Source organism: Malania oleifera, chromosome 2 (genome assembly GCF_029873635.1).
Source record: "Malania oleifera isolate guangnan ecotype guangnan chromosome 2, ASM2987363v1, whole genome shotgun sequence".
In the NCBI taxonomy this organism is placed as follows: domain Eukaryota; kingdom Viridiplantae; phylum Streptophyta; class Magnoliopsida; order Santalales; family Ximeniaceae; genus Malania; species Malania oleifera.
The window spans coordinates 136879996-137024174 of record NC_080418.1 but is presented as its reverse complement, the minus strand read 5'-3'; the positions used below and the strand labels follow the sequence as shown (position 1 = coordinate 137024174).

The window sequence follows — 144179 nt, the reverse complement described above, 5'->3', positions numbered from 1 at the left end:
CCTCCATCCTTCCTATCAAACATTGTGTAAATGTTGAAAGAACGGTCATTTGGTGGCCAAACATATATGACTCAACATTAACCAAGTCATTAGAATTTATAATATTGGATTATTCAATAACAAATATTCTAAAGGAATTATATTTTGGGTACTCATTTTTTTAAATTGTGACTTATAGTTAGAGGTTGGTTCATGTGAGACCTACAAATAAGTAGAGTATTTCACATGTAAGCTATAATGATATTTTTCAAAGCATTATAGTAGGTTAGATATGTTCTAGAGTTGTACATGAATATGCTTTGTCTTGGTTACTTCGTAAATACTCTCCAAGGACTTTTAGCAGCTCTAGCTAATGGGGTTGTAAAGGTTCAAAAGATGTTCTAGTTGTCATGAAGGGTACATAAATGGCTTAATAACTAGCCATATCAATTACTTTTGTGATATGTGGCTCATATACTAAGTGAAATGCATGTACAAGGGAGAAAACATGGTAGAAAATCAAGATGCTGGGGAGCAGTAGGGAAACCATTGACAGTTTGACAGTAACCGTCGATGGTTTGGCTCGGGAACCTAGCGCATATTTTTGAATTTTTAATGGGGTGCTTTAATATGGTTGGGGTTTGGAGGGAAAGCCTTCGGGAACTCTATTTATATGTCATTTGTGATGTATTTAGAGTAAGATGATTGTAAATTAAAGAAAGAGTGTTGTACATTGTTCATGTCCTTTGGACAAGAAGATAGTGAATTTTGTCGTTTGCTCCCATGAATGTAGGCATTGCCAAACCACGTAATTCCTTGTGTTATTGTTATTGCTTTCATGTACTTGTTGTGGTTGTGTATTGTTCTGTATATTCATCATTTACTGCATTGTGTGTTTGATCATACACAAATATATTATGTTATACAATTCGTTTTTCATAACAAATTGGTATGAGAGCATTGTTATAATGGCCTTTGGATTCATCTGTGAAATTTGACGTTGTCAAATTTAATGGAACTAGAAACTTCAGTTCTTGGCAGAGAAGGGTAAAGGATCTGTTAGTACAGTAAGGTATCGTGAAGGCTTTATACGGAATTCAACTAGAAAGCATGGATGAAGCAAGTTGGAATGAATTGGAGGCAAAGACAGTATCAACCATTCAATTTTGTTTGGCTAATGACGTGTTGTATTATGTCATGGATTAGGATTTTTCGGCAGCAGTTTGGAGGAAACTAGAAAGCCGGTATATGTCTAAGTCTTTGTCGAACAAACTATTTCTTAAGCAAAGACTGTATTGGCTTAAGATGGTTGAGGGTTCGGGTTTAAATCAACATATCAATGCATTAAATGAGATTATGAGTGATTTGATGTGCGTTGATATAAATTTCAAGGAAGAAGACAAGGCGTTGATGCTATTATATTTCCTACCTACGTTTCACACGTATGAAAATATGGTTACGACTCTTACATGGGGCAAGGAAAGTCTGAATTTGGCAGAGGTGACAAGCACATTACTCAGTTTTCATCAAAGAAAAATGGCCAGCGATGAAATTTCACATGGTGAAGGGCTTGTGGTGAAGAGTAACTAGGAACGTGGGAGACGTAAGTCCTGGAACGAATCTCAGCTGTAGTCCGGGAAGAGTAAGGATATAAAGTGTAATAACTTCAAAAATGGTTATAAGAGACTAGTGGGGTGATTTAAAAAGAAAAATAAAAAAAATAATTAAATTAAAATTATAAAAAATAATTAAATTTTAATTTTAATTTTATTAATTTAAATAAATTATTATTATTATTATTAATTAAATATATTATTATTATTATTATTATTATATATAAAAGTTAAGCTTCTTGAAGCAAAGCTTCAAGAAGCATCTAAATGTCAAATTACAGAGAGCAAAGGCAGCACCCCCCTGCATGTTCCTCCATTTCTCTCTCCCACTCTCCTTAATTTCTCGACTGATTTTTGCCCGATTGAAAATCAGAAAATACTACTGAACTCCATTCTCCGCCATCAACATTTCTACCAAAGCAGATTTGTCGTAAGAGTAATGTAGGCATATTCCCAAGGGTAAGTCAAATTCTCACTTTTGATTCAATTTTTTGTAAATCTTAAGACTAATTGGTGATTGGACACCACCATGAGAATCTAGAGATGATTCTCTACAAGTCTAGTGGAGCGAATTTCTCGTGAGATCGTCGTAGGTATAAGCCCAAAATTAGGATAAGGGAATTATTAAGGGGCTAATTATTATTTAATTAATGTATATTTAGAAATGTTAGAATATTGGGCATTTTGAAGTTGAACTAGGGTTATTGAATTCAGGGTTCGGGTAAGCGCTGCGAGTGTAATTTCGGGACCCTGCAAGCATAATTCAAGAAATCAGGTAAGGGTGTTAAACATTAGTTTAGATGTTAATTTGGAGTGTATGGAGCCGAGGGAAGGTTATATGGGTATTATTTTGGGAAAAGAGTTAATTAATTTAGGGAAAACATGAATTGCAGGATTTGAGTTTCGGGTGCCGGGGGCGTACGATCTGGGTTTGAACGAGACTTTTAGTAAGTCAGGTAAGGGGAATAAATTATAGCAGTATTTTTTATATTATTGATTGAATGAATATGTGAAAAATGAAGTTATGATATTTTTTCCCTATGAAGTTAGTATATTATAAATATTAGATGAAAATTGTGTGGCTTATGATGTATATTGGTAAATGTGAAATTTGATGGTGAGTATTTTTTGAGAAAATGATGAAATGAGAACTATCGATATGTTTGCTTGAAATGATGAAAATGATATATAAATACGTGTATAAAAATGATTTTTATGAAAATGGGAAAGTATAAATACTGATTTGAGTATGTTGAGAAGTATTGAAAAAAGTGAAATGAGTTATATGCTAACATGAAAATGAAATGAATGTGGAAAGAGATATATATGTATTACTATGAAATATATTTTGAAATGTGGGAATATTGTAATGTAAATTCTATAATATGAACATTGAAATGTGGGAGTTGAAATATGAATATTGAAATGTAAATATTGAAATGAGTATAGTGGGAAATGTGAACATTGCAAAGTATGAAAGCTGCAATGGGATCATTGGAAACATGATTAATGAAATGCCAATACCGCATAATGATTGCTGGTATGTGGTAATGATAACCCTAATGGATGGATATGAAAATCCTAATGATGGGTTGTGATATTGAGCACGGTACTGTTGCTAGTGGTGTTAGTGCAACCACACGGACTCGTGAAGCATGTGGCATGATAGTCGATTAAGCTGTATAGAAGAGTTGTTGTACCCCCTGAGTTCGAATTAGGGCTATAGGCTAGCTAGTCGTACTATAGATATGGGATATATGATATGATATTTTGATCTAACTGAGTTGGTTAACTGTAGTTAAATCCAGCCTTCGGACCGCATAACCTTGACCATAGGGGGAAGCATGGCATAGTGAATATCCTCAGGGCAGCCATGAGTTACAGACACGAGTATATTGGTTGTTAGCTTTGGTGTATACCTAAGAGGGGGGTGAATTGGGTATTTAAAATTTTGTCCTAGGTTTAACTAATCTAGCAACAATATTACTCAACCTAGGGTCTGTCTATGTAAACCTAAATGCGCAGATAAGTATAATATGTTGAAATTTAAATCATGCGAATCATTCATATAATAAAATACACGTGCAGGAATACAAATTGCGAAAATATAAACAGACACATGATATGTTATTGGGGTTTGACCAACTGTGTCACAACCCGCTCATTGTCCACATATATATATTTATTTATTTTTATTTATAAAAAAATCAACAACACACATCTCACATTCCAGCTCAGCAGGTCATCATCCACCTGGATCCGTGGGTACTAGGGATATAACAGAACATACAGCAGAAGCCTACGCAGCAGAAAGTATAAAATCATATACATCTCATCATAATGTGCAATACAACATATACCAGAGTACTACAAACACTATCTCTCAGTATATACATCCCAAAAATAAATCAAGGGACAATTCCCACCAAAAATCTAACTATCCCAACCAAGACTTACCCTTCCAACAAGGGCAGATAACTGCTCTATATCAGCGGGGCTTTTCCCGCTTTCCTATCTGGGGCTCTTGAAAAGTTAATGAAATTTAGGGGTGAGACACCTCTCAGTAAGGGAAATAAACTAATACTAGTGTGTGACAACATGAGTAATCCGTGTTCTATATATATAACATTCATAACATAATCAATACTGTTTATCAAATCTGGGAAAACATACGTATATCAAAACATGGCAGAACATACTGCATTTTCATCACATAATATCTCATCTCATATCATAATAATAACATAAAACATCCCTGGTAGGTTAGCTGGCTGTTGTCATGTATTACGCCCACATGACTGGATTGTGTGGCCCGAAGGCGGGACCTAACAATGGTTGGCCGACCACTGCCAAGTCAATAGTCTAGTCTGTAGGTCTGATGGGTCTACTCGGACTAGTCCGTACTCTAGGGGTGATAACAGCACACTTCTTGAACATAACCACATCGACCATCCAATCTCACACCATTCCGTACAGCGGCGTTAACACAGATATCATGATCATGAGGACCATGGACACATAGCAACGGTACCGTGCAAGTGCTAGCCTAAACCAAGCCAACCAGGTTCTGATATCATATACATATACTAAAACCGTGATACATAAATATCTCATATCATTTATTTTCACATCAATCATATCATTTCACATATATATATGTGTATCATGAAAATCATCGGCCCATACGCCGGTATTACACATTTTATTATAGCTCGGCCCATACGCCAGCTACACATAGCACAGCCCGTACGCTGGCAAACCATATAGCACGGCCCGTACGCCGGTAAATCACATAGCACAACCTGTACGCTGGCAAATCGCATAGCACGGCCCGTACGCTGGCAAATCACATAGCACGGCCCGTACGCTGGAAAACATATCCACATATATGTATATAAAAACATCTCGGCCTCGTACGCCGGTTTTCCATCATAAAAATCCATATCATCCACATTCTCAGAAAACAGCATTTCATAACATTTTTACTCATGCCACACAGTAGATTTTCCACATATTCAACATACGATCATTTTCACAGTATTTTTGTGAATATAAAACATATATATAAACATATACATTTTCCATAAATCAAATGATAACTATATGTATATAAGCATTTTCCAAAACAGTACTAGCTAAAACATATATATAAACATATACATTTTCCATAAATCAAATGATAACTATATGTATATAAGCATTTTCCAAAACAGTACTAGCTTAATTTATCCCCTTACCTGACTCCTGCAAAGCCCCTAAGAAAATTTTCCCCGTACCCGCAGGGTTCCTAACTCAACACCCTGAAAATGAAAAATCCCAGAATTAAAGTTCAGTATTTCTAAGCATACAATACTTTCCTCAACTGTCAAAAACCCAAATATTGAGTAGAAAGTTTTTACCCAAAAGCATTCAAGTTTAACACCTGAGGGGTTCCCTGACCAATACCCTGAAACTGGAAACCCCCAGTATTAAATTTCAGTATTTTCATGCGCACAACATTTCTTATAACTAGCGCAAGACCAAATATGGCTTAAAAAGCCTTACCTCAACTCTAGGATGATTTCTAACTAACTTTCTCCTATGATTCGCCCCAGCAGATTTGGAGAGAACTTCGCCAGGAGCGTCGTGGTGACTTCGGATTGTCGATCCGACGTATATCTGGCCCAAAATAGACAAAAGAAAGGGAGAGGACCGAAGGGGAGAGAGAGAGTGTGTGAGTTAGCTTCTTAATGAAGCTTTAAAATTCGGATTTCATATATATAAAACAGGGGATTTCGTCGACGAGCTCGTTCTTCGTCGACGAGTCCTTCACAAATTTCGTCGACGAGGCCCTGTATTCGTCGACGAAATTCAGGTTGCCTCAGAATCCCTCTCGGTATTTTCTCGTCGACGAAGCCTTGTGTTCGTCGATAGATTCTCTTAAGCCTTCGTCGACGAAACCCTATGTTCGTCGACGAAGCTTGGCAACTTCCTTTCTTTCCCAACTTCCATTTCCATTTCCCTTTTCTTTAGTTGTTTAAAAACCATTTTTATTCGGGTCGTTACAAACTGTGCCTACATCCCTGCCTCGAACTTGCAAGTCCGAGGATTCCACTAATGCTCACTTAAGGGGTGGAGCGGCACCGGTTACAACTAGGTCAATTAGCGGGGCTAACCTCAACCTACACCTTACCAGGATGGTGCACCTAACTTTCCTAACCTGGTCTAAGTTAATCTGGGACTTTTTAACAGGGCTAGTCTCCCTCTTTAGGCCCATGCCTGGAATACAAAAAATTTAACCAATAATTTGCGTACACGTAAAATGCTTCTTACACTAAGCAAATTTGTACCAATATGCTCAACCAAATAATGCACTCACATATGATAGAATATTAAGTTCAAGTAAGATTTTGTTAACCAAGTGCTAACTCACAGCAGGATGTATATCAATGTGCGTATGTGAGAGTGAGACTTTTGATATCAAACTAATATGCTTCTTGTGTGCACAATCAAATAGTCTCTATAACCCTAAACAAATATCACATAATATTTCTCAAATATGAAGCGTAGTAGATAATAGGGTTTTTAAGCTTGATAAAGATGTTGTCTTCAAAGCACAAATCAAGCTTATGATACTTGCAATGAGGATAAAAGATCTTAAGCCACATAAGGGTTTTTCCCAATCAAATATTTATGAAAGAAATATTATGGGAAAAACCTTAGTTAGCTCTCCAAAAATCAACACGTAATCAAATAAAAACTAGGGAGAGTTTAGCCTATATAAAGAGTATAAATAATACTACCTTCTTTCAAGATAAATAACTAGACGAGTATAGGAGGTAGATTTTTGCAATAGGGTTGAAGAGATATGAAAATATAGAGATCTTGGACAAAAATATTTTGAGAGAATTTTTCCTAATCTCAAATCCTAATCCATGCTTAATTTTTACAAATGAAGGGCTATATATAGATTTTGGAAAAATTATAGCTATGTGGGATACGAGGGGTATTTTTGAAAAAGCTTAATCATGTTTAATAAAAAATAAACTAGTTTAACTACGAAAAAAAATTTGCCAACTCGAGATGTTCGGTTGACTGAGTGTCCTAGTTCGGTTGACCGTGGAAAAATTGAACTGTAAGTATGGTCGACATCTTGAGGGTTTCAAAGGCGATTTTCCAAATCCACGCGGTTTGGTCGACCATATCACTTTGAACTAGGAGGTTCAGTCGACCGAGCGGTTGGGGCTTCTCCTGAGGATGTTTGGTCAACCAGAGCGTTGGAGTTCATTTTCTAATCGGTTGACCGAAGAATCAATTGTTGACCCTGGATAGGTTCGATCGACCAAAGTGACTTAGTATATTATGGTTTGGTCGACCAAATGGTCAACAGTCAACCCTTGGGGTTTCGGTCGACCGAAGTGCCCTGTGTATTTTGGTTCGGTCAATTGAATAGTCAACCTATTGACCTCCGTATTGTTCGGTTGATCGAGTGATTTACACTGTGAAAGTTCGGTCAACCAAAGCACTGTTCAATGCACAGTTTTGGTCCTATTCTTTTCCAAAGTCACCCCTGTTCATATAGGTTTACGTTTTAAGTTATGGGGGACTTTACATGTGATTATTAGGGACCTAGGGTCAATCTAAGGTCAATGGCCAAGACTTTTCAACTATGCCTAAAAAATCTGATGTGGAGCGGATAATTTGTGTCTTACCCAAATTATTTAAAATTTTCAGCGAACAGAGACAGACCAGGTGATAAGGCTCCGAGATAGTGTGGAGCGAATACCCTGATATACAAGGTGAGTGTTGGACTGGGGAGGTGTAATTCCCCTAGGGTTGTGTTGTTTTAGGTATGACAGAAATGTATATGTTTATGTATAATGATACTCTGGGTATTGTATTTTGGATAGTTTGTATTTTATGACTTCCGTTGTTAGGTTAATATAAATGAAATACATGTTTACCCGGTGTCCAATGCGGGTCGGGTCATATGAGTGGAATCAGAGGTGTTGACGTGGCCGATATATGATTCTTTAATATTGTTTATATAAAAAAATAGTATGAAAATCGAGGCATCACATAAAGTGTTTTAGGTGCAGTAAAATTGGGCACATAATACCTGAATGCTCAGAGTGGAAGAAAGGGAACACTAAAAATTAGTAGGGTTTGTCAAAATTTGCAAATGTAGTGAAAGGAGACTTAGAGAGCAGTGATGGTGATATGCTATATGTTTCATCGAGTTCATAGTGCCTCACGGATTCTTGGATACTAGATTCTGGATGCTTTTATCACATGACAACAAATAGAAAATGATTCAACACCTATAGGTCAGTTAATACTGGTTTAGTTTTGATGGAAAATGATATTTCTTGCAAAATAATTGGTATTGGAAATGTCAAAATCAAAATGTATGATAGTGTTCTAAGAATCTTGTGTCATGTAAGGCATGTACCAGATCTAAGGAAGGATGTAATTTCATTAGGCACTTTAGATTGTAACAGATATAGTTACAAGTCTGAAGGTGACTTGATGGTGATGAAATGACAAAAGGTAGCGGGAAATATCTACGCACTACAGGGTATCATAGTTGTAGGTGGAGCTCCAGCTATAGCATTTGAGTCAGACATTTTGTGGCATATCGGATTAAGGCATATGGGTGACTACATGTATTCAGATGTTTAGGGATTGGTGAGGATAGCATCACAGGATAGAGATATGTATTTCGTGGGTTTATCATGAAAGGTCTTGGTGTATCTCATTTGGCACAATTTTGAGGTGTTTACCATGTTTAACTTGTGGTTGAGGTGGAGAGCCAGATCGGGAGAGAGATCCTTAGGTCAGACATTGGGACTGAGTACGCTAGTTTTGTTCAAGGAGTTTTGTAAGTAGGGCAGGTTATATGTAGGGTTTGCAGGGAACATCTTGGGGAAGTTAGTGAGTATGACGTGTTTCTCGTTTAACCGATCATCAAAGGTATCGCTAGATGGGAGAGTTGGAAGAGAATTGTGGGCAGGTTTTGCGGTAGACTACTCAAGTTTGAGTGGATGTCCATTAGTGCACGTTTCTAGTGAGGTAGGATCTGGGCTTGATATTATGTCCGGACATTACATCTTTTTGGGGTATAAGAAAGGTGGGTTCAAGCTGGGTGATCTTGTGGCAAATAAGGTGGTGATCAATGGAGACATAACTTTTGGTGACAAAGCTATGAGGCAACATACTTTGGTAAAGGAAGAGAAACAAATGCCAGAAAACTGAAGCAGCAAACATGTAATTTAGGTGGAGTCAGATACTTAGGGTATAAATAAAAGGAGTTCTATCTTAGGTCAATAGTATCACAATTTAAATGGGCATGTGATACAGGTGGAGCTACAAATTCAGGGTAGAGATGACATTGTTTATATTGCAAGGAGTTTCAGCTCGGGAGACTAGCAGGATCACGGTGGGCCCAGGTACATTATCAGACCATCACTCAGGTATAAATTTGGTATTCAAGTGTTTTATGCATTCATTACTACCAATAGTAAGGTTCCTACTATTTTTCAAGTTGCAGTGCACATCAAAGAGAAAAATAGATAGAGGAGTGCTACGATGAAGGAGATGAAGTTACTGCATAAGAACTATATGTGGGAGTTGGTGAGGCTTCTTATGGGGAAGAGAGTAATAGGATGCAAGCGAGTGATGTATCTATTGTATGTGAATGACATGTTATTGGCTGGGAAGGCTTTGAATGAGGCTAATTAGTTGGGAATTCTGTTGAAAGGTTTTGACATGAATGTTTTGGGTATAACCAAGAAGGGTCTTGGTTTGAAGATTTGCATGGATAGAGCTGCAAGGAGATTGGTGTTATCTTAAGGTGGATTTGTGGACAGAACTGCACGAAGACTTTGTTTGCCATCTTAGGGGGGGGGGGTTCTCTGGAGAATCCAAGTAAAATGTCTATCGCTCGATACCCAAGGACAGATGGTGATATTCAGGATATGTCAAAGGTCCCTCATGCTGGTGCAATGGAGTGTTTCGGTAGGCAATAGAGTGGTCCGTCAGTTGTGAGATTTGATAAAGACTATGTAAGGGGCTTTGGTGATAGAAGGCTTACAGTAGGTTTTGTGTTTACTGTTGTGGGAAGGCCTTGTTGAAAGCCCATGGTGAAGTCTCATGTTATTACATCTACAACTGAATTGAGGTTTATGGCAAAAGCCGAAGTTGCCATGGGCAAGTTCAAGCCATGTTTGGATTTGGTGTTTGTCTCCAGTTGCTAGATAGGAGGCATACCCAAACTAATATCCCAAGGTCAAGGTAGAGCAGCAGGCTATGTTTTCGAGTTTCTCCTAAGGAGTGTATATTCACCTAGGTGGTGATTGTTATGATATGTGGCTCTTATATTGAGTGGAATGCATGTACAAGGAAGAAAACATGGTAGAAAATCAAGACGTTGGGGAGCAGCAGGGAAACCATCGATAGTTTGGCAGTAATCGTCGATAGTTTGGCTAGCCATTCGACGGAAACTGCAACAGTTTGGCCTAGAATTTCAGAGTTTTGCTCTTTGTTTGAAACTGTCGATGGTTTGGCGCGGGAACCCTACGCAGTTTTTTGAATTTTGAATGGGGGACGTTAATATGGTTGGGGTTTGGAGGGAAAACCTCTATGAAATCTATTTATATGTCATTTGTGAGTATTTAGAGTAAGATGGTTGTAATAGAAAGAGTGTTGTACATTGTTCATGTTACGACCTGAAAAATTATAACAATTAAATAATTAGGAAAATGATAAATGGAATAGATAAATGAGGAATAAAGGGGAAAATGGAAAATTTTGAAAGAAAGGAACAACATACCTCGTCGATGAGTTTCATGTCCTCGTTGACAAGTGTTCTCTAAAGATCGTCGATGAAGTTTAGTTCCTCATCGATGAGAAGATCCTAAATGACAAAATTTCAGATTTTAAGACTTGTCAATGAATGAATTTTCTCATCGACGAAATTCCTTCTGTGACTCGTCGACGAACCCTGTCTACTGGTTGACGAGGCCACGTGGCAGCAGCAAGTATAAAAGGGTTTGGGGAAGCTTCGTGGTGAAGACAAAATTTTCTTCCTATGAAATTCTCTCTCTAAAATTCCTCTCTACCTTCTCTCTAACTTTTCAGCTAGGATTCAGTCTGAATTGACGATCGGAGATCGCTACGGTGTTCTAGGGAAGATTCTTTACACATCTAGTGGATCAGTTTTCTAAACTAGGGTTTTCGAAACACTCGTAAGTTGAGGTAAGGGTTAAGATTCTTAGTTTTAAGTTTTTTAAAGGTTTATTTAAGGTTTATAAGTTGAGAAAATGTAAAAATAGTAGTTTATTCAGGGTTTATTTAGTTAATTTAGAGTTTTTGAACCAGGGTCCGAGTGAGCATCACAGGCATCTTTTGGGGATTCTTGTTGGCGTAGTTCAAGAAAGCAGGTAAGGGGGAAATATATTAAACCAATAGTTTATGAATTAAATTGATAAAAATGGATAATTTATGTATATGTATATGTTTTTGTATGAGTTTAAAATGCCAACCGTTTAAATTATGTTTTCTGAGCCTAGGACTGTTTTATTAGATATGTATGTGTGAAAATGGACTAATGAAAGTGAAAGATGTTTTCAGGATAATTATGGAAGAAATGAAAGGTATGTTTTCAAAATATGAATGTTGAATGTAGGTTGACATATTTTATAGGAAATATATATATATATATATATATATATGAATTTTACTACTAAATAGTGTGGCATGAGTAAAATAGAAATCTGTGTGGAATTATGCTATATGTATAAGATGTAGGCTATATGGGAAATGAAATGTAAAGAAAATGTTATTTGAAATATGCTGCATATGAGTGTTAATGCAACCATGGAACCAAAAACAACTGAAAGATGCTGGGACTAACTCAAAAATAGCTGAAAGATACTAGGACTAACACAAAAACAGTTGAAAGATGTTGGGTAGTATACTAGCGCATTTCTATATGGGCTAACACAAAAATAGCTAAAAGATTCTGGGATTAATACAAAAATAGCTGAAAGATGCCGGGAATAACACAAGAATAATTGAAAGATGTGGGGTATATTATGAAATGAAAATGAGAATGAAATGGAAATGAAATGTGAAATGGGAAAACCCACGTAAAGTGAAATGAAATGAAATGTAAAAGATGAAAATGTGAACAATTAAGAAATGCAGAATAAATGACAGACGGAATAATGTATTATAGTAGTATCATCATTTATGCTTGTAGAACATGTTACATTTGGGTGGGGCAAACTCTTCGCCCAAGAGCTTGTTGAGAAAGGCAAGTGCCCTGGTTAGTATTAGGTGTAGCAGTAGGGTACATAACATACTAGGGCAGAGAGAAACTACTTGTATGGGTGGGTAGATTTCCCTATTTTTAGGAGCCTTTGCTGGTAAACTTTTGTATGAACTATGTGAGTACAAGATTACTTCTTCACCTGAGGGCTTACTGAGTAAGGTGAGTGCCTTGGTATGCTTCAGTTGTGACCTTTGGGTTGCCTAAAGTATCAAAACAAAGGGGTGCTACTTGTATGGGCGGGTAATTACCCCTATCCTTAGGTTTTTCTCATGGGTATAATATCTTACATATGATTGATTAGGTTCAAAAAATGATTTCAGAAATTATGTTAAAGATCTACAAATGCTGAATATTATGTTGATTATAATCTCATATTGGCCACACGCTGATTTAATATATTGTTTCTTCCCTTACTGAGATGTGTCTCACCTGAATACAAATTATTCTTTTTCAGAACCTCCATGGGATCGAGCTTAGAGAGCTCGAGGTTATTATAACATTTTTGAGTTAGAGAAAGGAAGGAAAATGCTATAAACTTGATGATATTTTGGGTGGCATGAATTTATATTTAATGTTTTAAGTTATCTGAGAAATGGATGAATGTGAATATTGGAAGTTGTGATTTATTATTTTGGAGTTATGTATATATGTGGATATAGGTGGATGTATGATTTATTGTGGAATGTAGATAGATGTAGAAAACTCTGGTATTATACTGATTGAAGACTGTAGTTATGTTTTCCGCCGTGTAATTATAAATGGAATAGTACGTACAGGAAAATGAATGACGTGACACCCGAGTCCCACAAGGCGGGTTCGGGGCGGCACAAAGCACGGTTAATCAGGTTTAATGCACCGGACCCGGTTTACAGGTTCGGAGCGTTACAGTTCATGTCCTTTGGACAAGAAGATAGTAAATTTTTTCATTTGCTCCCGTAGATGTAGGCATTGCCGAGCCACATAATTCCTTATATTATTATTATTGCTTTCATATACTTGCTATGGTTGTGAATTGTTCTGTATATTCATCATTTACCACATTTTGTGTTTGATCCTACACAAATATATTCCATTGTGCTATTCGTTTTTCACAACAATTACTATGTAGATGGAGTTTGGTATGCAGATCACATGACTAGCAACCAATAGTTTTCTCAGCTGAATAACAATAATTCAATGAGCATAGTTTAATTATTAGTTAGCCTAATCATATCACCTAAGCATTGCAACAATATGGTTCTGAGAATACAATCTCCTTTGCCTTAGTTACTAGTAGTGGAGATTCATAGTCCTTTTATGATGCAATTCATATCCAAAGAAAAAAAAAGGATGGATGAAGGCTATCTTTGTAGAGGTGGAGTCTTTAAATAATAATAGAACTTAAGTGTTGGTAAAAATTGTTAAGGGAAGGAAAGCAGTGGCGTGCAAATGGGCGTTTAGGAGAAAATGTGATGGGGATCAGTAGCCCTTACCCTTGTCCTTCGTTGACATGGTGACGCGTGGACAGCCACCCGATGTCCACATTGGTTTATAACTCTTGCAGGTATACATAGAGTATCTTGAAGATTTTCAACATGAGAAGACCCAAGTTGACATACTATTGCAAGTTCGAGTTCGAGACCCATGAGAGCCCCACATAGCCCAATGGATCCCACACGGCTCTGATGGGCCCCACACGATTTTGGCCTTCCTTTTGGAATATGTTTAAATTTCAAATTTGAATTGTAATAATGTAAGACAACTAAACTTGACTTGTGTGCTTATGAGTTGGAGTTCCCTATTTTTTTGTAAGTATTAATTATGTTAGGTTAATAATTGTTGAAAGTTGTTGAGAGTTGTTGAGTGTTTAATGCTTTGTCTCTCAGACTATGTGTAAAGCCCTGCTAAATTTGTTTTTCTTTTTTTACTAATATATACTATGAAATTTCACTGCTTCGTTATTTTCTAGTTAGTATAAAACCATCAACCTAAGCAGTGAGAAGTTAAATCCATACAACTGAAACCATATATAAACAATACAATACCAGAGAGCTAACATACTCCCACAGTATAAATACACAGCTATATCTCTAGAAATATACTTCATTTGAGACAAGAACTATACAAGGAAAACCTCCCTAAAGTACTCACTCTAACAACATGCAGCACTGAAACCCCTTTATCTGCGAGCCTGATCTGCTCGCCTCGCTGGATCAACTGAAAAATATAAGTTAAATAGGATGAGACGACACTCAATAAGAAGAAACATGCTATTACTAGGGTGTAGCAAGTGAGTCATATACTTAGAAAATCTGATCTAAAATAATATACCATATATAACAAACTGAGAAAACCTGTATACCTATTATCATATAAAACATACTTCTGTAGCTTAACATAAACTAATTATGCAGTATGTTCAATTCATGATGCTGATAATACTTGTAACTATAACTGTCATCTATAAATCTGATCATAATATGTATAAATAATAACTGTGAAAATTCCCAAGATGGATAAATGAAGTCATGAATTAACCCCTCATGATAGGGTTGTGCGGCCCGAAGGCGGGACCTAACTTGGCTGGCCAACCAGGATAAGTCAACTGAACTCCAATAGTCAGATCAGCCTCCTCAACCCATATCTGATGAGGAGCCTATCCACAACATAGGCACGATCGACTTCTGAATACCACCTATCATCTGAATAGGGGTTGCACTCTGAACTGAATATAGTTACGGTACCGTGCTTTGCTGCTGAATATGGTCCATCAGCGTCTGATACTATATATGTAATTGAAATTTCTAAAATATTGTTTTTACCATGATTTTGTAACAGCTGAAATAACCATAGCATTACATATTCTGAGCTGAATAAACTGTAATAATTGGATATCTGAAATGTTTGCATGACTGGATAACTGAATTTCCTGATTAACTGTATAAACTGAACTTTATGGTTTTGAAATAGGTACATCATCATATTCTGAAAAATATTGTAAATTTTATATTTCTGTACGTATACTGAAATCGTCTTATTTTGAAAATTATGGAAACCGTGTACTGGGAATAATAAACTCATGCCACACAATTAAACATTAATATTGTCAGTCTATAAAACTGCAAAAATAATCTAAATAATAATATGCTGAAAAACATATAATTTATACTGAATCAAAGCAGGTTTGCCTAGCATAGCATATTTCCCTTACCTGATTCTGGCTAAAACCCCCCTACTGTATCGGGTCTTACACCCGCAGGGTTTCCCACTCAACACCCTGAAAACCATATATCCCAAAACAAAATATTACTATTTCTACGTCTACTGCATTTCCTACAACTGCTGAAAAGCCAAATTTCAACAAAAAAGACCTTACCCTGAATCTGGGATGAAATCCAACTTCGTCCCACTGATGATCCGCTCCAGCAAAAATGGAGAGAACTTCCCCAGGAGCGTTGTGGTGGCCTCAGATCGTCAATTCGGTGACTAATGGGGCCAAAATCGAGGAAAGAGGGAGGTGGAGTCGTAAAGGATAGAGAGAGAGAGAGAGAGAGAGAGAGAGAGAGAGAGAGAGAGAGAGAGAGAGAGAATTTATGCCATTTCTGCATAAAAAACTGAGCTTCACACTATTTATACTGTGGCCTTCGTCGATGAGCCACGTCATCTCGTTGACGAGGTCACGAAGAAGGTTTGTTGATGAACACTATCTCCTCGTTGACGAATTTTAGAATTTAGAAAACAACCTCTCGGTATCTTCTTGTCGACGAAACATACCCTCGTCGATGAGACCCTATTTTATCCTTGTCAACGAGTCCTTGATTAAATTCCTAAGTTATTACACCCAAAGTGCAACGTCATCAACAAACGCGAAGCGTTCATCGACGAAGTCGGCTGTCTCCTTCTGTTACTGTTACTGTTTCCATTTCCCTCCCTCTTTATGATTTGAATATCATTATTCTTCGGGTCATTACACTATGCTTATAAATAGACTTCTTATTGTAAGAACAAGATATGAAGTTGAAGTTGAATATAGAAGAAACATTTTTTTGCTTGAGCTTGTAAAGTTTGTCCCTCTCATTGTGAGTGAGTAGTGTGCGTCAACGACGTTCTCTACGAAGATCAAGTGGTGAGAGACCACTAATGTAATGACCCGAAGAATAATGGTATTTAAATAATAGAGAAAGGGGTGAACAAGAATATAAAAAGGAAGTAGTAGAGACGTGGTGTTTTAGGCTCGTTGACGAGGGTACGCTTCGTCGACGAGAAAATACCGAGAGGATTTTTTTGGCAAATCTGAATTTCGTTGATGAGGGGGAGAGTTCATCGACGAGAAGCCTTCTTGACCTCGTTGACGAGGTGACGTGGCTCGTAGACGAAGCCCATAATATAAATAGCCTAAAACCCAAATTTTTACGCAGAAAATTCAACAAAAGTTCTCTCTCTCTCTCTCTCTCTCTCTCTCTCTTTCCTTTATGGTTCCTCCCTTCTCTCTCTTTGATTTTAACCCCATTAGTCTCCGGATCGACGATCTGAGGCCACCACGATGCTTCTGGGGAAGTTCTAAACAAGTCTGTCAGAGCAGATCGTTGATGGGGCAGAGTTGGAAATCATCCCTCGGTTAAGGTAAGACTTTTTATGCAAAATTTGGTCTTCCCATAGTTATAGGAAATGTTACTCACGGAAAAATACTGAAGTTTAGTTCTGAGAGTTGTCATTTTCAGGGTGTTGAATGGGGAACCCTGCGAGTGCAGGACGAGTGTATTTTAGGGGGTTTCTTTTTAGGAATCAGGTCAGGGAATAAACTAAAACAGTTATTTTCTATGCAAATTATTAGTATTTATTAGCAAATTAATTTTCAGGAAAACATGTTTTATATTTGTATATTATTGAGAAAGTGCATATTTGGGAAAATACTACTATTATATTGAAATATATATATATATATATATATATATATATATATATATATAAGTATGAAATGCCATAAATTATGATTTTAGAATAGAATGTGTGGTTTTATACAGCAATGTGTGGCATGAATATTATTTTACGTGGAAAGTATTATGTTATGGCAAATTTTATGAATGAAGTATGTTTTAAAAAATTATGCAATAATGCAGTACATTATGGTTTCTAAATATATGATAAATGAATTATTTATTTAAAATGATATGTTAGAAATATTTGGCGCAAGGCCGTGATTGATAGCTGGCGCACAACCATGTTTTACGTATGATTTCGGTGTAATGTTGTATTTATGAATGTTCGGCGCAAGGTCGCAGATATGAAAGAAACTAACGCAAGATCATATGTATGTATGTTATTTCAGAAAATGCTATCAGTTTATTTATGTTAGACAAGTATATTATCATGTATTATATGTTATCAGAGCCCGGATGTTAATTTTGTTCAGTTACAAGAGCACGGTACCGTAGCTAAACAAATCAGATTACTATGTTCAGACTTATACTAACCGCCCCACAAGGGGGTGAGAGATGGATAGTCGATGTGGCTTTCAGTGTAGGGTTGTAGACGTCCACCTGGCAGTCCAAACCAGGGTGTGGTGGACCCATCGTACTTATAGACATTTTTGACTCGACAGTGGTCAGCCAGCCATTGTCGGGTCTCGCCTTCAGGCTGCACAACCCATCATGGGAGGTAATACATGACATCAACTAGCCATACATCCTGGGTAAACTTCAGTATTAACAGTTATATAAGACATTTCATGATTAGTTTGGCTTAATAGAAATTATGAAAGTATATGATTATTCACTTATGTTATGATGAATATTTTCTAGTATATGAAATGTACTGTATATGTCTTATAACACTAAATATTCATGCTGTGACACAGCTGTATTAAGTTTATTTTCCCTTACTGAGAAGTATCTTACCCCTCAAACTTAAATAATTTTTAGGAAACCTAGACATACCGGCGGATCGAGGCCGCCGTTGAAATAGATTGTTACTATCCCACTAGGAGGGTAAGTTTTGATCTAGGGGCAGGAAACTTATGTAATGGGTTCCTAGATATGTATATATATTTTTGTGTTATGGATATTGTATATAAAATCAGTGTTTTGGGGATGTAGTTGATTCTAGTATTGTGTATTTTATGGTTTGGAGAATGTGATTTATATTTACTACTGCTTAGGTTTCCGTTGTGAATGTCAAATGTGTCCTCGTTACCCATGGGTTCAAGTTGACTTTATTATTAATTATGTTTAATATATGATAAGATAAGCAGGTCATTACAACTAAACTATCTAATGACTCTATCAACCCCTCCTCCATCTAATACTCTCACAACCCCCATTAACACCACACAATTAGCACCTTCATACACCCACACGACGATCATAATCTACACTTCATTTCTACTTTCATCTTATGATTCAAAGCTTGTACGAAGGACCTACGGTGTGACCTAACTACTTGTGGAACAACATCAAGTAATCCAAACCAATCCTTCGCTCACTTCAGTACTTGTGTTTGAATCCTTTGCTATATCTTGTGAACCCTTGCTAGTAGATTAAAATCACATCTTTGAATAACTCATTTGATCCATAGATTGCAATATTGGTACTTGCTAGTTAAAATCAATTGCATGAATATTAGTTTGCTAACATAAAACTTTTATTCTTGAATCTTTGAAATAACAAATTTTTAGCATATAACTTGATTCCTTTGTGAAAGAACCAATTGGGACTTAATTGCTGGACAAGTCATACACCTTTTCAAAATCCTTGAACATGTGAAATAAAGCATGATTTATTGTGTTTATGTTCGAATAATTAAATTCTTAAGTTAAAGTGTTTAAGTGTATGTGCTTGTGTGAGGGTTGAATTGTAGGACTTTGGTCAACCATTCCCGTCCTACATCATCTTGGTATTAGAGCTTAGGTTGAATTAGGTGAACCTTTTAAGTCCCAACACCTTTATTTTCTGTCTGCAGAATTTATATGCAACTTTTGCTATCAAAACCTTCTAATCTTCAAAAAATTTAAACACAAAAGTTGTGGAAAATTTTCTTAGCTTTCTTTTGACACCAATATCTTCTTATTTGGAGTTATGTAGCAAAATTTATGCCCCAAATATCGAAAGGTGTTCGCGGCTAAAAATCCTTTAGTAGCTCTCGGGTTTCCAGAAAAACGAGTGACGGTTTTGCCCAAAACAGCCCACCTATACTCTGAATTTTTTATATTTGGAGCTATAGTTTGGTTAGATTTAGGGAGAAAACCTCCAAGGAGGAGGATTGTGTTTTCTAGATGGCAACTAGAGCCGGGAATCGTTATCATGGTCATAGGAATGACATGGACCGTGATGAACTCCTAGATGACTTATAAGACCAAATCCATGTCTTAACCCAAGACTTGACCAATGCACTTGCAAGGATTGAGAGGCTAGAAGCTAGTTTAGCTACTAACCCACCTCCAAAAAATTCAGGACAAACCCTTGAGGTTGACAATGAGCTTGCTTCCCATCATTATAAGGAGCGAAACCACCCTCCAAGAGAGAGGACACCACCTCAAGAACAACCTCCCATTCCTCCCTTGCAAAGACCAAATGCTCTTAGAAGGTTCCATGACCCTTATGTTCTGCATTGGAATAACGAGGATTATGATGAAGAAGAATTCCAACCAAGGAGACCATATCATAGGGAAAATCATGATCTAGATATGGATGTGATGAAAAGAGTAAAAATTGAAGCCCCTATATATGATGGTAAAATGGATCCAAAACGTTTTTAGGATTGATTAGCTGAAATGGATTCATACTTTGACTAGTATAAGATGAATGACCCATATCGGGTGAGATTTGCAAAGATGAGATTAACCGGGCAAGTAAAGCTTCATTAGGTGAATGTTGAAAGACAAGAAGCTCGCCTTGGCCATAGACCTATAAAACATTAGGATTTGATGAAAGAAAGATTGAAAGAAAAGTATGTCCCAATTTCTTATAGGGAACGTCTCATGGATGAGCTCTATAGCCTTAGGCAAGGTAGTATGAGTGTGACTGAATACATGAGCAAGTTTGATGAACTTTCCATTAGGTGTGGTGTGGAAGAAAGCATTAGCCAACAAATTTCTCGTTTTAGGATTGGCTTGAAACCTGAGTTGAGGAAGGAGTTTTTTTCACATCATATTGATTCCCTTGAACATGCTTTTAATTTAGCACATGACTATGAGAAAATGAGTAAAGTTCAAATGGGAAGAAAATTTGGAAACACCTCCAATGACTCTTACCCAAGAAAGGCCACATCATATGAGAAGAAAAGACCCACCAACACGGGTCAAGTAACTTCTAGAGGTAGCAATCCCACCATCCAACAGCCATTGGATAAAGGAAAGGCACCCATAAATGGGTCCTCAAAGAAAAATTCTAGGAATGATGTGTGCTACAAGTGTCACAAGAAAGGTCACTTTGCTAAGCAATGCCCAACTAGAAATTTGGCAATTGAAAGAATGGATAAAGAGGAAGATTCAGGAGAAGAACAACCCTATATCCTTGATGAAGTAGCAAGTGAGGATAAGTTGTTCAATGAGGAAGATGAAAATTCTAATTTGAATGTTATGAGATGCATCATGGTGACTCCTCGAGAACAAAAAGATTGGCGTCGCACTTCTATTTTCCATACTTACATCAAGTGTGGGAATAAGAGCTGCAAGATGATCATCGATGGTGGAAGTTGCATGAATGTAATTTCAAAATCAACTTCAGAAAAATTGAATCTGAAAGTTGAACCTCATCCCCAACCCTACAAAGTTGCTTGGATAAATGCTGCAACCATGCTCGTTAGCCATAGGTGCCTAGTCCCTATTAAGATTGCAGATTATGAGGATGAAATCTGGTGTGACATCCTTCCCATGGATGTTGCTCACATTCTTTTAGGTAGACCTTGGCTATATGATCTTGATGTTGCACATAATGGCAAATCCAATACCTATACTTTTAGATGTAATGACAAGAAAATTGTCTTGAGTCCTTTAGAGCCCAAGAAGGACAAACAAGACAAGGAGAAGAAATGTTCAAAAAGAAAAGAGAGATTTGGAAATTCCATGCATATCCTAAGAAAGAAGCAATTCAAACAAGAGAGTTAGGAGACTCAAGTTGTTTACATCGTAGTGACCAAAGAAAATGAATCCTCTACTCTAGGACCTGAGACACCACCTGAAGTGTCACTTATACTTGCTGAATTTAGTGTTGTTATCTCTGAGCCTCCAAATGAATTACCACCAATAAGAGATATTCAGCATGCTATAGATTTAGTTCCAGGTTCCTCTTTGCCTAACTTGCCTCACTGTAGGATGAACCCTAAAGAACATGAGGAACTAAAAAGGCAAGCAGACGAGTTGAGAAGTAAAAGATTTATTCAGGAGAGTATGAGCCCCTGTGCATGTCCCACCCTTCTCACTCCAAAGAAAATAGCATGTGGAGAATGTGCATTGATTGTAGAGACCTGGTGAATTATATTAATTAAATAATGGGAGGAGAGGAAAAGGAAATTATAAATTGGATTTCAACAAGGCCCCCTCGACGAACGCAGCACGTTCGTTAATGAACACGCTTGATGAGATCGTCGACGAGTAGTTACCCAGGGGCTATTTTCAGTTCTGAATTTCATCGACGAAGAATAAGTGTTCATCGACGAACTTCCTTCGTGGCCTTGTCGACGAGCGCAGGTGTATAAATAGCCTAAACTCGGTTTTTACAACAGAAATCATGTGAACAACTTCTCTTTCTCTCTCTCTCTCTCTCTCTCTTCTTCGGTTTCCCTTCCTTTTCTCTAAGATTTTGGGTCTGTTCTTCGTCGAATCGATGATCCGAAGCCGTCACGCTACTCGTGGGGAAGTTCTCTTCAAGTTTGCTGGAGTAGATCGTTGGTGGGGCTAACTTAGACTCCATCCCAAGTTTAAGGTAAGACTTTATGTTGATTATTTGGCTTTTCTACAGTTGTAGAATAGGTAGTACTCGAAGAAATACTGAAATTTTGTTTGGGGCAATGTTGTTTTCAGGGTGTTGAACGGGGAACCCTGTGGGTGCAGGACTAGTCATTTTATGGGCTTTCCAGTAGTCATGTAAGGGAGTAAACTAAAACAGTAATTTTCCATCAAAATTATTATTATTTAATAGCAGATTAATTTTCGGAAGGCATGTATTATGTATGAGTATATTATGGAAAATGTACATTTGGAAAAATATTGTTATTTCACAGGAATATATAGATTTTTAGTATAAAATGTCAAGAAATGTGATTTCAGAATAGAATTCTTGATTTTATCCAGTTTGTGTGGCATGGATATTATTTCACATATATTGTATATGTTAAGTCAAATTTACAGAAAAAACATGTTTACAGTTATTTTCAAGAATATCATGATAAAATAGGAAATTATGGTTTCAAAATATATGATAAATAAACATATGCTTAATTCAGTATTTATGATATGTTCGGTGCAAGGCCGTGATTGATAGCCGGCGCAAGGCCGCAATTATGTATGTTATTCGGCGCAAGGCCGCAGTTATGTTTGTATCCGGCACAAGGCCATGATTATTTATGTTATGATAGAATTTAGAAAATGCTAGTAGTCTATTTATGTTAAAATAGTATATTATCATGCACTATATGTTATCAGAATCCAGATGATAGTTCAGATCGGTTATCAAGAGCACGGTATCGTAGCTATATAGTTTAGTTCAGTTCAGTTTAGACTTGTGCTAACTGCCCCTGCCAGAAGAGGGGGTGGGAGATAGATAGTCGATGTGGTTTTTAGTGTAGAGTTGTTGAGTCCACTTGGTAGTCTGGACCAAGGTGTAGCAGGCCCATCATACTTACAGACATTTTTGAATCAGCAATGGTCGGCCGACCATTGTCGAGTCTCGCCTTCGCGCTGCACAACCCGTCATGGGGGGTAATACATGACATCAACTAGCTATTGATCCTGGATAAATTTCAGAACTACTATTTATATCAGACAATTTTATGAACATTGAGATACAATATGATTCAGTATAACTATGAAATGTATGATTATTCAGTTATGATATTATTAGTGTTTTCAAGCATGTATTATGTACTATATATTTATTATAGCATGCAAATATTCATGTTGCCACACAACTGTATTTAGTTTATTTCCCTTATTGAGAGGTGTCTCACCCCAGCTTAAACCATTTTAGAGAACCTAGAAAGATAGGTGGACTGAGCTCTGTGCTATTAGAGGCAGATTATACTACCCCGCTAGGAGGGTGAGTTTTTGAACTAGGGTCAGTAGGTTTTTGATGTACGATCCTATTTTTATCTTTTTATGTTTGAGGATTATATATATATACACAGTAATATAGTTGAATGCAAGTAACTTTGGTATTGTATTTTATAGTTGGATGAATGAAATTATGTTTATTGCTGCTTAGGTGTCCGCTGTGTATGACAAGTGTGTCTCTGTTACTCACGGATTCGGGTTGACTTTGCTATATTATTAGTTATTGGTATCAGGGCATTTAATGTGGTTGATTATGTAGTAAATTAAGCAAGTCGTTACAATTTGGTATCAGAACTTAGGATGCTAGGTTTTGTAGACTCTAAAATGCAGCGGTAACAATACTAGAGTATAGGATAATGGAATTTGAGGTTTGGTTTGTAGTCTAGATGCAGGACTTCCGTGATGGTTTGTGTGTCTTTCCTGGGGTGACAATTTTAGGAAATCCATGGTAAACTATTGACAGGTTGGGTATCTAGGTTGTAGGATTGAACCTTGAATTAAAATTAGGGATGAAGAATCAGTTAAGGATATAATATACTAGTTAGATGATATGTTATGGTAATAGGGTCCTAAGCTAAGTTTATTGTCTTTTCAAGATGGACCCTGGACATAGTAGCGCTCATGCTAGTGGTAATGAGGGTGCTGGGCCCTCGAGCGTTGTGGGTGGCGATTCAGACATAGTACTGCGCAACGTGGCTCAGCAAGTTATGACTGAAATTGCTAGGAACTGCAGAAATTAAGGTAGTCCATTTGCAGGCCACAGTAGTTAGATTGAGAAGTTTATTAAGATGAATCCTTCAGCTTTCTCAGGAGGAACTGATCCTATAGTCGCTGAAAATTGGATATAAGAGATTGAAAAAGTGTTTGCAGTGTTATAGTGTATTGAGGAGCAGAGGGTGCTGTTTGCTACATATAAACTGTCTGGAGAGGCCAAAAGATGGTGGACGAGAGTGAAACTTCTAGAGCACCAGAGGACAATGCCTATAGAGATGACATGAGATCGGTTTAAGGAGATATTTTTCAATAAATACATCCCAGCCTCATCCAGGGAAGCCAAGATAGAGGAGTTCCTGAACCTGAAGCAGGGACAGCGGACAGTACAACAGTACGTGGAAAAATTCATTGAGTTATCTCGATTTGCCTTGTACATTATTCTAGACGAGATGAAAAAGGGAAGACGGCTTGAGATGGGTCTAAGGAGAGAATTATATAAGCAAGTGTCGATACTTAAATTGCAAGATTTTACCGAGTTGGTAGACAGGGCAACTATGGCAAAAGCCGGAGAGCAGTTAGAGGCTGAGGAGCAGAGATAGAGGAAGAGATCCATGCCTTCTGGTTCCCAGCAGGGGTCCAGTTGAGGTTTGTGGAAGAGAGGTTTCAACTACAGGGATCGGAGGTAGGAGTCAGGGAGTCGTGGGTTTTAGGGTATGTAGTCTTTTCCAACTTGCCCAACTTGTGTGAAGAGACACCCGGATGAGTGTCGTGTCGGGCGAGCTATCTGTTACTGATGTGGGGATCCAGGACATATGACGAGAAATTATCAAGATTAGATTGGAGCTGCTCCCACTCCTAAACTTGCTCGGGGAGGCTATAAAGCGCCTCGTGGAGGTCAGCAAAGGAATACGACTCCAACCTAAGTTTTTTCTTTGACGCCGGGTAATGTTGAGACAGTCGGCAACGTGGTGACAGGTATGGTTAGCCATGGTTTCATTTAAAGTTATTGTATTATTTGATTCAGGAGCCACGTAATCATTCGTGTCTATGGGGTGTATTAAATTATGTGGGACAGAAACACAGTTATTAGACATCGAACTGTTTGTAACTACACCGACCAGGTCAGTAGTGAGGTGTAATAGGGTGCTCCGGGGTTGTCCAGTGGATATCTAGGGGAAAGTTTTGTCTGCTGATTTGATAAAGTTGGACATGCACAAGTTTGTTGTAATATTCGGCATGGATTGGCTAGCAGCTAACTTTGCCAGTATAGATTGTCGTTCAAGGGAAGTAATATTCAGACCTCCGGGAAGACTAGAATTCAGGTTTATAGAGTCGCGAGTGCAATCTCCGCCTCAGTTAGTTTCAGCTATTGAGGCAAGGAGACTGCTCCTGAGTGGCTATCAGGAATTCGTGGTCTTTGTAAAGGAAATGTTAGGGAATGAATTGAAGCTTATTAGTACGTTGGTGATAAAAAAGTTTACAGATGTTTTTCTAGATGAGCTAACAAGCTTGCCACCTAATCGTGAGGTAGATTTTCCTATTGATCTACTTCCAGGTACAATGCTAATCTCTAAAGCACCTTATCAAATGGTGCCAGCAGAGTTGGTAGAATTAAATAATTAGTTGCAAGATTTACTTGATAAGGGTAGTGTATCTCCGTGGGGAGCTCCAATTCTATTTGTGAAGAAGAAAGACGGGTCCATGAGGATGTGTATAGATTATAGGAAAATTAATAAGGTGACAATAAAGAACAAGTATTCTCTACCCCGTATAGATGATTTATTTGACCAGCTCCAGGGTACACAGGTGTATTCTAAGATTGATTTCAGATCAGGTTATCATCAAGTAAAGGTAAAGGTAGAAGATGTATTGAAGACAACCTTTCAGACTAGGTATGGGCATTATGAGTTTCTTGTTATGCCTTTTGGTTTGACGAATGCTACTACAATATTCATGGATTTTATGAATAGAATCTTCCACTAATATTTAAACCAGTTTGTTGTTGTTTTTATTGATGATGTACTGACCTATTCGAGGAGTTATGAGGAGCATGAGACGCATTTGAGGCAAGTCTTACAGACACTCAAAGAAAAGAAGTTATATGTCAAGTTCAAAAAATATGAATTTTGGCTTAAGAAGGTTGTGTTTTTGGGGCATTTCATCTCATGGGACGAAATTTCTGTGGATCCTAGTAAAATTGATGCGGTAGTGAATTGGGCTAGATCGAGCAACGTCCAGGAGATCCGGAGTTTCTTGGGACTGGCTAGTTATTACCATCATTTTGTTGAGCGATTCTCAGCATTATCAGGGCCTCTAACGCGACTGACTAGGAAGAACGTCATATTTGAATGGGACAACAGCTGTGAGCAGAGCTTCTAGGACATGAAGCCAAGGCTTGTCACTGCGCCAGTGTTGATCATCCTGTTAGGGGGTAAGGGTTATGTTATCTACAGTGATGCATCCTTGAAGGGACTTGGCTCTGTATTGATGCAGCATGGTAGGGTGGTAGCATATGCTTCTAGGTAGTTGAAAGAGTATGAAAAGAACTACCCTACCCACGATCTTGAATTGGCTGCAGTAGTGCATGCATTGAAGATTTGGAAGCATTAACTGTATGGCAAGCAATGCGAAATCTTCTCTAACCATAAGAGTTTAAAATAATTTTTCACTCATAAGGAAATAAACATGAGGCAAAGAAGGTAGTTGGAGCTTATTAAAGATTTTGATTGTACCATCAGTTACCACTTAGGAAAAACAAACGTGGTAGCTGATGCACTGAGCAGGAAGTCTGTAGGACCAGCGCTGGCAGCTATGGAGATCTAGTATTCGATCCTGATGGATCTAGAGAGATTCGGCATAGAGTTGGTCAAGAGTGATCCTTAGGCATGGATCACCAGTTTAGTGGCGCAACCTACTCTGCAGGAAAGGATTAAAGTTGCCTAGAAAGAGGATCCAGAATTAGTAGAGGAAATGGTCAGAGTATAGGGTGGTTAAGGAGAGGAGTTTTGTATTACAAATGACGGAGCTTTGCAGTTCCGTTCTAGATTATGTGTTGCTGCTGATGCTAATTTCAGAAAGACCATCCTAGAAGAGGCTCACAGGTCTCTATACACAGTTCATCTCGGCAGCACGAAAATGTATAAGGATCTGTGAGAGTCTTATTGGTGGAGTGGCATGAAGAAGGAGATTGCTGAGTATGTAGCATAGTATTTGGCGTGCCAACAAGTAAAAGTTGAGCACTAGAGGTCGACAAGTCAGTTACAGCCACTTTTGTATCCCAGAGTGGAAATGGGATCACATATCTATGGATTTTGTTTCAGGGTTGCCATCGGCATTGCATGGCCAGAATATAATCTAGGTGATTGTAGATTATTTGAACAAGACCGCCCATTTCCTTCCCATCAAGATCATCTACTCCATTAATAGACTGGTAGAGATTTATATTCAGGAGACAGTCCGTTCCCACGATGTGCCAGTGTTTATTGTTTCAAATCGAGATCTGCGTTTCACGTCACAATTTTGGAGGAGCTTGCAAGAAGCTCCAAGGTCTCAGTTATCTTTTAGCACAACATTCCATCCTTAGTCAGACGGGCAGACTGAGAGAACGATTCAGATATTAGAAGATATGCTTCGAGCATGTGGGCTAGATTTTGGGGGTAGTTGGACTCAGTTTATGCCACTAATGGAATTTGTGTACAATAACAGTTATCAGGTCAGTATTAACATGACACCGTTTAAGGCACTCTACAGTAGAAAATGTTGTTCTCCTTTATATTGGAATGAAATGGGTGAACGACGAGTTGTGGGACCAGAGTTAGTTCAACAAGTGTATGATAAGGTTCGGCTCATCAGAGATATAATCAGTGCAGCTTAGAGTTGACAAAAGAGTTACGACAATACCCGATGCAGGAAATTGTAGTTTGATATAAGTGATCATGTCTTTTTGAAAATAGCTTCGTTAAAAGGGGTTATGAGATTTGGAAGGAAAGGTAAACTTAGCCCTAGGTTCATTGGCCCATTCGAGATTCTAGAGAAAGTGGGGCTGGTTGCCTACAGGCTAGCTTTACCACCTGTGTTGTCCAAGATACACGACGTATTTCATGTTTCCATGTTGAGGAAATACGTCCCAGACCCTTCTCACGTAATCAGTTATGGTGAATTAGAACTCAGTGATTCATTAGTTTATGAGGAGGTACCAGTACAAATTTCTGGACAGGAAAGAGCATGAATTACATAGTAAGAAGATTCCTCTAGTAAAAGTCCTGTGGAGAAATCACGCAATAGAAGAAGCTTCTTGGGAGATCGAGGAATAGATAAGGCAAAAATATCCACATTTATTCAGTCGAGTTTAGTTATAATCAGAAAAGGGTAAATGGTTATGAAATGTTTCTTTTACGAGTTAGTCAGTATATGTAATAGTTTAGTTAGTAAATAGCATTTTAGTTTTGGAAGAATTTTATTTTATATATGTAATCTTCTAGAACTCTGAATGTAACCACAATATGCTTCGCCACAAGTGAGGGTAAGTAAAAAAATAAGTAGACTTTTTGTTTTTAAGGGATGGTGAATCATATGGATAGTAAATTTTGAGGACAAAATTTTTATAAGGAGGAGAGAATGTAGAGATTCGATGAATTATATTAATTAAATAATGGGAGGAGGAGAGGAAAAGGAAATTATAAAATTGGAATTCAATAGGGTCTCGCCGACGAACGTGATCATCGACGAACGCATCACGTTCGTCGACGAACACGCTTGATGAGATTGTCGATGGGGACACGCGTCTCGTCAACTAGTAGTTACCGAGGGGCTATTTTTAGTTCTGAATTTCATCGACAAGGAATAAGCGTTCATCGACGAACTTCATTCGTGGCCTCGTCGACAAGGTGACGTGTCTCATCGACGAGCGTAGGTGTATAAATAGCCTAAACTCGATTTTTACTGCAGAAATCACATGAACAACTTCTCTCTCTCTCTCTCCTCTTTGGTTTCCCTTCCTTCTCTCTAATATTTTGGGTCCATTCTTCACCGGATCAACGATTCGAAACCGCCACACTACTCTTAGGGAAGTTCTCTTCAAGTCAACTAGAGTAGATCGTTGGTGGGGCTAACTTGGTCTCCATCAAAAGTTTAGGATAAAACTTTATGTTGAGTATTTGGCTTTCCTACAGTTGTAGAATAGGTAATACTCAAATAAATATTGAAGTTTTGTTCGGGACAATGTTGTTTGCAGGGTGTTGAACGGGGAACCCTGCGGGTGTAGGACTAGTCATTTTAGGGGCTTTCCAATAGTCAAGTAAGGGAGTAAACTAAAGCAGTAATTTTCCATGAAAATTATTATTATTTAATAGCAGATTAATTTTCAGAAGGCATGTATTATGTATGAGTATATTATTTAAAATATATATTTGGGAAAATACTACTATTTCACAAGAATATATATTTTTAGTACAAAATGTTAGGAAATATGATTTCGGAACAGAATTGATGATTTTATCCAGTTTGTGTGGCATGAATATTATTTCACGTATATTGTATTATGTTAAGTCAAATTTACAAAAAAAAACATGTTTATAGTTATTTTCAGGAATAACATGATAAAACAAGAAATTATGGTTTCAGAATATATGATAAGCAGAACATATGCTTAATTCAGTATTTATGATATGTTCAGCGCAAGGCCGTGATTGATAGCCGGCGCAAGGCTGCAGTTATGTTTGTTATTCGGCGCAAGGCCACAGTTATGTATGTATCCGGCGCAAGGCCGTGATTATTTATGTTATGACAAAATTTAGAAAATGCTATCAGTCTATTTATGTTAAAATAGTTTACTATCATGTACTATATGTTATCAAAACTCGGATGATAGTTCAGATCGGTTATCAGGAGCACGTTATCGTAGCTGTACAGTTCAGTTCAGTTCAATTCAATTCAGACTTGTGCTAACTGCCCTTACCAGTAGAGGGGGTGGGAGATGGATAGTCGATGTGGTTTTAATGTAGAGCTGTAGATGTCTACCTAGCAGTCCAGACCAAGCTGTGGCGGGCCCACCATACTTACAAACATTTTTTACTTGGCAGTGGTTGGCCAGCCATTGACGGGTCTCGCCTTCATGTTGCACAACCCATTATAGGGGGTAATACATGACATCGACTAGCTATTCATCCTGAGTAAATTTCAGAACTACTATTTATAGCAGACGATTTTATGAACATTGAGATACAATAAGATTCAGTATAACTATGAAATGTATGATTATTCAGTTATGATATTATCAGTGTTTTCAGGCATGTAATATATACTATATATTTATTATAGCACGCAAATATTCATGTTGTCACACAACTGTATTTAGTTTATTTTCCTTAGTGAGAGGTGTCTCACCCCAGCTTAAACCATTGCAGGGAACCTAGAAAGACAGGCGGACCGAACTCTGCGCTACTAGAGGCAGATTATACTACCTCGCTAGGAGGGTGAGTTTTTGAACTAGGGTTAGTATGCTTTTGATGTAAGATCCTAGTTTTATGTTTTGATGTTTGAGTATTGTATATATATATATATACGGTAATATAGTGGAATGGAAGTAACTTTGGTATTGTATTTTATGGTTGGGTGAATGAAATTATGTTTATTGCTGCTTAGGTGTCTGCTGTGTATGAAAGATGTGTCCCCGTTACCCATGGGTTTGGGTCAACTTTGCTATATTCTTAGTTATTGGTATGAGGGCATTTAATGTGGTTGATTATGTAGTAAATTAAGTAGGTAGTCACATCACAGTAGAGCCATTAACAAGATAACTGTCAAATATAGGTTTCTTATACCCAGGTTAGACGATATGTTGGATCAAATGGTTGGTTCCAAAATCTTTTCCAAAATTGATCTTTAATATGGATACTACCAAATTAGGATTAGACCTGGAGATGAATGCAAAACATCCTTCAAGACTAAGGACGGCTTGTATGAGTGGCTAGTGATGCCTTTTGGTCTCACCAATGCACCAAGCACTTTCATGAGGGTGATGACTCATATTTTGAGACCCTTTATGGGACATTTCCTTTTTGTCTACTTTGATGACATTTTGATTTATAGTCAAACAAGGAAAGAACACTTAGATCACCTAAGGAAAGTGTTTGAAGTCCTAAGAGAGAAAAAGATGTATGCAAATCTGAAGAAGTGCACCTTCATAAATCCTTAGGAAATTTTCTTAGGATATGTAGTATTTGAGAGCGGAGTTGCTGTTAACCCCAAGAAGGTCAAGGCCATCCAAGATTGGCCTACTCCTAGAAACATTCATGAGGCTCGAAGCTTCCATGGGTTAGCCACATTCTATAGGAGATTCATTAGGAATTTCAGCACCATCATGGCACCCATAACCAATTGTCTAAAGAAAGGAAAATTTGTGTGGCCTAAGGCTGCAACCAAAGCTTTCTTAGACATAAAAGACCAAATGACCAAAGCCCTTATGCTACACCTCCCAGATTTTTAGAAAGTGTTTGAAGTGGCTTGTGATGCCTCTGGTGTTGGCATAGGAGGGGTGTTGAGTCAAGAGGTCCACCCTATAGCCTTCTTTAGTGAAAAGCTAAATGATGCTAAGCAACATTACTCAACCTATGATAAGGAACTTTATGTTGTGGTACAATCCTTAAGGCACTAGAGACACTATTTACTCCCTCAGGAGTTTGTCCTCTTTTCAGATCACCAAGCCCTTAGCACACAAAATAAGCTCAACCATAGACATGTAAAGTGGATTGAATAAATCCAGCAGTATACCTTTGTGCTTAAACACCGCGCCGGTGTTGAAATAAAGCTGCTGATGCTTTGAGCCGAGTAGTGGCCACTTTACAAACATTGGAAGTGAAAGTCATAGGTTTTGAGAGCATAAAAAAGGAGTACTCCCAATGTCCATACTTCTGCGACATTTTCCTTGATTTGTTACAAGGACTACCTGGATCCCATCCAGACTATGTGATCCATGGAGGATTCCTATTCAGAGGAACTAGATTGTGTATCCCCTCTACGTCCCTTCGTGACCAATTGATATGGGAGTTGCACACAAGCGGTGCTGCAGGTCACTTTGGTAGGGACAAGACCATCGCTATGGTAGAGGATATGTAATAACCTGAATTTTTTTTAAAAAATAAATAATTAAAATTATTAATTAATTAATTGGTTAAACACTATTAAATTAATGTATTTAATAAACAAATAAAAAGAAATAGTATGAAAAAAACTTAAGAGTAATTATTAATTAATTTATTTATTAATTAAATATTATTAAATTAGTTAAATAAAAAAATAATAGAAAATTTAAAGATAAATTATTGTGAATTAATTAATTAATTAAGTATTATTAATTCTGACGTATTAAATAAATAATATGATATACATATATATATATATATATATATATATATATATATAATGGTTAAAGTATATATGTGTCTATATATATATATATAATATTATGTTATATGTAAAGTAAGTAAAAAAAAAAAAAAAAAAAAGTTAAGAAAGTTGAAGCTTTCTTCCAGAGGTTTCTCCTGCGCCCCAATCTCCCTCTCTATAATTCTCTTAGTCTATCCTGCCTCTCAGTCTCCACCTCTCTCTCTTCCCTCATTTCTCGATGGATATTCGACCGATTGGGAAACAGAAGGTGCCATTGGATTCCTAACTCAGTCACCGACATTTCTACTGGAGCGGATTTGTCGTGAGAGTGGTGTAGACACCATTCCTGGGGTAAGGTAGTTTTCCCCTAATTTCTCAATTTCTCATTAAATCTTCAGTCAAATCGACGATAAGACACCACCATGGGGTCCTAGTCGTGATTGTCATCATTTTGACTAGAGTCCTACTCCAAAGTGAGAGTGAGATTTGGGAAATTTGGTAATTTGGCTATATTTAAGGGTATAATTATTTATTTGGTATTTAAGGGTCTAGGAAGTATTAAAATAATATTTTATTTAGGGTTAATTTAATGGAATTAAGATATTTGATTCAGGGTCCGGGTGAGCACCGCATGTATTTTTTGGAGTCTCTGTTGGCGTAGTTCAAGAAACCAGGTAAGGGGAAAAATATATATTAAATTAGAATTTTTATGAATTTAATAGAAAATAAATTGTGTTATATATACGTGTATATGTTTCGGTATGGGTTTAAAATGCCAACCATTAAAATTATATTTTTTCGAGTTTAGGGCTGTTTATTAGATATGTATATGCGAAAATGAACTAATGAAAGTGGAAAAATATTTTCAGGTTAATTATGTAAGGAATGAAAGGTATTTTCGGTATATAAATGTTAAATGTTGGTTGACTTATTTTACAGGCAATGTATGAATTTTATTACTAAACTGTGTGGCATGAGATTCAGTGCAAATATATGTTAAATGTATGAGATGCAAGTTAAGTAAGTAATGCATTGTGAATAAAACATGATATGGACTTTGTTGCTTGTGTGTGTTGATGCAACCATGTAAACAGCTGAAAAATGTTGGGTAAATAGTTGAAAGATGTTGGGTAAAAAAGTTGAAAGATGCTGGGTAAAACAGCTGAAAGATGCTGGGTAAATGTGTAACAGCTGAAAAATGTTGGGTAAAACAGTTGAAAGATGTTGGGTAAATGTATGACAGCTGAAAAACGCTGGGTAAAATAGCTGAAAGATGCTGGGTATGAAATGAAATGAGATGAAAAGGGAAATGAATGAAATGGAAATGAAATGTGAAATGTGAAATGTGAATAATGTAAAATGGGAAAGAGTCACTTAAAGTGAAATGAAATGAAATGTTAAAGTTATGAACATGAATATAGGTGAATGGTTGAACAATGACAGAAAGAATAATGTATTATGGAATTAGCAGTATTTATGCTAGTAGAACATGTTACGTTTGGGTGAGGCAAACACTTCGCCCAAGGGCTTATTGAGAAAGGCGAGTGCCCTGGTGGTATCAGGTGTAGCAGTAGGCTGCATAACGTGCTAGGGTAAAGGGAAACTACTTGTATGGGCGGGTAGATTTTCCTATTCTTGGGAGCCTTCGCCGATAAACTTTTGTATGAACTGTGTGAGTACGAGATTAATTTATCACTTGAGGGCTTACTGAGTAAGGTGAGTGCCCTGGTATGCTTTAGCTGTGACCTGTGGGTTGCCTAATGTATCAGAGCAGAGGGGTGCTACTTGTATGGGTGGGTAATCACCCCTATTCTTGGGTAATCTCGTGGGTTAAATATCTTGCATGTGTTTGAATAGGATCAGAAAAATGGTTTCAGAAATTATGTTAACGATTTTCAAATGTTAAATTTTATGTTTTTATATAAACTCATGTTAGCCACATACTGTTTTAATATATTGTTTCTTCCCTTACTGAGATGTGTCTCACCCGAATATAAATGTATTTTCTTTTCAGGACCTCCTTGAGATCGAGCTTAAAGAGCTCGAGATTTTATAACATTTTTGGGAGATATAAGAAAAAGGGTATAAACATTTTAATGATGTTTTTTGGGAATGTAGATATTTTATGTTCTACGTTTTAAGTCTTCTAGATATTATGAATGGTTGTGAAACAAATTGGTATTGTGAATACTGAACGTTTTGAGAGTTATGTAGATTTATGGAAATGCAGGTGATGGATGAGTTATTATGGATTATAGTTAGAATTAGTGAACTCTGGTATTATGTTATGCGGAGATTATATTATGTTTTCCGGTGCGTATATGTTGATTATGGATTATTAGGGATTTTATCAGGTATAATGCGTTAGACCCAGGTTTAAGGGTTCAGGACGTTACATGATAGGTTCTTTTGGCCTAGTCTCAAGAGGGACGTAGCAATAGTTGTTTCACATTGTGGAAGTTGCCAATCTGCAAAGGGAAGAAAGCAGAATACTGGTCTTTACACTCCTTTACCCGTACCACACACCCGTTGGCAAGACATTAGTATGGATTTTGTGTTAGGACTCCGTAGGACTGCTAGAGAGAATGATTCCGTGTTTGTTGTTGTGGATAGGTTCTCCAAAATTTCTCATTTCATTCCATGCAACAAAACACATGATGCTTCAAAGGTTGCCTCCATCTTTTTCAGGGAAGTGGTGAGATTGCATGGTCTTCCCAAGACCATTATTTCAGGTAGGGATGTGAAATTTGCTAGATATTTTTGGAAAACTCTATGGGCAATACTAGGTACTAAGCTTCAGTTCTCGAGTGCTTACCATCCCCAAATTGATGGCCAAATTGAGGTAGTTAATAGGAGTTTAGAAGACCTATTTTTGACCTTATGGGTCATGCTCGGTTTTGATTATGAGAAATACTCATAATATCTAATGGGTATTTGAGGTTTTGTGCAAGAACTAATATTGTCAAGATCAAGATGTACACAAAGCAAATAAAGATTGAAGACCATTGTGTTGTAATATATATAGTTCATTCATGTAAATGGTCTGTAATAGTAAATAGGTCTTTGGTTTGTAATAAGCTCACACACATCACATGTATGATAATACGTAAGCTTAAACAAACTGTGAATGAGAAAAGACCTTAGAAAGACCTTAGGGTTTAGCTTCGGTCGACCAACACCGGACTTTTTCGGTGTCTTGATCTTGGACATAAATGACCCTAGGACACTCACATTTGCACATATGTGTGTTAGGCACTTGAATAGGGTTCATATGTTTTGAAATGGGACCGAAATGCACACTTGGTGCACTTTCGGACGACCAAACCAGGCCTGGGTCAACAGTTGACCAAGGCCCTAGTCGACCTAACCAGGTAGTTCAAAAAGCCCTGGTCGATCGAAACCTCCCTGGGTCAAATATTTGACCATCTGGTCGACTGAGAAACTTTTGTACACCAACTACCTGGTCGACCGAGGGCCATCGGGAGAAATCCCAGCGGTCTGGTCGACTGAACCAGCCAGTTCAAAATGGTCTGGTCGACCGAACCTCGAAAAATTGAGAAATCGCCCTCTCCTGGTCGACCGAGCCCTTTAATTCAAAAACCCCCTAGTCAACCGAAACATTTCTAGTCGACTGGACCTCTTAGGTTGCCCTAATTTTTATCGTAGTTAAATATTTTTTAAATAGGGTTAAAATGCTAAAAACATCATTAAACTTTCTTAATAATACCCAATAGGTCCCCAACGGTCATATTTTCTCCCATGCCTATATATATGAGATCATTTGTGAAAATGAAGCAGGATTAGCCACTTTGATTAGGGGAGAATTCTCTGAAAATCCAAAAGCCTATACTACTCATTTTTGAGCCTCATTCATTCATGCTTACCTTCTATTTGTGTATACATCATTAGTAAGTGGATTGAGTGTTTGTTTGGAAAGGTTTGCTCTCCATTGTTCTATTTGATTGACACGATTTTATTTGAGAGTAAAACCTAAAGATTCTTAAAGGACTTTGGTTGATAAGTCTATCCTAAGAAGACTTTGATAGATCTTCTAAGCTTGCACCTTCATTGCAAGATCTTGAGAAGATTGTATTTGTTTTGGGTGCAAAATATTTTCAAAATACCTTTAAATATCTAGTGTCCTTTATCTTGATAAACATTTTAAAGAGATATTGGTTTGAGTGAGAAAAATCTTTGTTGCAATATTCATTGATTCATATCTCTAGTTGAATATAAAGATTACACATCTTTTGCAAACCAAGCATATACTTCATTTGATACTTGCGTGCTTGAAACATCCTGCTGATTGAAATACTTGAGACTTGACATCTTTGTGTGAACTTACTGGCTGAACATCTTGTGATACAAAGATTGCTTGTTTGACACTCTCACATATGCATTACACTGATAGAAAACACTTTTAAGAGTTGAACCATCTAGACCACACTGAGCTTACATATTGAATCATACTGTGGTATATGTTATTGCCCACATTTGGGTACATATCTGCTTTACACGAAAGCACAATCACTGTACTATCTGATTATATACACATTTGTTGTATATCTAGGCACGGGCCTGAAGAGGGAGACTAGCCCTGGAATAGTCTCGGATTGGCTTAGACCCGGTTAGGAAAGTTAGGTGCGTTGTCCTGTTAAAGAGCGTAGGTTGAGGTTAGCCCCGCCAATTGACCTGGTTAAGGTTGAGGTCAGCCCTGTGTTAATTTGACCTGGTTGTAATCGGTGTTGCTCCACCCTTAAGTGAGCTATTAGTGGAATCCTCTGACTTGCGAGTTAGAGGCAGGGACGTAGGCACAGTTGGCCGAACCCTGATAACATATCGTGTGTCTATTTACATTTCAGCACTTTATATTTACCGCACGTATATGTAATAGTATGAATGATGTGCTTGATTTAAATTTCACGTATCTTATTTATCAACACAGTTGGAATTGTGTAAAAAGACCCTAGGTTACCAAATCATATTGACTTCTAACTTAACCTAGGAGAAAAGTTTAAATTTTCCAATTCACCCCCCTCTTGGGAATACACCTTTTCTAACACCTATTAAGATCCCTTGTAGGAGACAACATAAGCTCATGGGATTTGTGTCTTCTGATGGCAGAATTTGCGTTCAATAGCTCAGTGAATAGAACCACAGGATTGAGCCTTTTTCAAGTTGTCATGGGATATCAACCTAGGATGTAGACACCTGAAAAATATCATAATAAAAGAAATGGGGAAAATTGGGTTTTTGGTTGAGGGACGAAAAAACCGGCGACGGTTTTCTGAGAAGTATAAAAAATCGGCGATGGTTTTGGTAAATTACTGCGGGTCAGTAACAGGTAAAACGATAAAATCTAGTCGGTTAAAAAGAAAACCGACAATGATTTTCTGGGAGTCCGAGAAAATCGGTGATGGTTTTCTCAACAGTGCCGAAATATAAGAAATCCCGCGAGCCTTCAGCTGAAATTAAAACTAAAATTTTCTCTCTCTCTCTCTCTCTCTCTCTCTCTCTCTCTCTCTCTCTCTCTCTCTCTCTCTCTCTCTCTCTCTCAAACCCTACGGTCCCCCACCCTTCCCACCTTTGATTTCGGCCCTGTTAAGCTCTATTTTGACAATCAGGAACTACCACAAGGTTCTTGGGAAGATTCTCTACAACTTTGGTAGAGCGAAATTTCAGTTTGGGGTTCCGGGGCACCATCCCAAAACTAAGGTCAGGGTGTTAAATATTATATTTTAATGGTTAAATTGGAATATTTGGGGCCTAGGGAATATTAATTGATAATATTTTGGTGATTGATTAGGGAAAATATGACAATTATTTTAGGGATTCAGTTGATTGACTGGGGAAATATATGTGTATAATTTCAAAGTTTGAAATCATGAATGCCATAGAGGCATGAGTTAGAAATCAGTAAACGAGTTCAGTTAGTTAGGTAAGGGAAATATGCTATGCCAGTTAAATCATAATTTCTTACCAGTACAGTGTAGTATATGTTTATGGGTTTTCAGAGATAGAAATTATACAATTTTACATATTATAGTTAATGAATTTTATTTAGTGGTGTGACATAAGAAATATTAGTATAGTACAAAATTCTATTCAGCTTTTACAAAAATATGATTATATAGTTTTATAGAATTATGAAACACAGATTATATAGTTTTATTTACAGAGTTATGGCTATTCAATGTTTTACAAAACTATGATTTATTATAGTTTATTCAAACATTATAGTTTATCAGATATACAGTTTTCATATTACCATAATATACAGATTACAGTACCATGATATACAAATATTACAAAACCATAACATACAATTATTACAGTTTATACATATCAGTTTATTACAACGTTATTGTTAATATAGTTTTACAGAATCATGGTTATTACAGTTGTACAGAATCATGGTAAATTAGTAAGATATATAACAGTATTATATAGTATCAAACCCTGATGGACCAAATCAAATTACAGAATATGGTACCGTAGCTATTACATTATAGAGTGCAACCACATATCTAAGATAGTGTGTGGATTTTATGAGTAGTCAATCATGCCTTAGGAGAGCTTGTAAACTCCCTGGTAGTTCGGGTTGAGGCGGCCAATCTGACGATAGAGGTTTCAGTTAACTTATCTTGGTAGGCCAATTGGTGTTAAGTCTCGCCTATGGGTTGCACAACCTTGTCATGAGGGGTCAAATCATGACATACAGTTATCCATCCAAGGAAGTTTTCACAGTTATATATATTTATATAGATTTACAGAAGACAGTAGATATACCTATAGATACTAAAAGTATGATTAAATAAAAAGTTCAGAAATAGTTGTATTTAAGCCACATAGGTGTGAGTTATATTGTATATTATTTTACATGTTATCTCAGTTTCAGTTGATTAAAAGTATATTGTTCATGTAAATTCAGTAGCCACACACTAGTAATAACGTATTTCGTCTTACTGAGAGTTGTCTCATCCCAATAATTTAATATATTTCAAGTGATCCAGTTAGACAAGCAGATCAGACTCGGAGATAGAGGGGTCATTTATACTGCCCTGTCAGAAGGGTAAGTGTATGTTGGGAGATGTATTTTTATGTAGATACTAGATGATCTAGTAGTGAATACTAGAGTGATGTATATATATATATATGTTTTGGGAAGATACTGAATTTTGGTATTGTAATTATGGTTATATGATTTTATGTTCTTTGCTACATAGGTGTAATATCTTATAATCAGGGATTCCTCGGTGCCCACTTTGGGACCTAGAGGCTATAATAGGTATTACAGGGGTATCAGAGTAATATAGTTACAGGTGTAAAAAGAAAATGGTATGAATTTTTGGGTTGTTACATAGGAAGCCTATAGATCTTGTCCCATTACCTCCACAGGTTTGAGTGAGTGAACAAGTTGATGCTTTTTATAAGCACATACATGCCCTACACTTTGAAATAAGAATGAAAATTAACCTGAATAATGAACATTATAAATCTAGTGCTGACATATATCGCAAGTTACAAGAATTTTCTGAGGGTGGTATGGTTATGGTCTATATTCATCCTGAATGGATTCCTGTAGGAAAGGTAAGAAAGTTGCATGCTAAAAAGATGGGTCCCTTCAAAATTTTAAAGAAAATTAGTTCTAATCCTTACATACTTGATATTCCTGTTGATTTTGGTATTAGCAACGTTTTTAATGTTGAGGATCTAACCCCATTTCTGGAAGCATCATCTTTTGTTGAACCTTCAAATACTAACCTTGCAGGTGATCCCACTCCTTTCCCCACTCATAATGAACCTGAAAACCCAAAATTGCCTTTACCTCCACCTTTACCCATACCCAAGAACTGTGTTGAAATTTAAGAGATCTTGGATGACAAGACAATGTTCACACGAGCGGGATCATACTAGAAGTTCTTGGTCAAGTGGAGAGGTAAACCACTTTCTGAGCGAAGCTAGATTTTGAAAGAAGACCTCCTTTGTCTTAACCCAGAAATATACTCCTAGTACTTCACATATCATTCTTTGAAGAAGAATTCTCTTAGGCCCAGGAGAGATGATGGGGATCAGCAGCCCTTACCTTTGTCCTTCGCCGACATGGTGACACGTGGATGGCCACCCGATGTCCACATTGGTTTATAACCCTTGCAGGTATACATGGAGCATCTTGAAGATTTTCAACATGAGAAGACTTGAGTTGACATACTATTGCAAATTTGAGTTTGAGATCCATGAGGGCCCCACACGGTTTTGGCCTTCCTTTTGGAATATGTTTAAATTTTAAATTTGAATTGTAATAATGTAAGACAACTAACCTTGACTTGTGTGCTTGTGAGTTGGAGTTCCCTATTCTTTTGTAAGTATTAATTGTGTTAGGTTAATAGTTGTTGAAAGTTGTTGAGAGTTATTAAATGTTTAATGCTTTGTCTCCCAAGCTATGCCTATAAATAGCTTTCTTATTGTAAGAACAAGATATGAAGTTGAAGTTGAATATAGAAGAAACTTTTTTTTGCTTGAGCTTGTAAAGCTTGTCACTCTCCTTGTGAGTGAGTAGTGTGAGGCCACGGCATTCTCTTCGAAGATCAAGTGGTGAGACACCACTAAACTATCCAACGACACCATCAACCCCTCCTCCATCTAATACTCTCACGGCTCCCATCAACACCACACGGCTAGCACCTTCATACACCCACAAGTTGATCATCATCTACACTTCATTGATGCGTTCATCTTGTGATTCAAAGCTTGTACGAAGGACCTACGGTGTGACCTAACTATGTGTGGACAACGTCAAGTCATCCAAATCAATCCCTTGGTAACTTCAGTACTTGTGTTTTAATCCTTTGCTATATCTTGTGAACCATTGCTAGTAGATTAAAATCACATCTTTGAATAACCCATTTGATCCATAGATTGTAATATTGGTACATGCTAGTTAAAATCAATTGTATGAATATTAGTTTGCTAACATAGAACTTTTATTCTTAAATCTTTGAAATAACAACTTTTCAGCATATAACTTGATTCCTTTGTGAAAGAACCAACTAGGACTTAATTGCTAGACAAGTCATACACCTTTTCAAAATCCTCAAACATGTGAGATAAAGCATGATTTATTGTGTTTATGTTCAAATAATTAAATTCTTAAGTTAAAGTGTTTAAGAGTATATGCTTGTGTGAGAGTTGAATTGTAGGACATAGGTCAACCATTCTCATCCTACATCAAAATGTTGCTTCAAAAAGAGAAGGTAAAGGATTCAAGGTCAGACTTGTGGCAAAAGGATACACTTTGGGGGTAAAGGATATTCTATTACTAGGTGTTCTCTCCAATTGTGAGGCACACCTTCATTTGGGTGCTATATGCCGTGGTAGCTTTGATTGACTAAGAGTTATAATATTTGAATGTAAAACACAAAACTCCTTTATCATGAACTAGAGGAGTAGATATATATGGAGATACTAAAATTTTTTAAAGAACCTAAGAAGAAGACATGTTTGCAAGTTGAGAAAACCATTGCGTGACTTGAAGTAGTCACCAAGGTAAGTAGTTTAACTTATACATGATGAACATTGAGTGTGTTTTCTATAACTTATGTTTACTTTAGAGTTTTATATAGTGATTCATTTATTTTAATGCCATTATATGTGGATGAAAAACTTATTGTTCTAAAGCATATGAGTGATGTTAATTACTTTTAACTTTCTATCACGAATAAGGAATTTGAAATAAAGAATCATGTTATGTAAGGAAAAAAATCCTTTAATTTTGATGGAAACTCATAGGGGTATGAAAGAAAGAAAAAGAAAGAAAGATTTAGGTCACTTAAAATACCTAGATAAAAAAAACAGTTTACAAAAATTTGATATAAGTAATGCTAAGCCAGTTTCTACTTTATTGATTAATGATTTTATATTAACTTCAACACATGTCCACAATTAAAGGAGGATGTGGATGAGATGTTCGTGGTATTATGCATCAATGTTGTAAAATGCTTGATGTATAGCAAGGCCTGCACATGTTTAGATCTTACACATACACGTACGTAGTATGATTAGCAAGTTTATAACAAATATAAAACAAAGACACTGGTGGACTTTGAAGTGGATTTTCAAGTTCTTTGAGGGTAGAATAGAGTTTAGCATTGAGTTTGATATATGGTAAAGTTTAGCTTTAGTTAAGGGTATATTAACACAAACTATGTAGGAGACATGGATGATAAGAGGTTTATTGTAGTTTTATATTATGGTGGATGAACCTATTTGTTGAAAGTTTAAGCTATAGTCAATTATTCTAGTATCTACGTCGAGGTAGAATATACGATAGTGGTAAAAACTATTAAGAAGACTACGTGACTAAAGGGGTTAGTAATTGAATTTGGCATCATGCAACAAACTATTCATCTGCATTGTGCTAGTCAAAGAATCATCCACTCGTGAATGAATTAAGTCTATCATACAAAGACAAATTGATCGCATAAATTGGCGGAAAAGGATTCATGTAACCGACCCCACTTAGACTAAGGCTTGATTTTATTGTTGTATACAAGGGCAAAACACATTACAGTTAAGTAACAAAAAATATATGAATTGATTGCAACTGATAAAATTTAGCTTGTTAAGGCAGGTAAATAATGGAGAAAACATGACAAAACATTCTGAAAGGAAATTTTCTCCAAGCCTAATGAGAAACTTTAATAATTTTTTCTTCACACTCTTCTCATTGCTCCCTTGAGTACTTCATACGATCTATGGAAGGATCCTACTTTAAATTAGTCACACTTTTTAGTAATTCATGTATTGGTGTTGCTTTCTAAATTAATTTTTTTTCATTTTCTTTATGAAATAAAAAGCTTTCCTTGGAAAAAAAAAAAATTAGGTAGCCAACCACACGTGGAAATGACTAATGAATGAATGAGCCAAAAGAAAAGAAAAGAGAAGAAGAAAAACTAAAGGCTTTGTTAGGCACTCACATTTGGACAAAAGGTCTAAACCCAAAAGGTTGTTCATTTTGTGGAAACAGTTGTCAAGGGGAAAAACACAAGAAGCACGCGGAATGGGCAATGCTTTATTGAGAGAGTGAGGAGCTTAGCAAGAAACAGCCTGTATGCATTCTCTGTTTGGACCCCAAAAGCATCCATGCATTGCACCAAAATGTGAACAAAAAGTCAAAATGAATTTATTACTTTGGCCACATGGTGGGTCTTCTTTAATTATCTTTGCTTAGTGAATCAACTTAAGGAAAAACTAGGGATGTGTCTTCTTTGTTTCATCTTTTTTACTTTTGTTTGGAAAAACAGGTTGTGACTCTACATTTATTTGCATTTCAATTTTTGTTTCTGTTATTAATTTTCATATGTTTTCGAAAAACTGAAATCACAACTTATGATTTTAAGTTGTTTTGATAACTCTTGTCAGAATACTTTAATATCTAAATTAACTTTTACGGATCATTTTATTTATTATATGTATAATTTTTTTAATTAAAACGAGTTGAGATCATAGAGGTAATTACAAAAGAACGAGGCATAATTAATGATTAGGGAAGAATCATTTGATATCATGGATGTTGGCTTTTTGAATCTAATCCCTGGTTTTGATAATAACAAACCGCAAGTTACTTATGTGTGTATTTAGTGATTGAACATGTTATAATTCAACACACACATAAAGAAACTGAGAATGGAAGCCAGAGACGCATAAAGCTCATATGATCAGGGGTTTTCCATGAAGATTAAAGAGTAAAGAAGATCAAGAAGAAGACATTTTGATTTTATTTGTATAATGCATTTAAGTTTTTATATGTTCACCTGTAATAATTGCATATATCCAGCATGATATGTCTTAATGCTCAGACAGAACCGTAAACAAACCTTAGGGTTGACTTCGGTAGACCAATGCCAGGTTTTTAGGTTAAATTAAATAGTCGTGGCCTTAGATAGACTCTAGGTCCCTGAACATAACTTTTTACTAAAAAAATAGGACTTAGGCTTAACTTTGAAAGGGTTTCAGGTGACCAAACCTTGGCGTTGAAAATGCCTCGGTCGACTGAATGGTTGAAAAGTCAGAAAGGTTGACTTGGGTTGGGTGACCGAACCAAAATAAACTAAGTGTCCTCGATCGACCGAACGTATAGTACTAACTTTTTCACCTTCTCCAAGCACCCGAACTTTACATTCAAAACTACCTCGGGCGACCGAACTTAGAACCGAGCGACAGAACCTCAAGTGTTTGGAAAATTGCCTTGGATCAGCCACCCTACCATAATCTCGGGCACCCGAACTTGAAAAGCACATTTTTCATCTGTGAAAACCATCTTTACACTTTCCAATTCTCTTCATTATTCTTTGAAAACCATCTTTACAAGAGAGTATATTTCCATTTGGGCATTCATTTTGATTTGCACATATAGTTTTAAATGCTTGTATTTTGTTTTGTGTGTGCAAAGCTTTTGAAAGTAAAACCCTAGATTCTCTTATTTCTTATTGCAAATATTTTCAGAGAAACATTTGATTTAAGGTCTAAATCTTTGAGGTCCTCATTATACATATCATATTCAAAGATTACAAAAATTATTTTGAAAACACTTTTACTTCCTGAGCATTATTTCATATCTTTAGAAATTGCATATTTTATGAGCTTTATTGTGTATATCTCTGCTTGTTTTAAGAAGCATGTTTATATGTACAAAAATATTTTTTATTGTATCGATTGGGTTTAACCCAAAATTGAATTGGGGAGTCTTAGTCCCGTAGGTGAGACCGGTTCGGTTCAACCCAAAAATTGAACTAGGGTTTTTCCTCGCCCCGTAAGGAGACGATGTAAACAGCTTTTGCTCCGCTCGTTTAAGTGAGCAGATTTAGTGGAATCCTTAGGGATATACTCAAGGTAGGGACATAGGTTGGTTTGGCCGAACCTCAATAACAAATCTGTGTTTCACTCTCTCTCTATCTTATTTAAATTCTTATACTTTAATTTCAGCATGTGTATGAATGTTCATTTGATGTCATAATTATTTGTATAAACACATTTGATTTAAATAAGATATACTGCACATGTATATGTCTTCATTTATCGTTTTATTATTTTACATATACACGTGTATATTAGATGAGATATAATTTGTGGTGAATTGACGAAATGCTTAATTTAGCCAAAATGTTTTAAAACTCAATTCACCCCCCTTTTGGGATCACACCAATTCCAACAATGGAACCTAGTGAGATCACTCTTGCAAGACTTTTTTCTTCCATTTCTCTTCCTCCATCTGTTAAGAAGTCATTATCTTCAAAAATCACTAACCTTGTAAAATATTCCTATATCCCTGATACAACACAAATTCAAGGACCTTTCTTCCTCTTATAAGTCCATATAATATTTTCAGAAGAAAAAAATATAATTAAAATAAAAGTATTCATAAAATTTGTACATATTTGAAAAAAAATAAGTCATTTAAATTTTTTATTTTTTATTTTTCAAGATCACATACAATGAGATTGTTCTTACAATGCTAAAAAGTGAGTTTTGAAATACAATAATTAAGTAAAACAACTATGATAATTTTTTTTTTATTAAAATATTTTTAATTTATATTTTATTATTTTAGTATTAAATCTTACTTTTTAAATTTTATTTTATTTAAGGAAAAAATGAACATATGTTTATTAGAATTTTAATTTGTTTTAGTTCTAAAAATATTAACCCATATTGCTTGTTTTCGTGTGAATTGACGAAAAAAAATTCATACAGCCAACCCCACTTTGTATTATCTTTGTTTGTCGTTTGTTTTTTGTTTTTAGTTTGTATTTCTTATACTTCATTATTTGTGGAATTCCCAAGCCTAGCAAGCCTGTTGATTAACTCCATATATCTGTTTAGTGGTTGAATATTAAGGCCTGTTTGGATGAAGGATTTTGTTTGAGGAAAGCAAAGGAAAAGAAAATGAGAAGAAAAAGAAATTTTCATTGTATTTTCTCTCAACATCAACTATTATTAAGAATGAAAAATTGTTCTAATATGATAAAAAATTAAGAAAAAATAATATTAATTATGTGTAAAATCAAAATTCTCTTTATTGATTTGCTACATAATATATTTTATTTCTTATTCTCCTCGATAATCAAACAAAAAGTAAATTCTTTTACATTTTTTTTTCCTTTTTTTATAATTTTCAAGTTCCAAATAGAGTCTTGAAGGAAAGATGACTATAAATTCCAGACAAGTCTTTTACAATTCGCAAACAATATCGATCATAGACTTTCTTGCACGCTGGTGGCTTCTCGATTGTGGTTAATCTATCTCTGATTGCTTCTGTATATTATGTACAAAGATTATGCTATCTATTCTAATATAATTAAAAATGTCTAAAAAATAAAATTCACTGATTTGCAAAATAAAAAATTTATTTACGCATTTTTTATTTTTATTTTCTGTCTTAGTTTTTCTTCATAATCATCTAAAAAACAAAGGAAAATTTTTCTTCCACATTTTTTTTCCTTTCCTTTGTTGCAAATGGATTTCGACAATTTCTTTCAACCCCTAGAGTAATTGATTAATTTTTTTTCCCCACTCTCTAATTTTCTTATCTCTTAAGAAACATTTTACCATGAACTTAAAGTGAATACCTAATTTAAAACGTGTTAGTTCTTTTAATGCCTTTATAATAATAAATATTACTAAAATTCCATAGTTGCATAAAAGATCATGTACATTGGCCTATAGTTTGCTAGGTTTTGGTGATTGTCAATATCTAAACTCATTCTCATTAAAAAATAAAAAAGCAAACCTCTAGTTCGTAATATTTTATGAATACGATAGTTCTTGACTTTTGATTATCTTTGAAGCGAATCATCGTTTTCATATGGATGCATTATTCCCTTAAAATATATGAGAGTGAGTTTGACTCCTTTTTTAGATGAATTTTCCTTTTCAATTTTTTTAAAAAGATAGAGGTCAGTACAAATTATTTTATTTCATAGTTTTTACCCAAAATAAAATAAAATAAAATAATCCATATATTATTTACGTATCCTAAAATGATATATCTATTTTGATCATTATAAATATTTCGATAACCTGATCAAAATTTTCTCTAGTAGCTCATCTTTCACTAATCTTTCACTAAAGAGACCAATTTTTACTTCACCAAACTCATTTTTATTACTTCCCTTTTTAAAAGTTTATTTTGTTATTCACACGAGTTAAATTAAGTGTTAATAGTGCTACATGCTTCGGAGTTTTTTAAATTGTTATTGAGCATTTAGGATTAAAAAAATTAAAAAAGAATAGCCCCTAACTATGAATGTGGTCTTTTGTCATCCTTGTTATCTTTTGACATGTCTCTTATTGCATTGCAAAGCTACTTTAGTAGAAAAGGATGTGATTATAAATTTTGAAATGATGAAAAATAAGGAACAAAAAAATATATATCTTAGCTACTATGAAGGGTCCACGTTTTCCATTAGAGCCCTAGTATTTTTCTTTGGCAATGAACCACATCTTTTGTTTACAAGGAAGGGATATTTAATTTTTAAAATCATGAGAAATGAAGAAAAAAAAAATTCACCTATTGCCAAGGGTCGTCATTAGTGGCGAACTAGCCCGTGACCCACATTTTTTACCGAGCAACATTAATTATTTATAAATCTCAACAAGAATAATTTTAGGGTCCTAGTTAGATCAAGAATTCCGTTTGAAGAAAAAAAAGAAAAAAATATTTTTTATTATATTTTTTCTCTATGTTAAATCCTACTTTAAATTAAACTTGTTCTACTATGGTTAAAAATTAAATAAAATCAAAAAATTATTTCTTATTTAACTATATATTTAATTTTTTCTCATTTTTCTTTGCAACCGAACATAAATATTAAATTCCTTTATATTTGTTTCTTTTCTTAATATTTTAAAATTTCAAGTAAGATTAAAAAATATTTAAATTAACTTGAGAATGAGCTTTTTGTTTGATAATCTAGTAGTGAATTTGAAAAAAATACAAAAATTATTGTGATGCATAACTAGGTTAAAGTTAATACCGAAACTTTTGGTATCATCAAATTAATATATTTAAATCGGGCTTCGAGCTCAGTGGTTTATTTCCTTAGTTTCTAATTGCGGGATCAAAGATTTGAGTCTCACTAGCATCCTGTAGGAGTTAAAGAGGAGGAAGGGTAGGGGAGAGGGGCATGAGGAGTAGGGGTTAAATTATATTGTATATTGAAGTGAGTTTGTCCCTTTGAGAGCATTGTATAGTGGGTTAAGCGACTGAGGAGATGAGTGGTAAGAAGAAAAAAATAAAAAAGAAGAAGAAGAAGTTGAAGAAAGAAAGAAGAGTCCAAAATTTCTTGACATTGAAATGAATGCACAAATTGTTAAGGGAAGCTAATTTTGGGACAAACCATTCACAAAGAAAAGTTGTCCCATATAGACAGAAGGGAAAAAGCATGCGACGTTTTCTTCCAATGAACATTCAGAGAGAGAGAGAGAGAGAGAGAGAGGTTGGAGCTTCGGAGAGCATCTTGGAGTAGAAAGAGAGGGGGTAGGGGGTGTGATAATGAAGATGGGGCCAAGTGGGTCCACCAATGACCTCAGTGGAGCTGAGGCCTTCACTGGAAGTAGTGGAAGCTGCAATGGCAAGCAAAGCAAAACCCTCCAAAAATCTCTATCCCCCACCCACCCACCCACCCCTAAAAGCAGAGGAACAAGAAAAATAAAAATAAAAACAGAGAGAAAACAACCCCAAGTTAACATCATCAGCATCATCGTCCCCCTTCGATTTTTCTTCATTCTCCCTTTCATTCTCACCTACTACCATACCCACCTCTTCAACTTGCAGAAAAAGGATCTTCCATTCTACAGTAAGTCTCCCCTTCTTTCTCTGCGATTTTGTTTTCTTCCCATAATTTCCATGCTCTTACTTGAGTTCATATATTGTTTATATTGTTCCGCTAAGCAAAAGTTTGGTACATGTAGATGCGAGGGCTTTCGAATGTGCTGTTATTGATCAATCTCCACACTGTAATCATCTCTGTTTTCGCTCTCTTCTCTCGTATCCTGTAGGAGTTTTTCTGGCAATCTTGTTTTAAGAAGAGGAAAATTTGGAAACACCCGCAAGTCATTGTTGCCGGAATTTGATTTCCCTGGAATGGATTCCTTCAATGGAACAACTGGGTTTCGCTATAACCCGAATTCGAACGCCATGGGGGACGCGGACGGGGAGACTGAGTTCTCGGGTATTCTTGAAATCTATGTTCATCATGCGAGGAACATTCACAACATATGTATTTATGACAATCAAGATGTGTATGCCAAGTTCTCCCTTACCTATAACCCCGACGAAACCATTTCCACCAGAATTATCAATGGCGGAGGAAAGAACCCGGAATTCAATGAAAACTTAGTAATGGAAGTTACCCAACTCGACGCTGTTCTCAAATGTGAGATTTGGATGCTAAGCAGGGCTAGAAATCTAATGGAAGATCAGCTCTTGGGGTTCACACTTGTCCCAATTTCTTTGGTTGCTGGTAAAGGAAAGGTCACGCAAGATTTTAGTCTTTCTTCCACTGATCTATTCCATTCCCCAGCCGGAACTGTGAAATTGTCTCTTTCTGTGAATGTATCCCTGCCCCTGAACTCCTCTGCCAAGTCCTTCTCTGAATCGGCTGCCAGTTCGTCCATTACTTCGGAGGTTGTACTGCTCGATCGAAAGATATCAGAGGTTATGTTGGACCCGGTTGAGTATTCAAGGGTTGAATTCCCTGACATTGGAGTAGCTAGAGAGAACCAGCAGATGGTCTCTGAGTATTTTGACCTGGCCAGGCATGGTTCTGGTCCAAGGCCCGGTTTGGTTGGGCCTGCATCATTTCTTCATCTTGGTGCTCCTCAGCCCGCTGATGACTATGAAATGACTGTGAACTCATCCGAGGAGAATCGGGGTGGTTCCCTTTCGCCCAATGGGAGTATTCAGAATTCTGGGTTTTTGAGTTCTACAACAACTAGCTTAAGTGATGATAGGAATTCAGTTGATTCTGTTGACAAAAAGAGTCGGTTGACTGGTGAATCATTGTACTCTCTTAATGCGTCGATTACTACTGAAGGTAATCACAGCTCCGGTGTTTGTCCAGATACCCCAACCTCAAAAAAGGGGAATGAAGTCAGGGATGAAAAAGAGCAGAATTTCTCAAGCAAGGAAGAGGAGAGCATCAAAGAAGGGAATATGAATACGGGTTCTGCTAAATTTGGTCAAGTGTTTTCAGCTCCACTTGGAAACATCAGTCTAGATGCTGAGCAGTCTGCAATGCAGCAGCAGATAGTTGACATGTATATGAGAAGCATGCAACAGTTTACGGAGTCTTTGGCAAAGATGAAGCTCCCAATGGATCTCAATAAATCGAAAGCTGAAGACAATGGAGATGTAATTCAAAATCACAATAGCAAATTAGAAGTTGAGAAGAAGAAAAAGGATGGGTCAAGGGTTTTCTATGGTAGCCGGGCCTTCTTCTGACTGATGGCTGGCTGCGTTTCATTGGAGAGTTCTTTTAGCTGCACTCTGGAGTTTAGTAGATCAGAATTTGGCTGTTTCTCTGGAATTTATGACATAGATTTAATTCCTTTAGCTTTGTTTAACCTCCTTTTTCTTGTTGATGAGCATAGCCCCTTGGATTCATCCTTGTCTGTTTTATTAGCTTCCATAACTTTAGTCCTATATTACAGTGTTCTGGCTATGTGATTGTGGTTATGCTCTATTTTAAATTTATTTGGGTGGTTAATTATTCATGTTTTATAAGCATTCGGAGATCATGATTTTGATGATAGAAATAGCACTTTTGTGAAGCAGATGTGCATGAAAACTCTGAATGCCACTCAGGGAAGTGAACCCTTTACATGTAGCTGGAAATCCGCCATTTGCTTTCCAATTGCAGGGCATGAATACCATGACTACTCTAGAAAGTTCATGCTTCTCTACAATGATGGAAAATGTCTCTTTTTTAACAACGAACACCCTAGAAAATCACTCATTGGTACGAATGGTACATTTTCATTCCAGAGAACTAAATCTAACAGTCCAAATTTTAATTCAATATTTTTCACATAACATGACCTTTTATTAGTTCGAAGTGGGAAATCATCGCATTCTATTTTATTTTTGTCATTATTAATCGATTTCACGACAGAAGATGCCATCTAGATTTAGAAACATCTCAACATTCTCTCTAAAATACACAAGTGTCAACACTTCTTTCACTAACATATCTATTTAAACATACCCCTAACGTTCCACATTTTTTAGCATGAGCCGTACCAAGATTCCGTTCCTGTTCCACAAACCAGAACGTTCCATGCTCTAGGTAAAATTGATCTCGATGTTACTTCTGATGAAAAAAGCTGGTTACACTAGCCTTATCGGTTTCGTGTTATTTAGATTGTTCGGTATTATAACTTTTGAGTGAAACAGTCATAGTATCTGCAGCCTCTTCCAACAGCACAGATGCATTTCTTTTCCTGATCATGTATTGTGCAAAACAGACCTAGCGGTAAATAATTTGTAATTTCATTGCAATTTTGATTTTGCATTCAAGATTTCTTTTTTAAGAAATCTATTTTGTTTCGCTATGTACCCATGTGTGTACTGTATCAATTTGATGCATTCCGTATCTGAGGGGCCTCTTCCAACAGCATAAATGCATTTCTTTTCCTGAAAATATATTCTAGCCAAACAGTCCTAGCAGGACATAATTTCCAATTTGTTTCATTTAGATTTTGCATTTAAAATTTCTTTTTTGAGAAGTCTATTCTGTATCACGCCATGCGTGTCTTACTGTATCAGTCTATACATTCAGTATCACAGTCAATTTTGAAACTAGTCTGTTCAGCTTTTAATTCTATCTTACACTCCCTCCAAAGTGAGAAGAGAAAAACTCAGATGCTCTCTCACAGACATGCGAAAGCTGTGCCAAAATTATTGGCAGCTTGGGATGTTTTGTGGAGTTGAAATCACTCTACTCTTGTGACCTAACAGTTGAAATGTGCGTGTGTGTGTGTGTGTGTGTGTGTTGTCAGTGTGCAGAATATCTATTTTCCTCGCGCAAATTAGGGATTATCCTGATACTCTAAGATGTTTTTTCAATGATCTGCAATAATTTGTCATCCAGGACTTGGAAGGCAAAAAGAGTTCTTTCATTTTCAGAGAGTCAAAAGGCACATTTAGTAGGCATTGGGAAAAATATAGATGCAAAAGAAAGAATGAAAGCTGGCCTGCATCCGCTAAAGAATACAGTGCTGCCATATACTGGCTGCAAATTTTACTCTTTCAAAACAAGGAACCCTAATCCCAAAAATGTTGTCGTTATGAAAGGCACAAACATGGTTTTTTTTTTTTTTTCAATGAATAATCCTGTTCTTGCTGTGTATCATCTATCAATTGCTCAATCATGTGCCAAACTTTGAAGATATGGGTCATCGACCGCACAAGACCCAAATGGGTCATGAGAATTTCCAGATAAATTTATTCTTTACGAAAAATGCATTTAAAAATTATTTTACCTCAGAAGTTTTCTTCTTTTTGTTGCATAACAAGCATATCCTTCTTCTTCTATTGTCTATAATGCCACAACGCTTTGTTATCCAATTTTTTTCATTAGCATGTTATGAAAAACATTCGAGTCTGAACTAGAAAAGTGGCATATGAAGCTGACTATAGTTTTAGAGCAACTTGGTCATGAGATTCATCTGTGCAATTAAAACATTTGGATATTTTTTAAGGCATGGGTGATGCCTTGTGCAGCAGCAATGGAAGCCTCTCATTATCAGAGGTTGAAAACAACAGCTATAACGAGACTCTTGTGAATTGTGATCATGGCAAGCGGTGGGGCAAACTTGAAAAGACATTTTTTTTTTTTTTTTTTTCAAACACAATGGCCTGACATTATAGTCTTGCTAAGATATAAAATTGCATTTGAAAAGGAACCAGCAACTGTATATAAAGGTGGGTATCCAAGGATGTCCTTGTGTGAGTATATAAATATACAAACCCAAATTTATTTTGGTTTCTTGTCTGCTAATGTGTTATTTATTTTTATTTTTTATTTTTTAATAAGTACAAAAAAATAATAAGGGTGAAACATAAAAGGATGTATTGTTGACATTGGAATGGTAAGACTCGAGAAAATATATGCTAACTAGAAACCAAATGACCAAAAGGATCATTGTGGGTAGGTGCTACACAATTTACCTAATGAAAGTGAGATTTTTATTTTTCCTACATTAACTGGCATATGAAAAAATGATAACTCAATACATTCGAGATGGAGTAGTTCCTCAATAATCAAATGGTCTTGTTTAGGAATAATCTCACTTTTTATTAGAGGTGGAGTTAGAAATGTTGCTGTATTTGATCATACCCCGATCTTAATTGACGACCTTACGACCTTCATTTCCCCTCGAAGAGATGAAGCACCTTGTCATGTTCAATGAAAGAGGGGAATACACCTTAAGTGAAAATATAGAGTTTTTAACTTTCTCATTATTAGGCAAGGACTAGTTTAATTGCATGTGCACCATCCTAATTATAGCAAATGAATAAATGAATAAATAAATAAATAAGCATGTAAAAAAAATTTTTATTTGCAAAATCGCAATTATACATAATGTTATTTAAATAGATATTATTCTAGTTCTGTTGATGATAATGATAATTTAAACATTCCAGATAGTGTTACAAAATTTGATGCTCCTCACAAATTTCAGCAGTTCAACCTTTGAATTACACAAACAAAAATATGCTACCGAATGAAGCCAGATGTTTAAAAGGAACTTCGCTTTAAAAAATTGGCCACTAAGCTGCTCAAAAACAAGGAGTAACAATTAATCTTTGATTACATGCAATAGTAAATGAGAATTAAAAATATTGAACAGATACCTTCACAAAATTGGCAGTAGCAGCAACAGGGTCTTGCTCAAAGGCATACACTATCCTTCTTCCTGCAATTACTCTGGGATAAGTAGGATCCTCTCAAAATTGATGTAAAGAATAATTCAATTATACCATGGAACCCAAGAAAACTATCAAAGCAAGAATTATAAATTTAAATTTTACCTTCTAGCTCGCAGCAATGAGGTCAAGAAAAATTAAACTTTAATTTAAGCATAGGCATGCATACCTTGTACTATAATTTTAGTCTTAACCTATTAAACTAAAAGAATGGGGATGAAGAGGTTTAAACCCTAGGTCTTTTAAGTTAAAAAAGGCTCCAACAGTATGTCAAAGAGCTGATTCACCTAAAAGCTTAAGCTTATTAGTTGAACTACCACGTTTAACATCTATATACTATTTGTGTTTATGCAAGCAGCTAGTCAGAAATCATCATTTGCCCTCTATCACACAAAATTCTAAAAATTGCTGCCAATATTGCATTATGTTTTAACTGTAATACCAGTGCCAGAATCTTCAGTATTTGCCATGAATCCAATTTGATGCAGTCCCAAAATGAGATGAAAAGCATTGTCAAGGTGACCAAACACTCCAAGCAGAATGAACTCTTTGTTTGGCCTTGGGATGGGATTTTTGCTAATATAATAAGCAAGCCAAGGCATTTCAGTGAAAGTGAATGTGAAATGTTGGCTAAGAAAGCTCTCTGAATATAAGGCTTATAAATGTGCATTTTTTTTTATGGCATGAAAATGATTTTAGAGGATATGATATATTTGATTTTAACGAAGATTGGATTGAATTCAATAATGTCATGGAACTAGAAATATATTTTTAAGTTTCTCTTCATGGTATGAAGAACTGGAATGCATAGGTAAGGCATCATGGTTTGAAGATTTATGGATGGTGTGCAAGAGAAGGCGATTATAATTCAGAAGCGCCAAGAGAGGGTTATCTCCATGAGAAAGCAGAATTAAAAATGATTTTGTATTTCATGCAAGAAGCAACAAAGAAATACAATGCTGTGAATCTCTGGACGAAACGCAATACAAGTACAGCGAAAGAGTATGTCTGAGTAAGATGATTCAGGATAACGAAAAACTTCACCAGGTTTAAAATGAAGCTATGAGACTTTCTGATGGTCATTATGATGTCAATTTTATTTATTAATTTTAATTTAGTATTGGCAATAACTATATTGCAAATGCTTTTGCAGATTGTCATACATAAAATTCAGCAATCAGGTTTTAAGGTAAAAGCAAAGAACCATGAAAAAGCAACAACAATATATATAGCAATATAGCAAAAAAAGCAAGCAAAAAGAAGCAAAAGAAAACAGCAAAAAACCAGAACTCAGGCTTGAAACAAAAAAAAAAAAAAAATGCAGAAAAATGTAAACAAAAAACAGCAAAGAAAATGACCAGCATTCAAGCTTTGAATTGGAGGTGAAGGTGTGGAGGAAGAAACAAAAACAAAAACAGCAATCAAAAGAGCAAAACACACCAATAAATCAAATGAGCAAGCAAAATACAGCAAAAAGTTAACAAAAACAGCAAAGACGAAGACCAGAATTCAGGCTTTAATTGAAAAAAAAAAAAATTAGCAGTTAAAAAAAACAGACAGCAAAATAAGTAGACAAAAACAGCAAGATGTAAACGAAAAACAGCAAAGAAAGCAAGCAGAGATTAGGCTTTAATTAAGGGAAAGAAAAAAAAACAACAGTCAAAAGAACAGAACACAGCAACTGAAATCATTTTTTATGATTTTGTTCTTTTGATGAAATTCAAAATGATTGGCTATGGAAGGGCTGTTTTTGTTCATAAAGTTTCTTCCGAATTTTGCCTACCCTTCAACCAAGCACATAGCACAACAAAAGGCTAGATGACCTACCCCTTAGCTCACCTGCATGTCAGACACACCTAGCTCTCCTAAAGCATGATTTTGCCTAACCTTCAACCAAGCACATAAAACTACTAAAAGCCAGATGTTCTACCCCTCCACAGCTTCCATCTAACTTGCCCCTTCCAGATTTTACAGATCATGAGGGGCAAAAAAAGCATTTTATTACATAACCAAACACAACCAAATCTGCACTCCAAAAATCCATCTTGAGGCCACACAGATCTCAACAATGCTTTATAACATTATATCTAAAGACAGAATCATGCACATCCATGTTTTATTGCACAAATTTAACAAACAACTGAAACCATGGACAAAGCTCATCATATTTAATCCTAACAGCATCAATCTGCTAAACCCCCTCTCACGAACAATCTAACAGAATAAAAATTATCACTCTTGTGCATCTTAGGGCCATCAAATATCATTTCTTTGTTTTGCTTTCAGCCGAGGTTGAAATACATTCCCCAATCTCAATATTCTACCTCATTCACAAGGTTTAAAATCTAAGGTTTACAATGTAATAATCTACACAGAATACGTTTCTGCCACCCATATTTTTTTTTCTAATAGAACCAAAATTTTATGAGCATATGTTTCTAATAATAAATTAAAAAAAAATGAATTAAAAGGAATACAATGTGCTAAAGAAACCGGTGAGTGCAAGTCCAGCAATTAAGGCCCTTTTGACACGACATATTTAATGAAGCATTTCTATCTTTTCTACACTGAAATAACTTAAAGACTAAAAGCCAAGTTTAACTCCACAATGAATAAGAAGTCTGTTTCAGAATCATTTTGCATGTTTTATAAAAATTAGCATATAATGATGGAGCTTCAGTCAAATATATGAAATTTCTAAACTGTTATGAGAAATTTTAAACAACTAACTAGATATTTTATTGTTTGTGAAACACATAAATAATCCAAGTTTCTTTCTAACTTCATATGCAATGCACCAGCAAAGTCAACTAAGAAGTGTTGTGAGACAAATATGCAAGTTCAAGGACATCAAAACACAATTTCCATTGACAACATATTTCTTGGCTAATAGGAACATTCAGCTGACAGGCAAGCAAACGGATATTTCAACTAACTATATATAACTTGGCTAAACTTTCAAAGATTTGACAGATGCATTTTATTAAGGAACTTCCAAACTGATAATTGGAAAGAGTTCTAGACAGAATTATCTTCTCTAGGAGGCTAATATGTGCAAAGCCAGACTCTGGCTTCATTATGGTACATTTCTCCGTAAATACTCTTCTTTCTTAATAAGTGCTTCATGTCAAAGGAACAGCAAACAGCAAAGCAAAAGATTTCTTTCCTTACTTAAGCCCACATTTATTTCCTTATATTTCAATTCATTATTTTGTACAGTTAGCATATATTTAGTTTACATGTATAGGGCTTGACAGATTATAGTTTACTTGTATAGGGCTAGAATCACGCTAGACCTTATTTACTTTCCATGTATAGCATTCTTGTAAAGTCTATATATAATATACAGAACTCAAGGCCAATTCATTCAGCCATTCACAAAATATTTGACATGGTGTATCAGAACCAGCCGACTGCTAGCTTTTTTTTTCCCTTCTATTTTTTTTTTGTCTTCTCGGTTTCGTGGCTGTTTTGGTTTTGTTTTCTCTTCTGGAATTTTTTCTCTGTTCTTTCGGTACTTCTGTGGCTGCGTGGCTGTCGGCACAGCAGGTTTCTGGGTTGCCATTTATTCCTCCAGTTTATGTCCTTGTGATTCTTGGCAAGCAGGCAACAGTTTTCTGTTGCTGTTTGTGACTTTCGGCAAGCAGGCACAGCAGGTTTCTAGTTTGCCACTTATCTCTAGTTTTTGTTGCTGTTTGTGACTCTCGACAAGCAGGCACAGCAAGTTTCTGGTTTGCCACTTATTTCTCTAGTTTCTGTTGCTGTTTGTGACCTTCGGCAAGCAGGCAACAGCTTTCTGTTGCCGTTTCTGGAACTTATCTTCTCGGCACAGCAGGTTTTTGGCTCAAGATTTAATTTTTAGTGCAGTTTTTTGGTTCAAGATTTAATTTTTTAGTGCAGGGAGGTTGTTCTTGGTTTTTCTTTGCACCTGCGTTGTTTAATTTGGGCTTCTAGATTTTCTGGTGGTCTGTTTCTTTCGGCACAGTCTGCTTTTTTTGGCCTTCTCGATTTTCTCCATTATTTAGCATAGACTCCGCACTTGTGTGTGCCAAGTTTACAAGCAACAATTATTCAACGTGGGCTTTCCAATTTGAACTTTTTCTGAAGGGAAAAGATTTTTGGGGTCATATTGATGGCATGGATTGTGGACCCAATCCTGAAAAATCCAAGGAGTCCGCAGCTTGTCCTTCATGGGCGGTGCTTGATGCTTGGATTATGTCTTGGCTTCTTGGCTCGGTTGAGCCACATATTGTCCCCAACTTGCGACCTTATCGCACCGCTCAATCCATGTGGACTTATTTAAAAACAGCATATCATCAAGATAACAGTGCCCGTCGTTTTCAGTTAGAGCATGTGATTGCCATGTTTCAACATGACAATCATTCCATCCAAGACTATTATTCAGGGTTTTTGACTCTTTGGAATGAATCTTCTGATCTAGTTACTGCGGATGTTCCTGTGGCTTCTCTTCCCATTATTCAACGTCTTCATGAAACTAGTCGTCATGATCAATTTCTTATGAAACTCCACCCCGAGTATGAATCAGTTTGCTCGTCTCTGCTAAATCGCTCTCCTGTTCCATCTCTGGATGTTTATTTTGGTGAATTACTTCGTGAAAAACAACGGCTTAGTACTCCAGTTACTCTAGCACAATCTCATGGTAGTTTCGGGTCTGTCCCTGTGGCTTATGCTGCTCAACGACGAGGACTACCTACACATTCTAGCACTTTGCAGTGTTTTTGCTGCAAAAAATTTGGACATATCGCTACTAATTGTTCCAAGAAATTCTGCTCTTATTGCAAGAAGGGTCACATTATCAAATAATGTCGTATTTGCCCGTAGAATCGTCAGGCCTAGGCATTCCACACTTCTATTAGTGTACCCCCCAAAGTGACTTTTGCGACCACTGACTCTTCTTCGGGTGACTTTTCTATTCCTGCACCTCCTTAAGCGAATTACTGCACACCTGAAATGGTGCAATAGATGCTAATTTTGGCATTATCAGCAATAGGGCTCCAAGGTAACAATTCTACTAATCTCTGGTATGTCGACTCGGGTGCCTCTAATCACATGACAAATAATCCCACTACCTTGCGTCATGTTCGGCCCTACGCTGGTCAATATGTTATTCAAACTGCCAATGGCAGTTCTTTGCCAATAGCTACTGTCGGAGATGCCTCTTCTAAGTTCACTAATGTGTTTCTTGCTCCTCAACTTTCCACAAATCTTATTTCTGTTGGTCAATTAGTTGATAACAATTGTGTTGTTAATTTTTCTGGTAATGGCAGGACCAAGTAACGGGGGAGCCGATCGCAAAGAGACCTAAAGTGGGGCACTTGTTTCCACTACTTTTTCTTGTTCCAACGCGTTCTCCAATTTCTTCTATTAAGTTTTTTGCTTGTAATAATGTTTCAGATCTTAGTATGGCGTGGCATCGTCATTTGGGTCATCCCAATACCCAGATCTCATCTTACGTATTGAACTCTGGTTTACTTGGTAATAAAGAACGTTTTTCTTTATCTCTTGAGTGTACCTCTTGGAAACTTGGTAAAAACAAAACTCTTCTCTTCCCTTTGCATGCTAGTAATGCTTCTCAGTGTTTTGAGCTTATCCATAGTGATGTTTGGGGACCTTCCCCTGTTAGTTCACATGAAAAATTTAAATACTATGTGACTTTCATTGATGATCATAGCAGATTTACTTGGGTCTACTTTCTTCACTCTAAATATGAGGTTTTTCGTACTTTCACTGAGTTTTTAGCATATGTTGACAATCAATTTTCTGCTTTTATTAGGACATTATGCACAGATTCTGGAAGTGAATGTGTGTCTACTGAGTTTCAAGCATTTTTGGCTTCTAAAGGCATTATTCATCAACGCTCATGTCCTGCTACTCCCCAACAGAATGGAGTAGCTGAATGGAATAATCGTCATCTCCTTGATGTGGTTCGTACTCTCTTGTTGGAATCCTCTACTCCATCCTTGTTTTGGGTTGAGGCTCTAAAAACTGCTACTTGATTAATCATTTACCTTCTCAAGTCCTACTCGTGGAGTCTCCTTATTTCCGTTTATTTGATAAGCAACCTAGTTACGATAACCTCTGTACCTTTGGTTGCGTATGTTTTGTTCATTTACCCCCTTATGAGCGTCATAAATTATTTGCTCAATTTGTTCGATGTGCGTTCTTGGGATACAATGTGTGTCAAAAGGGATTTGTTTGCTATGATCCTAAATTACATCGTACACGCATTTCTAGGAATGTTATTTTCTTTGGAAATCAACATTTCTTTCATGTGTCCTCTGTACCCTCCTCTCCTATTGTGATTCTCTCCTCCTTTGAGGAGCAATTCTTAGATCCTCATCCAGTCAGTTCTCGTTTTAAACCAGGTATTGTGTATACGCAGCACCCCCACCCACAGTCTCTTCCAGTAGCTCATCCAATATCTGATCCTACCACGCTCTAGATTCAGTCAATTGCAGCACCTCTAGAGCCTTTGGTACGTCACTCTTCTCGAGTGTCTGTACCCCTAGACAGGGATGGGTTTCCATCTTCAAGTTTTGGTAACTCTGTTTCAGCTTTTACTGCTGCATTGTCCAATTTAGATATTCCCACTTCCTACTCATACGCTGCCAAGCATGATTGTTGGCAACAAGCTACGCAGGAAGAAATTGCCGCTCTAAAGGCCAATCACACCTGGGAGATTGAGCCTTTAAGCTGATAAAACTTCTAATTTTATCACGGCAATCCAAATAAAAAAGATAGAAAAAAATGGAAGTAAGAAATAAGTGCCAATTACAACTACAACATCACCTAAAGCTTAAAACATAATTTTTTTATTTAGGTTGCTGCATTTCTCAGTTGGACTATTTATGCGTGTGCATGACCTTTGAAAGGGGGCTAAAGTTGCCAACTGAAATACCAAAAAGGAAAATTATTTAATACTACTTGAAACTCTTAATTTTCAATGGTATTTAACAAGGAGGCCCAAAATAACTTAAACTAGTAAAAAATGCTGCTAAGCCCATGCTTTGTGGGTGGGATAATACAATAAAAAAGAAAGGTCGAATACATATGAGGCAAGTTAAAGAAGAAAGATTAGAAGCTTGAATTATATGTAAATGATATTGGAATGATTAAGTCTATCTTCATCAAAATAAAAATTGCCCAAGAATAACAAATGACTTTGAGTTTTGAATTATGATGATGGACACCGACTATGAGAGAATCCAAATATTAAGATCATTCCTAACAATATAAAATTGCAACGATGTATTATTTTAGCATGAACCTTGAATGTAAAACCTTATTATTAGTAAAGGTGCACAAAAAAAGCATATTTGGAATATATTATTTCATTAAACATTACCTTTAAAACACATAATACAAACAATATTTAGGTATAACTTTTTTGTGTTTTTAGTGATTTTAATTGTCATATATATGTTGATCCAAGGCTTGCCCTATTAATTATCACATATAAGTATTTCGATAATTAGTGTTAAGAATAATACCATAATTTAACACATTATTTTATATTATTTGTTCAACATAATTGACAAATATTGACAAATTCATATGAATAATATAGCATTTATAAAAATTGCATGCAGTACATAAAATTTTAAAAATATTATGGAAATGTATATATGATATAAATTTATTTGTAGTTGATCAATTTAAATGTAAAATTAATTGAGAAAAATAATACAGATATAAACCATAATAGTATTGAATGAGGATTTAAAATGTAAAATTTGAGTAAAATTTAAATATTTTCTTTTATAATATATGGTGAACACTTATTAAATTACATGCGTTTATGTATTTATATATAATTGTAATGTTTTGATATTAGAACTTTTTGGTGGAAGGAAAGTGAGAAAACAATCACTTATTCTAATTTTAATGTATATAATATATGTAAACAAAAAAGTAAGTATGTAATACGGTATATATATATATATATATATATATATATATAATTTGAATAATATTAATTAAAATTAATTCTATAATTTTAGTGGAGAAAAATTGTCTTGTTTTATATTGAATATTTTAAAAATATTTCCAATCATTTATGCTACTTTTAATGTGTATAATGTATGCAAACATAAATTTAACATGGTATATATATTTATATATTTATTGGAGAAAAATTTTGTTGTACTGTATATATTATATTGAATATTTTAAAAACGTTTCCAATCATTTATGCTAATTTTAATGTGTTTATATATAAATAAAAATGTAAGACGGTATATATATTATATATTTTCGAACAATATAAATTAAAATTAATTCTATACTTTTAGTAGATGTAAATATAAACAAATGATAAAGAAAGTATGAACTAATAATTTGAATTAATTTACAAATGTATTGAGAAAGAAAGTGATGGAAAGTTGAGTTGGGATCATTTTTCAAAAAATTATTTAGTGGAATTCACTCATGTTAGAATTTTTAAATTTCGTCTACTAAAAAAAGAAAATATTTTTAAAAATAATTTTTAAAAAAATTAAGAGAGAGGAATTTAGTAGGGCCTGCATGTAACCAAAGAGAAAGGGAGGAGTTCAAAAAATAAATTAAAATGATTCAAAAAATCAGTGGGCCCGCATGGGGCACCTCTACCTTCGCTGAGAGAGAGGAGGGCAGGGGTAAAAATCAGAATGTCAAAAAAAATTTGTGGGGCCCACCCATCTGCTAGAGAGAGTTCAGTTTTTAAAAACAGTGGGGCCTGCATGGGCCCCCTCTGCTGATAAAAGACAGAAGCCCAAAAAAAAAAAAACCAGCGCCGTGTGCCAGCGCTGGGTTGAGTCGTGAGGCTCAGAAGTCATATATATATATAGATATAGGTTAAACTTGTAAAAAGATGTTTAAAGGCAAATCATTTAGTTGATTAAATGGCTGTTCATTCTGAAACAAAAAGGAGCAGGAAGCTTGAAAAAAAAAAATACCAAAATTCAATGATTGTCTCTCATAGAATAGCTATTAGCTAGTAATCATTGGATTATATAAGCCCTGATTGCTGCAAATTTGTGCGGTTTTGTATTTTTCTAATACCAACTCCATGTAACTAATTATGAGGAAACGGAGACTTTGTTGACTGAGTTTAGTTAAATAGAATGCCTACATTCTGTTGGTTTACCAGACTAATTATTTTGGACCAACCCAAACAGCCATTTGTTGGCCATGAAAGAAGGGATCACACTATATCAACAATCTTTATAATCCTAACAATCTTTCTTTATGTAAGAATTTAGACATCTTTTTTATCTTCAATCTTAGATACATAAAAAATATGAAATAAATAAATAAAAATAAGTTCACAAAGATGGTTTGTAAGTCTCATAAATATAATATCTCTCACTTAAATTTATAATCGTTGGGAGCAAATGTTATGAAAAAAACAGAGTCCAGCCTTTCATTAAAGATGGAGATTTCCTAATAACATGGAATTGTTTTTTTCAATCGAATAAGAACAAGAAACCATAAGCATTAGATTTACCTTAATGATAGGGATAAGATCTTCATAGGCTATATCACAACAGCTCAATAAGATCTTCATAGGCTATATCACAGCAGTTCTCTGCCGAACTTTAGCTTTCTCCACATCAATATTGGATTCCACTAGCTTAACTGCACTCTCAAGCTTCCCTTTTGCATTTACAACCTCATAATTAAATTGCTTAAGATGCTTCATCTCCTCGTGAGCTGTCTTCACCCTCAAAAGAAGAGTGTCACTTGTCTCCATCTTCCGATCGATTAGCCGATCCACAAGCTCTGCTTCATTCTCAGCGACAATGAAAATGAAAACTGCAGAATTCCCAAATATGGATTTTAGTTTTGCTGCCCCTTGTATGTCAACCCTTAGAACTATATCATACCCCTTTGACATATACTCACTGATATGTGGCTTTGGGACCCTCTTATAATCTCCATAGACAAGGGCAGACTCCAAAAGCTCATCCCTATCAACCATTGAAAGAAACTCCTCTTTTGAAACAAAGAAGTAATCTTTCCCATCAACCTCACCGAGCCTCTTTGCCCTGCTCATAGCCGTGACAACAAAATGAATGCCCTCTTGAACTTCCCTCAATCTTTTGATGACAGAGTCTTTGCCCACCCCACTAGGCCCCCTTATGACTATGATTAAAGGGTTTGGCGGTGGTGTCAATTCCTTTGAACTGAAGGATTTTCCCAGTGAAGCTTCAAGAGCCCTAAACACTTCGGCCTTTCCAGCAATCAAAACAGGTGGTATGGGAACAGCAGGAGGCCTTCTAGCATCACCCATTTGGCAATTTCTTGAGATAAATAGATGGGACTTGGGGTTGGGTTGGCTCTTTGAAATCTAGATTGGAACCAACTTGGGCTAATGGAGCTGGTTTCTAAATAAGGGATGAGAAAAGGGTTTTGATGATTTTCTATGAGGAAGAGGTGGATGGAGGTTTGAGTAAGTGAAAGAGGTGTAAAGTCTTCGAGTGAGCATCGACCATGATTGAAAATATGTATGCTTTAAGTTTAAAACAATCCCTTCCATCGCTCAAATGTCATTAAAGCTTTAAATCTGTCCTCTCTTCTGCAAGTTCAGGAATGCTTTTACAAATCAACAATTGCAAAGTAGACATCTAGACAAGAAATATAGAGAATCAAATCTATTTAATGACATATAAATGAAATTTAAAAATAAAAATTGAAACTTAGTCTTTTCGAGAAATGTTTAACCTTACAAAAAAAAAAACCTAGTGACAAGAAACGTAAATTCTAACTAAAATTAGCAGCAGAACCATGATTTCATTGCAGAAGCAGAGTTAGATCAACTAACAATTGCAAAGAAACCCAAAGAAATTGGTCTGTTAAGAGATTGATTGTAATAGATTACACACACAATCCAAACATATTCGGGTTGCTGACAATTTGCTATGTTTCCTTGGTGTCTCTTGGGTTGCAATTAGGGTTTATTGGTTGCTGCTTTCCACTATTCAGCGAATTATATATTTAAATCTTAGCTCAATTTAATTTAATTCAATTAGCGAGTAAATAATCCCACTAAGAATTAATAGTAAATGTCAATATCCAGTATTAAGAATTTGGAGAAGCGGTTGCAAAAAATGTGTAAATTGGGTACAAAACAAATTATAAATGGTAAGACTTAAATGTGCTAAAATTTGGATTGACTAGTTTATAAATAGATGAGTGAGGCATAAATTAAATTTATGTGATTAATTTACAGATCATTGACAAGTAACCAATTGTAAACATATAATAATTTTTTAAAATATTTCAATAAATATGTGTTAATTATTTTTTTTAAAAACACACACACACGCATTTATTTGTTATTTTTTTCTTTAATATTTCAAGAAATATGAGTTAAATTCTTAAAAAAAAAAAACAAAAAACTCATGCGAGATATAATTTAAAAATAACACGTATTTATATTTTTCTTTGAATACTTGAAAGAATGTGAGTTAAATTTTTTTTCTTAAAAAAAAAAAATCAACTCAATTTTTCAAGAACTTTTGCTGGCACAAATTAAAAATAATGTCACAATAACACAAAAATACACCACAAATAAAAAAAAAAATTTGAGAAGATTAAAAAAAAAATGAAGAAAAAAAAAAAGCCTCCATAAAAATTGGGTTTTTTTAAAAAAAATAATAATAAAAGAAGAAATAAATGGAATAAGAATTTACATCTAGGGGAATAAGATATCTCCTTAACTCCTTAACAAAGTCTTGAAAATCTAGAAGAAACATAAAGGAACAACCTACAGACTAAATAACAAAAGAGAAAAAACCATCATGAACTAGCACTCCAACACATAACGCCAATCGCGCTGAATATAAAAAAAGGACACCCTTTAAAAATTCCTTGTCCCACACTCCAAAGAGAAGCCAAATAATGTATCTTTTCCCAAGACCACTTATCCTCCTCTAAAGAAAAACAACAATTATTCAACAAGATTAGATAAAAGGACAACTCTCTCATATCCCTATCATTTAATGATCCGTGAGTAGAAATCCTAAGAAGGCAAAGGACCACCTGAATCAACAACAAAAGAAGAAATGGACTCATCCTGCCCTCAGCTAGGCGAAAAGGCATGAAAAAGAGGTGGATAAAACTACATTCCCCAACCAAGGATCTTTCTATAACAGGATATTACCACTGTTACCCACCAGGAATTTAATATGGGAATGAATAAGGAATAACTCAGATAGATAGCTTTCCACAGGCTCTTTGAAGAACATCTAAATCTCAAAGAATCAACCACTAAATCAAAGAAAAACTAGGAAAGAGGGTCTCCTTGCCTAATCCCACTAGTAGCCTTAAACCAAGATTTAGACTCACCAATTATTAATATACCATGTAGCTCATATTAAGCAAACAGCCACTAATCCAATGCCACCATGTCTCTCCAAACCCCTTCCTCACAAAGATCTTATCCAAGAACTCCCAATTCACTCTGTCATAAGCTTTCTCAAAATCCAGTTTAAAGATGATACCCTTCTTCCTTCTCCAAATATCCTCCATGACCGCATTAGCAGCCAAAATGACATCCACAATTTGCCTGAGCCTTAAAATAGTCCTCTGAAGCACCTTACTCAGCCTATTAGCTAGCATTTTAGTGATGATTTTATAAACACTGGAAACTAAGCTAATAGGTCTATTGTCAAAAATCTTAATAGATTTATTCTTCTTCGGTACAAGTGTTATGAAAGTGGAATTGATACTCTTGCTTAAAATCCCATTCCCGTAAAATTCATTCAAGACCTTAAGCAAATCCTCCTTAACCACCTTCCAACAATCTTGAAAGAAAGTCATATTGAAATCGTCCAGTCCTGGAGCTTTATCCCTCTCCATCCCAAAAACCATGGCTCTCACTTCCTCTTCCTCAGAAACTGTTTATGAATGACCTTCATAGAATCTTGCCCTATATTTTTTAGCATATATATGATACTTAAAATTGTGTTGCTAACTTTAGATCTACTTTTCAAAATTTTTTTGAACCAATCTTTGGATTTAAACACATCTCTCTTGTATACCCAAGTATTGTCTTGCTTTAGTCGAAACCTAATATTCTTGGTCGACTCAAGTTTCTCAAGCTCCCAATGTAATTTTTATTACATACAAATAAGCCATGCAGTACCATAACACTAGAAATCACCCTTTTTCATTTCATTATTATTACTATTTTTTTTTTTTTTTAAAAAAACCCATTAATTGCAATCTTCTCCATTCTAATGTGTCAACTTCTAGCTTTGACCTAACTCTCTACGATAGAATTGTACCCAAAAACCACGGGAATGTCTAATGCTGCTTTGTTGGGACACCATATAATTGATAAAATTTTGGTGCCTTTCGAACTACTTAAACCCTTAAGAACAAGCAAAAAAGTATGTTACCCTAAAGTTAGATATGAGTAGAGCTTATGGTAAGATGAAAATATGAAATGGTCTTTTTTGGTGCATGTAACAAGTTGCTCTAAATCGGCTCTTTGTGCCAATCGGATAGATGGGTTAGTGTCTTATTGATGCCCCATTGGAACAGATGGGTATAGGACTGTTTTTATGGCCATTTAATTTAATTGTGATATAGTAAGCTCTACCCTTTGATTCTATCCATTTTAGACTTAATGCTTTTGGATAGGACACTGTTTTTTACGGCTATTTAATTTAATTTGTGATATAGTAAGCTCTAAGCTTTGATTTTATCTTTTTAGACTTAATGATTTATAAAGAGAGTTAGGAATTAAAAAAGCTGGGCTACTAAGAAACAACATATCCAAAAAGTGGGCTCTCTCTCTTTCTGCACATCATTCAGTGAGAATCATACACGGAATTGCAAAGGGCTCACTGAGATTAGTATATGAGGTGTCCTAGAGGTTCGTCGAAACGACAGCAAGTCGGCAACAAAATTGTTGTCTTCAAACCCTATACATCGTATGTAAGGACACGAACCCGAGTGGGTTCCTACATAAAACTTTTTCAACAGATGCAAATATATCTAAATTATTTTTATTACTAGAACACTAATTAGCTTTATTACAAATATATGTTTCAATTATTAAAATACAAAATTCTAAAATTTTAAAATACACAAATATATTCTAAATTGTATTATACTAAATTTTTATTCTACTCTACTACTTCTACTCCCGCCCATGCATTTGCTACTCTAGATTTCTGGTACGCTCCTCAAAATGATCTGAAATGTAAAATAATGATTGGAGTGAGACGACGCTCAGTAAGTAAATAAGATTATTATTAGTGTGTGGCCAAAATGAGTTTTCAAAATATTTTAATTTCGTAAAATAATATTTAATACTATAACTTTAACAATGCTTTTAAAATAAATATAAATTTAAAAATTTCTACATAAAAACTTTTGTCATCAACTACAACAGTAAAATTTTATAATCATATACTATAACTGTTAAATTAAACTTTTGACTTTATAAACTGTAATTATAATTTTTAATTATATACATATACATACTTTTCCTTATACGTTTCCTTTAAATCATCATTTAGGCACAATAATGGCCATGTTCATATAAACTTATACTTTACCTTCAAATCATCAATAACTTTGTACTCGTAATTAAATATGTATATACATATGCTGTAAAAAAAATCACCCTTAGGCCTGTTAATCGTAAGTCATGTTTACCCCCATGACTAGGTTGTGCAGTCCGAAAACTGGACTTAGCTGACTGGCCGGTCAAACTAAATCAACGTACATCATCATTAAGTGAGATTTTCCCTATTAAATCCTGGTCCGACCCAAGTGTGCACTCAGGAGAAATCTACTACCATATAAAACCAGTCTGTAAACAGTGTGGGTGCACTCTAATTCATTTAAACTTTAAGCTGCGGTACCGAACATCTGTAACTTTGAACTTTCTTTGCCATAAGGGGTTTTAAAAATATTTTTATTATATAATTTGTACAATTAAAATAATATCATGAAAATCTCATTTTTACTCATATTTTCTTGAAATACGCAACGTAAAAAAAAAAAAAATCAACTCATGTAATCTTTACTCATATTTTTGTGAAATATGCAACGTATAAATAAACTCATACCACACAATTTTCGTGTTAAAAATATTTTCTTAAATAGAAATTAATGATGTAAAATACCCGAGGGGTTTAGAACATTTCTTAACTCAAAAATAAATGCAAGTACATTAAAAATAAAACTAGTATAATTAAATATGCGTAAAAATAAACTCAAGAGAATTTTATGAAACTAACTAACATAATCGAAATTTACTTACAAGTATGACTTTTAAATAAAAATCTAACATAATCAAATTTACTTACCTCTTCTTTTACTTGTGCTACGAACACAATGAATATCTCTTAAAAATAAGATCGGAAAGAGTGGTGAGTAAGAATTTTAATTATAGCAAAAATTCTTCCTCCACCACTAATTCTTTCACTCACTAATCCTTCTTTTCCTTTAAAAATTTTTTGTGAAAAATGAAAGTTGAGAGCTTCCCATTTATAGGAAAATTTTGGAGAGGAAAAATGAATTTGTAAAAGTATAAGGAGAGGGGTGAAATTATAATTTTTTTTCTAAATTAAGAATGGGCATGGGATGGGCTAGGTATGGAATGTCACGAGCTAAGCTTGTTCAGGGCATTATGCTTGCCTGTGACAGCTTGCCTCGTGTGTTTGGGATGAGTTTCCATGTAAATACTAGTGTAGGGTTATTTTCCAACATTTATTTCATTGTAAGCCAAATAAGGCAGTATAACTCCTTAGTCACTTTGATGTTTCCTAGTGCCAAAGTGAGAATAGCCCAAAAAGCTCTTTAGGGGAGGGTGAGTGTTCATCAATCATTGTAAAACTCACTAGCAATCGTCAACGTGCTTAGCCTACTTGCCTCCCTCGCTAAGTACAACATGTCAACGGAGGATTTGTTAATGAATTACGTTTGCTACAATATTTACTGCTTGCTTGCCACGACTTTCATGAATTGATTACTATTTCCGCTGCTATCTGAATGAATGTTAATGAAAGTGCTTTGTGGATGAATGTTGGTAAACGATAGGCTGACTAGTTAAGCAAGAGTGCTTTAGCTAGCGCCGCACGGCCCCATCACAACGGTGTGAAAATGGTCGGACCGCGACATATGGTATCAGAGCCAAGTCGGTGACATTTGGTGAGAGCCCAAGGTTGAGGTGCTACGTGAATTCGATTGCCTTCGTTGTTGGATTTGGGAAGCTTTGGTAAGTGACCATGGCACCAAATACTGCCGAAAGACTTAGTGTACTAGAAGCACAGGTTGAAGAGACAACCAACAATATAGCCAACGAGATGGCCCAACTAAGGGGACTTGTTGATGAAGTGATGGGATCACAGCAGCATCAAGCAAGTTTGACAAGTGAAATGTCAGAGGACTTTCACCACACTGTGGAAACTTTGCAGGCCCGGATGGCTGATCTGGATACAAAGGTGAATCTGATGGTTCTTACTATGGGGAACTCCAACATTCCAGGAGTTAGTAAGACCAAGGTACCTGAACCCAGGACGTATGGGGGTGCCCGTGATGCTAAGGAGTTAGAGAACTTCTTGTTTGATATGGAACAGTATTTTCGCGCTGTGAGGATGGCCTCAGAACAGGTGAAAGTGAATACTGAAACCATGTACTTGGTGGGTGACGCCAAACTGTGGCGGCATGCTAAGTACAATGACATTGAAAATGGAAACTGTGTAATTGATAATTGGGCAGACTTGAAGAGAGAGCTCAAGGCCCAATTCTTTCCTGAAAATGTTGAGTACAATGCAAGGAAAAAGCTGAGAGACCTCAAGCATACTGGGTCGATCAGGGAATATGTGAAACAATTTTCTACTTTCATGTTGGATATCCGGGATATGTTAGAGAAGGACAAGTTATCCTATTTTCTAGAGGGGATGAAACTGTGGGCAAGGACTGAACTTCATAGACAAAGAGTTCAAGACTTGTCTACCGCACAAGCTGCTGCAGAACGCTTGACTGACTACGCTGGGGAGAATACCACTTCGTCCAAAGGATTTGGCGGAGAAGGAAACAATGGAAAATCTTTCAAGAAAGGCAAACCCAAGAGTGGGGGAGCCGACTATAAAGAATCAACCTCAAAGGAAGCTTCATCGTCTCGAGGGTTCAACACACCCAAGGAAAAGGGTAAATTGAGTGTTTCTTGTGTCGAGGTCCTCATAGAGTTTTTGAGTGCCCTCACAAAGCATCACTTAATGCTTTACAGGCTTCCATTGCTGAACAGGCACTGGAAGACGATGGGGAAGAAGATGAGACCCCGAGGATAGGTGCAATGCAGCAGGTGAGTGCATTGGAAAAGCAGGAGAAAGCCCCAAATGTTACACGAGCCAGAGGGCTAATGTTTGTGGAATTGAGAATCAATGGGAAGAGCACCCGCGCTATGGTGGATACCGGGGCTACCCATAACTTTGTTTCGCAACCAGAAGCTTGGAGACTCAATTTATCTTTAGAGAAGGATACAGGATGCATGAAAGCAGTTAATTTTGTAACCCAACCTACTCTAGGAGTAGCCAAGCAAGTTACTGTGAAGCTTGGGCAGTGGGAAGGTCATGTAAATTTCACAGCAATTCCATTGGATGACTTTCCAGTCATTTTGGGAATGGAGTTTCTAAAGGGAACGAAGGCAATGCTGATGCCTTCAGCTGGTTCCCTATGTCTGATGGGAGATCACCCGTGCATGGTAGCTGTTGCAACGAAAGGAGACGATGGGAAGTTCCTTTCAGCCATGCAACTCAAGAAAGGTTTGAGGAAGGGAGAGCAGACATATCTAGCCACGGTGGTGGTAGATAAAGAAGTAGGCAAAGAGTTGGTGCCTACAACCATCCAAGCGGTGTTGGATGAGTACAAGGAGGTGATGCCGGATAAGTTGCCTCACGAATTACCTCCACTACGGGGTGTGGAACATGAGATCGAGTTGTTTCCAGGAGTGAAACCACCTGCAAAAGGGCCACATCGGATGGCGCCTCCAAAGTTAGCAGAATTGAGGAAGCAACTTGATAAATTATTGGAAGCGAGATATGTTCGCCCTTCCAAAGCACCATTTGGAGCACCGGTGCTGTTTCAAAAGAAATATGATGGGAGCCTGCGGATGCGTGTAGACTACCGCACGCTCAACAAGGTGACAGTGCGCAACAAGTATCTTATTCCGTTGATTGCTGATTTATTTGATCAATTGAGTCTCGCCAAGTACTTCACTAAACTTGACTTGAGATCAGGCTACTATCAGGTGAGAATTGCTGATGGGGATGAGCCAAAGACTACTTGTGTGACACAGTATGGGGCATATGAATTCTTGGTGATGCCATTCGGGTTGACGAATGTGCCTGCAACATTCTGTACCTTGATGAACCAGGTTTTCCGTGAGTACCTTGACAAGTTTGTCGTGGTGTACCTGGATGATATTGTTGTCTACAGTTCCACTCTGGAGGAACATAAAGAGCATCTGTGAAAGGCGTTCGATAGGCTGAAAGGGAACAGTCTATATGTGAAGAAAGAGAAGTGTTCTTTCACTCAGCAGAGCATCAAATTCCTTGGTTATGTGATTGAACAAGGTCATATCAGAATGGATATGGAGAAGGTAAAGGCAATTCAAGAATGGAAGATCCAAACGACAGTGAAAGAGTTGCGTTCCTTTCTTGGCCTTGTCAACTACTATAGGAAGTTCGTAGAGGGGTATTCACGGAGAACGGCCCCTATGACAGAACTACTAAAGAAGGGTCATGGGTGGAACTGGACAGAGGAGTGCCAGTGAGCCTTTGATGACTTGAAGGATGCCATGATGAGAGATCCGGTACTGGCTCTTCCGGATGTTATGAAACCCTTCGAGGTACAGACAGATGCATCAGACTTCGCCCTTGGAGGAGTCTTGGTACAGGAGGGGCACCCTGTTGCGTACGAAAGCCGTAAGCTTAGTGAAGCAGAGCGGAAGTACACAGCTCAAGAGAAGGAGATGCTAGCGGTGATACATTGTCTCTGTGTGTGGAGGCATTACTTACTTAGGTCAAGGTTTGTGGTGAAAACAGATAACTCAGGTGTTAGCCATTTCTTCACACAGCCAAAGCTGACACCGAAGCAGGGCCGATGGCAAGAATTCTTGGCAGAATTTGATTTTTCATTTGAGCACAAGGCGGGGCGATTGAACCAAGTCGCGGATGCACTGAGTAGAAAGGCCGAACTGGCGGCCTTACAAATGGTAACACATCTGACTTTAAGTACTATTACCACAACGATGGGGGAGCGCATCAAGGAGAACTTAGCCAAAGATCCAGTTGCGCAGAACTTAATGAAACTTACCGAAGAAGGGAAGGCACGACAGTTCTGGATGGAAGATAGATTACTGATGACCCATGGTAATCGGCTCTTTGTGCCACGAGCAGGTGATCTGAGGAAGACATTGCTGAAGGAATGTCATGATACCATGTGGGCCGAACATCTAGGATGGCAGCGCACTTTGGCCTTACTGAAGCATGGGTACTATTGACCGCACATGCATGATGATGTGGTTGATTATACCCGAACTTGTCTCACTTGGAACTTGTCTCACTTGCCAACAAGACAAGGTGGAGCGGAGGAAAATTGCTGGGCTGTTGGAGCCCCTACCAGTACCGTCCAAACCGTGGGAAAGTGTCTCATTGGACTTCATCACCAACCTGCCCAGAGTGGGAGACGCAGGGTCTATACTTGTTATTATAGACAGGTTTTCGAAGTATGGTACATTCATAACCGCACCGAAGTACTGTTCGGCAGAGGAGACAGCACAGTTGTTTTTTAAGAACATTGTGAAATATTGGGGTGCTTCCCACGACATTGTTAGTGACCGAGACTCAAGATTCACTGGCAACTTCTGGACAGAACTTTTCAGAATTCTCGGTTCACAACTAGAAATCTCTTCGAGTTATCACCCACAGACAGATGGACAGACGGAGAGATTCAATGGGCTACTTGAAGAGTACTTGCGCCACTTTGTCAATGCCAACCAGAAGAATTGGGTGCAACTACTTGATGTGGCTCAATTCTGTTTCAATGCCCAAAAGTGCTCCACAACCAACAAGAGTCCTTTTGAGCTTGTTACAGGCCAGCAGCTGCTGTTACCTCACACAGTGGATGAGTCGTACAGAGGAAAGAGTCTCAGGGCGTACATCTTTAACAAATAATGGAGACAGAATGCTGAGATTGCCCGAGCCTACCTAGAGAAAGCTACTAAGCGGATGAAGAAGTGGGCAAATCAAGGGAGAATACCGCAGCACTTCAACGTAGGTGACTTGGTGCTTGTTAAGCTCAATCCTGAACAGGTCAGGTCACTACAAGGACGGGATAGGAGACTACTTCGCAAATATGAAGAACCAGTCCCCATCTTGGCCAAAGTCGGGAAGGTCTCCTACAAAATCGACCCTCCGACTTGGATGAAAGCGCATCCTGTGTTTTACGTCAGCTGCCTCAAGCCGTGCAACGCCGACACCGACGATCTAAGCAGAAATCAGTCAACCAGAGCAGAAGTGAGTACAGTTCAACCTGACAGACGTGAAGTTGAAGATATCCTTACAGATAGAGAGTTCACATCCTTAAGGAAAAAGCGGCAGGAATTCTTAGTGAAGTGGAAAGGCCTTGGTGACGAAGAAACTAGCTGGGTTTCTACGAAAGATATGCAACCGTTCGTAGACAAAGTCGAAACGTACCTAGTGTCAAAGTCTACGAGGACGTCGACCGCATAAGTGGGGGAGAATGTCACGAGGCAAGCTTGTTCAGGGCATTATGCTTGCATGTGACCGCTTGCCTCGTGTGTTTGGGATGGGTTTCCATCATGTAAATACTAGTGTAGGGTTATTTTTCAATATTTATTTCATTGTAAGCCAAATAAGGCAGTATGACTCCTCGGTCACTTTGATGTTTCCTAGTGCCAGAGTGAGAATAGCCCAGAAAGCTCTTTAGGGGAGGGTGACTATTCATCAGTCATTGTAAAACTCACTAGCAATTGTCAACGTGCTTAGCCTACTTGCCTCCCTCTCTAAGTACAACATGTCAATGGAGGATTTGTTAATGAATTACGTTTGCTACAATGTTTACTGCTTGCTTGACATAGCTTTCATGAATTGATTACTATTTCTGCTGCTATCTGAATGAATGTTAATGAAAGTGCTTCATGGATGAATGTTGGTAAACGATAGGCTGGCTAGTTAAGCAAGAGTGCTTTAGCTAGCGCCGCACGGCCCCTTCACAACGGTGTGAAAATAGTCGGACCATGACAGTTGAGTATAGGATAGGGATGAAGGCCATGTGGGAGTGCTTGCCACCACTCCCATTTAATTAATCCTTAATTAATTAATTAATTAATTATTTATTTTATTATTTTATTATTTAATTAATTTAATTTTTTTAAATCATTACTATTATTATTATTATTATCATTATCATTATTATTATTTTTAAGCCATGTTTTAGCTTTTTTTTTTAAAAACATAATTAAATTCGAATTTTGAAAACTCATGTGGGCCCCACATGGTCTTGTGGGTCCCACACAACTTCGAGACCCAAGTGGGTCCTACGTAACTTCAATAGTCCTCACACGGTTTTATGAGCCGTACATAGTTTCAGGACTCCTGTAGACCCCACGTGATTTCGGAACTCATGTGGGCCCCACATAACTTCGAGACGCAAGTGGGTCTTACGTAATTCCAATAGTCCTCGTACGATTTTATGAGTCCTACACAGCTTTGGGACTCATGTGGACCCCACACAGTCTTGTGGGCCGATCATAGGATACCTATATTATTATTAGTATTTTATCATATATTTCTACAAATTATGTCTATCAAAACATTATTTTATGTATATGTACTTACTTACGTGTACAAACAGTGTTTATCCTATGAAATCTCATTTTGACCAGGCTGACCTCTAGGGAGCGACTAAACCGCAATGGTCTCTGAGCACTCGCTAAGATAAGGTCTTTCTTAAGCATCAAACATGAAATCAAGGATCCTACAAAAAAACACTTCTGTATTGATATTAACTTAATGACTATTATTTTATTTTTATTATTATGCTTTAATCGTATATATATTTTTGGGTCATCACATTGTAGGACTTTCAACCTTCGAGCCCTAGCCACTGCCGGATAGTGCAGCAATGCAGCCTTCATCACTAGATGTCGCCATGGTCTTAAATTTCCATGAAATTGTCAAAAGTTCCTTCGAAATTTCAAGTTTCCATTACCCTCGAAATCGAAATGGTAGTTGATTTCTATCTTACATAATTTTCATTGAAATTTCAACAAATCATCCAAAATCTATCAAAATCTCAAAATTTTAGTGAAACTTATCGAAATTTTAACTATAAAACAAAATTTCCTCGGAATTAAAATAAGAGATTAGGAGTGAAGTGAAATTTCTCTCTTAATTTAGCGCCTATTTGGTATCGTTGTTGTTTTCTATTTTCTGTTTTTATTTTTCTGTAGTGAAGAATTAGATTATAAAAACGCGTTTGTTTGTGTTGTCAATTTTTTGTTTCCATTGCCAATTTTCAGTTGTTTGTCAAAAAACAGAAAACCATATTTTATTATTTTCAGTTGTTTTAACAACCTATTGCTAGAAATTTTAATATCCAAAAATAGTTTTTTTGGATTAAATTATTTATTTTATACACTTTTAAATTAAAATCAAAATCAAATGATCATATGAATTTAAATATAATTAAAATAAAAATACACATAAATTTTAAAAAATAATAATAAAACCAATTACAAAATATTTTCACAATTTTATAATTGTCATGACCAATAAATTTTTTATTGTAAAGTAAAATTTGAAAGTAGAACAATTAAGTAAAATAATTATAATAATTTTTTTTTATTATATTAAAATTTTAATTGTATTATTTTTAATTTTATTATTTTAATCACATTTTATTATATTATTTGATTTAGATGAAAATGAGCATTTTTTAAATTAAGTTTTAAATTTGTATCAATTTTATAAATGTTAACCAAACAAGTTACTGGTTTCTAAATTGTAATTTCTATTTCTGATTTTTGGTTTTCATTTCTCTAATTTTTAACAGTGATACCAAATGACTCCTTAATTTTTTATTTTTTTTATTTTTTATCAAAACAAAAGATTATTACTATAGTTTTCGGAATTATATGAAAAATAAATTCACAACAACATTTTATTTAACCATGTATGTCCAAATTATCATTAGATGTATAATAAAAAATTTAAATGATTTAAGAATTTTATTTTTATTAACTGAATATGTTTAATGCACATTATCTTACAAATATGTTTAATGCACATATTATATTACATCTTTTCCACCTCATACACAAACATAAATGTATTTAACTTGTAATATATTAGTCCTAAAACTTACATTATGATATATTAACCATTTCTAAAGTTTCATGAAAGAATTCCATGCTTTACGATTTTTATTATTTTTTCAAATCAAAATCAAAATTGACATCAAAATTGAAATTTCCGTTGAAATTTCTGCTTTTGGAGCTTCACAATTTGAGTCAAATCAAAATTTAAGTCCTTGGACATCGCTTCGTGGAAGTCTTTAATCCTATTTAAGCCTTTGAGGTATGGGTCTCTTTTTCTCTTGCGTAACAATTTTTCTCTCGTCCTCATGTGAATAGGAACATAGCTGTGTTAGCAGGAGGTGATGTTAAAGCATTTGATGTGGATGGAAGGTGAATCCTTCAATTTGAGATTGGAAAAGGAGGGGGGCACCCCATTCATTGTGTGCACTCAAGAATAATGATTTTCGAAATAGGTGGGTCAAATTCACGAAGGAGGCAATTGCTTGGCTTACCAATGGTCTATATACTTTCATTTAGTTGGAAAAGGGTTCTCGAAGCATTCACAAGAGAAACTTCCATTGCTGGATGGCAATTAGGTGGACAAGGGTGGGGAAATTTTTGGAATTAGGGATGAGGGAGGAGGTAAGAATTTTTCAGTGTTCATCCTTGGAGGGGTAAAAGGAATCGGATGGTGAAGTTTTGCGAATGAGTTCTGCACATTTGCAAATTTGAAATTCATCACAATTTTGAAGGATCAGGCATTGCAAGCTCTTCAATACCTAGGTCGTGGAGTAAAGGTGGTGATGGAAGGAAAGATAGGCGAAGGCTGCTCAAGTACTCCACAATCAGAAAAACTGTGTCTTAGTTGCGGGGCTGATCTGCGATTGAAGGAATCAGGAGTGCCATTGCCAGATTACAATGCCACTCAATCAGAGGTGAATGTCCATAAAGTGCAGGGAACTAAGGTTCTGGTGGTTGCTGCTAATCTTGCAGAAGTGGCTAGGGCCATGATGGGGAACGATGAGAGTACGAAGTCTGGGCCTGGTCGTCTGGTACTCATACTAGATTTGGACCCAAGTTTGTGAGAAAGATGTGGTTTCTTTCTTAACAAAGTTGAGCATTTAATATAACAGACCCAGTGTTTGACAAGAATGCTTTGGGCCTTTCTCTGGATTCAAAAGAAGTCTCTTAAGTTGGGGTTTTCACAGATAGGCCTCATTTCTAAAAAGCCAAAGATTATAAGTAGAGATTCTAAAGGAGAGTTGAGCATTGTGGAAGGTACACTTGCTAAGATGAAGGATATAGCAAGTGATGGATTAAGCAAAGGAAAGGAGGCCAAGAAATCAGGAGATTTTTCAGATAACGGTAGTGATGACATCAGCGAGTTTGACTGTGGTGGTGGTTTGCTGCTGGATGAGATTCAGCAACAATAAGAACATGTTTCTGATTCCTGTGAAGTCCTGGGGAATCTATTATATGTATACCCTACCCCGATGGAAGGATTGGAGGGGGTTTCTATTTTTGAGTACGATGGGTTGGATAATAAACTGCAGTGCAATGATGGAATTTTACCTACACCAGTGGAGGTGATTTCTAGGAAAGACTTAGAAGCCCAAGATATAATGGATAAATTGGATTTAAAAATGTGTGATGCTGATGGAATTGAAGTGCGCTTTGATGGGGGAAAGTACAAAGAGAAGAATGGTCAGAGGGTGCTTGCAAATTTAAGGTGCTCAGTGAATTATGACGGAAAGGGATTGAAAAGTGGTTTTCTTGGTAAGAAGTACTTTCTGGTTTTTTTTTTTTTTCATTTTGAATTTTTTTTTTTTCAAAGTCAACTTTCCTTTTTTTTGTTTTTTTTTCTGTTTTTATTTTTTCAGGTAGACCTCTTGTCCCCTTAGGTTGTAACTTCTCTTTCTCAATCTAACATACCTTCTTTTATTATCAATATATATATATATATATAAAAATTAAAAAAGTTACATATTTTTATGTATACTTCTTTTTTCTTATCGATTTTTTTATTTGTGGTATATTTTTGAGCTATTTTTAGAAATTATTTTTAATTTGTGACAGCATTTTGTCCTTGAAAGTTGAAATATTGAGGTGCTGTGGTTTTTTTTTTTTTTTTTAAAAAAATTCACATTCTTTCAAATATTCAACAGAAAAATACATTCGTATTATTTTTAAATTTTATCTCACATAAAGTTTTTATTTTCAAAAAAATTTAACTCAAAATTCTTTGAAATATTATAGAGAAAAAGTAACAAATAAGTGTGTTTTTTTAATAAAAAATAATTAACTCATATTTATTGAAATATTAAAAAATAAAAAAATCTTAAATGTTTACAATTAGTTACGGGTTAATGATCCATTAATTAATCGCACAGATTTAATTTATGTCTCACTCACCTATTTATAAACAAATCAATCCAAACTTCAACACATTTAAGTCTTACCGTTTATAATACATTCTTGTTTTATTTGGTCATTTAGCATTATTAGTATGTGTTTACGTTAGTAAGTGTGAGTTAGTTGGTCACTGGTATTGTACTTGACATATATTATAAATAGAGGGAGAGACCTATCATTGATAATAGGTCTTCCATTTTACCCAATTATTCAACATGGCACCAGAGCACAATCCAACCTAAACCCTACCACCAAACCAAACTCAGTTGTTGCCAGAAAAAACCCTACTGTTGCTGCCCTTCTCAGAACCACTATAACCCTTCAATATTTCACAAAACCAACCACATAGCCAAAGATAGAACCGTCTGAACTATAACCCCCTGCAAAATCCCATTGTCGGAAACCTCCCCACATGGCCCAAAGCGCCAGCCATCTGCAGGCAGTCCCGACCCCACGCGCTGGTGCTTGAGAGTTTACAACCACCATTTTCTGTTCTTTTCCACCAGAATTTTCTGGCTCCTTCCCTAGACCATAATATCAAGTTATTGGGCATGCTTTTTGTTAAAAAATCCAACCTTTTTTGACCATACAGTCATGGCAATCCAGTGTTGCTGTTCAGTGTCAGTAAAGTTCATTGGTGAGTCTCTTGGAGCAGTGGCAGCATTTATACATTGATTTTGTAGGGCTGTGGCAGTGCTACGTCCAGTTGTTGGCGACACATTCAAAGTTGAATCAGTGGTCGATTTGTTTGTGTTTGTTTCAGGGGGTCCGGAAGTTCACTTGTGGTTGTTTCGGTTGGTCCAGAAGTTCACTATTGGAATCCGAAGAGCATTTTGTTCTCCGTGTATTTCTGATTCGCTGTTGTTTTGAGGTTGTGTGCGTGTTGGGATGGAGCCCTCAAATCCCAAAAGTGTGTTTCCCTCATTAGGCACTTGTTTAGGTGAACAACATACTATAACTATCTCGGAGGAAGAATATTCAAGGTTCCTACAGTATCAAGCATCCCAACAAGTGTCTCATTTTTTTTTTTCTTTTGATAAAAAAAGAAGACATCATTAATAGAAAGAGAATTTACATGGGGGAGAATGAGAAATCTCCCAAGACAAAATGAGAAACTCCAAGACTAAAAAAAAAAAAAAACATAAAAATGCCCAAGAAAAAAAACTTTGTCAACATGTTCCTCCAATCTCTTTGAAACTCCTGAAAGCTTACCTCTTTAAAAAATCCATACCCGACACACCACAAAGAGGCCAAATGCTATATTTTTTCCCAAACCAGCATTTGGTTTATTTTTTACCAAAAAATATCCAAGAATTACATTCCATCCATAAACCCCATAATACTAAGAAAAAACCACACTTCCATAAAGTTGCCCTGTCCTTTCTTACAGGGCCTGCGAAGGATATTTCTAAAAAGTCTTCCACTAAGGGAGGACAAACCCAACTTTCTCCCATGACGCCAAAAAGCATATTCCAAATACTCCAAGCAAATTCTCATTGCAAAAGAAGGTGATAAGTTGTCTCAAGAGTTCTTGTAGCAGAACACACATGCATCAATAGAAAGCCTTAATAGGTCTCCTAATTTGCAACAAGTTATCAGTATTTATCTTATTAAGCATAACAAACCAAGTAAAGCATTTATTTTAGGGGGAACCTTAGCCTTCCAAATATAGCAAGAAAGAAGAGTTGGGACGAATCAAAAATTCAAAAAAAAGAAAAAGATTTGCAAGAAAACACATCTAATTGGTCCAAAGACCAAGAATGGAATGTCCCTCACCGAAGAAAGGTTACTCCCACTAAATAATGATAACAATGACGACAATTCCCCCATCTCCCTATCGTTCAAAGGCCTCCTAAAATGAAGATTCTAGGAAACCAAAGGATTGCTCAATTAACCAACAAAAAAAGGAAATGGTTTTATTTTGTAAAAAACTTAGGCGAAAAGAGACACAGGAAATGAGTAAAAATGGTGCATTTCCCAACCAAGGATCTTTCCAAAAATGAATATGAGAACCCCTCTTGACCTCAAGTTTAGTGTGAGCGATGAAAGAAGGATAGATTTGAGAAACGGATCTCCACAGACTCCCCAAAGAGCATCTTAAATTAGCATTGGGAAGTGTCCCAAACATCCTCATCCATCCCAAACTTACTTCTTATTACTTTATGCCAAAAGGATGATTCTTCTAGAGGGAAGCACCATAACCATTTAGCTAGAAGAGTGGTGTTTTTAGACACCAACTTGCCAATATTTTTTTTTAAATCTACAAACCTCATTCCAACTCATCACACTGCATCTTTTGCTCAGATAGGTAATCCTACAGTTTGTATGTCATTTGGTATCTCTCCCACTTGTCCTTGGATTGTTGACTCTCCTACTACTGACCATTTGACAAGTGTAACCAACTTCTTTTCTGCCCTCTAGTATCCTAAAAATCTACCTCAAGTTACCCTTTTTGATGGATCCACAACTATGGTTAAGGGAATAAGAATAGTAAACCCTACTTCCTCCATCTCTCTTTCATCTGTCTTGAACATTCCTAAGTCCCCTTTCAAGCTCATGTCAATTAGTAAGCTTGCAAAGGCACTAAATTGTTCCGTAACCTTCCATTCTGATTCTGTGGTTATTCAGAATTTGAAGACGAGGGAGACAATTGGCACAAGATGTGAGGCTCGTGAACTATACTACTTTGAGTCACTCTCTTCTCCCATTGCCTATGCAGCCACAGCTACACCACTGCAAATCCATTGTTGCCTTGGTCATCCGTCTTTGGACAAATTGAAACAACTAGTTCCTACCTTAAGTTATGTGTCTAGTCATGAGTGTGAGTCTCGTTAGTTGGGAAAACATCATCGTATTCCCTTTACTTCCCGAGTTAACAAACAAGCAAATAGTCCTTTTATGCTCGTCCATTCTAATGTTTGGGGTCCTAGTTGTGTCACGTCGAAATTGGGTTTCGATACTTCACATTTGTCAAAGACTATTCCAGGATGACTAGGTTGTATTTAATAAAAAAACATTCTTAACTGTTTAATATCTTTTTTGCCTTCTATTCTCAAATAAAGACTCAATTTCATATGCTAGTCAAGATACTCAATGGTGATAATGCCAAGGAGTACTTTAGTACCCATATGAATAATTCTCGTATCATCCATCAATCATCTTGTGCCCACACTCCTAACAAAATGGAGTTGTAGAATGGAAAAACACACATATCTTGAAGTCTCTCATACCCTATTGTATCAAATGAATGTCCACACAATTTTTTGGAGTGATGTCATGCTCACTGCTTGCTCTTTCATTAATAAAAGTCCCTTCCTACATTGCCTTCCAGATCCTAACCTAACATTTGTGCTCAATCCTCTTACATCTTCATCTAGTTTGAGTCCTTCTCGTCACTTGGATCATCCCAATTTGCAGGAAGACACCTCGCTACTCAAGGGAGGAGAGCCTCCTTCAGCTTCTACTTCTGCACCTCTAGTTCCCACATTAGACAATCTTATTTCCCATGATGTTGATCCTCCTATAGTTGTTCAAAAAGGTAGATGCATTTGTACCCAACATATAATATTTATTTTTGTTTGTTATGATTTCTCGTCACCCTCATATTATTGTTTTGTTAGTACTCTATCTTCTGTAGCTTTTCCAAAATCTATTTTTGAAGCCCTATCCCATTCTAGGTGGAGGACTGCAATGGTTGAAGAGATGCTTGCACTATGGGATAATGATACTTGGGATTTGGTACCTCTTCCTCCTGCTAAGGGATATACTCATATGTATTGTTTAATTTATTCAAACACATTCTCTTTGATCCTAAACTTGCCTCAGTAAGTTTGTTCATCTCCTTAGCCACTACTTGTCATTGACCTCTGCATCAATTAGATGTAAAGAATGCTTTTCTACGTGGTGATCTTCAAGACTATATGGAGCAACCACTTGGGTTTGTTGCTCAAGGGGAGTTAGGCTCAGTGTGTCGGCTGAAGAAATCATTATATGGATTAAAACAATCTTCAAGAGCATGGTTTGGTCAATTTACTGCTGTAGTAGTTGAGTTTGGGCTCTGACGGTATACACTAGATCACTCTATATTTTATCATCATACTCCATCCAAGAAGATTTTGTTCCATCAAGGCATCTAAGACCTAAAGCTTTTCCTATAGATTAAGTTTCAAACCAAGGACTTTGGACCATTAAAGTACTTCCTGAGCATAGAAGTATTGAGATCTCATATGGGAACCATCTTGTCAAGAGAAACTATGTTCTTGATCTTTTAGATGTTGGGTTGTTGGGATCCAAACCTGTTATTAGAACCCTTGATCCCAAAAGTAAGTTAGTGTCAAACAATGTTTTAAAAGGCTCAATTGAGGCTCGCCTTAAGGCTCACCTCAAGGCACAACATGCCTAAAACGCCTTAAGGCTCACTCTAAAATACCAAATTCCAAAAAGGCTAACGCATTATATGCTGAGGCTAATGCATTTTTGCAAAAGACGTGCCTTTTGCGCCTTTTTAGTTGAGGCTTGCACATTTTGGGTGTGTGATTCTCAAGTACAAATTGGTTAAAAAATTTTAACTACATGTTTGTATAAAAGGAATCTCATATGTGAGTTGATTTCTAGAACTCTTGAACCTCAATCTTTCCAAAATAATAGAGAGTTGTATCTTAGATCATGAAAATAGTTTGAACTTTGTAATAGTATAGCTATCTCTTGTCATGTATTCAAGTTAACAATTTTTGGATGGCTGACAAGTAGTTTGCAAAGCATATATATTTTTTCTTTTTTACATTATATTTGCGTTTTTTAAAATTTTTCTTTATTTTTAAAATATATAAATTTTATTTATATTTTTTTAATCTTAAAAATAAATTCTTAAAAGACTTACGCCCCAATGCCTTAAGGCTTATGCCTCGCCTTTTGAAACATTGGTGTCAAATATGGGTGATTTGTTGCATAATCTAGGACAATACTAGAGACTTGTTGGAAAGATGAATTATCTCACAATCACCAGTCCTAATTATATCTTTTATACCAAGTGTTGTGCGTTAATTTCTTGATTCTTCGAGAACAGGTCATGGGGATGTAGTAATTGGCATTTTTAGATAACTTAAAGGTGTACAAGGAGAGGTCTCTTATATCAAGGATCAGGGTCACACTCATATTCAAGGATATACAAATGAAAATTGGGCTAAGTTGCCTTCCAACCGAAGATCCACCACCGGGCACTGCATCTTTGTTGGTGATAATTTGGTTTCTTGGAAGAGTAAGAAATAAAGTGGTCAGGTCAAGTGCTGAGTTAGAGTATAGGGCTACGACTCACGCTAAATGTGAACTTGTTTGATTGAAGAACATATTGGAAGAACTTGGTTTTTCCACGTTCTCAACCTATGGTGTTGATGTGTGATAATCGAGCTGCTACTTATATTGCCTCCAACCTGATCTTCCATGATTAGACAAAGCAAATTGAAGTTGATTGCCATTTGATTGGGAGAAACTTGTATAGAAGCTCATTACAACCACAACCATTCATGTGAAGTCTGATGTTCAGCTTGCTACTTTGTTCACTAAAGCCTTGGGAGATGGTTGTGAGAAATTCATTTGTAACAAACCACAAACATATGATATGCATGCTCTAGCTTAAAGGGGAGTGTTAATGGTTATTTGGTCATTTGGCATTATTGGTATGTGTTAGAGTTATGTTAATAAGCATTAGTAAGGGTATCATGGTCATTGGTATTGTACTTGACATATATTATAAATAGAAGGAGAGACCTATCTTTGATATTGGGTCTTCCATTTTACCCAACTATTCAACAATTTCAAACCCAATTAACAACAACCCAAAAATGTTTGGATTGCGTGCGTAATCTATTGCAGTCAATCCCCTAACAAACTAATTTCCTAGGGTTTTCCTTGCAATCACTTGTCAGTTGTCTCGACTCTACTTCTACAATTAAATCATGGTTCTAGTGCTACTTTTAGTTAGAATTTGAGCTTCTTGTTGCAAGGATTTTCTTTTTTAAGGTTAAACATTTCTTGAATCGAAAAAGTTTCAATTTTTTATTTTTAAATTTGATTGATTTGTTATTAAAGAGATTTGATTCTCTATATTTCCCATCTAGATGTTTGCTTTGTATTTGTTGACTTGTAAAAGTATTCCTGAACTTGCAAAAGTGAGGACGAATTTAAAGCTTTAATGGCATATTAGAAGTGGTTGTTGTAAACTTAACGCATTCATATTTTCAATCATCATCGATGCTCACTTGAAGACTTTACACCTCCCTCACTTACTCAAACCTCTATCCCCACCTCTTCCTAGAAGAAAATCATCGAACCCTTTCCTCATCCCTTATCGGGAATCTAGTTCCATTAGCCCAAATTAGTTCCAATCAAAACTTCAAAGAGCCAACCCCATGATCCATTTGTTAATCACAAGAAATTGCCAAATAGGAAATGCCAAAATCCCTCTTTCTATTCCCATGCCACTTGTTTTGATTGATGGAAAGGTTGAAGTGTTAGGGCTCTTGAAGCTACACTAGGAAAATCCTTCAGTTCAGAAGGATTGACACCGCCGCCAAACCCTATAATCATAGTGACATAGTCATAAGTGGGCCTAGTGGGTGGGCAAAGACTATCATCAAAGATCAAGGGAAAGAGGGCATTTATTTTGTTGTCACAACTACAAGCAGGGCAAAGAGGCCGGGTGAGGTTGATAGGAAAAACTAATTCAAATAGGAGTTTCTTTCAATGGTTGACAGGGATGAGCTTTTGGAGTATGCTCTCATCTATGGAGATTACAAGGGGGTTCCAATGCCACGAATTCACAAGCATGTGTCAAAGGGGTATGATATAGTTATGAGGGTTGACCTACAAAAGGCAGCAAAACTAAAATCCCTTTTTGGGAATTCTACAACTTTCATTTTCCTTGTTGCTGAGAGTGAAGCAAAGCTCATGGATAGGCTGATTGATCAGAAGACGGAGACCACTAGCACACTTCTTGCAAGGGTGAAGACAGCTCGCGAGGAGATGAAGCATCTTAAGCAATTTGATTATGTGGTTGTAAATGCAAAGGGGAAGATTGAGAGTGTTGTTAAGCTAGTGGAATCCATTATTGATGTAGGGAAAGCTAAACTTCGGTAGAGAACTGCTATGATATAGCCTGTGACGATCTTATCCCTCTCACTAAGGTAAATCTAATGCTTATAGTTTCTTGTTCTTATTCTATTGAAAAAACAATTTCATTTTATTAAGGAATCTCCATCTCTAATGAAGGGATTGACTCCGTTCTTTTCATAACAAATGCTCCCAATGATTAGAACATTAAATGAGAGATATTATATTTATGAGACTTACGATCCATCTTTGTGTAGTTATTTATTTAATTTTGTCATATTTTTTCATGTATCTAATATCAAAGATAAAATAGATGTCTGAATTCTTACATAAATAAAGATTCTTAGGATAATAAAGATTGTTGATATAGTGTGACCCCTTCTTTCATAGCCAACAAGTCGTTGTTTGGATTGGTCCAAAATTATTAGTCTCATAAACCCACAAAGCCTCCATCTCCTTATAGGTAGTTAGATGGAGTTGGTATTTGTTTTTTATTTCCCTTTGATATTCTCTAGGATTGGACAAAATGCCTTAGAATAATACTGGCATTGGTGGTGGTGGTGGTGTTAGAAAAATACAAAACTACACAAATTTGCAATCAAGACTCGTATAATCCAATGATTATTACCTAATAGCTATTCTATGACAGAAAATCAAGCATTGGATTTTGGTATTTTGTTTTTTCAAGCTTCCTACTCCTTTTTTTGTTTAGGAATGAACAGCCATTTATTCAGCTATATGATTTTCCTTTAAACATCTTTTTAAAGGAAAAGGGTTGTGTTAGGTAGCTGACAGCCAGCGTAAAATTTGTCAGATCACTATGATATGAATCCTTACCAAATATTTGTTGGGGCGTCCCTTGTGAGCGACGCGTTGCACTTGTACCACCCGGGTCTGGCGAAAAGTGGGCGAGAGTGGGCTAGGTCGTCGCCCCGAAGCGACGCACAGTGTCGGCGCCAGGGTACAGTATCAAATATGCAAAGGTTCCTGCATCATTCTAGACATGGTCAGGTAAAGACACTAGTTCAGGAAACTAGGATTAGATTAGCAACTTGGAATATAGGGACACTTACGGATAAAAGCATAGAAATTGTGGACAAAATGATCAGAAGAAGAATTAATATAATTTGCCTTCAAGAAACTAAGTGGGTGGGGAAGAAAGCTAGAAAAATTGATAAATCAGGATTTAAAGTATGGTACATTGGAAGAGAAAAACATAAGAATGAAGTAGGAATTATTATAGACAAAAACTTAAAAGATAGCATTGTTGATGTAAATAGAGTAGGGGATAGAATTATAAAAATCAAGATGGTATTAGGGCAAAAGATAATAAATATCATTAGTGCTTATACTCCTCAAGTCGGCTTAGCAGAAAAATTTAAGAGGCAATTTTGGAAAGATATGGATAGTATCATACAAGGCATACCAAGGACTCAGAAAATATTTATAGCAGGTGATCTGAATGGACACGTTAGAAGGGATAATAAAAATTAGGAGAGGATACATAGAGGATATGGATATGGATATGGATATGGAGAGAAAAATGAGCCCTAGGGAGATGATCTTAGACTTCGCCATGTTATATGATTTTAGTATAATGAATACTTACTTTAAAAAGAGAGAAGAACACTTAATAACTTTTAAAAGTAGACAAAATAGAAGCCAAATAGATTTTTTTTTTTAACTAGGAGGGTAAATCGTTTATCATGCAAGGACTATAAAGTTATTCCAAATGAAAGCCTAACCACACAACATATAGTCTTAGTGTTAGATACAAGTATTAAAAAATGGAAGAAAAATGATAAAATAAACTAGTGTAAGAGAACTAGGTGGTGGAACCTAAAAGAAGAAAATATAATAAAATTTAAAGATAAAATGATCAAAGATGGGGATTGGACTATAAAGGATGGGATAGATACAAATACTCTTTGGAGTAGATTAGCTAGCTCTATTAAAAAGATCGCAAAAGAGATTTTAGGTGAATCAAGGGGAAGATTCTCGAATAGCAAAGAAAGTTGGTGGTGGGATAAAGATGTACAAAAAGCCGTAAAGACAAAGAATTTGGTATAAAACATAGCAAAAATGTAGAAACAGTGATAACTTTGAAAAATATAAGGAGGCGAGAAAAGATGCAAAAAAGACCGTTAGTGAAGTTAAATACAAATCATTTAATAATTTTTATGATAGATTAGATACAAAAGAAGGGGAAAGAGATATATTTAAACTTGCTAAAGCTAAAAAAGGAAGAGTAAGGACTTAGGAAATGTAAAATGTATAAAAAGTGAGGATGATATTGTCATGGTTAAGGACGAAGACATTAAAGAAAGATGGCGAAATTACTTTAGTAAGTTGTTTAATGAAAATCAAATAGAAGACTTAAACTTAGAATTGTCAAATCAGGAAATGACTAAAAATATGAGATTTATTCGCAAAATTAGAGCTAACGAAGTTAAGTTTGCACTAAAAAAGATGAAAAATGGGAAAACTATAGGACTAGATAACATCCCAATTGAAGCTTGGAAATGCCTAGGTGATAATGGAATTATATGGTTAACTAAATTATTTAATACAATTATAAAAACTAAGAAAATGTCACATGAATGGAGGAAAAACATTTTAATACCTCTATACAAAAATAAAGGAGACATTCAAAATTGTAATAACTATCGTGAAATTAAACTTATGAGTCATAAAATGAAACTATGGGAAAGGGTAGTTGAACAAAATTAAGGTTAGAAACGGAGGTCTCAAAAAATCAATTTGGTTTTATGCCTGGGAGATCTACCACAAAAGCTATATATCTTTTAAGAAGGTTAATGGAAAGTTTAGGGGAAAGAAGAGGGACTTGCATATGATATTTACTGACCTTAAAAAAGCATATAATAGGATACCTAGGGAAGTTTTATGGTGAGTTTTAGTAAAAAATGGTGTATGTAGTAGGTATACTAATGTCATTAAGGATATGTACAATGGAGTCATGACTATTGTAAGGACTATAGATCGAGAAACTAGAAAATTTCCAATCACCATAGGTGTACATCAAAGATCTGCTTTGAGTCCTTATCTTTTTGTTTTAGTGATGGACCAATTGACTAAGAGTATTCAAAAGAATGTTCCATGGTGTATGTTGTTTGCAGATGATATTGTATTAATTGATGAAACTAGGGACGGAGTAGAGGCTGAGCTAGAATTATGGAGAGAAACTTTGGAATCTAAAGGCTTTAGGATAAGTAGAAATAAGACAGAATATATGAAATGTAATTTTAGTAATGATAGGATGAATATTGGAGACAAAGTTAAACTTGATGGTGAAGAAATAAATAGCACTTGTAGATTTCGACACCTTGGATCTATCATGCAAGTCAAAGGAGAAATTGACGATGATATAATGCATAGAGTTAAAGCAGGTTGGGTAAAATAGAGAAGTACTTCAAGTGTACTCTGTGATCGTAGAATATCCTTAAAATATAAAGGCAAGTTTTATAGGACAGCTATAAGACCAACTATGCTATACGGATCAGAATGTTGAGCGACGAACAAACAGAATATCCAAAAAGTAAAAGTTGGCAAGATGAGAATGTTTAGATGGATGAGTGGTATAACATTGAAAGATAAACTAAGGAATGAAAATATATGCAGTAAGTTAGGTGTAACTCTTATAGAAGATAAGATAAGGGAAGGATGACTTTAGATGGTATGGACACTTGCAACGTAGGCTACATAGTGCGCCAATGAGGAAGAGTGAATTAGTTACTGTCAGGGGTAGTAGAAGGGGTAGGATTAGACCTAAAATAACTTAAGAGGAGATAGTGAGTAAGGATTTAATAGCCCTGAATCTGTCAAAACAAATGATCCATGATTGCATAGATTGGCGGAAAAGAATTCACGTACCCGACCCCACCTAGTGGGACTTAAGGCTTAGTTTTGTTGTTGTAGTCTTGACAATAAAAATTGTACCAGCAGTATTTCATTGCAGTGCAATAACACTATGACCAGCAGTATTATAGTGCAGCTGTGCAGAAATAGATTTGTAGCTTTTCTAAGTTACATTTTTGGACGCGATTCTAATGCAGTTGGTTAAAGTATCAGATGTCCTAGGTGTTCAAACTACAGAAACATTCAGTATTTCATGAAAAATACCAAACAAATGCCCTCAAGGGTATACGCAATTCGCCCCTAATATCTCACTTTGATCAACAGAAATTTTCATTCAGTCTCCAAAAGAAAGAACAGAAGGTAATCGGAACAACATAAACCCTAATACTGACTTGACAAATTGAAACAAGAAAACCCCTAAAGGCTCAGCGGATGAGTTACCTGGTGCTGATATGAATCGGCTTTTGCTGATTGTGTCTGAAATCAGGCGAGCTCGATTGTGGTGCTCACTGCTCACTGTCACTCGACGTACGGCACCGAGCTGCTTGGACCGTGAAGCTTTATCAATCCAGCTTTGACCCAATAATTATTTATTTTTTACTTTTTAATTATATATTTCAGTGTAAAGCCGTCCATCCAAATTTATTTCTTCGTCATATTATTATTTTAATATTATTTTATAATAAAATATTAAACAATACTTCGCTTGCTCCAACGAGATTTAAACAAATATTGCAAGATCAAGCTATGAGATTTGCAGGGAAAATGAACTGTGAGCTGACGCACGGCAAGATAGGAAGCAAATTTCGTAGGATCAAGTTGCGAGATTTGCAGGGGAAATAAATCATCTATTGAAGCGTGGCAAATCTCATAGTTTGGTCCTATAAGAATTGTTTCGGCCCTTGAAATGTCATTCTCTTTCAATTTTTTGCGCGAACAAGGAACAAAAAGAGCAGAGAGACCAAAGAGGAGGAGACTGTTGCAGAGCAGAACGCAAAGGGCACAAGTCGGACGATTGGCAGGTGACCGTTGCTCGCCAAACATTGCTCGTGAACGTTGAGGAGGAAAATATAAAAAGGGCAGATGGGTGAGCTTATTTGTTTTTGAATCCCTAAGCTTATTTGTTTTTTAATTCAAATATATATTTTTGATTGAAAAGTTTGTTAGATTGATTAATAAAATCATTAGTGTGGCTTATAAATTAGTACGTAGCACCTTCAATTTACTGATTGAAGGCATCGTTTGGAAACGCCCAAATTTGAGGTTAGGATTTTTTTATTAGTATTTTACTTCCTTTCATTTGTTATATGTATTATGTGTAATTTAATTGACAAGTATGCTATAATCTAGTGTTTTAAATTTGGTATTAGAAAAAAATGACTTATTGATTGGATTTTAATTTAAAATGAATTATTGTTTGAATTGACATTCTCAGTTTAGAGTTTGTATTTAATTTATCTGTATATATTATTGTTGTCCATTTTTTCAAATTTTGCATTCCATCTTCATGCTTTTAATTTACATTCTAAGTATAAAATGTCTAATTATTATTCAGCTTGTCAAAATTTTAGCTTGTTGTTTGGGCATGTTAATGTGTAGCTTAGATTTTTTTTTTTTTCCGCTATATATATGTTGAAATTCTTTGACAATACTACCATTTAATCATTTTGGGATTTAATATAAATAATAGTACCAATATTAACACAACTTTAAAACATATGGATCATAATATATTATTTTTAATTAAAAAATAACAATATGAATTATATTAACTATAAAAATAATAATTAAAACTAACTGAAATATTATTAAAAAAATTCACAATCATATGTTAATTTACTATATGATATGCATTGTTGCTAATTAGAAAGTAATAATGTGAATTATATTAAGTAGAAAATAATAATTAAAACAACTAATTTAAATAAAAACATCATTAACAAAAAATAATAACTAATATACAGTTAATGAGAAAATATCAACCAACACTTGATGAGAATTTCTTCAAGCAATATATCCATTTCATAGAACTTTCTAAGTGCTATACTCAATGGAAGCATGGATAAAAACTGAATATTATTAAAAGCATATTTGCATATACTCAAAAACATTTTTTAGGGATTCGAAGTGTGGAAAGGGGATGTTTGGTGACTTGCTTATATAATGATTCAACTGATTTTTAAACTAAATTTGTTTTACGTTACAATAATTTTTTCAAAACAAATATGTTAATTCCCTAAGTAGTTACACAATTTATTTATTGATAGCATGTTCATGTACATAGTAGTTTGACTTATTAATTGTTATTGAATATGCTATTTTTGCATGATTAATCTGGAACGTCAATTGCATGACTGATGCAGCATTGTGAAATGCACGTTGGTAGTTGATTAGGAGTGCATACCGATTGAACTGAATGCCACCTGCATGCCTAATGCAACCTACATAGCTGATGCAATGATTTGTGAATTGCATGCTCCAGAAACTCGTAGCATATCTAGTGCATGATTTGTGATATATGACTCACTGTAAAAATGAGCAGCTCGGAAGCTATCCCAAGAATAGGAGTTCAGTCGTGTAATAATTAGCCCAATGGTCAAATCGTCTCCTCAGGGAATGAGTTTAATCCCAAATTTCATACAAATCCAAAAGAAATTAAGAAAAGAAAATTTTACTAAACACAGTTCAGATTCGGGTTCCTAGGATTTTTGAGATTTTGCAATGAAATTTAAACCCTAACTAAAAATTAAATATGCATGGAATAACTAAATAAAAGTCAGACGCAATACTAGAATAATGAGGTGGTTAAACATTGCAATCATCCAAAATAAAAACAAACTAAACTCATTAATAATTAAAGGTCACCCAAATAAAAGTACCAAATTTAATAACAAACCCAACTAGATTAAACAAAATTAAAAAAAAAAAAAAAACTAACTTTGAAAATAAGAATGGTCAAAGAGATTATTTAAATCCCTACAAAGACTTGTAAATAAGAAAACAACAAACTAAATTGAATAACCCAACACCATTGTAAGTTCAACAATTAATTTTAAAGTGAGAAAGAAAACTACTTGAAATTAATAATATTCTCAACATAAAAATAAAGTTTAACAGAGTATATAAAAAAAACAATGAGAGAGAGAGGAGGGAAGAGATGCAGGTCGTAAGAGAGTTGGAGGAGAAGCTGCTGCTCGGGTTGCTCTTTCCATGCAGCAGGCACGACACAGCACAACAGCAAGGCTGTGAGAAAGAAGAGAAAAAGAGAGAGAGAAGAGAGACAAGAGAAGAGATGCGAAAAAGAGAAGAGAAAGGACAAAAAAGAAAATATCAAGGAGAGGCTCGAGTTCCCCCCAGCAGCAAAGTTGCTGCTACCGCTTCTGCCTCCCGCCAAGCCTGCATGCTAACCTCTTCTCAAAAGCAAACTCCCCAAAACCCTAAAAGCCCCGAGCTGCCTTTACTCTTTTTCCATGGTCAGGTCACATCAAGACTCAGCCTCCCCCCCCCCCTCCTTTTTTTTTTCTTTTCCAATTTGGCTTTAGCACCTATACACGGCCAACCCACTTCTCTTTCTTCCCCCTTCTTTTTGTTTTGCTTTCAATTCGTTCTAGCACACACCAAGGCCCTCGCATCAAGCCCAGCCCACTCATGCAATTAAAGCCCAGCTAATCCACGACGCAGCCCATTTGCTTTCTATTGTATGTAGACCAGCACTGTAACAGCCATCAGAGTCCCGGTGCTAATAAAGAAGAAGAACATGTTGAAGAAGTGTGCCATTTGGGTTTTCTCTCTTTCATCTTTCTCATCAAATTGATTAGTCCCGAACCCTGAGACACTTGATTTTAGGCCACCAGTGCTTTTGTCACATAGAGGTGGGTGTAGCCATGGCAGTTTCATCGATATTGCTAACATGCAAGTTCCTAGTGTTTGTATCATGGCAAAGATTGCAATTGTTTTGAATCTGCCTAGGAAACACTCTGCCAGGATTCCTCCAATCCCGGTTCCTTCACACACGCACACGGCTCACGTACACGATCTATCTGTGTGCACATAGCTCGATTTTAATTTTCAAAAATTATCTTGCAATAATGAAATACGAATATCCGTAAATTTACGGTAAAAATAGGATAATTATCTCAAATGAGCTCAATGTTGAAATACCAAACATAACTAGGCATTTAATTAAAATTATAATCCTTAATGTATGATTTTGAATGCCTAATTAAGCAACTTTGACGCGTAATCACACCCCTCAACTAACGTTTTATTAGTCTCTAGCAAATAACGTGAATGCATTCAAACTAGGGGAATAGCAACTAAAATTCCAATACTTATGAAAATTACATACCTTGAAATATGCTTAATGAGTTTAGGAACACAGGACACAGATTAACCCAAGTTGCGTCTCAATTAAAAGATTTATACACCATTTAGTAAAACAATCAAGATAATGGAGTGTAACAAAGCTCACGTGTATAAGAGAGGATCAGAATTCCAAGATTGACCACCAGCAAACTGTAATGGTTTCAAATACACCAATTAATCTGAGACAACCACATGGTCTTACTCTAATTCAAAATCATTGTACTAGAAGCTTTCACACTATTACACTTTAAAAGGCACCCACTTTCTTGATTAGTTAGGACCCCGGTAGTAGGTAGTTGTTTTCAGTGCATGAATGTACAAAGGTAGCTTTCACGCTACTACACTTTAAAAGGTACCCATTTTTTTTTTAGTTAGGACCCCGGTAATAGGTAGCTCTTTCCAACATACAATTGTTCCCCTCTTTTTATTTTTATTATTTTTTTCTCTCTTTTCCTTCTTTTTGCAACTAATCCTTGACTTGTTTTTTGTTTTCATTTGCTTCAAACTTTTTTTTTTTTCGAAGCCATTAGGATATGGTTCATTAGAGTCCTAAACAATTGAAGTGTATATAAACCAGAAATGATTCTAAGGTGGTCTTTCAAAGTCTTCTATCCTATGTAGTGTGTGTAGCAGAACTTCCAACATCATTCTCTTGGTTACAACTAAATGAAATGAATAAGGCTCTCTTTTGATTTAAACTCTGATTTGCACTATATCCTACATGTTCCATATCCTCAAAAAGAAAAAAAAAAATTGGGCATGTAACGTTCACAAATAAACAATTCAGCGTGCTCTGAGCTCAATACCAATATTTCCCAAATGTGGACCAAGGTAACATGCAAACATCTATAATATGCAAAAATCACATTAAAACTCATCAGGTGGAAGCACACAGTTGCACATGCAAATTCTCTCCCCCCCCCCCCCCAAAAAAAAACTAAAATGAGACATTGTCCTCAATGTTTGAAAAAAGAAGCAAATGAATGATAATGAAGGAAGTAGAAGAGTACTTGGGCAGAGCAGTAAGGGAAAAGAAAAACTGAAACTAAAGGAAAATGCACCTACTAATAAACTAAAAATAAAACAAAATGAAAAACAAAGGAAATAAAAACATCACAGTATGTCTGGAGGAGGCTTTGGAAGAATTTCATCTAGTGGGTGCAGGTCTATAAATTGAACCAGTGAGTCTCCAAATTTGAGTCGCCACAATGAATCAGTCTTGTTACTTGCACAAATGTTAGCCTCAAATAAATCAATACGTTATAAGATACTAGACAAAACATGTACAGACTGCCTTCCTTGCTTTAATAAAAAAGGATCTTTATTTAGTATATTTTCCAGAAAATTCACTTCTTTAAGTACCGGTCTTTGAGGCGAAGGTGTTAGAATAGTTACCTTTGGTTCGTCAAAAACATTAACATTAAAATTTATACTTGGTTCCTTGAAAGTTGAATTCTCACCATTCTACTCATCCTCTTTATTAGGTGTACCAATCACCTTACTACTGTAGGGATTTGCTTCAGCATTACACTCCTTAACATTTACTCCAGTAGGGAGTGACGATTCCACGACTGCCAATCTCTGAGGATAAGATACCACAGGTTGGTACTCCTTATTGGTCTCGGTCTCCACGTTAATTGACTTCTTCAATTTTGGGCTCGCTTTCTCTTATTTTTCTTTGACCTCATCTATCTCAGTTGTAACTTCAAGTGTTGGGACAACTGTTGGTCTATCGATGAGTATCTCAGGTTGGGAAAATTCTTTTCCACTTCTCGAAGTAATGACGACCTCCCTTGTCTCAAGAGAAACATTATGTATTTGTTACTGTTGGTGCTGGTATTCTTGAGGATTAGGCTGAGGTTCTACAGGAAATTCCCTTTTTTTCTAAGATATTCAATTGCCTGCTCATCTCATTAATGGTGTCTCGTAATTCATTCATGGTCTGAGTATTAATCTGCATGAACTGTTGAAGAGCATCCTCAAGAGATTTCTCTAGTGGAGCAAGTGCTGCATTAGATTGAAATCTTGAAGGTGCATAGCTCTAAGAGATCTGTTGTGGCTGATACTAATGCTGAAAGGCAGCCTGATGATATGGCGGCTGATAAGGGGTGCATAGGACTAGGAAGGTTGATTCCAAAGTTGTTTTGTACTATTCCCCTTTCCCATCTCCATAGCCTCCACTCTTCTAGTGAGTTCAGTTATATGTGCCTCAATATAAAAATCAATTTTCAATTCATACCACTTTTCACCATATATTGCTCTCAATGGTTGAGCTGCAATTGGTCTTCTATCAATCCTAGTGTTCCACTGCTGAGCATAGTTAGTTAAATAATCCAGAAAATCCAATGTCTCATCAGGCTCCTTGTCGAAGAAATATTCTAAACACATAGTATGAACAAACTGTTTCGATTCAAAAGTTGACGTAGTGTAGAAATAGTTGACCAGGCGCCATGATTCAAATCCATGGTGGGGACACATGTTAACTAGATCTCTAAATTTCTCCCAACTTTCATGAAATGTCTCATCAACTCCTTGCATGAATCGACTGATATGTTCCTGTGAAAATTGAGTTCTTTGTAAGGGAAAAAATTTATGTAGAAATTCGTTTTGCATATCAACCCAACTAGAGATAGAATTAAGTCTAAGAGAATTAAATCATGCCTTAGCCTTGTCTTTCAATGAAAAAGGAAATAGACGCAATCTAATTGCCTGATTAGTAGCAGCCCCATCTATAAATGTAACACATGCAAGCTCAAAATCAGTTAAATGTTGATACGGATTTTCACACTCTATCCCATAAAATTGAGGTATCACAGATATCATTTCAGGCTTAATGTAAAGTTTTGTGCATTTTCAGGCAATATGATGCAAGATGATTGTGTGGTTCGTGTGGGCCGCAAAAAATCCATAAGCGTGCGTGGTGCAGGTACAACCATATTTTCTTCAAAACTCATTTTTCATTTTTTTTTCATTTTTTTTCATGAGAAAAATTAAAATACTGAGAAAAACACTAGTTTGAAACTAAAACTGACATTCCCTAACAACGACGCCAAAAACTTGACTCACTCTAAAAATGAGCAACTTGGAAGCTGTCCAAAGTATAGTAGTTCAGTCGTGTAATAATTAGCCCAAGGGTCATATCGTCTCCTTTGGGAATGAGTTTAATCCCAAATTTTGAGCAAATCCAAAAGAAATTAATAAAAGAAAATTTTACTGAACACAGTTCAAACTCGGGTTCTCGGGATTTTTGTTATTTTGCAATGAAATTTAAACTCTAACTAAAAATTAAATACACATGGAATAACTAAATAAAATTCAGACTTAATACCAGAATAACGAGGTAATTAAACACTACAATCATCCAAAATAAAAACAAACTAAACTCATTCATAATTAAAGCTCACCCAAATAAAAACTACCAAATTTAATTACAAGCCCAACTAGATTAAACAAAATAAAAAAATAACTTTAAAAATAAGAATGGCCAAAAAGATTATTTAAATCCCTACAAAGACTTGTAAATAAGAAAACAACAAACTAAATTGAATAACCCAAAACCATTGTAAGTTCAACAATTAATTTTAAAGCAAAAAAGAAAAACTACTTGAAATTAATAATATTCTTAGAAGAAAAATAAAGTTTAACACAGTATATAAAAAAACAATGAGAGAGAGAGAAAGAGAAGAGGGAAGAGATGCTGGCCGTAAGAAAGTTGGAGGAGAAGCTGTTGCTCAAGTTGCTTTTTCCACGCAGCAAGCACGACACAATACAACAGCAAGGCCATGAGAGAGAAGAGAAAAAGAGAGAGAGAGAGAGAGAGAGAGAGAGAGAGAGAGAGAGAGAGAGAGAGAGAGGAGAGACAAGAGAAGAGATGAGAAAAAGGGAAGAGAAAGGAGAAAGGAGAAAAGAGCAAGGAGAGGCTCGGGTTCTCCCTAGAAGAAAAGCTGCTTCTGCCTCTTGCCAAGCCTACACGCTAACCTCTTCCCAAAAGAAAACTCCCCAAAACCCTAAAAGCCCCCACTTGCCTTTACTCTTTTTGCATGGTTGGGTCACATCAAGACCCGACCTCCCTTTTTTTTTTTTTTTTTTCCTTTTTCCAATTTAGCTCCAGCGCCTATAGACAGCCAGCCCACTTCTCTTTCTTCCCCCCCCCCCCTTTTGTTTTGCTTTCAATTTGTTCCAGCACACACCAAGGACCTCATGTCAAGCCCAACCCACTCACACAATTGAAGCCCAGCTGGTCCACGTCGCAGCCCATTTGCTTTCTTTTGTATGTAGACAAGCATCGTAATAGCCATTGGAGTCCCGGTGCTAATGAAGAAGAAGAACCTGTTGAAGAAGTATGCCATTTGGGTTTTCTTTCTTTCATCTTTCTCATCAAATTGATTAGTCCTGAACCCTGAGACACTTTATTTTAGGCCACTAGTGTAACGACCCAAAAAAAAAAAATAATAATAAAAAATTATTAATTCAAAAAATTATTATTAAGAAAATTAATTAAATTAAGAATATGAGGATTGTGGATATATATATATATATATATATATTTAATTATATATATATATATATATAAGTATATATGTAAGTAATATGTACAAGTATATATAAGTATATGATAAGTTAAAGAAAGGAAAAAGAAAAGAAAAAAAAAGAAAAAGAAAAAGAAAAAGAAAACTTAGTGTTAAAGTTTTCTGCTGGAACAAAACAGAAGGAAAGAAGAGAAAAAAATTCACGCACACAGGACATAACAAGAAGGAAAGAAAGAGAGAGAAAGAGAAAGAAAAATTAAATATATTCTCTCACTCTCCACTCCTCTTCTTTCTACGATTTCGCGGTCGATTCTCGTTCAATTGAAAATTCAAAGATACCACTGAACTCCATTCTTCGCCACCGACATATCTACCGAAGTGGATTTATCGTAGGAGTAACGTGGGCATATCTCGTGGGGTAAGCCAAATTCTCATTCTTATCTCAAATTTTCCTAAATTTTAAGCCAAATAGGAGATCGGACACCACCACGAGAATTTAGGGATGATTCTCTACAAGTCTAGCGGAGTGAAATTCTTGAAATAGTCCAAAATTAGGATAAATGTGTTATTTAGAAATTAATTATTATTTAATTATTATAAATTAGGAAATGTTAAAATAATATTTTATTGGGGTTGATTTGATTGAATCAGGGTTCGGGTGAGCGTCGCGGGTATAAGTTTGGGAGCCCTACAAGCGTAATTCAGGGAATCAGGTGAGGGGGAATAAAATTATATCAGTATTTTATTAAAATGAACCAATTATTTACGAGCATACGAAATTTATTATTTATTTATATGATTTTCAGAATAGTCTGATTACTGGAAAAAAATGATTATTTGGTTTAAGGTTATATTTGGGATAATTGTTTATGATATGAAATTTGTGTGACATGGGAGTAATTTTTCCTAATAAATTGAATATGAATTACTGTGATATTTGGGTTTGCATGTGGGGGTGTTTGAAATGATTATGGCATGATGAACGAGTTGTTGTGTTTAACTCCTGTGTGGAAATGTATTGATTTGTGGGGATATTGTGTGGGAAATGAATTGATCTGTTGAATTCCTGTGTGGAAATGCATTAATGCGTGTGTGTGAACTAACTGGTGTGGTTATTCGTATGCATCTCAATATAACGTTGGCATGAGAAGGTTGTTATATTGCCTAGATGTAAATCATGATATGACGTTGGCAGGTTGAGGAGCTTGTCATATTGTCATTTATATGGGGTAGGACATTGGCAGGTCGAGGAGCTTGTTCTACTGATGTATGACGAGTAGGTCATGGGAATTGGATACTGATGAATAATGGCGCCTGTGTGGGCCATGTTATATACCCTGTGTGGGTAGTGGTGCCTGTGTGGGCCACGTTATATCCTGTGTGGATAATGGCGTCTGTGTGACCTATGTTATATACCCTATGTGGGTAGTGGTGCCTGTGTGGGCCACGTTATATTCTGTGTGGATAATGACGCCTGTGTGGGCCATGTTATGTACCCTGTGTGGTTAGTGGTACCTGTGTGGGCCACATGTAGATAAGAAGTACGTAGGTGCCTGTGTGGGCCACGTACTGACATGTACGCAATTGCTTCGTGTGGGCTACATATTGAGGACATTGGAAGATGAAGTATGAGATGCATGATTCCTGTGTGGATGTGTTGTGCACATGTGAATTTAATTATAGCATAAAAATAATGGCATAGCATATTGTGAATGCATGTGTGTGCATGCGGTGAGGTAAACATACCACCGGGGGCTTGCTGAGCAAGGCAAGTGCCCTACTAGGTAGTTTCTTGGTATCAGTGCAAAGGAATGCTACTTGTATGGGCGGGTAGACATCCCGATCCTCGAAAACCTTCGCCTTTAAAATAATAAATATGTGTGTACTGGAAGCGAGGTAATACTTCACCTAAGGGCTTACTAAGTAAGGTGAGTGCTCTGGTAGGTAGTTTTTAGTACCAGAGTAGAGGGAAGTTACTTGTATAGGCGGGTAATCTTCCCTATCATTGGGGACTTTTGCCTGCATAAAAATTATGTACTTGTGCATATTGAATGTGTGTGTGATATTGGATGTTGGGAATGTTATTAATGGTACATTTTCTCAGTTGTTATTGATGTTATATGAGAAGCAGTTTATTTTGAGATATAAATATTAAAACTCATTTGTCACACACTGTTATAATTTATTCCACCCTTACTGAGAGGTGTCTCACCCTAGTGGATTAACAATTTTTCAGGTTCTTCTGGAGACCGGGTTTGAAGGCCTAGGCTGGGATTGTTTGTGATAGTTTCTTTTTGGGGTATTGTGAGATACTGATATATGTATAGATATATTTGTACGGAATTACGTTTTAAATCCTAGTTGTGGATACAGATATTTGGATGTTGTAGTGTTGGTTTTTGGTTGTTATATAGAACTTTGGTATTTATTTGAGGTTATTTATTCATGTGCCGCTGCGTGTATGTTAATTATGGTATCAGATACAGGTGATTGGGATACGTGGCACTCTGGCCCCACTTGGCGGGTCGGGGCATCACAACTAGTGCTTTTGTCACATAGAGGTGGGCGTAGTTGTGGCAGTTTCATTGATATTGCTAACATGCAAGTTCCCAGTGTTTGCATCATGGCAAAGATTGCAATGGTTTTGAATCTACCTAGGAAAGAATCTGCCAGGATTCCTCCAATCTCGGTTCCTTCACACACGCACACGGCTCACGTACACGGTCTATCTTTGCGCACATGTGCTGGATTTTAATTTTCAAAAATTATCTTGCAATAATGAAATGTGAATATCAGTAAATTGACAGTAAAAATAGGATAATTATCTCAAATGAGCTCAATGTTGGTCCCATGGCGTACAAAATAACATTACCCCCAACACTATCTAGGATTCACGACGTGTTCCACGTGTCCATGCCGAGGAAGTACATTCTGGATCTTTCGCATGTGATCAGTTATGAGTCTTTGGAACTTGGGGATACATGGCATATGAAGAGATTCTAGTTCAGATTTCAGACTATAAGGAGTAGGAGCTACTAACTAAGAGAATTATGCTTGTAAAGGTACTTTGGCGTAATCAAGCAAAGTGAAGGACCTTCTAATATGAAGGTAGAGATGATGAATTAATGGAGCAACGAGTATGAAGATTTTCCGCCGGATACGGAGGTTCAACCTAGTGTGCAAGTGAAACTAATGTGAAATCAGAAGTGGCACCAATGGTTCCACCCAAAAAGGGTGAAAGCAGTTGTCATGACCCGATGCACGAAGGAGTACTCTAAGACCATCACCATGCAACTGTCCATAATCAACCCCAAGACCTCATTCGACAAATTTGCGATACCAAGACATCAAGTTTCAACAACTTGATATGTCTCGTCTAGCAAGTGACATGGTTGTGTGGTGGCCAACCTATAAAAACGTTGAAGAAAACCCTATGAGATATCATAATGCGACATTTTAAAAGAAAACAAGCTTGAAATTATTTTCACATAAAGTTCAAGTATGAAGGAAACATGTTGTTTCATATAATGGTCTTTGACTCAACTGCCTGCGAGAGGAAATACTCACTGTTTGATCATCATCATGTGAAATTAGAAGATGATGATCAAAGCCAAGAGAAGGATCAAAGTTTCAAACCATATTTCAAATTTGTTGAATGAGGCCTTGAGGTTGATTGTGGAAAATTGCATGGTGGCGATCTTAGAGTACTCTTTCATGTGATTGGGTCATGACAACTGCTTTCACCCTTTTCGGGTGGAACCATTGGTGCCACTTTTGATTTCACATTGTTTCACTTGCATCACTGGGTTGAACCTCCATATCCGAAGGGAAATCTTCATACTCGTTGCTCCATTCATTTACCATCTCTACCTTCATATTGGAATGTCCTTCACTACGCTTATTAGGATTCCTCGATGCAGAAGAATCACAACCTTCCCTATGCATTCTTGCTTGATCAGATACTTCACTACACACTAGAATTTCAACTAACTCACAAGCGCCCAAGTACCTAACAAAAGATCGTAGCTCGTCGTCTAAACTCAACCAATCAAACACAGATTGTTCGTTCATTAACGTGCTTTATTAGGGACAGTTTTAAAAAACTATCACTAATAATCCACCCCTTTTGGGGATCTTGAGTCAACTTATAAAGGTTGAGTTAGCAGATAATTTCATACAACTAGTGACGATTTTTTTCTTCAAGCATTCTACTTAAAACGACATGGGTTGCTCATTCTATTTTACCATCAACTCCTCCAGATTATAATCTATGGTGTCAACCACACTGGTGAGGATAGCCAATATATCTCCTGATATATATATATATATATATCCGATTTTGCTTCCTGGATAATATTAGGAATTGTTTTCATCTATCCATTGCTACGAAGATAGTCTTATAATGACCGTACGAAAATGTACTCGTCTTCATGAGCAACTCATCCATTAATTTGGAAGTTCTTTTTTGTATAGTATTGTAAAGGTGGTTTACTGGTCAAAATGAAACTACAAATTAACTCCCTATTATTTTGTATGGTAAGAGGTTGACTTCTTTTTTCGATTTATGAACTAATGTACTTTACACTATTCAAAGCTGGACATATTTTGCTTAAACACAATTTAACAATGGATAACTGGCCTACCACCCTACTAGCATCTGGTTCAGATTCAAAAGAAGGCAGCAATTCTAGTGTTGGAAGTGTTGCCTACCATGAGGATATTTATAATTCAAATGTCAAGAACAAGTCAATTTTATCTCAATCTATAAAACAAGATTTAGATATGGGCGGGGAAACTTCACTTATGAATAGAATCACTAGCTATGACCATTTCATATTAATTGACAATTTAGAGAAAGACTTGTCCCCAAGAATAGTTGTTGAATTCATATAGAAGCAGACGACCATATCAACACAAGTCTGCATTTTCCTAAGCTTGTCTTTAGAGACATACATAAGGGGAATCATTGTGTTGGATTCTAAAGAGAACTTGGAGAAATTATGGGAATTTTTGGCGAATCCAAAGCACATTATAGCATCTTCAACAGGAATGTATCAACTTAATGCATTATTATTGATGACTGTACAGTGTCCGCTTTTTGCTCTATTTCTATATCGAATTATATTGGATTTGGAGTAATTGCTTTCATTAGAACTTATATTTCCCTTGTCAGCTAGCTTTCATTGTTTTCTTCATTTGTTGCAGGCCATGGGTGATAACTGAAAAGATACCAAGACATGAATTGTTTAAACCATTAATTGGGAACCTGAAACCGACGTCCCTGACACAATCTTTCATTTTTTTTTTTATTAATTTTTTAGGAAATATCATCAACTATAAAAGTGAGATTTTGTGCTACTGTTGGAGCTCTATTGTTGTAACAACCTGCTTAATTTCCATATTATTTTATTTTTTTTATACTATGACATATAACATGCTATGATACCATTCTGGGAGTAAACCCAATCATTAGCCTAAACAGCGAGAAGCAGAAATCACATAGACATAACCATATGAAAAAATATATATACAATACTAAAACCAGAGTACTAACATGTTTCCCCAAAGTATACACATATATCTGTTTACCCTCAACTATATTGGGATATACAAAAATCCTCCACAATACTCACTTCACTGACAGGGCACTACTGAAGCCCCTCTATCTGTGAGCCTGGTCTGCTCGCCTACCTGGATCACCTGAAAAATGATTCAACACTGGGATGAGCCAACGCTGACGAAATATGCTATTATTAGTGTGTGGCAAATGAGCTATAGTATAATGAAAATCTGTTTTCATATAATCATGTATAGCTGGATACGTAAGTACAGTATAAGTAATAAAATACACCACCCTTTCCATGTTGCTTAACATAACAGTATTGTAGGTTACTATTCAAAATACTTCTAGTGTACATAAGTATGTTCCCTGTTTTTGTAAATCTGTACGTACGTAATAGTAACTAAAAACTTTCCCTATGGATAACTGTGTGTCATGATTTAACCCCTCATGACAAGGTTGTGCAGCCCATAGGCGGGATCTACACTGGCTGGCCGACCAGGGTAAATCACTATACTCCATCGGTCTGATCTGCCCACCTCAACCCATATTTGATGAGGAGCCTATCCACGTCAAGGGCCTAAGTGATCGACCTACTACCACGTATTATCTAAATAGGTGGTTGCACTCATAACATAACATAATATCTGTAGCAACGATGTCGTGCTCTATAACTGCATAGTCCAACAGGGTCTGATACTATATAATATATTTCTATATACAGCTATCTAATTTACCATGATTCTGAAATAACCGTAATTACCATGATACTGAATAAACTGTAACTGTAATCCATATGTCATAGTACTGAGAACTGTATATTCATAACACTGAGAACGACATAATCATAATACTGAAATTCGTATAATCATGGTACTGAGATTCGTATAATCATAGTACTATAATTCATATAATCATAGTACTAAAATTCATTAAATCATGATACTGAAATTCGTAAAACATATCTCCGTACTATACTCATATTCTCAAGCCACACCATACTTTAATACATAATATTCATAATTTAATAAACTGTATAATATTTTAAAAATACCTAGCATAGCATATTTCCCTTACTTGACTACTGGAAAGCCCCTATGGTATATTGGCCTAACACCCGTAGGGCCTCCTACATAACACCCTGAAAACAACGTTTTCCAGAACAAAATATCAGTATTTCTTTGCTTATATCATTTCCTATAACTGACATAAGGCAAAAAACGGACTAAAAGGCCTTACCCTGAATTTGGGATAAAATCCAACTTCGTTTCACCAACGGTCCGCTCTAGCAGACTTGCAGAGAACTTCACCAAGAGCTTCATGGTGGCTTCAGATCGTCGATCCGGCAACTAACGGGGCCGAAATTGAAGAGAGAAGAGGGAGGGGCCATAGGGGAGAGAGAGAGAGAGAGAGAGAGAGAGAGAGAGAGAGAGAGAGAGAGGAGAAAAACGGTGCTAAAATTATGTGAGAAATAGGTTTTAGCACTATTTATACTGCAGCAGTCATTGACGAGCCACATCACTTCATCGACGAGTCCTTCAGTAAATTCATCGATGAACCTTACCCTTCGTTGACGAAATTCAGAGTAGCCCAAATCCTGCGCTCGGTATTTTCTCGTCGACGAAATCTTGCCTTCGTCGACGAAACCTTGTATTCATCGATGAATTTCCTTATGCACTCGTCGACGAACCCCTGTATTCGTCGACGAATCCTGACATTTCCTTGAAATTATTATTATTATTATTATTACCTCCAAAATGCGATGTCGTCGACGAACGCGGAGCGTTCTTTGACGAAGTCTACTGCCTCCTTCTGTTCCTGTTTCCATTTTCCTTCCTCTTTATTATTCTTTGGGTCACTACAGTTGTGGAATTGCATAATTGATTTTATGATTCTCATATTGTAGCATGAATTACAGAGCACAAATGCTATAATTGGCGAAGAATTCAAGCTCTGTCACTCAGGAACTGCAGAATACAAGTGTCATGCCCTGAACCTGGAAATGGGCCCTAGGGTGTGATTTAGTAACCTAATCTATCCCTGTATCATACAACCAACCATGATACTACACAATATAAGGGTCCGACCTTGTAGGGTTCATGTATAACCTATCCACAATCACATACACAATATACGCAGCGGAATAATTCAACCTATTACATCATATAACCATACCAGAGTCTATACAAAATAGGATCTAATTCCCAAAATACATAACATACCCTGAGTGTCTATATAACCTAAAATGACAACCCAGCCAAAGATTAGTACTTACACAAGTACTTCTACAAAGCTAACCAACAACCACGCTCCTGAAACGCTAGGACGCTAGTATCAGTTACTCGAGAGACCTGAAAAAAATATTTGTATGATAGGGGTGAGACGCCTCTCAGTAAGGTAGAAACATGTTATATCAGTGTGTGGATATATGAGTGTTATTTCAACAGTAAAACATAAACATTTCACAATTCCAGTATTTTCACAATACAGTTCCAGTATACATCTCACCAAAACACCTCGGCTTAGTGTCGTCACACTCTTCGGGACTAGATATTAAATAAACTTATGCTTAATTTGTTTTTGGGATTGCAGAAACTGAAAGGGAGTACATTGGTTGATCAATAAGTTGTGGAAACCGTAAGGGAGTATGTTGGTTGATTCAGCACCCAAGACTTATTAACTGAGAGTTTGTTTAAAGTCTAAATTCTTGGAAAGAGTGTTGTGCTTCATATTGAGAAATCAATTATCCACAGGGCTTGCATTATCCATAGGGCTTAAATCAATTTCATATACACAGGGCTGCAAAAGCTGAGAATCAGTAAAGTGTTGAATATTGTATTTTGTGGGTTGAACACTTTGGTTGATTGTTTGGCTGAACGTTTAAGTTTTGATTTACTTAAGTTGTGTTGTAGTTGTGGATTGAACAAAGAACTAAGGACTGATTGTGTAATTGTTAAATCAACAAGAGGTTAAGAATCTTAAAAAGAATTAAAATAAAATTTTAATAACCAAATTCGCCCCCCCTCTTAGGACTACTCCTTGGTTTTCACCATATACAAAATAGTAAATATTCTTAACTATATTGTTGTGGATGTTTGGGGACCGGTGAGGGCAGCATTAGAGGTTGTACATGGGTACTTTGTGAGGTTTTCACTAAAGGTCTAGGAGTATCTCATGCGGCCCAAGTTGGAGTTTTTTGCCAAGTGTAACTTGTGGCTGAGGTGGAGTACTAGACCGAGAGAGTTCCTCAGATCAGAGAGTGAAGCGAGTACGTGTTCAAGGAGTTTTGTGAGCAAGACATGGTGTAAATAGGGTTTGTAAGGGACTTCTTAGTGAAGTCAGCGAGTATGACATATTTCTCGATTGATTGATTGCCAAAGGTATCAATAGATGAGAGAGTTGCAAGAGAGGCTCGGACAGGTTATGCGGTAGACTTCTCTGGTGTGAGAGGGTTTGGAGGTCCAATCATGCATGTTTCTAGTGAGGTTGGATCTAGGCTTGGTGTGATGTCTAGACAGTGCATTTTTCTATTATATAAGAAAGATGAGTTCAAGCTGGGTGATCCGATGGTAAATAGGGTGGCGATTAATGGAGACATGGCTATAAGTGTTAAAGCCATGGGCTAGCATACTCGGGTAAATAAAGAGAAATAGGTGTTAGAAAGCTGCAGTAGTATCAATGAGCATGTTGTGCAGGTGGAGTTGGAGACTCAAGGTAGAAGTGCAGAGAGTTCTAACTCAGAAGACTTGCAGTATCATGGGATAAATTGAAGCATAAAGGATATTGTGATGCAGATGATGTAAGAACCCAAACTGTGATATATGGATTAATTATGTAAAAGAAGGGTAAATTGGTAAATTGTGCAGAGGCTCGTCGATGAGGAGAAGCCCAGAGATTTCGAGAAATCAGGAATCTCAGGCTTATCGACGAGGTCACCGTCTTGTCGACGAGGCGTCTTTAGTGGCTCATCGACAAGGGTGGCCGAGTCAAGGGTTATAAATATCACTTTCCTTTAATCACTAAGTTATCTCAAGAATATCCTCTTCCTCTCTCTCTAGAACTTGAAGAACTCTCTCTCTCTAGGTTTTTTCACCGTTTGTCATCTGATTTGTAAATTCAATGTTACCGCATAGATCAGGGGAGGATTCTCTACGTTTTTAGTGAATCAAAATCTCGTTTTGAGCAGTTTCAGGTTTCAGGCCAAAATTGAGGTAAGGCTCGGTTTTCTTTTCTGATTTGAAATATGTGTAGAAGTTTGAGTTGTAAGCATGTATTGTACTGTGGTTTATAGGTTTTGGAGTCTCAGTTCGTAGTTTTGGGGACTGTATAGTTCGTAATTGGAAATTCGGATTAAGGTAAGAAGATTCAATTTATATCAATTACTTTTTGAAATCGGGATCGGTAATCTCATAGGCTACGATCGTATGCATGTTTTAACAGCTTATTTGGGAAAATCTATTGGGAAAAATACGGGATTTTCATGTTATAGTTTTTGGGAAATTTGGGGATTTTAGGTATCATCTCTTCTTTGTTTGGAAAACCGTTTGTTTTGTTTAAACTATATTATTGAGATGACTGTTATCCATATTTTTATAAAACTGTATGCTTGAATTGGAAAATGATATGATTTGCCATAAACCAAATAAGTGTGGAATGTATGGTTGTATCTAACTGTTCTAGGTATTTTGTAAAATAGCTATGTGGCAGCTAATTATCGTATGCTGATGAGTATAGGAACAAGAGTTTCAAAATGATTCCAGGTTTTGTGAAATCAGTTATGCGGCGGCTAATTACAGTACGCTGAAACAGCTATGTGGCGACTAAATATCGTACACTATGCCATGTACCGGTTCATTACCGTGGGCGAGAGTGTCCGACTCTATATCTGAGGGTGTGAAATATCACCAGTGTGTTCTGGCTGGTCACCGAGGGGTGTGAGTTACACCGTATTGGCAACGTAATCGCTGTGAGGCTCCGGTCTTCGCAGGGTAGTTGTGTATTAGTGTGACGACACTGACCGTATGTTTGGGTATCGTATATACTGGAATGGATTTATGAAAATACTGGAACTGTGTGGAGCTATATGGAAATGTTTTCGAACTGTATCGTATTGTATGGTGTTATGTTTTATGTAAAATAACACTGGTATGCCACACACTGATATAACCTATTTTCTTCCTTACTGAGAGGTGTCTTACCCCAAATGTATATACAAATGTTTTCAGGTCCTTCAGGTAGCCGAAACTAGCATCCTAGCATTCGAAAGTGGGGGTGTCGTTTAGCTACATTTAGTGCCTAATTAGGTACGAGTTTTGTAACCGGGTTGTCGTGATGGTTTTTGTAGACACCCAGAGTATGTATTGTAATTATGGGACTATATATCTTAGTGTTGTATGGGTTTGCATATCCTAGTGTTGTATAGACTCTAGTATGGTCTGTTATATAGGTAGATGAAACATTTTTCGCTACATATTTGATGAGTATGGATGTATATGTGTATGGGTATAGGGCATCTGTATACCCCACGAGGTCAGACCCTCTTATTGTATTCTATCATGTTTGTTTTAATTGATACAGAGACAAGTTAGGTTACTATTTTCACACCTGGGACCCATCTGCGAGTTCGGGGCGTGACAGCTCGGTATCATAGCTAACGAGGTTGTTAGGTCTTGTAGACTTGGTTAGGTGCATTGATGTGTACATACTAGAGTATAATATGTAGGAAATGGGTAGTGTAGGTCGAGAATTGTATTGTTGCTAGACGGGGACTCATTGGCGGTGTTCTGTGTCCTTCCTAGAATGACGATTTTAGAAAGATCACAGCAAACCATTGATGGATTCGTGTCAGTGTGATAGGACAGGCCTAGACCCGTGGGAAGTGTAGTTAGCATGATTAGATGATTGATTGTGTTAACTGTGTACGATATAGGAATTCTAACTAATTCCTATTGTATTTTCAGATTGGAGCCCAAGGATAATAACTTGGAAAGCGGTTTCGAGGGAACTGCGAGTGATGAGACTCCTTTTGTGCCTTGTGGGTTGACGAGGAAGGTTATGCGAGAAATCGGGCGGAGCGTTAGGAGACGCGAATGCTCTCCTACTTATGCAGGATGTATCATCAAGAGGTTCACACACATGCACACTCCGACATTTACAGGACGACCCAACTCGATTATAGCAGAAGACTGGGTCGAGAAGATCGAGAAGATTCTGGAAGTCCTCCACTGCACTGATAGGCAGAAAGTCATTTACGCTACTTTCCAACTGTCAGGAGAGGCCGGGCGTTGGTGGACTGCGGTGAGTCTTCTTGAGAAGCAGAGAGATGGTCCATAGGGTATGACGTGGGGCCGCTTCAAGGAGGTATTCTTCGAGAGATACTTTCTGGTTTCCACTTGTGATGCAAAGGCCAATGAGTTCTTGGGCCTGATGCAGGGTACTCTGACGGTGCAGAGATATGTAGCCAAATATATCGAATTGTCTCGATTTGTGTCGTACTTAGTTCCGAATGAGTATGAGAAGGCTTAGAGGTTTGAGAGGGGTCTGAGGAAAGACATCCGCCGTCTTGTGGGGATGCTGTAGATCCGTGAGTTCTCCATTTTGGTGGATAAAGCCACCGTAGTTGAGACTGACCTTTAGGGAGATGAAGGGGTGCAAGATCAGAGGAAGAGGTTGGTATCTTCTGGTTCTCAGAGTGGTCCTCGGCAGGGACAGTGGAAGAAGAAGAAGAACTATAGTTTGGGTTATCAACAAAACACCGAGCGACAGAATCTTGAGGGGGATCCATCCTCCGCACTGTGTGCCAAGTGTCGTAAATGGCACGATGGCGAATGTCTGTCATTCTGGGGTAACTGCTACAATTGTGGCAAACCGGGCCACCTGTCACGGAGCTGTCAGGCACCGAGGAGAGATATACCTGCACAGAGCCAAAACCGTGGGAGTAATTAGATGCCTCGGGGAAACTACTAGGCAACCACCATTCTGGTGAGAGTGTATTCACTTACTCCAATAAATGCGAAGCACGTGGGGAACGTGGTGACAGGTACCATGGTTTTGCTTTCAAATATAGCTATTATTTTATTTGATTTGGTAGCAACCCATTCGTTTATATTTGCTAGTTTTGTGAAGTTGTGTGGGGTTGAAACCCGAGCGATGGATAAGAGGTTGTCTGTGGCTACGCCGACTGGGAGTGTAACGATCTATAGTAAGATGTTAGGAAACTACCCAGTTATAATTCAAGAGAGACTGCTACCAGCGAATCTTGTAGTATACGACATGTCTGGTTTTGACGTCATATTAGGGATGGATTGACTATTCTCTAGTTTTGCGGTGATTAATTGTCGTAGGAAGGTAGTAGTTTTTAGACCTTTTAGGAAGCGAGACTATGTGTTCGTGGGATCGTGTGTGCGTTTGATGCCACAGATTCTATCGACATTACAGGCAAGGAAGCTACTCTTGGACGGATGTCAATGGTACCTAACTTGTGTGAAGGAACCGCTGCGGAAGGATTTGAGGCTCGAGGATATTCGAGTAATCAATGAGTTTCTGAATGTGTTTCTTGAAGATTTACTCGGTTTACCTTCGGATCGTGAGGTGTAGTTTGCGATAGAGTTGTTGCCTGGCAAGGCACCGATCTCTAAAGCTCTATACCGGATGGCTCCAGCAGAATTTCGAGAGTTGAAGGAGCAGTTGCAGGAATTACTGGACCAGGGTTTTATTCGACTGAGTGTTTCACCCTAGGGAGCTCCAGTTTTGTTTGTGAAGAAGAAGGACGGATCGATGCGTATGTGCATTGATTACCATGAGATTAACAAGGTAACTGTGAAGAACCGTTACCTGTTGCCTCGTATTGATGATCTCTTTGACCAGTTGCAGGGAATGCAGGTCTTTTCGAAGATCGACCTATGGTCAAAGTATCATCAGGTGAGGGTTAGATCTGAGGATGTAGCGAAGACTGCTTTCCGAACCAGATATGGCCACTATGAGTTCTTGGTTATGCCGTTTGGTTTGACCAATGCATCGGAAGTGTTCATGGATCTGATGAACAGGGTTTTCCATGAGTACCTAGACCAGTTCGTAGTGGTGTTTATCAATGACATTCTGGTATACTCAAGGAGTTTAGAAGAGCATGAAAACCATCTAAGGTTGGTATTACAGATTCTACGAGAGAGGAAGTTGTATGCCAAGCTAAAGAAGTGTGAATTCTGGTTGAATTAGGTCGCGTTCTTAGTCCATGTGGTGTCTAAGGGCAGTATCTCAGTTGATCCTAGCAAGATTGAAGTCGTGGTTGACTAGATGAGTTGAACAGTGTGCAGGAGGTTTAGAGTTTTCTAGGACTGGCGGGTTACTATCGTCAGTTCGTAGAGGGTTTCTCTAAATTGTCTAGACCTCTGACACGATTGACCAGGAAGGGGGTGAAGTTTGACTGGACTAGTGATTGCGAGCAGTGCTTTCTTGAGTTGAAGTACTGGCTGGTTACTACTCCAGTATTGACCATTCCTTCGGGGGATGGCGATTTTTTGATCTATAGCGACGCATCCTTGAAGGGTTTGGGATATGTGCTTATGCAACAGGGTAAGGTAGTAGCTTATGTTTCTCGGCAACTTAAGGAGTATGAGAAGAATTACCCTACGCATGACCTAGAGTTAGCTACTGTTGTTTATGCCCTGAAGATCTAGCGACACTACCTGTACGGTGTTCAGTGTGAGATTTTCATTGACCACAAAAGCCTCAGGTACTTTTTCACGCAGAAGGAGCTGAATATGAGGCAAAGGCGGTGGTTAGAGTTGATCAAGGACTACGATTGCACGATCAATTATCACCCGGGGAAGGCTAATGCGGTAGCAGATGCATTGAGTCGGAAGTTAAAGCATGCAGCAGTATCTGCAATTGTAGCTTAGCATCATGTCAAATGGGATCTGGAAAGCCTTAGCATAGAGTTGGTGTCTGGTGATCATCAGGCTTTCATTGCTAGCTTGGTGATCCAGCCGACTTTGTTTGAGCGTATTAAAGTCATGCAAGCTAATGATGTGAAGTTAGCTAAGATTGTGGAGAAAGTGCAGTAGGGGTTGGCTGCAGATTTTAACATCTCTGACAGAGGTGTGTTGAGGTTTGGGATCAGGCTGTGTATTCCAAACGGTGACGAGATCAGAAGGACGATCCTGGAGGAAGCGCATGTTCTTTGTATATGGTACATCTGGGTAGTACAAAGATGTATTGGGATTTGCGCGAGTCCTTTTGGTGGAGTGGTATGAAGAGAGAGATTGCCTGGTTCATGGAACAGTGTCTGACTCGTCAGCAGGTGAAAGCTGAGCATCAGAGGTCAGCGGGGCCGTTGCAGCCTTTACCTATTCCAGTGTGGAAATGGGAGCACATTTCTATGGACTTTGTTATCGAATTACCGCCAATGCATCACGGGCAGAATGCTATCTAGGTAATCGTGGATAGGTTGATGAAGTCTGCTTATTTTGTACTGATGAAGGTTAGCTACCCTTTGAGTAGGTTAGTGGATTTGTACGTACATGAGATAGTAAGAATGCATGGGGTACCCGTGTCCATTGTTTCAGATCGAGACCTGAGGTTTACTTCTCGATTCTGGAAGAGCTTGCAGGAAGTAATGGGGATGAAGCTTACTTTCAGTACTGCGTTCCACCCCCAGACTGATGGACAGTCGGAGAAGACAATACAGATCTTAGAGGATATGTTACAGGCTTGCGTATTGGACTTCGGTGGTAGTTGGATTCAATTTCTACCACTAGTGGAGTTTACCTATAACAATAGCTTCCAAGCTAGTATCAAGATGGCACAATTCGAGGCTTTGTATGGTCAAAGGTGTCGATCTCCTTTGTATTGGGATGAGGTTGGTGAACGTAAGGTGTTAGGACCTAAACTTGTAGAGCAGGTGTCTGAGAAGGTGGGTTTGATTCGAGAGAGGATTAAATCAGCTCAAAGTCGACAGAAGAGCTACGCCGATGTTTGCCACCGTGAGTTAGAGTTTGATGTGGGGGGTAGGGTATTTTTAAGAATCGCTCCGATGAAAGGAGTGATGAGATTCGGGAAGAAAGGAAAGCTAAGCCCGAGGTTTATTGGGCCATTTGAGATTCTAGAACGAGTGGGTTCGATGGCCTATTAGATTGCACTACCTCCTGCACTCTCGAGGATCCATGATGTATTTCACGTATCCATGTTGAGAAGGTATGTGTCGGATCTGTCGCACGTTATTAGTTACGAGTCCTTAGTGATTGGGGATACTTTGGCATATAAGAAAGTACCTGCTCAAATTTTAGACTAGAAGGTTCAGAAGTTGCGTACCAGGGAAATAACGTTAATAAAGGTATCGTGGCGGAATCACGCAGTTAAGGAAGCTTCTTGGGAGTTAGAAATGGAAATACGCCAAAAGTATCCGCAGTTCTTCTGAGTAGTAGTTAGATAGCAGGGTCAGTATGGGTATGTAGGTATGTATGTAGTACTCTGTTATCGTATTAGTATTGTGTGGTTAGTCTCTAGGAGAGTCTTGCTTTTATTGTGAGCTCTCGAGGTCGTGTATGCATGTAACCACGGTATTCCTCCGCTATAAGTGAGGGAATGTATGTAGGTATATATGTATTGTAACGGGACTGCGTATAAATGGCCGCCGATTCTTCTTAGAGTATGTATGTATTTAGTAGTATTATTGAGTTTGTAATGAGAGATTGCAAATTTTGAGGATGAAATTTTTGTAAGGAGGGGAGGTTGTAAGAACCAGAACTGTGATATATAGATTAATTATGTAAAAGAAGGGTAAATTGGTAAATTGTGTAGAGTTCGTCGATGAGGCCAGAATTCGTTGACGAAGTCTCTTTTGTTCTCGATGACGAAATTCAGAGGCTTGTCGATAAAGAGAAGCCAAGAAATTTCAGGAAACCGGGAATCTCAGGCTCATTGACGAGGTCATCGTCTCGTCGACAAGGCGTCTTCAATGGCTCGTCGACGAGGGCGCCATTTCGTCGACGAGGGCAGCCGAGTCAAGGGTTATAAATATCACTTTCCTTTGCTTAATCACTAAGTTATCTTAAGAATATCCTCACCCTCTCTCTCTAGAACTTGAAGAACTCTCTCTCTCTAGGTTTCTTCGCCATTCGTCCCCTGATTCGTAAATCCGACGTTACCGCGTAGATAAGGGGAGGATTCTCTACGTTTTTAGCGAATCAGAATCTCATTTTGAGTAGTTTCAGGTTTCGGGCCAAAATTAAGGTAAGAATCTGTTTTCTTTTCTAATTCAAAATATGTGTAGTAGTTTGAGTTGTAAGCATGTATTGTACTATGGTTTATAGGTTTTAGAGTCTCGGTTCGTAGTTTTGGGGACTATATAGTTCGTAGTTAGAAATTCGAGTTAAGGTAAGGGGATTCAGTTTATATTAGTTACTTTTTGAAATCGGGATCAGTAAGCTTGTAGGCTACGATCGTATGTATGTTTTGACTACTTATTTGAGAAAATCTATTGGGTAAAATACGGGATTTTCGGGTTATAGTTTTTGAGAAATTTGAGGATTTCGGGAACCATCTCTTCTTTGTTTGGAAAACCGTTTGTTTGTTTAAACTGTATTATTGAGATGATTGTTATCCATATTTGTATAAAACTGCTTGCTTGAATTGGAAAATGATATGATATGCCGTAAACAAAATAAGTGTGGAATGTATGGTTGTATGTAATTGTTCCAGGTATTTTGTAAAACAGCTATATGGCAACTAATTACCGTACGCTGATGAGTATAGGAACGTGAGTTCCAAAATGATTCTAGGTTTTGTGAAATCAGCTATGTGGTGGCTAGATACCTTACGTTGCGCCATGTACCGGTTCATTACAGTGGGCGAGAGTGTCTGACTTTATATCCGAGGGTGTGAAATATCACCAGTGTGTTCTGGATGGTCACCGAGGGGTGTGAGCTACATCGTGTTGGCAACGTAATCGCTATGAGGCTCCGGTCTTCACAGGGTGGTTGTGTATTAGTGTGACGACACTAACCATATGTTTGGGTATCGTAAGCATTGGAATGGATTTATGAAAATACTGGAATTGTATGGAGCTGTATGGAAATGTTTTCGAACTGTATCGTATTGTATGGTGTTATGTTTTACGTAAAATAACACTGGTATGCCACACACTGATATAACCTGCTTTCTTCCTTAGTGAGAGGTGTCTCACCCCGAATGTATATACAAATGTTTTCAGGTCCTTTGGGTAGCCGAAACTAGCATCCTAGCATCCGGAAGTGGGGGTGTCGTTTAGCTACATTTAGTGCCTGATTAGGTACTAGTTTTGTAACCGGGTTGTCGTGATGGTTTTTGTAGACACCCGGAGTATGTATTGTAATTATAGGACTATATATCTTAGTGTTGTATGGGTTTGCATATCCTAGTGTTGTATAGACTCTAGTATGGTATGTTATATGGGTAAATGAAACATTTTCCGCTGCATATTTGATAAGTATGGATGTACATGTGTATGGGTATAGGGCATCTGTATACCCCACGGGGTCAGACCCTCTTATTGTATTGTATCATGTATATTTTAATTGATACAGAGACAGGTTAGGTTACTATTTTCACACCTGGGATCCATCTGCGGGTTCGGAGCATGAGAAATGGAGTTTCAGACTCAGGGCAGAGATGACGTTAGTCATGATGTATAGAGTTCAAGCTCAGGAGACCAGCAAGATCATAGTGGGCTCTTAAGCACTATGAGACCACCGCCTAGGTATGATATGATGTCTTATGCAACCATTATTACTAGGAAGGATCCCTCTGCCTTTCAAGAGGCAAGGCATGACTAAGAGAAGGGTATATGGATTGGTGCCATGGTGGAGGATGCAGAGGTACTATATAAGAATCACACTAAGGGGGGGGGGTTGGTGGAGCTCCCATAAGGGGAGAGGGAGATAGGCTGCAAGTGGGCAAGTATTCTGTTGTGTTATGTGAGTGACAGAGGTAAATTATTTGGGTACTCCGTTGAGAAAGAAAGTTGATATGAAGGTGTTGGGTGCTGCCAAGAGTATTCTTGGGTTGAAGATTCACAAGGAGAAAGTTGTAGAGAGATTGAGAATATCTCAGGGTGGCTATGTGGACAAAACTACATAGAGATTGTGGTTATCCCAGGGTGCTTTTGGGGATCAGGTGTTGGAGAAGTTTAGCATGGTTGACATTAAACCGATCACCAGTACATCATTGCCGAATCTAAGTAAACGGTCTACCACTCAGTACTCACGGATGGATGGTGAGGTTTGAGACGTGTCAAAGGTTTCCTAAGCTAGTACAATTGGATACTTTGGCAGGCAACATAAGGATCAGTCTGTTATGAGGTTCGTGAATGGAGGCTATACAGGGGACTTGGGTGACAGGAGGCCTACAGCGGGGTATGTTGTAGGAAGGCCTAATTGTTAGAAGTTCAGGGTATAGTCTCAGGTTGCACAAGTTATAATTGGATCAGAGTTCTTGGCAGAGGCTGAGGTTGACAAGGTGGCATTGTGGTTTAAAGGATCGTTCAAGGAGTTGTGTTCAGTTAGGTGGAGCTCCTATTACCATAGTCAAGTTTAAGCATGACTTGGACTTGGTGTATGTATCTAGGTGCTAGATGGGAGACGAACCTAATCTATGGTCTCGGGTGGAGCAGCAGGTATGCTTTCAATTATTTTTCTCCTAAGTGGTGAATATTTGCCAAGGTGAAGATTGTTGAGGATGTAGCTTATATTATGAGTGGATACATGTACCAAGAAAGCATAATGAAGCATTGAACAAAGCAGACTGAAGGGGATTTTCATTTTGCTTGAAACCGTCGATGGTTTGGTTGTAACCGTTGACGGTTTGGCTCGACGCAAATATGGAAACTCGTATTGTAGACCTATAGATTAGGGGGATTTTCCTCCGGAATTTGACATAGAGCCTCTTGTGTGCATAAGCTTGGTATAAATACATCTTATTGTAACCCTAATTGTAGGCTTGAACAATCATATAGTGAAAAATCGGTTGTTGCTCCCGTGGATGTAGGGAAAATTGCCAAACCACGTAAATCTTGTGTCTTTTGTCTATTGTTCTTCAATTATTGCATGTGTGATTGTGATTCATGCTTGCTTGATTTGTATATTCATCATTGTGTGTTTGCATCAATTGTTCCGGACTAATCTGAGTGCTCCAGATTGGTTGTGGATTGGTTCCGAATTGGTTTGAGTTGTGCGTGCTTCCGGTGCGTGTTCAAAATTTAAAAAATCTTTTTGAAAAATATAAGTTTTAGTTTTTTAAAGAAGAAAAAAAATTGACAACAATATCAATTCAAATGACTCAATCCAACATCACATAAATCTTATAATTATTGGAACATTAGAAAAATATAGAAAATAGTTTAGAAAAAAAGGCTATAATTGGCCTTTGGGCAAGCTGATCGACCTTGCCTTAATGGGTGGTCGACTGCTTGAACCACGAATATTAGTTGACCACACCCTCAAGGCTGGTCAACTGCTTGCATGCAAATTCCAAATAACAGAGTATTTTTATGCAATTTTCGTGCAATCAAACACACCAACTGAAAGTTATTCTTGGATAACATGCAAATCTAGAATTCCCACATGAAAATGTAAGAATATGCCAAGACACTTTAATTTGAAACAAACAAACTTTTATTACATCATATCTCATAACCTAACATGCCAATATAAAATTTTAACATCATGAATCATTCATATATAGCACATGAAATAACATACATTCTCATGAACACATAAAACAAAACATTTTTAAAACTTAAAAAATGTGTATGTAGATTGACTTGAAGTGCTAACCACATGGGGACAATTAGAAAAGCACTAATCTCAATATGAAAGTGTAAGAAAAGGGATAAAAGAAAAGAATTGGTGAAGTGCAGTAGATAACACAAAATCCAAAAATTGGACAAGGAGAAAAAAGTGTCATGAAATATTTTATTCTCAGTCCTAAAATTTTCTCTTTTTCCTTTTGCATATGTGCCCCAAAATGAGGTAGAAAGGTCTATATATAGACCAATGATTTTGGAGGGAAAATTTGGAAATTTGACTTCAAAATTCAAAAATCAACCAACATAATTACCTTGTGCGAGATAGGGTAGTTACCATAGTACAGAACATTGTAGGACACTTGCCAATGGCTAGGGACACGTGTTAGCACGAGGAGAAATAACCAGTTTGTTGACCTTATAGATCATATCCCTGTTTTGATTATGACAAATACTCATGTATTGAATAGCTATCTAGTTTATGTGCAGGAATTCTAAGTGACAGATCATGATGCACAAAGAGAAGATCAAAGATTGAAGACCCAATTTCTATTGTATTGTATTTCATATTTATTCAAAGGGTCTGTAATAGTAAATAGGTTCTCTGGTTTGTAATAATTGCAAGCATCACCTGCATGATCTAATACATAAGCTTAAACCAAGAATAACTAAAAAGCATCTAGAAAGACCTTAGGGAATACCCTTCGGTCGACTGACACCGAATTGTTTCAGTGTCTTCAAAAGGACCTAGAAATGACCCTAGGACACTCACACATGCATATACATAAATGGTCATTTGAATAGGGTAAATATATAAGGTAGTTAGAACCGAAATGCATGTTTAGTCGATCAAACTATGAAGTTCAAATCCTCTTGATTGACCGAACCAGGTTCCGGTCAACAGTTTGACCACGACCCAGTCAACCAAACCAGGTAGTTCAAAAAGCTACGGTCGACCAAACCAGGTAGTTCAAAAAGCCCCGGTCGACCGAAACCCTCTTTGGTCAACATTTTGACCATCTGGTTGACCGAGCCACTTTTGTACTCCAACTACCTGGTCGACCGAGGGTCCTCAGGAAAATTCCCAATGGTCTGGTCAACCGAACTAGCCAGTTTAAAATGGTCTGGTAGACCGAATCTCGGAGAAATGGGAAATCGCCCACTTTCGGTCAACCGAGCCCTTAGTTCAAAATCCTCCTAGTCGACAGAACTTGTTCTGGTCGACCGGACCTCTCGGGTTGCCCTGATTTTTACCACGATTAAAAATGATTTAAAACAATATTAATAATACCCTACACGTCCTAACGACTATAATTCTTCCAATGTCTATATATAGCCCCTCATTTGCTAAGATTAGCGATAGATTAGTAAATTTGATTAGGGAGAATTCTTTGAAAATTCAAAAACCTATAATACTCATTTTTGAGCCTCCTACATACTTACCTTCTCATACTAATTAAACCCTCTGTAAGTTGATTGAATGTTAGTCTAAATTGGTTTGCTCTCCTATTTGTATTTGATTGATTCAATTTTCTTGAGAGCTAAACCTAAGTATTCTTAGGGGGTTTCATTCATAAGCCTATCCTAAGAAGACTTGCTTAAGTTTCTGAGAGTTGCATTTGTGTTGCAATATCTTAGGAAGCTTGTATTTGTCTTTGGGTTGCAAAATCATTTTCAAAACATTCTCAAATATCTTGTGTGATTTATATTGATATATTTGTGAAAAGATATTTGTGTTTGTGATATTTTATGTAGCAATATTCATTGACTTACATATTATTTACTGATACAAAGATTAAATATATTTTTCAAACCAAGCATGTACATTATTTGATATTTGCACGATTGAGATATTCTGCTGATTGGAATATTCAAGACTTGATTGGAATCTTTGTTTGAGCATTTAGATTGAATATCTAATGATACAAAGATCATATAGGTTTGCACTCTCACATACGCATTACACTGATAGAAAATATATCTGAGAGTTGAACTATTTTGACCACATTGAGCTTACATATTATATCATTTGTGGTGTATGTAATTGCACGTATTTAGGTACATATTTTCTTTACACAAAAGCACAATCACTGTACCATTTGATTATATACAAATATGTTGTATTTCTAGGCACGGGCTTGAAGAGGGAGACTAACCCTAGAATAGTCCTTGATTGGCTTAGACCCGGTTAGGAAAGTTAGGTGCGCCATCCTGTTAAGGCGTGTAGGTTGAGGTCAGCCCCGCTAATTGACCTGGTTAAGGTTGAGGTCAACCCTGTGCTAATTGACCTGGTTGTAATCGGTGTCGCTCTATCCTTAAGTGAGCTATTAGTGGAATCCTCGGGCTTGCGAGCTAGAGGCGGGGACGTAGGCACAGTTGGCCGAACCCCGATAACATATCGTGTGTTTGTTTATATTTTTGCATTGTATATTTACCGCACATGTATGTTATGGGTGAATGATGCGTATGACTTAATTTCCACATTATATTTATCTATATATTTGGAAATTACATAGACTGACCCTAGGTTGTGTATATACTATTGTTGGATAGATTTACCTAGGAGAAAAAGTTTTAAATTCGAATTCACCCCCCCTCTTGGGAATACACCAATTTTGTCACAGTCACAGGAAAAAAAAATTTAATTTTGCAAATTGCTTTAAGTGTGTGAAGAAAAAGCATGGGAAAGGGGTACCGTTGATGCCCATAAGTGGTCGGTTAACTGATTTATGAAAATTTTCATCTTTTTGTTTTTTTTCTTGAAATTTTCATTTACTTCAAATGAGTTAATATCTGTTTGGTCCAAAAATGACTATCGACAAACCATGTGATGCTCAATCGACAATTTTCATCCTATTGTCCTTGTTATGCTATAACAACATTCAAGTTAAGAAATCATCCATATTCATTTTCTTTTCTCTCAGACAAGATTTTGTTGATCGCTACTTGATCCATAATGGACTTTTGATTAATATACTTAATATCAAATTCACACAGGAACAACATTCGCCTTAATAGTTTCCTTATAAAATGTGGCTTCTTAAACAAATATGTGAGTGGGTTCATTCTAGATATCAACTTGGTCATAACAAAATAAACCCTTTAAAGGTTGAATCTTTGAAAGAAGGATTAGATGAAAATGGAACTTAAGCCATCCCTTTAGAAGGCAATGCCCATTCCATTGAAAGACAACACCTAATAAAAGGATAAAAAAGTAGAATTGTAGCTATTTAGATTAAAGGTAGCCCTAATATCTTGATGAGTAAATTAAAAAGACCATACTTAGTTAAAAATTGAGATAATATGAAATTAATGAGGCATTGGTTGTGGAACAATCATCTAAGATGCACTAATTCCTATCCCTAGCATAACTGTACTTCCTAACTTAACTATAATATTTAGATCAAACCATTCTTTTATTGAAAAATTTAGGCTTAACATAATCTTTATTTAGGAATGCTAGTAATTAGGTGACTATTGGGTTGATCAAAATATAAATAAAATCATTTTCTTTGTTAAGGCTTTGAATCTCTAGCAATTTATATGTATTATCACTTTTTTGTGAAATAACTAGTGTCAATGGACATTTTATTACCCAAACAACTATATATCTTAGCCGAATATATGAAAAATCAAGCTAATATACCAAAAAGTGAAGAAATGTAGTATAGGATGGTTGACTAGCCACTTAATAACACTCGTCCGATCCCCTTTCCTTCCCATTTTTTTTTCGTGCATGTGCGAAAAACCTTTTGGTGCCACTCGATCTCGACTGACTAACCTTCATGTGGTGACTGACTGGTTTAGTTAAGTTTTTAATAGGCAACGATTGAAGTCATTTTTGGCTGGTGATTATGGTGGTTGAGATTTTGAATTTGAAGTTTCAAATCTTTAACTCTCACCTCCCTTCATCATGCATATAAATAGACCATGTATGGACTAAATCCTCCAAGTGGGAGACAAGGGTGAGATATTCAAAGAGTTCGAGTCTTTTGGGGGTGTGAAAGAAGGGGACCCCTTTTGGGAGAAATATTGAAGAGTTATTTTGGGGAGAATCACTCCTTAAGTGTACACACCCCAAAGAACCCAAAGACAAGAAGAGAAATTGATGAATGCCATTGTGAAATGTGTTTGTCTTGTGTAAATTTTAGTGTTTTGGTACGTTTTTGTGGGTCCCTAATGTGATAGGTAGGCTCTCCATGCAATATGCTAAGTCATTTGGTTTTGTCATCTTCTATTTCTATTGTGAAAAATGAATGCTCGACGGAAACAAATGATCTTACAATGCAGCAACTAACAATGAAATATACAAAAAACACAATCATGCATATTATAATGGAAGCAATAACAATAACACAAAGAATTACGTGGTTCAGCAATGCCTAACTCCACAAGAGCAATCTACAATAATTTTCACTATCTTATGTCCAAAGACACTGTGTTACATAGTACAACATGTATCTATAATTTTCCCAAAGACTTTCCCTCCAAAACTTAACTTGTCCAACGTCCCAATTCAAAATTTGAAAACAAACACTAAGTAATCGAGTCAAACCGTTGACAGTTTAATACCGAGAGTAAACAATCGATATAACATAACAAAAAATCGAATGTTTCTCTACAATTGGACCAAACAGTCGACAGTTTCCTCCTACAAGTTGGCATTCTTGTTTTCTTCCGTGTTTCAAATCTTTAACTCCCATTTCCCTCTATGATGCATGACCTATAAATAGACCATGTATGGATTAAATTCTCTAAATGGGGGATAAGGGTAAGATATTCAAAGAGTTCGAGTCTTTTGGGGGTGTGAAAAAAGGAGATCCAATTTGGGAGAAATATTGAAGAGTTATTTTGGGGGGAGAATCACTCCTTAAGTGTACACACCCCAAAGAACCCAAAGACAAGAAGAGAAATTAATGAAAGTCATTGTGAAATGTGGTTGTCTTGTGTAAGTTTTAGTGTTTTGGTACATTTTTTTGGGTCCCTAATGTGATAAGTAGGGTCTCCACGCAATATGCCGAATCATTTGGTTTTGGCATCTTCTATTTCTATTGTGAAAAACAAATGCACAGCGGAAACAAATGATCTTACAATGCAGCAACCAATAGTGAAATATACAGAAAACATAATCACATAGATTATAATGAAAGCAATAACGATGACACAAAGAATTACGTGGTTTGGCAATGCCTACATCCACGGGAGCAATCAATAATGTAATTTTCACTTTCCTGGATGCTTTCCCTCCAAACCCAACTTGTCCAATGTCCCAATTCAAACTTTGAAACAAACGCCGAGTAATTGAGCCAAACTGTTAACGATTTTCAGACATACTGTTGGCCTTACAAGGCTTAAAATCTTCTTATGTTGTTTTGATGCTAACAAACAAGTGGAATTTAACATATTTGTGTGAGTAATGTTGTTTCAGGGCTCATATATGAGAAAAGCAAGGTTAAAGTGCCCACAAGGATCAAATATGATGAAAGCAAGGTCAAAATGCTCACAAGGATCAAATGAAACTTAAAAGAATCAAAGCATAGATTTAAAGATGATATATGAAATCTTGAAGAATATGAGGACATGAATGAGTTGTTAAAAGCCAAGGCATATTAAAGTCAAAAGAGCCAAAGAAAGGCAAAGTGAGAAAGCTCAAAGAATATGAAAGCTTGAAGAAAAGATGGACTTAATCCAAGGACAAAACATGAAGACTCAAGAACCTAGAATGAGAAAAGTTTTAGAAGTTTTCATATAAGTACTTTAATGTTTAAAATGTCATTTGAAATATTTTGAAGCTCTTAGGTTAACTTAAACCTAGATACTTTTTAAAATACCTAAAAAATATTTTATAAGGTCAAAAATTATTTTAAAAAGGTTAGAGTCATTTTTGGAATGAAAAGCATCAAAAAGAGTTTTTCCATTTGCTGTCAGTTTTTATATAGCCACATTGAGATGAATTTTTATCTATCAAAAACTCATTATTTTAAAAAGTGGTAAACATAAAAGTTTTAGGATTTTCTCTTATATTTCATTTGACACCAAAAACACCTAATTTCGAGTTATACATAAAATGTTATGGCTAAAACATTGAAGTGGGGTCACTGTTGATAGCGAACAAGACAGAACAGGCAAAGAGTTGTAGCAGCAAGTTCAGATGACTGAACTTGCGACTTCAGACGACTGAACCTGCGACTTCAGATGATTGAACCTACGACATCAGACACCTGAACCCTGACTTCAGACGTCTGACCCTGTATCTAGCTCTATTTTAAAGGGATTTAAGGAACTTCAGATGACTGAACTCGAACCTTCAGTCCTCTGAACACTGTTCAATGGGAAAAAATTTTAAATTCTCATGTTTTAAAATATAGCCGTTTGAGCTTTAAATTTTCTAAAAACTTGGGAAACTCTCTAAGGAAACTTTTACAACATGGAAACAAGTTTGAAAGCCTATAAATACATGGTTTTGCAAATCAAAACTTATCCAAGAATTGAAAAATCTGCTTGTAAAGCTGAAAGTACTCTTGTTCTTCCAAAGCTCTCTTGTTCACTCATTGAAAAATTCTTTTGCTGAGAATTCTGAAGTGCTGATCCTTCTTTCTCCGAGTTCCTATTGTTAATCCTCTTCTAAGAAGGATATTGGTGAATTCTACACTTGAGCTTCATTGTATTTCATATTGATATTTTACATTCAAAGTATATAATGCTGAAATTGTACTAACTTACTCTTTGAGAGAGTATACTTGTACGCAGATCTTATCTTGTGTTTCTTATAGTTCTTTGACGTTCTAAGGGTTGTTTGGATAGTTGGATAAGCAAGGAAATATTGCTTAGAGAGGCGGGCTCTAGCCTATGTAAGGAGTGACCGAACGAGGGGATATCGTTTGGAGAAGGCGGGCTCTAGCCTTAAACAAGGAGTGTTGTAATCGGTATTATTCCACCCGTCAACGGAACTAAACTAGTGAATCCTTTGGTGGTTTGCCAAAGGCGAGGACGTAGGCTGGGTATAAGCCGAACCTCGTAAAAATCTCTGTCTCATTCTCTCTTTCCCTTACTTTTTATTTTCAACATATTTAAATTGCGTGGATGGTTTAAATTTGAAAATCATATAAACTACATATATTTGGAAATCAAATAAACTTAAGGTTTAATTTTGATTTGGGTTTCGGAAACCGAAAGGGAGTACGTTGGTTACACCATATCTTGTGGAAACCTTACGGGAGTACATTACTTGGTTAACATCCCAAAGATAAATTTACCAAGAGTTTATTTGAGTTCTAAATTGGAAAGAGAAATTTGATTCATCTATACAGGGCTTTACATCAACAAGCATAAATTCTCATTCACTACAGGGCTTGGTTCAAAAATATAAACAAACAACCATCTTGAGTTGTTATATTACCAAAGTGCTGAATACATTATATCTTTGTTTGGTTGTTTATTGTTTAACTTATACTTGGCAAATAAATTGATTGTTTGGCTTGAAGATATTGTTTAATTGATTGGTTGTTTAATTGTGTTATTGATTGGATAAAGGAACTAAGTTCAGGATTGATTAAAGAATCAAACAAACAAGCCAAGAATTGGTTAAAAGAAATAAAGAAAGTTTAAGATATCTCAAAAGGAATTAAAAGAAATTTTTAAAAGCCAATTCATCCCCCCTCTTGGGAAGCTATTCCTAATTTCACTTACCGTCGACGGTTTAATACCGAGAGCAAATAGTCTATGTAACATAACAAAACTGTTTCTATGCAACTGGACCAAACTGTTGATGATTTTAGGGTAATTGTCGACAGTTTCCTCCTGCAAGTCAGCATTCCCATTTTCTTCCATGTTTCTCCTTGTACATGCCTTCCACTCAATATATGAGCCACATATTATAACAATCTCCACCTTGGTGAATATACACCCCTTAGGAGAAAAATGAAAACATAAAACTTGATGCTCCATCTTGGGACAATAGGTTGGGATTGCCTCCCATCTAGCAACTGGAGACATTCAGCAAGTCCAAGCAATGCTTGAACTCATTCATGGTAACCGAATTTGTTAAGATATCTGTTGCGTTCTTAGAAGTGTGAACTTTATCAAGCACAAGTTCTCCTGAAGAAACCAACTCCCAGATCCTATGGAACCTCACATCTATATGTGTTGGTTCTTGCATGATACACTTGGTTCTTCGCAAAATAAATGACACTCTAACTATCACAACATAGCTTAACTCCACCTTGTTGTATACCCAACTCTTTGACTAAACTTGTAAGCCACAACGCTTCCTTAGCAGCTTCGGCGACTACCATATACTCCGACTCGGCTGTTGATAATGCAACTAGAGATTGTATCATGGACCTCCAATAAATAGGTTATCCCATAAGGGTGAATACATACCCTGTTGTAGACCTCCTATCATCCAGATCCACTGCATAATCTACATCAACATATCCTACAATTGACGGATCACTCCGTTGCTTACCGAACATGATGCCATAGTGAGAAGTATCCCGTAAGTATTTGAAAATCCATTTAACGGCATCCCAATGTTGTCTACCCGGATTTGAAAGAAACTTACTTATCACACTGACAGCTTGTGTTAGGTCTGGTATTGTCCATACCATAGCATACATAAAACACCCTACTACATTAGTGTAGTAACCCGACCCTGAGAAAAAATAATAATAATAATAAAATAAATAAATAAATAAAATTAAAATAAATAAATAAATAAAGAGATATTTTAGAGAAGATATTTTGAAAAGAGATATTTTGAGATATTTATATATAAATATCTTGAAGGAGATGTTTATTTAGATTACTTAAGGGCTAAGTTAGGATTTATTTTATAAATTCTCTTATTCTCTCTCTCTCTCTCTCTCTCTCTCTCTCTCTCTCTCTCTCTCTAAGATGCTTCGCCGTTCGTCGTCCATTTCCAAAAATGGAGGGTACTGCGTGGATCAGAAGAGGAAACTCTACACTTTTAGTGGATCGGATTGTCGTTTCGGAGAGTTTCGGGTTTTTCCAAGAATCGAGGTAGGAATCTGATCCTAATTTTGATTGGATATTTGGATAGCAGTAGAAAACATAGTAAGGTTATTTTCTGTGGTTTTAGGTTTTCGGGATCTCGGGTTGTTGTTTTGGACCATTTTCGTACGAAGTTTCATTTCGAGTATAAGGTAAGGGGAATTTGATTACAACAACTATTTTGGAAAACTAAACCGCTAAAAAGCTAGTTTATGTTATTATCTATGATTTAACTGTTTATTTGTGAAATTCTACCAAGCAGAGATGCCGGTTTGACGATTTTACGATTTTTGGTAAAAACGAGGTTTTCGACGTGTAATCTCCAAAATTTTACAAACATCATTTATTTGTGTTTATACTATAGTAGAAGATGCTCGAATCCTTTATTTATTCAGTTAAACTATGTATATTGAATTTCTATCATTTAGCGGGTTTTTGTATTAAACTTGTGTGATATATGTTGATATGGGAATGAATGAATTTTCTATAGTATTGATATAGAATATGGGAACGAAGTTCCAAATTTGTTATACTGATAATGTGAATAAACAGAGGCTGGTGATACACTGAGCCGCATCAGTAAACAAAGAAGGGTAAACTGAGTGGAAAGACACCGGTTTGAACCCAATGCTATTATGTGAATTTGTGAAAAATACTAGAAATGCGCAGGTTATCATATTTGTATAAATTGAATTTATAATACACGAAACCACAGCTTGAGAGTCCCGGGAGGGTTGAAAAATACTTTCTTTGCAGGGTGAAATGAAACCACTGTTATATGATACGACACGATATCGTAGCTAGATGTACACGTGCAACCACACGTATTAAACGATGTGGGTACCAAAATGGTCGGCCAGCAAGGTGAAACCATTGGCTAATATTGGGCCAATGGAGGCAGTCGGATCGTATGTAGGTACTCGGTAGTGTTTGCATGAACAGGGCAATGGACGAGTATCAGTGCACAACCCGAGCCACAGGGTAAAACTGGTTATAGGGATATTTTGCTGTTAGTCATCTGATAAATCATTAAATGGTCGAAAGACAGATGTGAGAATTTTGTAATATGAATAATGATATAACTGATGCATTACTGTATTGAAAATATTTGATTTATATTCCAGATGTTGAATGAAAATATACATGTATGCAGTCACACACTGTTGTAACTCCTTCTTCCTTAATGAGAGGTGTCTCACCCTATCATACAACCTTTGTTTTCAGGTCCATTAGTACATCGGTCCTAGTAGCTAAAGGGACTGGGGAGATCATATTTTGGGTTAGCTTACGTAAGCATATGAATCTTGTATTAAACTTGATGAAAGTCCTTTTTGGAGGGTTGTAATATGACGATTATTCTAAGTCTGAATTTATGTAAATTATGGATGTATTAGTGAACTCTGGTATAAGACTAGTAGAAATCCCAATGGATGTTTATGTTTTTCCGCGACATTTACATCATGATTATGTATGTTTTACACCTGTATGTCCCTGTTAAGGGCGGGTTGTTTCCATATCTTGAACAGGTATAGGCATTATGTACGAATGAGTGACACCTGGGTTCGTATAAAGGGCCGGGTCGTTACAATTAGCATAGGGGACCTTTGACATGTCACGGATATCATCATCCATCCTTGGACAGTGAGCAGTAGACAATTTAAAGTGATTCGCTAACGATGTACTTACCGATTTTGCATTAGCCATGCTAAACCTCTCCAACACTTTCTCTACATAACCACCCTAAGATAACCACAATCTCCTTGCAATTCTATCCTTGTAAATCTCCATCCCAAGAATTTTCTTGGCTGCACCAAGATTTTTCATGTCAAACTTTTTATTCAATAGAGTCTTCAACCAATTTACCTTTGTCATATCATTTGTACAAATTAACATGTCATCAACATAAAGCAATAGGAAAATAAGAGAACCATCATCAAGACTCTTAACATATACAAAAAAAAAAAATCATACTCTCACCTCCTATAGCCTATCAGGATCATATAGGAGTCAAAACGTTTGTGTCATTGCCTCGGAGACTATTTCAGCCCGTAAAGTGACTTCTTCAATTTACAAACCAAATGCTCATGTCCGAGTTGACTAAACCCTTTTGTATGTACCATATGAATCTGCTCCTCCAAAGCACCATGGAGAAATGCTATTTTTACAACCATTTTCTCCAATTGCAGATCATAATACGTCACCAATCCCAACATTACCCTGATGGAAGTGTGCCTGACCACAGGTGAGAAGATTTCATCGTAATCAACTCCTTTCTTTTGTGAGAAACCCTTTGCCACTAATCGAGTCTTGAAATTCTCTCCTTCCTTTTTTGATATCACTTCCTTTTTCCTATACACCCACTTGTAACCTATTGCTCTTTTCCTTTATGAAAACTCCACTAAATCCCACGTCTAGTTCTTATGCAATGATTCCATTTCCTCCACGATAACACTCATCCATCTACTTTTCTCCTGACTATGTACCACATCTTGAAAAGTAGTTGGATCCTTACAACTTTTAATGAGAGCATAAGACACTAAATCATCAAATTCATACCTGGGTGGTGGCCTAATAGTGCGTCTAGGTCTGTGTATAGCGATACTATCATCCTGCTAGTTTCCTAGGCTAGAACTCCCTCCATTCTGAACACTGTCATCATTGCCCAGAATCTCTAACTCCACCTGCACAACATGCTCATCTCTGCTCCAGTTTTCTGGCTTCTGTTTCCCTTCATCTTCTTCATGAGTATGCTTCACCATGGATTTCTCATCGACAATCACGTCTCTACTGATCACTACCTTGTTTGCCCTTAGATCCCACAAATTGAACCCTTTCATACCTTTCCGATACCCAAGAAAAATGCAGTGTCTAGACTTTGTATCAAGCTTTAATCTTTTCTCACTAGAAATGTGCACATAAGCTCAAGAACCAAATACTCTCAAACTGGAGTAGTATACCATATTACCTATCCAAACATCCTCTGCAACTTTCCCATCTAGTGATGCCTTCGGTGATCAGTTAACCAAGAAACATGTCATACTCACTACCTCGGCTCAGAAGTTCTTTGCTAGCCCTACATTCAACCTGAGACACCGAGCTCTCATAGCCAGAGTTTGGTTCATCCTTTCTACCACACCATTTTGTTGTGGTGTCTGACGAACTGTGAAATGTATCATTATGTCATGCTGCTTACACAACTCCATAAACCTCGAATCAGTATACTCGGTTCCATTATATGACCTAAGACTTAATTCTCCTCCCGGTATAGTTTTTCACCTCAGCTTTCTTTAATTTAAACCTGACAAACGTCTTTAACTTGTGCTACATGAAGTACTCCTAGACCTTCTGTGAGTAATCATCAATGAAACTCACAAAGTACATATATCCACCCCATGATGCTACTCCCATTGGTCCCCAAACATCTAAATGAATGTAGTCAAGAATACCTTTCGTCTTGTGAGTTGCTATTTTAAACTGCACCCTATTCTATTTCCCAAGAACACAAAATTTGTAGAAATTTAGCCTACATGTTTTAATACCCTTCAAAAGATTCCTCTTATGAAGTTTCTTCATCCTATGCTCACCTATATGTCCTAACTGCATATGCCACAAAATAGTTCATCTAACTCAGAATTTGCAGCTGCAGCTCCACTTACAATTGTAGTACCCAACAGTGTTTGTTTCCTTTTAACTTATGTCCATTCATCATTATTATAATGTCTTTGCACACTTTCATAACCTCACTTTCAAACTTGTAACTAAATCTGTTACAATCCAAAGAAAGTGCCCAATGAAATTAAATTCTTTTGTAAATCTAGTATGTGCCTTACATCACATATTGTTCTCACAACACTGTCATACATTTTAATTCGGACGTTTCCTATTCTAATTATTTTGCGTGAAGAATTATTTCCCATTAGAATAGAACCAGAATTAACTGACCTGTAGGTGCTGAACCATTCTTTATTTGGTGTTATGTGATAAGAGCATGCTGAATTTATGATCCAAGAATCCGTGAGGCGATCCAACCTTGATGAAATAGAAAGCATATCACCATCATTGCTTTATGAGTTTCCTTCTTCTACTACATTCGCTGATTTTGAAGAACCCTCTTGATTTTCAGCATTCCCCTTCTTCCCTTCCAGACACTTCGATTTTATGTGCCCCTTTTTACTGCACTTAAAACACCGAATATCCTTCTTCTTCTTGGACTGCGACCGAGACTTATTACCACTCGATCTGTTTCATAATTTGCTTCTCCCATGTTCCTAGTTACCCTTTACCACAAGCCCTTCACCATGTGAAATTTCATTGTTGGCTTTCTTTCTTTAATGAAAACCAAGAAGTGCGCTTGTTACCTTTTCCAAATTTAGGGTTTCTTTACCACATATTAGAGTAGTAATCAAATTTTCATACGTGTGAGATGTAGGTAAGGAATTCAATAGCATTAGCGCCTTGTTTTCTTCCTCTAACTTCACATCAACATGCATTAAATCACATACAATCTGATTGAATGCATTGATGTGTTGGTTCAAATCCAAACCATCCACCATCTTAACCTAATACAACTTCTGCTTAAGATACAATTTGTTCGTTAGAGATTTAGACATGTATTGATTTTTCAAGTTTCTTCCAAACATCTGTAAGAGATTCCTCATCCATGACGTGATACAGTACATCATTGGCCAAATAAATTCTGATAGTCGCCACAACCTTCGCTTCCAATTCATTCCAACTTGTTTCATTCATGTTTTTAGATTGAACTCTGTATAAAGCCTTCACCATACCTTGCTGCACTAACAAATATTTAATCCTTCTTTGCAGTTTCTCTTTCCATTGAACTTTGTAGAAGAAGTTCCAGAAGCCATTACAATAATGCTCTGACACTAATTTGTTGTGAAAAAAAAATGCACAGCGGAAACAAATGATCTTACAATGCAACAACCAACAATGAAATATATAGAAAACACAATCACGCAGATTAAAATGAAAGCAATAACAATGACACAAAGAATTACATGGTTTGACAACGCCTACATCCACAGGAGCAATCAGTATAATTTTGACTATCTTATGTCCAAAGAAACTGTGTTACATAGTACAACATGTATATATAACTTTCCCAGAGGCTTTCCCTCCAAAACCCAACTTGTCCAACGTTCCAATTCAAAATTTGATAACAAACGTTGAGTAGTTGAGCCAAACCGTCGACAATTTTCAAACATACCTTCGATGATTTAATACCCAGAGCAAAAATTTGATGTAACATAACAAAACAATTGATTTTTTCTCTGCAACTGAACCAAATCATCGATGGTTTCAAAGTAACGGTTGACGGTTTCCTCCTACAAGTAAACATTCCTATTTTCTTCCATGTTTTCTTTTTGTACATACCTTATACTCAATATATGAGCCATATATTACAAAAATTTCCAAATTTTCATATTTGATAAAAGAGAAGTTTTAATAAATTATTTCTCTATATTCTTGTGCATGCATGTCTCAATTTCAAGTTAACATGTCATCCATGATAGGAGAAAGTAAGATCCATGTTTTAATACCATTCAATTTCATGCATAATTGGAAAAGAGAAGCAGGACAACATGTAGATGGTTGACCGACTTGTAGGCGTAATCGACACACCCTTGAACCTTGTAGACGGTTGACCAACCTTTGAGGCACAGGTGAACGCCTAGTCCAGAGGCCAAACTTTGGCCATATTCCCTTGACTCTTTTGGCTTTTCAATAATGTTGAAAGTCAAAACACTCACCAAAGTGTATGGTTGGTCTGGTTGCTGATACTCTGATGTGGTTTCATGATTTTTCCATTTAAAAAAACCAAAAATTCACTTTCTTAAGTGTTTTCAAGTGTTTAAAACAAATTCTAGAATGAATGCGCATAATGTGGCCCTTGGGCATTTTTTGGAGGTTTTCAAGTTTATTTTTCAATAAGTTTTCAAGACAGGTTTGTGGTTCTCCCACCAAAAACCAACTTTTCAAAGTTAAAACTAGAAAAAATAACATTTTTCAAAGTAATCATCTGTGAAGTGGCATGAGAGCGGAAAAATATTTTCTTTTTTGAACTTTAACTTGGTTTCAAGACTGCTTTTGTTGAGAATTTTCTAAAAAGCAACATTTTTTTTTAAATACAAAACATGGATTTTCAAACTAGAAGCTTCAAGTGTTTTCAAGAATCATCAAAATGTTTTCCAACTAAAATTTGAAAATGTTTTGATGAACTAAAAAAGACTTGATTCCTCTTTGGAGGATATATATAGGTAGTCTATATTATTAGACTCAACTATATATAACAAAAAATAAAAAAATTCCCTTCCTTTTTTTTTTTTTCCTTGAAGTTTTGTGTCAATGTTTGCTCGTTTTGGAAAGACACTAAGTAATTAGGTCTCCATAAGGTTTAATCCTTTGCATAGACCTTGTAAAAACCTTTTTAAAAGAGTGTTGGGTAATGATTTTTTTTTTCTTTTTGTAAAAACTACAAAAAAGAGGAGAGCTCTGCTGCAGGTTGTCGACCAACCTCTGTAGGTGGTTGACCGACCCCTGCCGTTCCTTATTTTTCATGAATTTAAATACCTTTATACTACAATTAATTGGATTTTTCTTGAAGGAGGCACACGTACACACATACACACACAAGATAAGAACGGTAACCATTCATAAAATGGATGTTATAAGGTGTTAATTCTTTAAATTTTATTAAAAAAGAATTAGAGATTACCTTCCCTATTCACAATTATAGTCCCAAACTTAAAATTCTTTCAAAAGGTTTTCCTTTATTTTATATTTTCAAAATTAAAATAAAGTGACAACTCTATTTTCTAAAATAAAAAAGGTGAATTACATAATTAATGGTTTAATTTTTACACTTAGTTGGCTTTCAAAATGATCACTAAAAAACACAAAAATGGAATAAAAAGGGAGAAAAATGTACAATGGAAAAGAGAAGAAAGTTGGAGGGAGAGAGAGAGAGAGAGAGAGAGAGAGAGAGAGAGAGAGAGAGAGAGAGAGAGAGAGTTGAATCATCGAAGATGGCTAGTTTATGGGAGAGAGAGACCAAGGGCAAAGGCAAGGAGGGTTGGTGATGAAAACATGGCAGTTGCATGTGAAGAAGGAAAAGAGAAGGAGGAGAGAAGTTTGAGAAAATATGCAAAACTCGCTATTTCATGTAGCAATTTTTAAGAAGATTTAGTTTAAAACTCGTTGGATGCTCTAACGAGTTTTGACTGCCACATGTTTTTCAGCAGACAACCCTTTTACTTTAAAACTCAATGGATGATCAAACGAATTTTGTTTAAAATTCACTGAACCATCCAACGAGTTTTAGGACGCATCAAAGTGGGAAATAAAGTTTCTATCGAATCTTTATTAAATATTTTAATATAAAATAAAATTAAAAAAGGAAAAAACTTGAAGTGCATGGTATTTTTTTTTTCTTTTTCTTTAGAAGTTTGTAACAATTATATACATTTTGAAAGCCAACCATTCATTTTTGTTTAATTTGAGAAACTAGAAAAATAGTTAATGATCATTTGCTCCAATAGGAGTGATGTGGTTTGTTGCATAGATTTTTAGCATTATGTTCCACTCTATAATTTTAATATCTAGTGGCTATTCACTACCGTAGTTATAAAACTTCTAAAAATATTTTATATGTGGAATTACACTAATGAAAGCACTTTCCTTCAAAGAATTACCTACTCGAATTAAATTTTATTGCATTTTCAATATTGATATCATGCCATAAACTATATTAACTCAATGACAATTTTTTTAAAAATGGAATTAATATTAATAGTTATTATTATAAATTTGAGATAAGAACAACTCATATTATTTGTGCTTCGACTAGCATTAGTTTCAAGCACTTTAGTCATTGTTTTACCTAATACAGAAGAAGAAAATATATGTTAGGTCAAACATGAATATTGAATGTATTTTAATATCAAATTCACTAAAAAACATTTATGAGAGAAACATTGAATAAGAATATAATTGGTCATTTTTTCAAAACGTGAGAGAGCATCAATAATTATTAATGTATGTACATACAAGCATTATTAAATACACATATAAGGAGAATTTGCTTATCAATGTGATTGACATTAATGGATGTAAGGGATTCATATAATATTGAGATCTTCTCAAACATAGGCTTTTGCTTGTGCTAATTAGGTCAAAATTTTCTTTTGATTCAAGGGGACCTCAGTGTTGATTGCCATTAATCAAGCATCTAAGGGGGAAACATGGTGGGGGCCAAAAAAAAAAAGGAATAATGCAATAGCCTTGTATAGTAAAAAAAAAGGGTAGAAAGAAAGGGACAAGAACATTTTGTTAGCTTTATATATGATATGTATTAAGGCAGTTTGGGTAGCAAGGGGAGTATGATAGTCCTTTCAACAAAACAAAGAATACTTTTGATATAAGAAATAAGTTAATTAGTCGCATCAGAGTTGAGATTAAAATTAGTAAAAATGATGATAAGGTACTTGAAACTAATATGCACTGTCAACAATGCTACCTAACCAATTCAACATTGCATTAAAAGCAATTATATATTTAAACAGACGAGCAATCTCTTGCCATATATATATATATATATATATGTGTGTGTGTGTGTGTGTGTGTGGAGTACAATTGCTCTATGCTACTTTTCATATTAATCCTTAGTGCACTTTACAAAACCATTTTATATGTACATAGTATCCACAATTTATGATAGGTCTTACCTATTAATAATTTTGATAGACATATATTTTTTTTTCAAAAGATAAATTCATTGATAGGGGGAGAACCAAGCAAGAAACTTAGAGCCCCCAAAAAGAGATACAAAAAGAGTGAAGAAATCACCCTCCCAAGTCGGGAAAAATACAATTTAATTCCTCCTAGTCTAAGTTAGATAAAAGGGATTAGACCTGAATCAGTGAAACCGATTAGTAAGACATCTTTCGTACACAGCTTGGGTCGCGGTGTATTTTTCCTTAAAAATTCCATCATTCCTTTCCTTCCATATTGCCCAATAGATAGCTGCTCGAGTAGCTACTTTTAATCTTCTAAGGAAACCCTTTAGATTTGTGGAATTCCACGGAAAGAACAATGAAAGGAGATTTTTTGGCATTACCAAATGATTCAACATGTTTTTACAAGCCAAGTTCCAAATCTTCCTACTGTAATGGCAATGGAGAAAAATATGATCTACCCCTTTACTTTCCTTCTTACAAAGAGCGCACATTGAAACCATCTTCCATCGCCTTTTTTTTTTTTGTAAATTGTCAACTGTCAGAATTCTATTGTTAACAGCCAGCCAGCAAAAAGTACTGACCTTTGAGGGAATGAAAAAGTTCCAAACTTGATTGGAGGGCAGTTGAGAGTTGTAATTGATTTTTTTTTAAAGGAGTTTATAACTGGCCACTGATAAAGCTTGAAAACTTGTGGATTCCCAAGAACAAGAATTGGGGTCCCCCTACTGATTGTGCATCTCAACAACATCCTTCTCGGTTTTTGTTAATGGAGAAGTTTCTAGATTCTTCAAGAGCTCAAGGGGAGGCAAGGCGACCTTATTTCCCCCTTTTCTCTTCATTATGGTTATGGAAGTGCTCTCACAGATGATCTCCAAAACTGTGGTTAAAAAATTGTTGGGGGAAATCAACATCCACAACCCATCTCACTCTATCACTTTATCCCATCTATTATATAATTTGCAAATGATGCTGTGTTTTGAGGCAGTCGTGAGATTAAAAGTTAATCTATCAAAAAGTCGCATCTTCCTGATCTTGAGAATGATTAAATAGGCAAGTAATAAATAAGACGAGAAATCATGTCATAAGTATTTGTTTATAACATGCAATATGTCTTTCCATAATGTCATGCCATGCAAGTATCCTCCAACTAGTTGATTAATAGGTAACACATATGGGATGCAAACTATACATTGAAATAAGTCAAAGTGAAGGAAGCAAGAGCAAAAGTGAGCATAAGAGCATCAATTCAAAGGTTGAAGGGGTAAATAATTTTGTCTAGGTTTGTGATTTTTCTTTTTAAAAGAAATTAATTTGAGGATTGGAGTTATTTTTTTTTTCAAACTATGGCTAAAACTTAATGTCAAATTTATCTTTTAAACTATATTTCAAGTTTTTGTGTGTGTGTGTGTGTGTGTGTGTGCTGTTTTCTTTAAGTATGAATAATGTACATTATTTTGTGTAAGTTATCTTTATCTCTAAAAATAAAGCAAAAATGACCGAAGCATTGACGTATATCTTCAATTTTTTTTTTTAATATTTAACATATGTTAGTGCAAAAAAGCAATCTATACCCTTGGACCGAATGTTCATTTTGGTTCGTTGAATATGAAATTGATCTTCTTTCGTTCATTTTTTCCTCTAAAATAAAGATGAAAATAAACTCTTGAAATACCAAAGAAAACTGGAGTATGGATCGATCCATGACCATGAGATTACTATTATTTACTATCATCCCATTCTTATTTGGCATATGATTCACTTACAAAAATTTCTTTCTTTAGACCTTATTGAACTTAAAGAGTTCTCCCTCAAAAAAAATTCGCTCAAACAAAAACAATTAAAATAGTATGATAGAGGGAATGAAGTAGAAGGACATGATGTTTGAAGAATGTAAATTGGAAAGATGAAGTTTGATGCCTTTTTTTTTTTTTTTTTCTTTTATACTCCAATAAAGCCGCATAAAATTTTTATTCAGGATTTGTGGGTAAATTTAACAATTAAAGCTTCACTCGATTACATTTCAATCCTTGCTATTTTAATTTTGGTATTCAACCTGATAATCTTGCAACTAAGTTGTAGCAATGTCGTCCATCACTGTTTAAATTGACTAAAAATTAAATATTTTCTCACTTGGAAAATTCATGGTAAGATATTTTAAATTACTTTCTTGTTCCTTTAAGTTGTCGAAAAAGCCACTATGCCTCTAAACCTGACTACTCATGACTTTTTAAGTAAATATTATAATAAATTAATTCTCAAAATTTCACTTGACTCCATTTCAATCCCTTCTATTTTAATTTTAGTAAACTAGAACTCCCTAACTAAGTATTGTAATCCATGACTATTAAAATTAGCTAAAAAGTGTTACTCGGCAAACTCATTAGCCTCACTTTTGTCACCTTAGTGCAACTTGTTAGCTTGGTTGAGAGTTTGCATTACATTGAGGTAAAAAGAAGTATTTATAAGATTCTTCTTCTAGGGTCTTAAAATTTATTGGCCAATTTTGCTGATCAACGAGTGATCATATTTTGATTTGGTTCTATATTTAAAGGGTAAAATGCAAAAATTTTAATTAAAACATCAGAATTTGAAGTGCAATTTCAATGATTGATTATGAAATTACTAGTTTTTTTAAAAAAAAAAATGAAAAAAAATATTCAAATTTAAATAAGGAATTTGGGTATTATTAGGAGAAAATATTAATGCTGAAATATACACAACATTTTATGTGATCAACATTCTTTGTATATGCATATAGAAAGAGATACACTTAAAAGTATAAATATCACAAATTATTTTATAAAAAACAAGGCAAAACATTCAATAAATCATTAATTAATTAATTAATTAATATCTGTTAGATTAGTGTAAAAAAAGAAATAGCTAATGTATGCTCATGTCTTTATTCCATATAAGGCATCTAAGAGCCTTAGCTTGACCATTGACCTCCGTGCTTGGGTAAACAACTTTGCCATTTGGGTCAAGTTTGCCATGATAACAATAACAATAATAACATAAATTTAAAATATTTTATTCTAAAAATTTTAACGCAACAAATTATCAAGTTAACTAAAAAAATACCTCCCAAAAAATATTGCATCAATCACAAAATTTCAAACTAATTTGAGAACTAATACTCTAAATGAGAATCAAGAGAAAAAAAAAAAATGACAATGATCATGACGATATATTACTATATGGCATATATTAGTTTGAGTAATATATTTTACCGTTAATTATCATTTGACATCATGAACTATTAGTTTACATAAAGTGAAAAAATGATTTTTTTTTTCTTATAGAATGTATGCAATCAAAACTATAATGCTTCATTCATGCATCAATTAGTATAGCATGAACAATAGGGTTTAATGGAAATAGATAACAATAGCAAGAAGTAAATGTTGTTGGTCTTACAACTACTTGTAGTAATTAGGCAATAGATACTAAGCTAATATAAACACATTAATAATTTAGCTTAGAAAAATTAAATGACTGTTAATATTTGTAATTAGACAGTAAACATAAGCTAATTCTCAATTTATAAATGGAAATTAAGTGGATAGTAATACTTTTAATTGTATTTTCACTAAGAAAAATTAATGATTTTATAGTCAAATACTTTTGATCTGTCATGGTCTATAGTAAGAATAAGAAATACAATTTTGGTATACTCATAACCTAATGCATGATATGAAGAAGAGGAAATTATATTCTTAATTTCTTTATATGAAGAAGAGGAAATTATATTCTTAATTTCTTAGTGTTTCTAACAAGTTATTTTTTTTATCAATTTTTTATTCTATAATCAATTTCATTATTGAACTAAAGTAAATTATATGCATGACAAAAAGTAACAGTAAAGTAGAAGCATGATAATATTTGCAATACATCGTGCTAAAAAGATCAATTCAAGATGTAGTTCAAACACCTCTATATATATATATTTTTAATATGTTAACCTTTTTATGCTACTTGTATGGGAAATGTGACTTTATTTGATACAACTCAATGTTTAATAGAAATCCTCATTACTAAATGCATCTAATATTTAAATAAATTAAAATTTCTATTGCTTGTGTCTATAAATAATAATATTAATTTTTAACTTTTAGCATTCACTCATATTGAAAAAATATCACTGCCATAAACGAGTTACTTTATGCTAAACCTGTTTATAAACGGGTTACCTTATGTTAAACCCAAACCCGATTTAAACAGGTGGGTCACGAGTCAACTGTCGGGTTTCAACCCTTTTTGCCACCCCTATCTAAAATCTAATTAGTTAAGAACCAAAGACAATTTTAGAAAAATAAAATAAAATTTGAAACAACAAAAAGAAGTAATTTCTAAGCATTTTGCACACACAAAAGTATAACAATCAAATAATTCAACTTATATGCCTCATTTTATCATATAATAACTCAACATTATATAAATCAAAATTATGACTTGCTTGTGAAGGAACTTAAGAAAAGAGAGACCACAAAAAGAAAAAGAAAAAAAAAAGGCATGATAAAACTTACTAAGCAATCATAATTGTGCCGAAGCACCAAGAAAAAGCCAAAAGATATTCACATTTATAAGCAATGGAAGAGAAATAAAAATAAAATGGAAAGCAACATTTATTCATTTAAGGTCTAACAGAAAAATTATTAGGTTAGACTGCCAAACACGTCATATTTCATGGACAAACTTTTAGCCGACTTTTCTTAAATTATTTTAATATTTTAATAATATATTTCCATGTATATTCATTCATATAAATGAACATTGACTTCAAATAATTTAAATTCAAAAAATAGGCAAAGTTTATTTTTTGATCTACGTTTTCATTATTTTAAGATAAAAATGCCATGAATTGCATATGGACCCTCGTTTGCTTTAGTTAAAATTTGACTTTACAAACACAAGCTGACAACCACGCTCACATATCTTATGCTCTGTACGGATCTGTTTCATAAATATGTTATAAATAGAATCATTATACTACCGATTACTTTGCAAACTTAAAACATATACATTACTTTCCTTTTTAGTTAAATAGAGAAATTCAGCCAAATGATTAGATTTAAGTTAAAAATTTCAACAGTGTCTTCTCTATGTTTCAAACTTTTAACTTATATTTTAACCAAAAAAGTTCATATACACACATATATAATTCGAACTCAACCTAATGCATATGCAATAAAAAAATGATTATGCCCTCCTGGGCATGGCGCGGTGGAAAGACATCAGTACGTAAGAAGGAGCATCGGGAATTCAATTCTAAGTAGATACACTTACGGAACCAGCGGTACCTGTGGATGGTAAGAGTTTACTCTGTGAGCTAACGGGGACCGTGAATGGTGAGAGTTCGCTCTGTCAGCCAGCGTAGACCATGGATAGTGAGAGTTCTTTGTGAGCCAGCGGGGACCGTGGATGGTAATGGAGATGTGTTCTAGGGTTCGAGTTGGCTGAACGTTCAATTGATGCACGGAAGTCGTGTCCGCATCCGGACTTTATCCTGATCAGCGAGACCTGGGGGCGGAGGACGCTGATCCATAGGTTTGGTACTGCACTAGGAGGTCTGAAGCTTGTTGGTGGCTAGAGTTCCTATGTAATCAAGAAATAAAAAGGATTACAAAATTTTGACAGCATCTTCCACTTACGAGAGAAGTAAATAAGTTGTACTGCAATTTTGGAATTTGTTTATTTCTTTATTT

At 36.2% G+C, this 144179-nt stretch overlaps 2 protein-coding genes and 1 pseudogene across 7 annotated transcripts; 2 read left to right on the top strand and 1 right to left on the bottom strand.

Moving 5' to 3' along the window:
- The first annotated feature begins 49378 nt into the window (after positions 1–49378).
- Positions 49379–51519, top strand: LOC131149171 (uncharacterized). 2 transcript variants are annotated; one of them, XM_058099345.1, is made up of 2 exons: positions 49379–49605; positions 49721–51519. In XM_058099345.1, the coding sequence occupies exon 2, from the start codon at positions 49893–49895 to the stop codon at positions 51249–51251; it is 1359 nt and encodes a 452-aa protein (XP_057955328.1). In that variant the 5' UTR covers positions 49379–49605; positions 49721–49892; the 3' UTR covers positions 51252–51519. The 2 variants fall into 2 exon arrangements, with proteins under 2 accessions (XP_057955328.1, XP_057955329.1); XM_058099346.1 differs by having other exon boundaries at positions 49383–49605; positions 49808–51519.
- A 2837-nt stretch (positions 51520–54356) lies between these two features.
- On the bottom strand, positions 54357–92060 carry LOC131149710 (guanylate kinase 2, chloroplastic/mitochondrial-like). Of its 5 annotated transcripts, XR_009135285.1 has the most exons (6): positions 91918–92057; positions 88438–88587; positions 64641–65313; positions 64243–64550; positions 54666–54727; positions 54357–54586 (listed from the first exon to the last, which is right to left on the bottom strand). XR_009135285.1 is itself a non-coding variant. In XM_058100404.1 (3 exons), exon 3 carries the CDS (start codon positions 65026–65028, stop codon positions 64306–64308), a length of 723 nt encoding a protein of 240 aa, XP_057956387.1. In that variant the 5' UTR covers positions 65029–65313; positions 88438–88587; positions 91918–92057; the 3' UTR covers positions 64131–64305. The 5 variants fall into 5 exon arrangements, 1 of the variants encoding a protein (XP_057956387.1); XR_009135283.1 differs by having other exon boundaries at positions 64243–65313; positions 91918–92060; XR_009135286.1 differs by lacking the exon at positions 88438–88587 and having other exon boundaries at positions 91918–92032.
- LOC131148406 (guanylate kinase 2, chloroplastic/mitochondrial-like) lies at positions 79575–87645 on the top strand (annotated as a pseudogene).
- Positions 92061–144179: the final 52119 nt, after the last annotated feature.

Excerpts from the sequence above, each read along its gene's own strand:
- LOC131149171 (XM_058099345.1), top strand. The coding sequence starts at position 49,893 with ATGGATTCCTTCAATGGAACAACTGGGTTTCGCTATAACCCGAATTCG.
- LOC131149710 (XM_058100404.1), bottom strand. The coding sequence starts at position 65,028 with ATGGGTGATGCTAGAAGGCCTCCTGCTGTTCCCATACCACCTGTTTTG.